Source organism: Jaculus jaculus, chromosome 8, assembly GCF_020740685.1.
Source record: "Jaculus jaculus isolate mJacJac1 chromosome 8, mJacJac1.mat.Y.cur, whole genome shotgun sequence".
Lineage (NCBI taxonomy): Eukaryota > Metazoa > Chordata > Mammalia > Rodentia > Dipodidae > Jaculus > Jaculus jaculus.
The window spans coordinates 54,014,567-54,144,975 of record NC_059109.1 but is presented as its reverse complement, the minus strand read 5'-3'; the positions used below and the strand labels follow the sequence as shown (position 1 = coordinate 54,144,975).

General features: G+C 49.9%; 5 protein-coding genes, 1 long non-coding RNA gene and 1 other non-coding gene across 11 annotated transcripts; 2 read left to right on the top strand and 5 right to left on the bottom strand.

Moving 5' to 3' along the window:
• Nucleotides 1–22,399: 22,399 nt before the first annotated feature.
• Duox2 (dual oxidase 2) lies at nucleotides 22,400–40,520 on the bottom strand. Of its 2 annotated transcripts, none has more exons than XM_004660868.2 (33): nucleotides 40,451–40,520; nucleotides 40,079–40,168; nucleotides 39,674–39,838; nucleotides 39,027–39,214; nucleotides 38,731–38,932; nucleotides 38,445–38,611; nucleotides 38,106–38,166; nucleotides 37,882–37,978; nucleotides 37,319–37,409; nucleotides 36,214–36,316; nucleotides 35,561–35,724; nucleotides 35,207–35,382; nucleotides 34,896–35,014; nucleotides 34,480–34,617; nucleotides 34,166–34,279; nucleotides 33,815–34,017; nucleotides 33,358–33,543; nucleotides 31,684–31,909; nucleotides 31,494–31,587; nucleotides 29,096–29,285; nucleotides 28,513–28,607; nucleotides 28,075–28,158; nucleotides 27,444–27,622; nucleotides 27,033–27,263; nucleotides 26,766–26,865; nucleotides 26,078–26,127; nucleotides 25,551–25,678; nucleotides 25,155–25,308; nucleotides 23,925–24,157; nucleotides 23,555–23,713; nucleotides 23,067–23,222; nucleotides 22,834–22,962; nucleotides 22,400–22,562 (listed from the first exon to the last, which is right to left on the bottom strand). In XM_004660868.2, exons 1-33 carry the CDS (start codon nucleotides 40,518–40,520, stop codon nucleotides 22,440–22,442), a joined length of 4,665 nt encoding a protein of 1,554 aa, XP_004660925.2. In that variant the 3' UTR covers nucleotides 22,400–22,439. The 2 variants fall into 2 exon arrangements, with proteins under 2 accessions (XP_004660925.2, XP_045012332.1); XM_045156397.1 differs by having other exon boundaries at nucleotides 28,513–28,582; nucleotides 29,098–29,285.
• A 1,002-nt stretch (nucleotides 40,521–41,522) lies between these two features.
• Duoxa2 (dual oxidase maturation factor 2) lies at nucleotides 41,523–44,870 on the top strand. The gene is made up of 6 exons (XM_045156398.1): nucleotides 41,523–41,669; nucleotides 42,618–42,675; nucleotides 43,026–43,160; nucleotides 43,410–43,623; nucleotides 43,902–44,122; nucleotides 44,677–44,870. Exons 1-6 carry the CDS (start codon nucleotides 41,523–41,525, stop codon nucleotides 44,868–44,870), a joined length of 969 nt encoding a protein of 322 aa, XP_045012333.1.
• Nucleotides 44,871–46,806: 1,936 nt separating this feature from the next.
• Nucleotides 46,807–56,647, bottom strand: Duoxa1 (dual oxidase maturation factor 1). The gene is made up of 7 exons (XM_004660866.2): nucleotides 56,524–56,647; nucleotides 50,080–50,255; nucleotides 49,695–49,752; nucleotides 48,915–49,049; nucleotides 48,398–48,611; nucleotides 47,932–48,149; nucleotides 46,807–47,062 (listed from the first exon to the last, which is right to left on the bottom strand). The coding sequence occupies exons 2-7, from the start codon at nucleotides 50,224–50,226 to the stop codon at nucleotides 46,809–46,811; spliced, it is 1,026 nt and encodes a 341-aa protein (XP_004660923.2). The 5' UTR covers nucleotides 50,227–50,255; nucleotides 56,524–56,647; the 3' UTR covers nucleotides 46,807–46,808.
• A 2,517-nt stretch (nucleotides 56,648–59,164) lies between these two features.
• Duox1 (dual oxidase 1) lies at nucleotides 59,165–91,610 on the top strand. The gene is made up of 33 exons (XM_045157440.1): nucleotides 59,165–59,222; nucleotides 61,627–61,710; nucleotides 61,903–62,067; nucleotides 62,816–63,003; nucleotides 63,098–63,299; nucleotides 63,419–63,585; nucleotides 63,865–63,925; nucleotides 64,051–64,147; nucleotides 65,895–65,985; nucleotides 67,334–67,436; nucleotides 67,698–67,870; nucleotides 70,341–70,516; nucleotides 70,705–70,823; nucleotides 71,338–71,475; nucleotides 72,134–72,247; nucleotides 72,955–73,154; nucleotides 73,768–73,953; nucleotides 76,770–76,995; nucleotides 77,172–77,265; nucleotides 77,817–77,992; nucleotides 79,076–79,145; nucleotides 79,428–79,553; nucleotides 80,085–80,263; nucleotides 80,487–80,717; nucleotides 81,219–81,318; nucleotides 81,523–81,572; nucleotides 82,950–83,077; nucleotides 87,615–87,768; nucleotides 88,138–88,370; nucleotides 88,568–88,726; nucleotides 89,829–89,984; nucleotides 90,089–90,217; nucleotides 90,926–91,610. Exons 1-33 carry the CDS (start codon nucleotides 59,165–59,167, stop codon nucleotides 91,046–91,048), a joined length of 4,656 nt encoding a protein of 1,551 aa, XP_045013375.1. The 3' UTR covers nucleotides 91,049–91,610.
• Nucleotides 91,611–92,841: 1,231 nt separating this feature from the next.
• On the bottom strand, nucleotides 92,842–113,725 carry Shf (Src homology 2 domain containing F). Of its 4 annotated transcripts, XM_045156625.1 has the most exons (7): nucleotides 113,225–113,725; nucleotides 103,619–103,760; nucleotides 101,513–101,719; nucleotides 99,971–100,111; nucleotides 97,927–98,098; nucleotides 97,664–97,783; nucleotides 92,842–93,493 (listed from the first exon to the last, which is right to left on the bottom strand). In XM_045156625.1, exons 1-7 carry the CDS (start codon nucleotides 113,723–113,725, stop codon nucleotides 93,307–93,309), a joined length of 1,470 nt encoding a protein of 489 aa, XP_045012560.1. In that variant the 3' UTR covers nucleotides 92,842–93,306. The 4 variants fall into 4 exon arrangements, with proteins under 4 accessions (XP_045012560.1, XP_045012561.1, XP_045012562.1 ...); XM_045156626.1 differs by lacking the exon at nucleotides 99,971–100,111; XM_045156627.1 differs by lacking the exons at nucleotides 97,664–97,783; nucleotides 97,927–98,098 and having other exon boundaries at nucleotides 93,329–93,493.
• A 15,623-nt stretch (nucleotides 113,726–129,348) lies between these two features.
• On the bottom strand, nucleotides 129,349–129,832 carry LOC123462919. The gene is made up of 2 exons (XR_006638561.1): nucleotides 129,713–129,832; nucleotides 129,349–129,580 (listed from the first exon to the last, which is right to left on the bottom strand). It is a non-coding gene; the product is annotated as an uncharacterized LOC123462919 (long non-coding RNA).
• Trnah-gug lies at nucleotides 129,658–129,729 on the bottom strand. Its single transcript has one exon. It is a non-coding gene; the product is annotated as a tRNA-His (tRNA).
• Nucleotides 129,833–130,409: the final 577 nt, after the last annotated feature.

Genomic DNA, 130,409 nt, shown 5'->3' with positions numbered 1-130,409 from the left:
GGGGCAGCAGCGCAGCCGCAGTGAGGGGAGCGTGCCCGTAGGACGTGCTTCCAGACACCAGTGGATTCCTCAGGCACCGCTGCTCTTGCTCCGACGCCGCCTGGCAGCCCCACCACTGCCTCCTCCCTTCTTGCCCTGGCTGAGTCAGACACGGTTCGGTTCTCCCTGGGGCCTCAGAGAGCTCAGCGGCACACATTTTCCAGAGAAGCTGCTTGGTGGATGTGTGTCCTCTGGTTTTCGTATCCTTTGGAGGCAGCGTGCGTCAAAGTTTTGTCATAAAGATTGCTGCTGGGTTCTGTCTAATCTTCGTTCAACCACTAGCTCACGAAGATTTGCCAAGTCACTTCCCCAGTCGGCTTCCATTTCTTCCCTGGATAATTGAAGGGTTGTTGTAGACAATCTTAAGTTCTCCTCAGGAACTGGTATTTCATGGTGTCTCGTCATCCAGGGAGTTTCACCCAGTAGAGACCCCGTGGGAGGAGGCGGAATTAACTGTGAGGAGCCTTCTCTAGTGTCAGTTCAAGTCCCGCCTGTGTGTGGAGGGGTGGCCTCAGGGTAGTACAAGGGGGCAAGGGAACACGATGCCTGGGCAACACCTGCATCTTGGGCATCTCCTTGTTCTGCTTTTTGATCCCAGGCTCCCTGGTGTGGTCCTAAAGGGGATGCCCAGCCCAGGGGTAGGCACGGGTAGGTCGGGCTCATCATTGGCCTGCTGTGGGCACTGGGCCTCTGGTGCTCCACATAAGACCGGAGGCAGGGCCGCAGCCTGGAAGTGGTGCTTCTCCATCTTTGCATTCATTGTGAGGTCGGGGCTGTGGGCAGAGCTTCACATGTGGATATGGTGGTGGCCTGGGTCCCGCACCACTGAGGCTCGGTGGGGGTTCAGCTCCCTGATCCCGGGCTTCAATATGTAGTGAGTTCTGCCTAACCCCACAGACTGGACCACAGCTGCTGGCCTGCTTGGGTTTCGAGGTGCGCAGGGCCTCTCCACAGCTTCTTTCTGGTGGCATCGCAAGAGGTGCTTCAAGTCAACCGTTTGCTATTCCCCATGCCAGGATACACTGTATTCCCCCTTCACAGGTTTGTACATTGTTTTAAAAAAAAAGGCAGAAAAGTAAAAGCATCATTCATTCTCCAAGGTAGTTAAGACATTGGACACATTACTTTATATCTAGTAAATTTTCATATAAAAGTAGTAGTCCATTATTGCCTTAACCACTTGGCCACCTCATTTCATTGTTTTATAGTATTAGTTGCACCTATATTTGGTGCATCTATGTTTAGAATTGTAATGCCATCTTGGTGAATTGTTCCTTAATCATTATGAAGTGACATTCTTTATCTCTTCTGATTAATTTTGATTTGAAGTCCATGGTCAAAAATAGCAACACCATGCTGGGCGTGGTGGCGCACACCTTTAATCCTAGCACTTGGATTGGGAGGCAGAGGTAGGAGGATCGCTGTGCGTTCGAGACCACCCTGAGACTCCATAGTGAATTCCAGGTCAGCCTGGGCTACAGTGAGACCCTACCTTGAAAAACTTAAAAAAAAAAAAAAAAAAGCAATGCTTGTTTCCAGGTTCAATTTCATTTGTTTGCTTGGAGCATTTCTTTCCATCCTTTCACCATAAGGCAGTGTCTGTTTGTGATGGTGAGGTGAGTTTCTTGAAGACAAAAATAAATAAATAAATAAAAGACAGGTCTTATTTTGTTTTTGTTTCTGATTTTTCCAGGTGGGGTCTCACTCTAGCCCAGGCCGACCTGGAATTCACTGTAATCTTAAGGTGGCCTCGAATTCATGTTGATCCTCTGCCTCTGCCTCCCAAGTGTGCCACCACGCCCAGCCTGTTTTGTTGTTGTTTTTACTTTTTTTATTTTATTTTTTCCAGTTAGGGCCTCATTCTATCCCAAGCAGACCTGGAACTCACTCAGTATCTCTACACTGGCCTCAAACTCACAGGGATCCTCCTGTCTCAGCCTCCCAAGTGATGGGATTAAAGGTATGTGTCACCATATCTTGCCTGGATCCCTTACTTTTGGTTCTTTTGAGGTTGGATCTCAGGCTAGCCTGGACCTCACACCAGTCCTCCTACTTCAGCCTCTGAAGTAGTGTTAGGATTAAAGGAGTGCATCACCACACCCAGCTTGGATCCTATTTTTTGCTCCAGCCTATTAATCTGTGTCTTCTGATTTGGGCATTGAGACTGTGACAAGGGCCTAAACTGGAAGACATAAGTGACTCCATATTGTGAACTTATTTATACAAGGAAGTTCAGCTTAGCTGGTACCCTAGGATATGTACTCACCTGCACTTGAACTTTATGGTTGGTTTGCTTTAACACAATGGGTCACCACAAGACAAGATGTTTTTCTCGCTGTTGCTAAACACAATCTTTAGCTTCTGTATTAACTGCTGCTTGCTTGCAGTTGCAGAAGAGGGAAAATGCAGGGAGAGGAGAGGCTGGAAAAGTTTCTGGTTTTTTCTCAACTCAACTGAAATTAATCTTGGTTTTGTGAGATTTTGTGAGATTAGGATAATTTATGAGCTACAAAACTAAGATGTGCAATTGTATGGATTTCTCCTGTAAATGGGGCCCTGAAATACAGCTTGCTACTGCATTCAGGCTCCCAAGTCCTGGATGTAGTTGCTGGCCGGTTAATAAAGATTTGGTGTCTATGTGGTCTTCCCTGGGGGTCCTCACCATAACAAGACCATTAATATTTAGAAGAATTATTGTCATGTTGCTAATTTGTGGAGTTTTGTATTTTGTTGATTTTCATTCACTTAATAATGCTCTTGAATATGGTTGGCCTTCTCTTTATTGCATCCAGTATCAACTGCAGGGCTGGCTTAGTGCTCATGTATTCCTTTGGTCTGCTTTGATCATAGTCTTCCCAGCACACCTGGGTCGAGTGAGTGCCTGGAACAGTGCTTGGTGCTTGAGTTTCCTCGTCCTTGCTCTGCTTTGTGGCACTCAGAGTTCAGTCTTGGAGGTGGTACTGCTTCATTAGTGGTGTAGGTGAGGTGGTTTCAATTCAGTTGTAGCTGTGCTTGGAATTACAGTTGGGTCTCATTTTAAGTGGGAGATACTCTGTGCCCTTGTAGTGAAGAAAAGAGGATAGCTGAAGGGAATCTCAGTGCTGTAACTCAGCCCAAGTCCCAACCCCGTGGGATTCCTGAGGGCATCAGAGTTCTGGAACTTGAACACTGGCCTCAGGCACATTGGCAGGTTGAAGTCATTTGCAACCACAGGTTGTAGGGATGAGGATTTCTAAAGGGAATTCAGGTGCTTGAATCAGATCCTAGTCACAATGTCAGGTCCAGTTACCATGATACTCAACAAAATTAATAATTCCTTTATACCAATTTTTCCTAATTATCCAAAAAATGGTTACTTTTTCAGACTTCATTTGCTGCTGAAGTTAGGATGTAAATAATCACCCTGCATGTGGTTGATATGTCTTCTGTAATCAATGACATTTCCCCTCCATTTTAGTGTAGGTGCCATTATTATTAACTTTTAAAAAATATCTTAGGGCTGGTGAGATGGCTTAGTGGTTAAGGCGCTTGCCTGTAAAGCCTAAGGACCTAGGTTTGACTCCCCAGAACCCACGTAAGCCAGATGCACGAGGTGGCACATGCGTCTGGAGTTGTCTGCAGTGGCTACAGGTCCTGGTGTACCCATTCATTCTCTTTCTCTCTCAAATAAATAAATAAATATTAAAAGTATTTTTTAATATTTTAATTATTTGTTTATTTGAGAGAGAGGGAGGGGGAGAGAGGGAATGGGTGTGCCAGGGCCTCCAGCAACTGCCAACAAACTCCAGACACATGTGCCAACTTTTGCATCTGGTTTATGTGGATCCTGGGGAATTGTACCTGGGTCCTTTGGCTTTGCAGGCAAGCCACCTTAGCCACTGAGCCATCTCTCCAGCCCTGTTATTAACCTTTATTGACATTTTATACATGTACATAATGAATTTTGATCATAATTCCTTCTCATTGCCTTCTTTTGTACCTCCTCCCTTGTCTCCCTTCTTTCCAGCTGGTGCCTCTTCTATTTTTATATCTTTTTCCCCATCCTCCATGATACATGATGGGCCCAACATTTTGCCAGTCTCATTCAGGTAGAGCTGTTGTCAGGTCACAAATGCCAAGAGCACTTCATGTCCAGAAGGCATTCCACAGCACTGCCCATCCTCTCACTGTTACATCCTTTTTGTTTTGTTTTGTTTTTCAAGGTAGGGTCTCACTCTGGCCCAGGCTGACCTGGAATTCACTATGCAGTCTCAGAGTGGCCTCGAACTCACAGCAATCCTCCTACTTCTGCCTCCCAAGTGCTGGGATCAAAGATGTGCGCCACCACACCAGGCCTTCACTCTTAACATTCTTTTGGCCCCGTCTTCTGCAATGTTCTCTGGGTCTTGGCAGCCGTAATCTCATGTAATGCTGAGCACTCATTGTTACTTATTCTCATAAGTATCATTATTATGTTGAAAAAGCAGTCTTTTGTCCTTTAGAAACTATTTTGCAAACCTCCCTGTTTTCATTTAATAAGTGGCTAAATTTCTTTGTGTGTCAACAGATAATCACCATTTAAAAGCACATCCTTAATGGAATTTCAAAGGGGAAAGTGTGGGGGTGGGGAGGGAGGGAATTACCATGGGATATTTTTTTATAATCATGGAAAATGCTAATAAAAATTTAAAATTTTTTTAAAAATAAAAAAATAAAAGCACATCATTATTTACATCACCGTATCCCATTGTATGCATGTTCTGTCATTTATAAAGCAAATCACAGTATTTTTGGTATTTGAATTTGTCCTTTGCCCTATTGTAAAGTGATAATCTTTGCATGCACATTTTTGTGTTCTTGATATATTTCCTAAAGTTATGCTATGGAATAAAAAACTGAGTTAAGGGCTGAAGAGATGTCTTAGTGGTTAAGCACTTGCCTGTGAAGCCTAAGGACCCTAGTTTGAGGCTTAATTCCCCAGGACCCACATTAGCCAGATGCACAAGGGGGCACATGCGTCTGGAGTTTGTTTTCAGTGACTGGAGGCCCTGGCACGCCCATTCTCTCTCTCTCCCTCTTTCTCTCTCTGTTGCTCTCAAATAAATAAGTAAAAATGAATAAAACATTTTTAAAAACTGGGTTAAAGGGTCTACATTTTAAAATATATAAATATATTTAAGCCTGGTGTGGTGCTCACACCTTTAATCCTAGCCCTTGGGAGGCAAAGGTAGGAGGATCACTGTGAGTTGAGGCCAGCCTGGAACTATAGGGTGAGTTCCAGGTCAGCCCCAGCTAAAGTGAGACCCTTCCTCAAAAAAAAAAAATAAAAAAGAATTAAAAACATTTTATGAGTGAGAAAGAGGCAGGCAGAGAGAGGGGGGGATGGGGTGGGGGATATGGGCACGCCAGGACTTCCTGCCACTGCAAATGAACTCCAGACACATGTGCCCCTTTGTGCATCTAGCTTTACATGGGTACTGGGGTATCCAACCCAGGCCATCAGGCTTTGCAAGCAAGAGCCTTTAACTGCTGAGCTACTTCTCCAGCCCCAAGGGTATATACATTCTTTAGTGTTGTATTGTTTTGTTTTTGGTGCTAGGGCTAGAACCTGAGGCCTCACATATGCAGGGCAAGCACTCTATAATTGAGTCACACCCCAGTTCCACATTTTGTTTATTTGTTTTGTGCTTTTTTTTGTTTTTATTTAATTATTTGAGAGCGACAGACAGAGAGAGAAAGAGATAGAGAATGGGTGTGCTAAGGCCTCTAGCCACTGCAGACGAACTCCAGGAGCATGCGCCCCTTTGTGCATCTGGGTTATGTGGGACCTGGAGAATCGAGCCTTGAACTGGGGTCCTTAGGCTTCACAGGCAAGCACTTAACCACTAAACCATCTCTCCAGCCCTTGTTTCGTGCTTTTGAAACGGAATGGCTTGGAAACCGGCTGGCCTGGAATTCATTAGGTTGCCCAGGCTAGTCTTGAACTTGAACTTGTGGTGCTCTAGCCTCAGTCTACCCAGCACCCATGCTGGGAATACATGTGAACATGTAGGAGCCCTCACACTGAGCTTTTTTAATCTTTGTTTTCCGGCAGGTCTCTCTATGGCCTGGATTTATCATCCCTGCACTTCATCAACCTCTTCAGTGCTGGGGTTATAGGCTTGCAGTACCACAAGTGGTCTGCATGTTCAAAGCTGACTAGCATAGGCAATAAAATGTTGATATGGGAAGCCAAGCCTGGTGGTGCGCACCTTTTACCCCAGCACTCTGGAGGCAGACATGGGAGGTATCACTGAGTTCAAGGCCAGCCTGGGACTACAGAGTGAGTTTCAGGTCAGCCTAAGCCAGAGTGAGATCCTGCCTAGAAAAAAAAAAACAAACAAAAAACAGATAAGATATCTGGGGTACTTGAGGGTATGTACAACATGAGAGGACCTGTGTCTTGAGGAACTCTCAGCCGCTGCTGAGGATGAACTCAATGTTGTCACTGGCCTGCCCATGGAACAAATCATCACCCATAAATCCTGCTGAACACTGACTGGGCAGGAGCATCCCTTGGCAAGTCATTCAATTCATTGCAAATTGGATTCAGTCCAACTTCAAAAGTCCCCATAGTCTTTACCAACTTTAAAATCGTTTCAAAGTCTCGCCTCATCTGAGATTAAAGACGGTCTCTTAACCGTTGAGTCCTTCTGGATCCTCTTCAATGCCATCCTCCTTGCTGCATGGGACCCGGAGCCTAGGCTGCGCTGCCTGAGGCAGCCCGCACCAGGCTCAGCCACAGAGCTGCATGCTGGGAGCTGCCCTCTGTGCCAGTGCCAGGTCTTGGGTTTTTGGGGTACAGCCAGATGTAGGAGTTCAGCATGTGGTACTGGGGAAGTTAAGATGGGGTTGGCCCAGGGGAGCTCTGGCTAGATCCTGCTGGCCCCTGTGTCGCACTGGACGTCTGGCTGCTTTCCAGACCTTCAGGCTCTGTCCCCAAAGCCACTGCTGAGTCATGTTCTTCACTTTGCTCTGAATGAGTAATTGGCCTCCCACTTGACTGATAACAGTTTTCTCATGAAGCTCCACAGAATCAACAAGTTGATACCCACAAGGCTAGAGGCCATCCCCATCCCACAAGGTCGTATGACATGGGAGACACTTCACTTTGGTGTTCACGGAAGCAGACAGAAGTGAAATGTTGACTCTTAGACGATGTAAGCACAGCATTAAATGTGCACATGTGGCGAGAGAGTAAACGAGCATTAAGACCATTCCGTTTGCAATTCTCCGAAGATAATTCTCCTTAAGCATCATACCAATTGCCAAATCTCTTGGAGCTTGAGAATTCGAGATTTGCATCTTGATACCTAACCCAATTTACTCCATGACATATAGATATATGCCTACTTAGGAGAAGCCCGGGCTGCCGCCCTCACATCTTCCAGGTGATTTTGTAAGGTTTGGTAAATAGTATCTAGTGACCCCTAGCCTTGAGTGCTTGGGAGGTGGTGTTCCCAGGGCAAGCTCATTGGTAATGGTCCACTGCTCAACGAAACTGGGCCACTCTTTACTACGAGTCCTATGCCAGCGCTTACAGGGGATATTTGTTGTCACATATGTTTGGCAATAGTTCCAGAGCTGGAAGGAACCACTAATACTGCCACTGATACTATCAATATGGAAACTGAGGCCTAGAGACATTATAGGTTCTCAGGGCTGGCTTGAAGCCAGACAGCCAGTGGCAACACTGAGCTCATCCTCAGCAGCGGCTGAGAGTTCCCCAAGACGCAGGTCCTCTCATGTTGTACATACCCTCAGGTACCCCAGATATATATATATTTTTTTCTAGACAGGATCTCACTGTGGCCTAGGCTGACCTGAAACTCACTCTGTAGTCCCAGGCTGGCCTTGAACTCAGTGATATCTCCCACGTCTACCTACACACACACATACACACACACACACACACACACACACACACACACACACTCCTCTGTGTGTGTGTGTGTGTGTGTGTGTGTGTGTGTGTGTGCTTCCTGACCACTTTCCTACAGATTATCTTTTCAAACCCCTGGAGGTTGCTTTTGCTGCCAAATCTATCATCCTAAACATCAACAGCAATGGCAGCATCTGCCTGGACATCCTGTGGTCACAGTGGTCTCCAGCACTGACTGCGTCCAAAGGTATAACAGACTAACAAGAGAATGGACACAGCAATATGCTATGTAAATGCCTCTGGGGAGTCCACGGGAGACGTTTTCCGACAGAAGCTCACCAGGCAGAGGTCTTCCTGTGAAGTTCTGAGCTGGTGATTGAGTCCTCACAGAGAATCCTCTGTTCTTCACACGTATTGTCGGCCACACACTTTCTCTGGCTGCAGCACATTGGTGCCACTCTCGGCCGTTGTGGCTTTGACAATGCATCATCTCTGGTGCCAAAACAGCAGCCATTGTTAGGATCTTCAGCCTTCCTGGTACACTAGAAGTGGTCTGTCTACCCCAACTCACCTGCTTACCTCTGAGGGACCAGGCCTTGCATACCTTGTTCCCCTGAAATGATGCCATACTCACTGCAGCAACACAAAGAGTCCCAGCATGGCCATTGCCATGTGCCCTTTGCCTTTAAAAAAATTGTTTTTTTCTTTATTAGAGAGAGAGAGAGAGAGAGAATTGGTGCACCAGGGTCTCAGCAACTGTAATCGAACTCCAGACAGTTGTGCCACCTAGTGGGCATGTGAGACCTTGCGCTTGCCTCACCTTTTGCCTCTGGCTTACATGGGATCTGGAGAGTTGAACATGGGTCCTTAGGCTTTGCAGGCAAGTGCCTTAACCGCTAAGGCATCTCTCCAGCCCATCCTTTGCCTTTTGAACTCAGTGCTGTCTTGGGTACCCATTGCATAGCAGACTTGTCTCATATCCTGTCTGCCACAGAACCATGTCCCGAGGAGTCTTGAGTGCAGTCCTGAGGCTTCTGGGAATTGGAACAGTATCATTGGAAAGCGTTTCTGATACCTCCTGCCTCCTTCCTCTGCACTGGTACATGCTGCCTTTTTTTTTTTTCTCACACCAAACGGCAGCAGATGGAGAATGTCAATAAGGTATATAACACCCCATGAGAGATGACTTTTAAAAGCAAGAGCAAATTATGAAACCTTCTGTTATGCTTTTCTATGTGAAGAGGACTTTCCCTCATATCCCCACCTCCTCCCATAGGGCACCTACATCAAGTTCAAGTATAAGCCCTTCACAGACTGGAACATAGTGGGGAGAGAGACTTAAATGTAAATAAAAATGAAATTTCTCATAACTCTTAATAATAAAAACCTGGGACCCGAGGCAGACTTTTGTTCTCACTGAGCTGTGTTCTTCCCAAAATGTGGCTCCAGAGGGAGTGATACTCCCAAGGGGAGGACGGTCATGGCTGGCTGGAAGGGGCTGCTGTGTACTGAGGGTGGACACAGGAAAAGCGTGCTCACTGGAAAGGTGGTGAAGGAAAAGGCCAGTGACCATTTGGGTGTCTTGGGTTCTCCGTGGTACAAAAGGTGGGTACACATTAGGTTGTTGTACTGTCTTCTGACCTGGAGCAACTCATTTGACTTCGTCAAACCTCAGGTTCCTCATCCTTTGAGTGGAAAAATGACACCTTGGGGTCAGATGAAGTCATTTTCCACTCTCAGTGTGGCAGACGTCACAATGATTGTGCTCACTTAGTGATCACGCCCATGTTCTCTTCACTAGACTTTACCTCCTCACCTACTAAGGGGCAGGGCCGACGCTCTCCAAGATTTCAGCTCTGAGCCCTCGCTCTGCAAAGGTGCTTGAAAAGATGTGAGAATTGCTCAGGATGACAGAAATGACCTGGCCAAGAGCCAGGATCTTTGACTTGTTCATAAAGATGTACCAGAGCAAGAGAGATGGCGCCAGACCTGGAGGCAAGGCGGGGGAGGGGCAAGCCAGGTAACCACACCCAGGAGCTTCCTGCTACCTTCCTGTTCTGCTTTGCTCCCTGGCACCACCCAGAGGAACCCCTAGACTCAGGGGCCCTGAGTGGCTGGCCCTCACTGGACAGAGACTTCTAGAAGTCATGGTCGAGCCTCATACTATATTATGAAGGCATCTCCACAGGCTGGTGCATATGAAGGAGCTCTGCCCAGAACTCAGGAGGCAGAGGTAGAAGCATCACTGTGAGTTCAAAGCCAGCCTGGAGGTGGTGAATTCCAGGTCAGCCTGGACTACAGTGAGACCCTACCTCAAAAAAAAAAAAAAAAAATCTGTAACCTGGTAAGAGACAGCCCTCATTCTCAACTCTGAGCATTCCCGTCCTGCCCATGAGCTTGAGCTGACCCCAGAGTGGCTAGACTTCCTGAGGGAGACAGTCTCAGTATCTGGGGTCTTACTATGCAGAAAGGAAACCAAGTCCCAAAGACCAAGAGGGCCAGATGCAGAGACCACTTACACACAGCAAGATAGGTCTAACCTGAGCTAGAGTCCCCTTTGCCAAAGACTCAACTGAGACAGCCTATGGTCAAAACAAGAGGGGATTTCACTGAGATATTGGGAAGGAATGGAGTCAACTTCTTTGATTTTAAGAGGAATGAGGGGATCCTCAGCAATATTGGACCAGAGGAAGGGTCCTGAATTTTTAAGCCATCCCACTAATTTCAGAAGAGCCATTTAATTTGTGTTTGCTCTGAAGTAACTGTGATGGGAGCTGCTAAATCCTATCTCTGGATTGTTGTCTATCAGTAGAATGCCAGGTACCATGGGAAAGGTATGAGAGGATTAGTCATCATAACAGTTACCTTCAGGGGTCTTCTGAGAAGGCTAGATGTCTTAACCCATTTAATCCTTACCAAAACACAATCACGTTAAGACCATTGCCCCATTTTACAGTTAAGAAAACAGGTATAGAGATATACACGGTGTTGAATAATTAGACTGAACATGGTGGCAGATACCTATAAGTTCCAGTACTTGGAAGGCAGAAGCAGGAGGATCATGAGTTTGAATCCAACCTGAGCTATACAGAGCATGTCTCAAGAAACCAGAAATTAAATAAATAAATAAGCTCCATGTTCCATTCTTTCACAGCTACACTTATGCATCTCTTGGAATTTGTGTAGTTACTACAATCTATGGGGATGAACATCAAACCGTGAGTGGTTAACCCTGGGAGAGGAGGGCTTGGGAGTATTGTGTTATTTGAACATCAAAGGAACAGGAGGGGTTTCATTTATTATGTAGAGATTCCGCCATCACTTGAAACTTTTAAAAACCATGGTTGTGCTGCAAAGATGACTCAGTGGTTAAAGGCATTTGCTTATAAAGTCTGATAACCTGGGCTCGCATTCCCAGTACCCACATAAAGTCAGATGCACAAAGTGGCACATGCATTTGGTGTTCATTTTCAGTGGCAGGAGGCCCTGGCGTACCTATTGTTTTCTCTCTTTTTTATTGGGGGGAGGGGGAGGGAATTGGAGTACCAAGGCCTCCAGCCAATGCAATTGAACTCCACACACATTTGCCACCTTGTGCAAATGTGTAACCTTCCACAGGTGTCACCTTGTATGTCTGGCTTATGCAGGGTCTAGGGAGTTGAACATAAGTCCTTAGGCTTTACAGGCAAGTGCCCTAACTGCTCTCCAGCCCATCTCTCTTTAAAATATTTCTTTGCAAGCAGAGGAAGACAGATGAGAGAGAGAGAGAGAGATGGAATGAGAGTGTGAATGAATATTGGTGTGCCAGGGCCTCCATCCAATGCAAACAAACTCCAGATGCATGTGCCACATTGTACATCTGGCTTTATGTAGGTACTGGGGAATCGAACTAGGTAGGGTCTTTGGGTTTTTCAGGCAAGTACCTTAGCCATTGAGCCATCTTTCCAGCCCTCTCTCTTTAAAGAAACAAAAACATAAACATGGTTGGGGCTGGAGAGATGGCTTAGTGATTAAGGCACTTGCCTGTAAAGCCTAAGGACCCAGCATGTTCTATTCTCCAGATCCCACATTAGCCAGGGAGGCAAATGCAAGGTTGCACAAGCCCACTAGGTGGCGCAATTTTGTGGAATTCCATTGCAGTGGTTGAGGCCCTGGCAGGCCAATTCTCTCTCTCTTAAAAACAAACAAACAAACAAAAATGGGCATGCATCATCACTTTAAATTTTTTTTTTTTAATTTATTTGAGAGCGACAGACACAGAGAGAAAGACAGATAGAGGGAGAGAGAGAGAGAGAATGGGCGCGCCAGGGCTTCCAGCCTCTGCAAACGAACTCCAGACGCGTGCGCCCCCTTGTGCATCTGGCTAACGTGGAACCTGGGGAACCGAGCCTCGAACCGGGGTCCTTAGGCTTCACAGGCAAGCGCTTAACCGCTAAGCCATCTCTCCAGCCCCATCATCACTTTTATAAATTAAGGTGGATAAGGATATTATAATTCAGGCTCAAATGCAAAAGAGTAAGAGTGACAACAGGTTTTCAAGGCAGAAAGGCCTTCTCTGACCCAGACGCCTTTGGCTACACCTATTCCTGAGAGCATAGAGAGAGGGAATCGTCCACTCGCATGACAACCCCGACAGGCCCTGGGCAGCCTGGGCAGGATGAGAGGCACAGCATGGAGCCCTAGGTCAGTAGTGAGGCTTTGAGGGCTGTGGGAGAATGAGTGGTGGACAAGCCCTGCGAGTCCAGGTTTCCAGCAGTCAGCTGTTTGGCACGCTGGTCTTTTTGTTGTTGTTTGTTTGTTTATTTGACAAGGACTCATGTGTCAGGCTGACCTTGAACTCGCTATGTAGCCAAGGATGACCATGACCTTCAGATTCTCCTACTTTGCCCCGGACCGCTGGGCTCGCAGGTATGCTCCAGCCCGCCCGGTTCATGCCGCGCTGAGGACCTGACCCAGGCCTCGGCCCGTGTTAGGCAAGCGCTCAACACGTCAGCAGCATCCCCAGCCTCTTGCTCCTTTAAACACATTATCTACTTATTTGCCAATCATTCCTCTGACATGTGAAAAGCAAGTCCTTGGCACCTCCTTTCGGTTAGTGCACTGCCAGTTTTGGTCTTGGCTATGTGTTGTGGAGGGTGTCATTAAGCTTCACGTTTGAACCAAATCAATGATCCTTTTGTTTTCAGAGGAATTCATTATTTTTTTATTTAAATATTTTATTTATTTATTAGAGAAAGAGAGAGAAGATGCAGACAGATACTGGGAGGGTGAGGGGAATGGGTATTCCAGGACCTCCAGCCAGCACAAACAAACTCCAGACACACGCGCCACCTTATGCATCTATGTATGTGAGTGCTGGGGAATCAGACCTGAGTCCTTAGGCTTCACAGGCAAGCGCTTAACCACTGAGCCATCTCTCTAGCCCTGTAACTTTTTTTTAAGGAGAAGAACTGTAATTGGAAAACATATTTAACAGTTGCTGACAGGAAAAGAAGAAAAAAGAGGCAAGTCAAAGGGTTATAGAAATATAGACACCATAATCAAGCCATAAATGAATTCTTCTGAGGGCTGGAGACATGGCTTAGGGGCTAAGGTTGGAGGCTCGATTCCCCAGGACCCACGTTAGCCAGATGCACAAGGGGGCGCACGCATCTGGAGTTTGTTTGCAGTGGCTGGAGGCCCTGGCACGCCCATTCTCTCTCTCTCTCTGTCTGTCTCTGTCTTTCAAATAAATAAATTTGAATAAAAATGTTACAGGGCTGGAGAGATGGCTTACTGGTTAAGCGATTGCCTGTGAAGCGTAGGGACTCCAGTTCAAGGCTCAATTCCCCAGGACCCACATAAGCCAGATGTACAAAGTGTACAGAGTGTATTTGCAGTGGCTGCAGGCTCTGCCGTGACCATTCTCTCTCTAGCAATCTGCCTCTCTCTCTCTCTCTCTCTCTCTCTTTCCCTCTTTTTCTCTCTGTTGTTCTCAAATAAATAAATAAAAATAAGCAAAACATTTTTTTTTAAAATTTACAGTGTATGGAGGATTTGGGAGGGGGAATAGTGGGGAGATTATGATCATGGTATATTGTCTATATTTGTGGATTGTCAATAAAAAGTGTTTTTTTTTTTTTAAAGAAGAATGTGTCAGAGGCTAGAGAGATGGCTCAATGTTTCCAAGCACTACAGCATGAGCATGGGGCTGAATTAGATTCTCAGAACCCACATAAGTAGCTGGACATGGCCACACACACCTGTAACCCCAGTCCTGTGGGGAGCAAAGACAGAAAAGTCGCTGGAGTTTAAAGAACTCAAAGCTCTGGAATCAGTGAAAGACCAACAGAACAAGAGGAGAAGCAATGGAGGGGTGCACCCAACATTCTCTTCTGTGCCTCATCTGCACCCCCCCACACACACAAGCATAAACCACAAACATACAGCACACCACTTCTACTACTAACACACACACACACACACACACACACACACACACGAGAGAGAGAGAAAGAGAGAGAGAATGAATCAACACCAACAACAAAACAACAAAGTGACAAAGGAACCAGGCGTAGTGATACATACCAGTAATGCTAGCACTTGGGAACCCTAAAATTTATGGCAAGTGTTAATAGCAATAATATAGACAACTTTATATTCAGTGGAAGATATAGATGGCTAACAACAATGCAATATGATCACTCAAATAAAAAGCATTAGGCAGGATGGGAAGATGGAAGGGAAGAAAATAAATTGGGAAAGTCCCACAAAAGGGTCAAAAGCCTACATATGGCTTCATTTTGCAAGAATACTTTGACTTTTGTTTTTTTGTTTCAATGCAAGGTCTCATTCCAAACCCAGGATGACCTGGAACTCACTCTGTCGCCCCAGGCTGCCTCAAACTCATGGCAAGCCTTCTACCTTAGCCTCTGGAGTGCTGAGACCAAAGGTGTATACCACCACACCCAGCAGGTTATCTTTTTAAATATTGGTATAAGGATGTATGGATTAAGTGTTTCTCCCACCAGCCTCACTTATCCTTTGGCATCATATCCTTGTTTGAACCTCCTTGCTCACTCCTCTAGTGGTTCTCATTCTTACGTCTGACATCATTTAACCCGGCCTCATAACAATAATTACCTTTTTGTATATTTTTTTTCACATGTGAGTGGTATATGTGGGTATGAGTGTACATGAATGTATGCACATGCATGTAGGGGTCATGGGTTGATGTGCAGTGTCTTCCTCAATCATTATCCACCTTGTGTATTGAGACAGATTCTCTTACTTAAAGCAAGAACTCACCAATTTTCTATTCTAGCTAGATGGCCAGTTTGCCTTGGTCATTCCCTGTCTCCAACACCCTACTAAAGGGATTTCTGAGATGAACTATGGGTACTGGGGAGCCAAGCTCAGGTCTGCATCATCTCTCCAGACCCCAAGAATCCTATATATATATATTTTTTTTGCTTCTGTGTGTGTATGTGTATAGTATAATATATGTTGTATGCATGTGTGTATGTATGTGTAATATAGTATGTGGCATATTCACATGTATGTGCCCTTGCAGTGCCTCATATTCCTGCCTGTGGCAGGGGTTCTACCTGGTCTGGTTGTAAGCCTGAGTTATCTTTTTCTTTCTTTTCTTTTCTTTCTTTCTTCCTTCCTTCCTCCCCCACCACTTTCTTTCTTTCTTTCTTTTACTTTCTCTCTCCTTCTTTCTCTTTCCTTAACTAATTCCAGAGCTTAAGGGGCTCCAAAGATTCTTGGGTCTCTGCTCCCCTGTGGGGTGTGCAAGGCCATGTCCAACTATTGACATGGCATCTGAAGATTTAACTTGGAAGTCTCAGGCCCTCATACTTGCACAAAAAGCACAGTTAATACTGAGCCATCTCTCAGGCCCTAGTAAACACAACTGTTTTTTTTTGTTTCAAGGTAGGGTCTCACTCTATCTAATTCAGGCTAACGTGGAATTCACTATGCAGTCTCAGGGTGGCCTTGAATTCATGGTGATCCTCCTACCTCTGCCTCCCAAGTGCTGGGATTAAAGGCGTGTGCCACCATGCCCAGCTTCACAACATATATTTAAAAAAATATATTTATGAGAGAGAGTATAAGTTAGCCAGGGCCTCTTGCCACTGCAAATGAACTCCATATGCATGCACCACTTTGTGCATCTGGCTTTACATGAATTAAACCCAGCCCATCAGGCTTTGCAAGCAAATGCTTTTAACCGCTGAGCATCTCCCCAGCCCTAAGAATCATATCTTAAATAAGCCTTCCATAATCACTTCTTTATGTTTCCCTCCCACAATTCCTAACAATAACTTCCTCATCATGGACTCCTATTGATGAATTCTTTCAAGGCTTCCACTTTTTTGAACTATTCTTCCAAAGGAGAAACTACTGGATTCTGACTGTGGCTGCTGAGTACCTTTCTTCCAAGTCATGAGATCTTCCTTCAAATTATTTTCTTTTCCCAAAGCTTTGGACAGGGTGACAGAGACATTTTATTCTAGTCTCTAAAAGGTCTCTTTTGATGCTTTCACTCTAACCACTCACCAAGCCCTACACCCACACTTCTATGATCCTTTTGAGTGCCTCTCTGAATTCAGAATTGGCGGGTACATGTGTAGAAAATGTCACAGGGGATCATATTGCACTCTGAGACTTACAAACATTATGTCATCCCACCCTCCCATTCAGCAGGAAATTGAGGCTCATACAGTAATGGAAACTGAAGAAAGATAATTGGCATGGCAAGCTTTGCACTCCAGGCTGGTGGCCTCACAGACCATGTCTCAACCACAGTGACGCTGCACTTTCTTTGATACTCTTGGTCACTCTGTTGCCTTGAATCTTGTTTTCTTTTTGGTTAGCTTCTAGACCTGTCAGGGTTTTTGTTTTTCTGTTTTTTTTTTTAATATTTTATTTATTTGCAAGGGGGAAGAGAAAGAGAGATAAAATGGGTGCACCAGAGCCTGTAATCACAGCAAAAGAACTCCAGGTGCATGCACCACTTTGTGCATCTGGCTTTATGTAGGTACTGGGGAATTGAACCCAAGGTTATTAGGCATTGCAGGCAAGTGCCTTAACTGATTAACTGCAGCCTGATTGTTTTTTAAACATTATTATTAATTTTGTGTACTGTGGCTTTATTTATACCTTCTGTATGAATTTTCTTGGTACTGCTGATTACTTGCTGTCCTTTATTATAGAATTTTAACACAGCCTGAAGGATAAAATATACCTACCTTACCTCAACTTTCATTTTCCAAGGGGCTCCTATTGCTAACAGTTTGCCTATTCTTGCATATGTGTATACCAGTATTATACACTATGGACTCACACACTGTGCAGAACATTCACATATACATATAGATGTGTAATTTTTTAAAAATAACATATTGTAGTTATGTATACTTCCATTTCAATACATATAGGTTATATTCATTCTATTTAATGTTAATATATTATAACGTGCCTTGAATTGGTATATATAACAATATCATTGCAGAGGCTTTGGTTTTTGGTATTTTTTGTTTATTTGTTTGTTTTTGGGTTTTCTTTTTCTTTCTTTCTTTCTTTCTTTCTTTCTTTCTTTTTTCTTTTTTTTTTTTTTTGGTTTTTCGAGGTAGGGTCTCACTCTGGCTCAGGCTGACCTGGAATTCACTATGTAGTCTCAGGGTGGCCTCGAACTCTCGGTGATCCTCCTACCTCTGCCTCCTGTGTGCTGGGATTAAAGGCGTGCGCCACCACGCCTGGCTCCATTGTTTTTGGTTTTTCGAAGAAGGGTCTCATTCTAGCCCAGGCTGACCTGGAATTCACTATATAGTTGCAGAACTTAAACTCATGGTGATCCTCCAACCTCTGCCTCCTGAGTGCTGGGATTGAAGGCATGCACCACCGCACCCGGCTTTTTAAACATTTTATTAACAGCTCCCATAATCATAGGCAATAAACCATCATAATTTTTACCCCATTTTTCCCCTCCCAAATCCACTCTCCATTTAATTTCTTCTTCTTCCCAATTATTCTCTCTTCTACTTTAAAAAAAAAATTATTTATTTATTTATTTGAGAGAGAAAAAGAGAGAGAGAGAGGTAAAATGGGTGCATCAGGGTCCTCCATTACTACTCTCTTTCAACCACAGCAACCAGTGAGCTTCCTGTCCCCCAGAGAACTCAGCCCTAACAGCCATGCCAAAATATTCCCTAAGGCCCATGTTTCCAACGTTGTTCTGAACCCTGGGCAGGTAAGAAAGTGGTGTGAAAACCCTTCATCCAGATTTACAGTATAGAGGTAGTAGACATGTCAGAGCTTGGCAGATTGAAAAGTGGTAGGAATCCAGTGATAGGCTCTCTGTATGCCTCAGGAGTAAACTCAAAATCCCCCTCTGCCATGCACCTGTTTGAACTCCTTCAGCTCCCATAGGTCTCCACTGGTCTTGAAGTAACTGGGTGGAGGTTTCTTCTCAGTTTTTGTCTTCTCTGAGGAAAGAATTTGCTCAAGACAGTTTAAAGAGAAGTTTATTTAGCAAAGCAAGGTGTGCACACCAGGGGGAGGGGAGAAAAGTTGGAATGGGCTGTCCAAATGAAGGGTAACAACAGGCCAGCAAGTCTGTTTGTGGATTGTAAAGGGACTTATGAATATTTATGAAGTACATATTCATGGAGCAAGATGACCCTTTCCCCCTCCCAAATTGTAGTGTATTGGATCTCCCTTGTAAGGTATGTCTTCCTGTGATTCTCTAGAAAAACCCATAAGGCAATGTCAAAACGACAATGCAAATGGTCTAAGTGGGGTCAGGGAAAAGGATGGTGTGTGTATGGAGCGGGGGTAATCAAAATTGAAGGTGTTTTAATAAGCCATAAAGAAACTTATTCTTTGCTAACTAAATATTACATATGTTAAAACAAAAAGAGAGAAAGTGTGGGCAGAAGTACATTTTAGGGGGTGAATAATGCTATGCTCAGAAGCCATAGATTGTTAGAAGAATATTTCAGTGCCAGCGATACCTTCCTGAAATACCTTCCAGTGAGTTGTTGGTCAGGGAGGTAACTGATGCCCCCAAAACATTACAGATTATGGCCAAGTCCCTTGGTTGTCCATCAGAACTAGATGGCAAGACTCTATTGCTGAAGACACCACATGATTGAGCTGCAGGTCACTGAGAATTCAAGCTGGAGCTGAGCTGGAAGCCTCCTCCCTGTTGACTAGCTGTCAGGATGCTGGAAAGAGCTATGCAGGCTTTCCACCCCAATCACCCTCATCTCCTCTATCTTCAGATTATCCCTTCCCGTCCCACTTGATTTCTCCCTCCCTCCCTCTCTCTCTTTCTCTGTCTCTCTTTTAGGCTCATACTCCTTCCTATGTTTGTAATATAGGACTTGGACAGGGCTTTCTCCCAGGTCCTGAAACACTGATAGTCCAAGTAGAAGATTACTTTTTTCATATTGTTCAGGTAAGAATTTCCTAATTTTCTTTGAGCCATCTTCTCCTGATGCTCTTTCTCTGATACATTAAAAAAATATATATGTGGGGCGGGGGCTGGAGAGATAGCTTAGCCATTAAGGTACTTACCTGCAAAGCCTTAAAGATCTAGGTTCAGTTTCCCAGTACACATGTAAGCTAGATGCACATGGCACAAACTTCTGGAGTTCATTTGCAGTAGATAGAGGCCCTGGTGCACCCATTTTCTCTCTCTCTCTCTCTCTTTTGCTATGAGTTCAAGGGCTCTCTCTCTCTCAAATAAATAAATAAAATTAACAAAAATTGTATGTGTAGTATAGATGTGTGTGATGTGTATGTATGGGTGTGTGCTTGCTGAAACATGTGTGTGGAGGTCAAAATTCAATCTCAGGGGTTTCTCCTCTCCAACCACCCTTTAGAGATAGGATCTCTCTTGCCAGCGCTGCTGCATGTAAGCTGCTGGATTCTCCCAGCTCTGTCTTCCACTGCTGTGGGCATGTTGGGATTATTGATGTATGTGTGATTTTTGGTGTAGCTTCATGTGAGTGTTGATCAAAATCAAACTTGGGTGAGCAGGTTTGTAAGCAAGCACCTTTAACCACTGAGCAATCTCTTGAGTCCTCTCTAGGGCTTTTTTCCAGCCTTCCTTGCTTACACACTTTCCAGACATATTTATGTGTTTGGTGATATCATTTTCTCAAGTGTTCATTGACTGATCTTGCCTGCCAGACTACTACCCAAGGAGAATCTGTCATTAGGCCTCAGACAGTGTGGGATCCTGGCAAATGGCCAGGCTGAAAACACTTCTGGTATCTCTGTAACTCCTTGACTTTCGTCCTAATCTGGTTTTCTGGGAATCTGTGCAGTTAGGCAGAGAAGTCAAGTTATGCAACTTCAGTGCAGGGCTGACATCTACAGCCTGGCTGGAGTTTGGGGTCAGGGCCGAGGACAGGTACACTTAATGCCACCCAAGACTACTCAAGGTCATTATGGCAAGTCTCTCTTTCCAGCTGAATATGCACTTTGCATTGCCTGGGAGCAAGGTAAGAGGTAGCTGGGAGCATGTCTTTAGTGACCACAGAATCTTCATGTGACCTTCACTTTCCCTAGCACGAAAGGGAGGGGAGGAATAGGTCAGAATGTTTGGTATAATCATGATGGCCACATTAATGCCATTCTATAGTCTAGCAAGGGTAAGTGCATTAGGACGGGACAGGTAAATATTTTAAAGGAACAAGTAGGAGATGGTTCATATCTGGGAATAGAGCTAAGGCTCAGGTTGTAGTTCAGGATTAGGGAGTGGTATACACTTGGTGAGGGGCAGGAGGGCCAACAGGCACAAGGCTGTTCATGAACAGTAGACTATTTTACAGTGTTCAAAATGAACCTAGTGAACTCAAAAATTAAAATAATAATCTTCACAATATAATTATACAACATAGCCTCATGCGTTTTTCATGTGTATAATTATCTGGGACATATCGTTATCTGACGTCTTAATACTCTCATAGGCATTCACATCAGTATAGAAATGGGTTCAGAGAAAGTAAGTGATTTTCCTTTGAACCCCTAACAGATAAAGTTAACACTAGAATTCTAGGTTCCTTGGGTCCTGATCTGATGTGCCCAGCTGTGTTAGAGAGATGTCTTCAGTACAGAAGTTTGGGAACCAGAAACATTTGGTCCCTGGAGAAATCCAAAGAGGAGAAGATCCTGATTCAGGAATGTAGAGTTGGCCAGACACTCCCCTTGACTACAAATTCCACTAGCTAGAGCATTCCCTAACCCAGAATTTCCACTCCTAGCTACAGAAACAGAGTAATGAATGCATCATATTTATCAAAATGTAAGTACAAGAATTTTCATAGCAGCTTTATTCACAATCGACAAAATCCAGAAACAGTCCAAATACCCACCAGCAGAAGAAGGGATAAACTGTGGTACACCTCTACAACGGAATGCTACTCAGCAATAAGAAGGAACACATTTCTGACATAACCATGAATGATTCACAAAGGCAACATAGTGAGAGAAAGAGGATGGGGTTAAGAACATTCAAGACCAAAGGGCAGTGACAGAAATCACATAACAGCTGCTTCTAGATGAAAGGAGACTGAGTGACAGGGGATATAATGGAAGTAAGTGTCTGGGTGATGGAAATGTTGAAATGTTTTATAATTTGACCTAGGTGGTGGCTACTTTAAGGTTGGTATACTATATGCAAAAAGTGTACATCAATTTTACAGCTCATCTTTTTAGGAAAAAGTCAAGTGAAGAAGGAAAAGATATTAACAAGAGTAGAGGTGACATCTCAGAATGGATCCTATTTAAAGTGACCAGGTGACCTTATACACCTAGGACAAGAGATTTTCAGTGTGAAAGCTGGGAGAGTTTCTGGGCAAAGCTGATCTCGTACTTTCTCTGGAAGTCAGGAACTGAGAGAGTTTTGAATGTCTAGCTGAACTCCCTTAGCCCTAGAGCCCACTGACTGGCCCCAAGCTCAAGGAGGGGCTTGCAAAGAGATCAGGGCAGTAGACACCACTGGCTGACATCGACAAAGAACTCAGGGCTGGGAAGGTATTTTGTTCTCTGGTGTCTTCAAGGCTTCTGGCCTCTAGGAACAGGGAAGCATGGGGCTGGGGCTCCTCTTCTTTGGAACTGTAGGAGACACAGATCCTGAGCTGAGGCATGTGCTCTGGACAGGCTGTCAGCATCATGGTTTCTGAGCTTGGCTCTAAGAAGATTTTCACTTCTTCCTTAAGTGCTTCAGCCAAGAAAATTCTGAAGAAACACACCAGTTTTGTATCTATCTGTTCACCTCCTCAGTTGTTAGAAGCAGAGCTTGTCTTTTTCCACTTTGACTTCCCATAGCCGGCTGTTGCTTGGACTGGGGTCAGACCTGTATCTTCCCAGAACATAGGAGAGATGCGACAAACAGAGCCTCGTTCAGCTCTCTGAGGCCCAAAGTGGATTCTGACAGAGAAATGGACAGTAGGGTTGGGCAGCTGAGGTCCACAGAGGGAAGGAAGGAGACTGGAGGGCAGGCTCAGAAGTTCTCATAATGGTGCATGAAGTGGGCTCGGTCTTGCCTGTTGACAAGCTGACAGGCTTTCTCTACATTCTTGGTCATCCCTGGAGGGCCACAGCTGAACACTCCAATCTTGTGCACCTGTCAGTGATTGGAGAGACAAGAGGACTAGAGCTTTGGCATGCCTACTGCCCAGAGGAGCTTGCTTCTCCAGCCTGGTCAGGATGACTAGAGTTTACCCTGAGAAGGAGGCTTGAGTTGGGGTCGGGGGGAAGCTGGTAGAAAGTCCTCCCACCACCCTTAACCTCATTTTGGGACCAAGGTAGGAGTTCTCTGCCTAGGATTGATCAGCAGGGAACTTGAGGGTCGAGGCAGAAGACTAGATAAACAGGATAGCAGATGGTAGACTGACCTGGGGGTGGACCTCCTGAAGGGAGTTGAAGAACAGTTCGAAGGGGGGCCGGCCAAAGTGAGTGATGGACCGCAGGCCCGTGAACAGACTCCGGTTCAACACCTTCTGGAAGTGCCGCTCACAGATGTACTGGAGAAGGAGTGGGAGAGAAAGGACATAGCCAGGCACTGTGACCGCCAACTCCTAGCCCTGATGGTGGCCCACCTACCCTGGCTTGGCCAGCATTGACCTACCAACATGGTGGTCCTGAGGTCAAACTTCTCAGCCAGCTGGGTGATATAGATGTGCACAGATACCAAGTCGTGGTGGTCATTCTCCTCCACCTCCCGGATGATGTCAGCCAGCCACTCGAACTGCCGCTGGGTTCTGGTCACCCAGATGAAGTAGATCTGGGGACACATGCTGGACTCAGGACCAGATCAGCTCTGGCTCCCTACATCTCAGGAGGCTTCAGCTGAGAGGCTAGGAAGCCAGAGACACTTCATAGAAACAGATGCTCTGATGAAACCCATCAGCCTGATCCTATGCCTCACAATGGTTAGAGGCAGCAGAGGCCCTTCTGGCCACGTTCCTACTTGCCCTCAAGGTTTGGCATCTTGACAACTGGATGGAATGATTTCTGAAGACCCAGTGCTCGAAAGCCAGGAGCTTTAATGCTATAATGTCGGAACACCACCAGGCTACCTGTTTCCCATTTGAAGAGCAGGGGAGGAATGGTCACCTTTTTACAGAGCAGTTGGCTGCCCAAAGATGATTTGAAGACCAGATCTTTGAGGATGGAGGCAAAGGGGGTGACCCCAATGCCGCCTCCCACCAGCACTGACACCTCAAACTTATGCCATTCCTGGTGCCCTTCTCCAAAAGGTCCATCTAGGTACAGCTGCCAAGAGAAGGGGAGATGAGTTGAGCCTTGCTCCAGCTCTGAGGCCAGAAATGGGGAATAACAGAGTGTCACAGGCCCTTCTGAAGCACCTCAGCCATCTCCCAGCCTGGCCTTGGGATAGCTGGAGCACCTCATCTTCTAGTACATGGGGGTAGGGACCCTCTGCAGTCCTAGAGGTCCAAAGGTGAGTAGCTCCAGGGACAGGTACCTTTGGGTATCTTGCACAGGTGTCACCTGTCAGGGGTGAGTAGATTTCCCTGAGGCGAGTAGTCCAGGGTCCCACAGCCCGGATATGCAGGCTGAGGGTGTCTTCGTAGGGTGCAGAGGTCAACGTGAAGGGATGGTATTCATTGGTCCCTAGAGCCAGGCAAGCAATCCGCACCCACTGCCCTGACTTGTACTCAAAGTCCTGGGGCCGCTGGAACTGCAGGTGGGTCACTCCTGGGGTTAATGGCAACAGAAGACCATAGATCAGAAGCTGTGCCTAAAGCCTGACAGATGCCTCTCCACATTCCCGAAGCCCAGAGAGTTGCACATGGTCACATGATCTAGGCAGATGGGATCCTGGTACTGTAAATAGGAGAGTCCCTTTCTCTGTTTCCTGGGTAACATAAGAGTTGAGCTTCTCTGATCTCCTTTTTCAGGCCTCTCCCCTCTCTCTTTCCTCTTCCCATGAAGGGCAAGGCCTCATACTACTGCCTGAATCCCAGCCCACACGGTGAAGAGACTGAGCTACCCAGAGACCATCTCAATGTTTATCAAACCTTTTCCACTTGAGGGTGACTTGTGATGATTCATATCTGTGCACCTTCAAAGCAACATATTTTGTTACCAGTTCTTAATTGGAAACTGCATATTGCCTGATCATATATGAGCCTCTGACCTTTTCATCTTTTTTGAAAAAGGTTAGAAAATTTCAGATACTATGAAAAATATGCTAATGCCACTCTGAGTATGTCCTTAAGTAATATAGTTTGAAATAAAGCTTAGATTAATTTCCTTGCAATGTGAGTCCTGAAGGTGAGAGGGTCTCAGGACACCTGGAGCATGTCCCCATGCAAAACCCCTGTCGCCAACTTAGACCACAAAGCTTTCTGGTCATTGGGTCCATTTGCCTGTCTTTGTAGGGATGCTCAGGGAGAACAACATATGATTCCCTCCTCTGTGCTCCTCTGCACCTAGTCCACACATGTGGGGGCCTTCCTCATCCTCACACCCATCTGCATCTCTTTCAGTCACCTCTGCCCATAGTTTCTTCTACTGTCTGCAGGCCTGTTGGGGGCTAAGCATGACCCTTCCTGGAGCAAGGCTTCAGGAAAGCTCCAGAAGTCCCCAGGAGGATGTCAGAGGCCGTGGTGGGGCTGAGGAGGCCTGGTGAGTGGGTCATGTCCAAGAACCAATCTCTGGTGCTTCCCACCTGGGTCCAGCCAGGCAGTACCTGAAGGCAGAAGCTCAGCCATCACCACACTGATCTCCACCTTCTTCCGGCTCAGGCTCACCAGCTTGTCTCCTCCATAGATAATTGCCGGAACCAAGAAGTAGATGTGGAAAGTGGGCAGCTGAATCAGAGCATAGCTGCCATGGATGATGAGCTGGAAATGTGGCCAGTTAGTACAGCCTGGCCCAGTCCGGCCCAGCCTCGAGTCTCCCTGCCCTGCATTTCCTGCCCAGGCACCAGGCCTGGTCTTGGTAGGTGGCGCTGGCATAGGCTCCAGTCTGGGCTCCTCAGATCTCAGGGTTTCAGTCTGAGACCTTGAGTCTGATTCTCAATCCTCCTTCCTTTCCCTGCCTTCTCTACCCTCCATGGCCCAATCCTGCCAGAAAAGGCACTCACCAGGGCATAAAGCACGACATAGAGGTGGTGGGTCAGCCAGAAGCCCCGGAAGCTGTGGCGACGGAAGTGGTGGGAGGCGAAGACGTACATGATGGCCAGGACTAGGAGCAGGAGTACTCCTGTCATGCCTGGGGCGGAGGACAGGGTCAATCATAGCCGCAGGGCCCCAGTCTGGGCTGAAAACAAGGCATTCCCCATCCTACTCCACTTCTATGCTTATTGCTTTGGGGCCCCAGAATGGTGTACCTGGAAGGTAAAGCTAGAGCTTGTCCAGCAAAAAGAGACCCAGATGGCCACTGCAGACCAGGCTGTAACTTCAGATGGCCACTGCAGACCAGTGTGTGACTCCAAATGTACACTACAGACCAGGGTGTGACCTCAGATGGCCACTGCAGACCAGTATGTGACCCCAAATGGCCACTGCATACCAGGGTGTGACCCCATGTAGTCACTGCAGACCAGGGTGTATTCAGGGAGTGGAGACAAGAGCAGAACTCCTCAAATCCCAAATCAGCCTCATTTCCTACCTGGAATCGTCTCAAAGAACCACCAGTAGAACTTCTGAGGAAGTTTAGACCTGAAGGGCAAAGGCACAGTGATTCTCTGGCTGGGGCAGGAGGGGCTCCACCACAGTTAAACACAGTCTGACTCTCCCTGTCCCTGAGTGCTGAGTTTACTAAGTTTCCATCAAAATGGCTACGGGATTCTTCCGAGGAGCACAGTGACCAGCCTCTCACAGCTATGCCTCAGAACCCTCAGCACAGGGCCTCTGATATCTCAGTCTTCTTGTTGCAGTTGACTGCTGCTTCTTGGAGTTCTTGGTTCATTAGTTTGTAAGTTCCATGAAGGCAGGGACTTGTTCACTGCTCTGTCCCTATGCTTATAGCAATACCAAACACATTAGCAAATAGTGTCTGTTGAATATGCTTCTAGATATCCCAGCTCTCTGACACTTGGATGGAATACCCAAGTGGATGGCAAGCTGAGATGGGAAGCTGTGTATTAGCTACATATGTGAAAAATATATTATTTCTTCCCCTAAACACCTTTCCAACTCCTTAGGGCAAGGAGGTCACCTTTCAGCTTCCTCCAGGGAGGACGGCTTTGCACCTTCCTTCAGTGAGGAGCTTCATGTCTCTGGTGATCTACGTCTTTTTCTATTATGCTCTAAGAGCCTATCCAGGAGACCCACAGGGCACCTTCCCCTGAACTGACCCATCGTTCACAAAGACGTTGGGGAACACGCAGGCCATCAGGCTGAGGGGACTGACTGAGAAGATGTAGAAATTGACCACATGGCCAGCACTGTGCAAAACTGAAAGAAACACCATGTCAGAGAGTCCAACCAGTGATAACTCTACTCCCAGTCTCAAGGGAGCAAGAAGGCACAAGGAGGAGAGATGCATTTTTAGGAGCTTCAGCCCTGATTGTGTCCCCCATATGTCGACCCAGGGGATTATAGTAGTGAAGGGAGCAACATACCGGCCAGGACAACTGCAGCCATGGCAATCCAGCGGTGGAAGTCCACGGCGGCATCGAAGGGGATGTAGCGGTTGAGGAAGGTCTCCCGCAGGAAGGTGATGAGGTTGCGGCACATGGTGAGCAGGATGTAGGAGAACATGAAAGAGATGCTGGCCGCTGTGCCCCGTGACAGGATGATGCCCACATAGGTGGTCTCTTCAATGTCCGTGGGTGGTGAGGCAAAGGCGTAGTCTGCGACCAGAGTTGAAGCAGATCAGCATGGCATGAGAGGCAGGATTCTGAGCCTGAGTCAGAATGCCTGCGCTCTTCCATTCAGGCACTGAGGACCAGGAGGGACAGCAGGAGCGCTCCTCAATCCTCCCTGAGGTCAGGCCTGCCTCCTTCCCACTGCCCGCAGCCTGGAGCTCTTACAGTAGGCACGATCTGCAAACAGGCCCACACAGATGGCCGAGAAGATGGTGACACACACAATGTGGCGCCGGTAGTTCTCCACAAAGCGTTTGAACTGCTGCAGCTTCTGGGCCAGGAGGCCCCGCTGCATCTTCTCCTGCAGCGCCTCTGTGTACAACCTGGGAGGGGGCCCCCCTGCCCTGTAGCAATGGGAGGTAGGGCACTGGTGAGGAAGTACCTCCTTGGCATCCCCTCAGTGCCACCCATGAAAAGAGATCCGGTGACCTTGCAGTAGTCAGGATGGGCCATAACCAGCAAAAGAAGACAGGGGTCCCCTAATCCTTTACCTTCATCCTTATTTGCTCCAGCTACCCCATTTCATCTCCCTACAACTCCATCTCCTCTTCCTTCTTCTGTCTGTTCTTTCCTTCCCTCTTCCTGCTCCCAAGCCTGTTGTTGTACCCATGGTAGCAGGACCAGGAGACCCCTTATTACCACAGTGGTCAGGCTGAGTGAGCATGTAGTCATTTGACCCCCAGTGGATCAAGAACAAAGGGAATGGGATGCAGAACCATGTCACAGGGTCCAGACACCATGAGACTTCTGTCTAAGCCTCCTTGGGCTCAGAGATCTGGGGGGGGGAAAAACTCACTTTCTGCCAAACCTTTTCTTTAGGTCAGGTCCCACTAGCTCTTGGGCTTGCAAGTCAGGGAGTACCAGTTTCTGGGGGCAGGAGCTGAGAAAATGAAAATGAAGTCTGTTTGCCCCTGGTATTCGCAGCTAGGAGAAGAACTGTCAGGTCAATGTTTGGGGTGGAGGCAAGGCGAGGGTCCTGGGAGTAGGCAGGGGCAAGGCAGAGTGTGTAACTGTGGTCTGTAGGTCTGTTCTACAGGCTGATTCTGGCCCCAGGAGGCAGGAAAAGCACAGGGGTGTGGGAGGCAGCTGGAATTTGGTCTGAGACTGGCCATGTGCTAACAGAGGGTCAATATCTGCCCTGGGAGCTGCTCATCACACAGTCTTCAATCTTTCTTTTGGCTCTGTGGAGTTGACCTAGCCAGGGGAGACTGCCTAGTGCCTTATTCCTACACACCGGTCCCCAGGAGTCCGTGTGATGAATGAGACTCGACAGCTGCTGTGTTGTTTAAAGATGTCCCCAAAACCTGGAAAGGAGAACAAGAGGCTGGACTTGCCTTCCCGGGAGGAAAGTGTGTGGGATGGACACTTTCATCTCCCTCCCTGGGAAAGCTGCCAGGGCACTTGATGGTGACTTGTCATGTATAGATCTCTTGTTCCAGCTCTTGGTTGACACTGAGCACCCACTATATCAGAGCTATCAGCATGGCAACTTTGTGCAATCAGAAAGGGGCCACGCTCTGGACAATGCAAATCTGCATGTACTTTGTGCAATCCAAACAGGCTTATCTCCTCTGGCCAGACGCACCCCAGGCCAGTGTGCATGGCTTCAGGAAGTATGTATGTTTAACTTCCATCCTGTCCCTTGACCTCAGTGAACAACCTTGTTCAGTGTACAACTTGCTTCTGAGTACACGTGCTTGGCTCAGTCTTAGACACTAAAGACTCGGAAAGACTACAGTGTGGGTCTTGTCCACGAGGAACTCTATTTTGAAGAGATACCCCCTCCATGACTCAGGCCACTTCTCCCACACTCACACACCTCTCCCTCCACCTTTGACGCAGAGCTGTGTGAAGCGGAGCTCGCTGTCATGGTCCCGCAGCATGAAGTGGAAGTCCTCCCACGTCAGCTCCTCCTTGTCCTGGAAGCCCGACTCCCGGAACATGGACTCCACCACCTCAGCCAGCTGGACCTTGGACAGGCAGTTGTTGGAGATCTCAATGAAGGACCTGGGGAAGGACCAGAAACAGAGCAGCCATCACCCGGCAAGGTCAGGCTTAGGCAGGTACAGGGTGGGGAGCTCCAGGTTACCTAATATGGTTACCAGTGACCTGAGAAACAGCACCAAGAAGGTGCTTATTCATCCTGAGGGTGACAATAAGCTGGGTGGGGTGGTGGCCACAGACTCAAAAGACAGAATTGAAAGTCACCTTGACCAGTCAGGAAAAGCAGCCCTCAAACAGAGGCATCTACTATTGGGCATGAATATCATTTGGCATAGAGATGGGTTCTGTGTGTGCCATGGCTTTCCCTTGGGATGAGGTCTCTTCCTTAATCTTCTGAGGAAGCCCCCAATACTACCTCTGAGCTCCCACTGTCAGTTCAGTGAGGAGAGCACACAGAATGAAGGGAGGGTAATAGCTGCAATGGCATTTGCTTCCTTGTTCCAACACCCTGGGACACAAGGAAGGTCTCCCCACCCAATTCGAAGGCACCCACAGTGACAGCTGCAGTAGCAACTCTTCTTAGCTTTGGGACAAAAACAAGTGCACATGAGTCCAACAGAAAAGGCCTGCCTGGGCCCACGAGGCAAAGCAAGCACTATCATCACCTAGAAAGCGTCACCACACTGAGTTACAGATAAGAAGTTGGGAGCTCAGCCATTGGTGGTGGGGGCCTTCTCCTGGATCCCCTAGGACCCTGGACAGGACTGGACCTGCAGTGACACACCAGTAAGGTACAGATTGCGGTCAGCTTTGCTCTTTTAATTCAGTACCCAAAGTTGTTTTTTTTTTTTTTCTCTTTTCTTTTCTTTTCTGCTTCTGGTACTGGGAACTGAACCCAGGGCCTTGAACTTGTGAGGGAAGTGCTTTACCACTGAGCTAGATCCTCCAGCTTTGTTCATTTAGAGGTCTATGTTCAGCTGGGTATCTAGATTATTAGAGGAATATGACCATAAAGGGGAGTGTTAAAAATGACGGCAAGATATAAAGGGATAGACAGTTAAAAGAATCTGGGCTACTATACTCAGTGTATTTACTTGTTTGTGCACTTATTTCACTGTATTTTATCAGTGGATAGAACATCTCTATGCCCATCTCAGTGTGAAAGAAGCATATTGAAGAAGGATGAATGAAGAGAGTTGTTGTTCTTTTTTTTTTTTTTTTTTTTTTTGAGGTCGGGTCTTACTCTATCTAGTTCAGGCTGACCTGCAGTTCACTATGTAGTGTCAAGGTGGATGCCAACTCACAGCAATCCTCCTACCTCTGCTTCCCAAGTGCTGGGATTAAAGGCGTGTGCCACCACACTTGGCTAGAGATATTCTTTCATGGTGCTGTAAGGTACTTGTTACTAAGGTACTCTTTGTCTTTGGGAGTAAGAAGTTGATAATGCTCAAAGCTAGGGCTTATTAGCATACCCAAACCAGAAATGGCTTTAGAAGCAGAAGGAGAGGAGGGCTGGGATATAGAAGGAGTCCATGTTTCTTCCACTGACTGTCATGGTGATTGATATTGGAAGAGTAACCAAGGCTTTATGTTATTGTGGAAAGCACAGAATTAGGAATATAGTAAAAGCATTAACAAAAATTCAGACACCAAAACAAATTATGTAAGACATTTGTGATGGCACAGGCCTTTAATCCCTGCACTAAGGAAGCAGAGAAAGGAGGATCGCCTGAGTTTGTGGCCAGCCTGAGACTACATAGTGAATTATAGCTCAGCCTGGGCTAGAGTGAGACCCTACCTAAAAACAACAAAAGGAATTATGTGGAGTTCTGTTGTTGATCACAGTTTTTTCATTTTTTAAAATCAGGAAACTAGCCGGGCATGGTAGTGCACACCTTTAGTCCCAGCACTTGGGAGGCAGAGGTAGGAGGATCACCATGAGTTGGAAGCCAGCCTGAGACAACATAGTGAACTCCAGGTTAGCCTGGGCTAGAGCAAGACCCTACCTTGAAAAACCAAAACAAAACAACAACAAAAATATTTTTTTTGAAAAAACAAAACAAAAAACCAGGACACTTTTCTGTTGTTTATAGCACAGATGTAGATCCTGTTTAAAGCAGGTGACCTTTTGAACTTGGGTGTTCTGAGATTCTAGGATGCAATGTCCAACACAGATGGCCACCTAGCCAACTCAACTACCCTCCTCTGCCCTCCCTGCTTTGCTGGTTAAAACACCAAGATATCTTGGGACTGGAAGGGCCCACCCTGTACCGCATCATGGTGAAGAACTCGTCCTTGGAGAGGAGCCCATTTGCATCCAGGTCATACATGGTGAACATCAGGCGGGACTTATCTTCTGGGGAGCCTGGGGGAGAAAAGGAGATGTGGGCCACCTCCTTCCTGACAGATCCGTAGTTTCTCAGATACCCTGCCACCTCCACCTCTACCTCCACCTCCATACCTTTCATGAAGACCACCAAGATGTCCAGGAACTCCCGGAAGGACAGGTAGCCATTGCCATCCTTGTCAGCCAGAGAGAACATGGATTCCACAAACATGTCCTGAGGCTTGAGGCCCAGGGACTCTGCAAACTCAGCCCTGCTCAGCTCACAGGTCAGAGCCTCCTGCACCTTCTGGGATGAGTCCAGGGATAGAGCCCCTGCATCGGCCTGGTTGATGTCCAGCACCTGCACTCGGGCAGTCACGGGGGAGGGAGAGAAGAAGGTGAAGCCTAAGATGGACACAGTCCAAGGACGGCTCCCACCTCCCCAAAGTGCAGTTCAAAAATCCCTGCTCCTTGGCTGTGTTGACTTGAGTAACTGTTCTCCTATAGTGGGGTCTAACTGAATCTGTATCAGCCTTTCATTTCTCCATGAACCCAAGCACTGTAGAGCAGGCATGGTGCTGGCAGCCGGAGGAGACAGAACGTAAGGAGAGGGGTAGAGTCAGGGAATGCAAAATGAAAAGCCTGTACTGGAGGCAGGTAAACACCTTAACCACTAGACCATCTCTCCAGACCGAAAAATATTTTCTTTAAAAAAAGGGGGTACAGGCTGAAGATATGGCTTAGCGGTTAAGCGCTTGCCTGTGAAGCCTAAGGACCCCAGTTTGAGGCTCGATTCCCCAGAACCCATGTTAGCCAGATGCACAAGGGGGCACATGTGTCTGGAGTTCATTAGCAGTGGCTGGAAGCCCTGACGCACCCATTCTGTCTCTCTCTCTCTCTCTCTCTGTGTCTCTTTCTCTCTCTGTCACATTCAAATAAATAAATAAAAATGAACAAAAAAAATTTTTAAAAAGAATATCCTTTAAAAAAAGGGGGAGAGGAAGGGCTGGGGAGATGTCTCAGTGGTTAAAGGCACTTCTTGCAAGGCGTGATGGCCCAGGTTCAATTCTCTAGTACCCATTTAAAACTCATTCACAATGGTAAGAGGCCCTAGCATGCCCAATCTCAATCTCTCACTTGCAAATAAGTAAAAATATTTTTAAAGGAAAAATAAAAAGCCATTAAAACACAGATTTTTGGGTCTCGCTCCCAGAGTTTTTCATTCTGTCTATTTTGGGAAAAGCCTGAGGATCCGTATTTCTTTTTCTGTTTTTTTTTTTTTTTTAATTCAATCATACATATATTCTGATTTTTTTTTTTTTTTTTTTGAGGCCGGGTCTCACTCTAGTCCAGGCTGACCTGGGACTGACTCTGTAGTTCTGACTAATCTCACCCTCCTGGCAATCTTCAAGCCTCTTAAGTGCTGGGATTCAGCACTAGCTACCACACCCAGCCAGAATCTGCATTTCTCATAAGTTTCCAGGGGTCAAGTTGATACTGCTGGTCCAGGGGCAAACATTTGAGACATCTGAGAATCCACCATGTAGACTGTCGCATTGGATCCTCTCAACAATGGGATTATGATTTTAATCACTGTTTATTAGAAAAGAAAGTGGAGACAATAAAGCTGAGCTGATGTTATTTGCCTAAAGTTGTGTAGCTAGAAAATGGCATGGCCAGGACCTCACCAATGCAGTCTGTCTCTAGCCTACAGAGCTGAACTTAGTTCATCCACGTGGGATCCTATCCTGCTTAGATTGGTCATTCCTTGTGCCAGGCCCACCTCCAGAAGGCACAAAATCATGGCACCTGAGCAAAAAGGTGTCTGAAGAAGATCTCCAGGATGTGTGCCCGCTGCTGCTTGGTCACAGCCTTCTTGAACAGCTCCCTCTCGCCCATGCCAGCCTGGTGGAGGTCCAAAGCCCAGCGCACACAGAGGTCCTGCAGTTGCTGCACAAAAGCTCCCCGCTCCTCTTCAGCGTTAAACAGTAGCACCTGGGTGGTAGGAAGGTCCAAAGTCCAGTGCCCCTTCAAAGAACCTCACGTTGAGGGGAGAAGAGAAAATCCCCACGTCCTCCCAGCTAGGCGCTAGGGCCAGTTGAGTGGTGGAGGGGGCTTAGAATGAGTCTGGGGGCTGCTAGGAATTCCCATCTGTATTATCAGCCTTCACAGGATCTGTAGCTGATGGCCAGATGGCCTGAGATGACTTGCCAGTGAAAGGAAAGAAGTGAGAACAGCCTCCACGGGAAGGCAGAACGAGCTGTACCAGGTCGTACTCCTTGGGGATCTTGAGCAGCAGGGTGCGGCACCCACGGTTGCTGGACAGGATGAGGTGGACACGCTGAGGTGGTCGCAGCTGGATGGTGCGGAGCACAGTGAGGCACTTGTCCAGGACCTGAAGACATCTGTCTGGGAGCAGCTGGATGGTGACGGGGTAGCACCTCTCACCAGGGCCTGGCCACTCCATCGCTGGGGAAAGAACAATTGTGCAGAGTGGGCCATTCACCCCTCTGAGGAGACATTCCTAAAACTGTCTTTCTTCACACTCCTGTAACTTGAGGTCCCGTCCCCCCCCCCCGCCGCCCCCGTCTCCCTCTCTCTCCTCAGCTCATCTCACCTGTTAGTCCATCTCTGACTGCTTCCTTCTTGATACTCTCTTTGCCTTTCTGTAGTAGCTTCTTGCGCTCTCGGTTCCGGAAATGGGCAACCACCCCCGCAATGACCAGACTCACTGAAGGGAACCAAAAGGGACCAGTGGGAAGAACCCTTCTCTGACAGCTTCCGTGAGGCTTCTGCTGCTGAGGGCCCCCCTGAACCTGGCCTCAAACTACCAAAGAGCTAGCTCTGCCCGTCAGCCAGTGATGAGGGGCTGGACCAGTGTGTGGAAGGGAGGAGGTCGGAAGAAAGGTGAATTGGGAGTGAGGATCTTACCTAACGGAAAGCAGCAGAGAGCCACGATGACCAGGCCATAGCCTGCACCACTGCCCTCAAAGTAATCAAGTACGGTAAGGGGTGCGCAGTGGGGCAAACCTTCCGTTGTGATCTGCTGGGGCTGCGGGCAGGGTGCACCTGAGGAACACAGGGCACAGAAGACACAGAGTTCAAATGTTCTGCTCCTTGAACAAGCCTCATTCTTTGCCCTGGTTGGGGCCACCCTTCCCAGGTCCACCCCCCTGCATACCCCCCTCTCGGCATCCACCCTGGCTTGACTGCAAGGTACAGTCATATATCAGCATAGCACACATTGTGGGAACTGATTGCTCAGCCTAAAACACATGGTGCCTGACCCCTGGACAGCAGAGTGATTCTGCCAGGCACCTTCACTTGTGTTCTCCCAGGCCACTCACCTTGCTGCCAGAAAAAGACATTGGGCTGCAGGGCACTAGGGTCCACATTGGTTACAGCTACCAACACGTCCCTCAGGGTGGTGTTTCTGATTTCTGCAATCTCCTCCTCGGAGAATAGCCTAGGTTGGGGAAAGGTAAGAGTTGTTGGGGTGGCCCAGCTCCAAGGGCCCAGATGAAAAAAGAGATGCAGAGGGGATGTGGAGGGTGTGGTGGGCTGTTGAAAGCAAGGCCTCTAGGTGGTTTAGGGCCAAGCAGAGGTTCTGGGGTACCAGCAAGGGTAGAATCTGAAGAGGGGCCCAGGCAGGCCTTACCCATTGTGGGGGTTCTCAAACCAGTAGCGATCACCATCCCGCAGTCGCACAAACTGATTGAGGACAATGGTGCTGAACAGGCGTCCAGGGTCCCCGTGGCTTTCTAGGAGCCCACCCAAGAGTAGTTCAAGCTGGGACAGGTCCTGGTTGTACAGGGAGGCTGTGGCCTCCAGCACCTGGGGCACCAAGGGAGGTAACAAGTGTGTGAACTCACCAACAATGTCACCAATAACACAGGAACACTATTTGCCTCACAGCATTCTTCAGGTAATTCAATGAGTGAACATATAGAAAGGATTTGGAACAAAACTGTCATAGGAAAGTTTGAGCTATGTTATTATTATTATTCCTGACCTGGGGGTCTATTTTGGGGTTGAGGTCACTCCAGTTCTTTGGCGGCTCTAGTCCCAAGGCCAGCAGAGCCTGGCTATAGCTGGGCAGACCCATATCTCGGCCACGCTGGATACTGCTGGCCACGTAGTCTGTGCGGGAAAACTTGTCAGGACCAGGCCAGTAATCTGAGGAGAGAGCAGACTTTGAGCCCAGTCTTCCCAACTCTTCTTTGCCTTGTAGCCTTGCTGTCTGGTGGTCTTCTCCACCCAACCCCTACATGAGACCAGTGCCCACACTGACTCTGGGTTGGTGAAGGGCCTGTGTCACCATATATGATCGGGAAAAAGTTTTCTGGCAAGATGGCTCCTGACACCAATCAGATGATTCCTTTCCCTGTGCCTCTCCAGCTTTAAACAAGGCTGGATGAAAACCGTTAAGACCTAAGTACCAGTGATTTTTGTATCACACCCAGAAATGGTTAATTCAAAATAAAAGCAACATAAGACTGTGAATTAAAGGAGGGGAGCTCAAAGCTCATCCTCTTCTGACAGCTAGACGAGTTTTATGTGAATATCTGTGTTTCTGCATTGTGACTCTGGCTCAGCTGCTGACTAACCCAGGAGAATCTCCAAGCTCCTGGCTGAGATCCCTATCCCTTCTGGCTCTGAACTCACCTCTCAGGTCTTCCACCACTATCCTGTCCTCTAGCTCTGCTATCTGGGAGGCCATTCCCAGCAGCAGCTGATCCACCTCCTGGGCACTCTTCAGATTCGGGTTCTGAAAGTAAACAGTCCAATTGAAGATTAGCTGTAGGGCCCCAAGCTCAGTCCCTCTAACGCTGGACCACTGGGGCACCTTAGGACAAGAAGTCCTCAGCCAGTCCTAGCAAGATTTCTATTCCTGGGCTGGAGAGATGGCTTAGCGGTTAAGGCATTTGCCTGCAAACCCAAAGTATCCTGGTTTTATTCCCCAGGACCCACATAAACCAGATGCACAAGGGGGCTCATGTGTCTGCAGTTTGTTTGCAGTGGCTGGAGGCCCTGGCATGTCCGTCCGTTCCCTCCTTCCTTCCTTCCTTCCCTCCTTCCTTCCTTCCTTCCTTCCTTCCTTCCTTCCTTCCTTCCTTCCTTCCTTCCTCTCTCTCTGCCTCTCTCTCAAATAAATAACTAATAATAAAGATTCCTATTCCTATTCTCTCTCCTCTTCCTCTTCCTTTCTCCTTTTTGCCTCTGGCTTCCCTCCCTCTTTCCCCTACTCTTTGTCTTTCTTTTATTTTTAATTTTTATTTATTTATTTATTTGAGAGTGACAGACACAGAGAGAAAGACAGATAGAGGGACAGAGAGAATGGGTGCGCCAGGGCTTCCAGCCTCTGCAAACGAACTCCAGACACGTGCGTCCCCCCTGTGCATCTGGCTAACGTGGGACCTGGGGAACCGAGCCTCGAACCGGGGTCCTTAGGCTTCACAGGCAAGCGCTTAGCCGCTAAGCCATCTCTCCAGCCCTGTCTTTCTTTTAAGGGGAGGTCTTGCTATATTGCCTGGGATCAAACAATCCTCCTGCCTCCACTTCCCACTTTCCAAGTAGCTGGGACTATAGGCACAAGGCAATGTCTCCAGGTATTCCCAGACACTCCTTGAGCAGGAGTCCCCAGAGAGTTGTCTTTTATTCTCTGCCAACCTGGAACACCAACATCCAAGACCCAGAGCTGTGACTTTTCCAAGCCGTCTGTAGTGAGTAATCATGGCCCACCACACCCTGACCCTGGCCCCAGGCTGACCTCCCGATTCCAGTAGCTGTTGCAGACCCTGAGAGCTGGAGAGCTGCCAAAACCCTTGCTCAGGACTTCCCGGAAATGACAGCTGGAGTTTCTGAAATGGGGAGTCAAAAGTGCAGTGAGGAGTATTGGATACACTGGCGTTCTGTCCTGGTCACTAGAGAAGGGTTGTACAAAAAGAACGCAGTGAGGAAACTAGCCCAGAAGCCCAGACCTGGCTGAGTGAGTTGTGACTCTGAAGAGACGGCCCATGGACTTTCCTGAGCACAGCAGGGACTTGGCAGTTATTTTTGAGGGTGAAGTGGGCTTCATGAGCACCACACAAGGAGAAGAGGGAAGGACGTGCCTTGGGTACTGGATACATCCCACATTCAGAAACCCAAATTCGGCCATTAGGAGAAATAGGAAGGTCTCCCTATTGAGCGCAAACCTCCTATCCCAGGGTCCTGTTCAGCCTCTAAATTCTCCTTCCCTTCTCCAAGGAAACTGAAGGAATGCACAAAGCCATACATTTAGCACCCCCTCCCAAGGTTCTGAGCACTTCCCACGAACAACCCGTCTCCCACCTCATGTAGACGCCAGGGGGCACCATGGTGGAGAAGAACTGCTCCGAGGCCACCACGAACTCTGGGGAGATGCTAGGGTCCAGAAACGGACGGTATCCTGAGGTCAGAGGGGAAGAGGACACTGGCATGTAACCCCCCCCTCACACACACACACACACTAGCCCTGCCCTAAAGACTAACGAACACGTCCCCCAAGCGCTCCCCCGTGCGCCCCAGCCTCTCACCTGCATACTCTGGGGGTGACTTCTGCAGGAAGCTGGGCAGCCATTCATACAGAGCGATGTTCTGGGGGTCAGAGGGCGGGAGGACCACCTTGAGCCTGGCTGCTTGCGGAGGGGCCTGAGCTCAAGGAGGGCTTAGGGATGTGGACGCGAGGCCCCGGCGAAGGAGAGCACTGGGGGCCCCCGTCCCCCCAAGGACGGACCCCGAGTTCGCCAGGGGCGACCTAGTGGAGCAAGGCCGCCCGCTGCCTGCCTGCCTCCCCACGAGCGGGGCCGGGGCCGTCCTAGACGCCCCTGGGCGGGAGCGCCCTCGTGCACGGGGCGCTGGCGGGGGGCTCCGACCTGGTAGGTGGCGACGACCCTCTTGCGGGCGTGCTGGAACAGCTCCTCGTCGCCCCAGCGCGGGTGCTCCCGGGCCAGCCTGCGCGCGCACAGGTTGTGGAAGCGGAACCAGAGCAGGCCCAGCGCCTGCAGGAAGGGCTCCCGGTTCCCGCGCGGGGCCCCGAAGGCTGCGCGGGCGGGAGCCGGGCGGCGGGTGAGCGGGCGGCCCGGCAGAGTTGCAGGGGCACCGCAGACTCCATCTCCCAGAGCCGCCCGGTCAACCCGAGGGCCCCTCCTTTGCACTCACCGTACAGCCCCCCGGGCCCGGCCTGCCCGGTGGCGGGGTCCGGCGCGCTCCACATGAGCCGGGGGTCCTGCGAGTCCCGCGGGAAGGCGGGGTCGCGCCCGGCCGCCAGCCGGCCCCCCGAGAAGCTCCGCAGCGCGTCGCTCCAGGAGTGCGAGGAGCCGTAGATGGCGCTGCCGTCCAGCCAGCCGGTCACCTGGTTGGTCTGCGAGGACGCGGACGAGGACGGCAGCGGGTCACCGAGCCCCGGCGGGCGCCGCTCCGGACCCGCTCCCGCCCCGCCGCCAGCCCGGCCTCACCAGGTCCCGGGGGTTGCTGGGGCTCTGTCCGGTCTTGGGGTCCCAGCGGCTCCTCTGGAAGGGGAGCACCACGTCGCCGCGCTGCTCGGGGTCGAACACGGGGTCTCCGCGCGGAATGTGGATATTGAGGAACTCGGCGGGGCAGCCTGGTGTCTCCACGCTCACCAGGTCCGAGAGCACGTGGTAGCCTGGGGCACGGGGAGGAAGCCGTCTGCAATCCGTCCTGCCCACCCGCCCCGGGACCGGGGAAGCCTTGAAGATTATCGGGAGACAAATCCCAGAAATGCAAGCTCCGGTCCGCATGTCTGAGGCTTGTCCCCACAGAACCTTCATTTTCTGTACAGAACATTCCTGCACGCACCTCTCGGGGAGAACTAAAAAATGAGACGATTGATTACGCGAGGGCTCGCCTACGTCACTCCTCGCCTCTGCGTGGCAGTCATTAGTCATTAGAAAGCGGGGGCAAGGGACTAGCTCCCGCGAGTTGAAGTGGGGGCTCTGCTTTAGAACAAGGGGTGAAAGGAAGATCGAATACTCTTACCTCTGTGCCCAAGTCCTTCCAAGATGAAGGCAGAGTTGCAGGGGAACCCCAGACTCCCTCTCCCAGAGCCACCAGGTCAACCCTAGGGTTCATCCTTTGCACTCACCGAAGAAGACCCCCAGCACCGTGCGGTTGTGGAGCGACGCCAGCCCGGCCCTGCCGCGGGCGACCGCGTCACTGAGACTGCGCGCGTTGGGCAGCAGGGGCTCCTCCAGGGCCTGGTACACGCCGTCGGCGTAGTGGGCAGGAACCAGCCGCTGCAGCCGCGAGCCTGGAGGAGGCAGGGAGCCCCGAGCCTTGCCTTTCACGCGACCCTCCACCGTACACCTTGACTGACAGGACCCCTTTCCCCACGGTCTCCTGCCGTTCCTCCCCCCCCCCCCCCGGGATGGGTAAGAATGCGGTTTGCAGTTCTGCCGCTCCGGGCGGTGGCCTCCAGCCACTCCGGGAGCTTCCCCACACTAGACCTAATGCATCTCCGCCCTCTGCCGGGCCAGGCTCTCCAGCGTACCCGCAGCACCGCGCTGGTGATGTCTCAGATTGTTGAACCAGCCGTCATAGCGCTGCACTTCCCAGGGCAGTGAGCCTGCTTGCTGGCCGCCTGTGGATACAGAGAACATCCCCTCAGAACTAACCTCCTAGAGACTACCCCCTCCCCCAGATCCCTCGGGCTTGGCATCCTTGCCCGGCTGGCCAAGAGCCCCCTACCCCAACTTAACAGTACTTCTGAGGTGTCAAGACTGTCCTGGGAAGTTTCCTGTTCCACTGGCCCGTGCTGAGCTAGAGCAGACCTTCCAGCTTCTGGGAACAGCTTGCCACACTTCCTTCCCACACTAAGGGATACCGACTGGCCCCTTTTCTGCTGCGAGCACCTGATACTTACTCGCGGGACCCAGGGATCCTGTCAGCAAAGCTGCTAGGAGCACCAGTGCCTTGGAGCTTGCTGGGAGCATGCTTTTCCTACAGCCTGGGGTGGAGGTAGTCTGTTAGGGCCACATTCCTACAGCTGGCATCACGAGGTCCCGCATCTCCTGACACCCTTTCCAGAAAAACTTGCAGCTCTGGGTGCACTAAGGCTGTTCTCTACCCTTCACTACCTGAGAGCTTATCTCAGCCACAGGAGCCCACAGGACGCGAATCCTTTAGAATGTCAGTCTGTCAAGACTGGTCCAGACTCCCAGAGTTTTGACCCCAAACCAGGACCCCCCCCCCCAGGTTCCAATATCCCATAGTGCTTCTCCAGGAGGTAGTAGGAAAGGGAAAAGGGCTAACGAACTGAAAGTCAGGAACCCGTAGTCCACCCATCCGCAATACATAGTGCATAAAACCGAGAGGGCTAGGAGGACCAGGCCCTAAACTCGGGTCCAACCTTTGGCTTAGGGGTCCTGTCCGGCTCAGGAGTTTTTCCTCTTGGAATCTTTGCTTCCTCCCTGCACCCCCCCCCCACCCGCTCCACTTCACTCCCCTAGCTCCGCGGACCCAGCTTTCCCGGCTGCACTTCCACTCCTCTCTGGGTCCTTGTCTTCGTCTTGGGGCTGAGGCTGTTCAGGTGTCAGCTGGGGACAGACCTGAAGCAGGTGTCTATAGGTGGACCAGTCTTACACTCCTGCTATGGAGGCGGGGCTACCATTATTTGCATATTTCCCACCCCTCCTTTGCGTGATCTCCTGGGCTGGGGCTACTGCCTGGCCCCGACACCTCTGCTGCACGCTGCTCACAATCCTATAAAAGGGATCCGCATCCCTTTCGAAATGTGACTTCCAAACGTAGCGTAGTGAAAACCCACAGAGCCAGAAAAGTAACTGGCCACAGCCCGTGAGAAATAATTCCACTCTTTGGTTAGCCTCAGACAGCTTCAGTCCAGCCCACCCACCTCTTTAGCCAAGAGCAGCAGAGACTCAGATTTGACCAGCCTACTCAGTTCAGGTAACCGCAGAGTGTGAACCTCTTGCAGGATGACTCTTTGGAACGGGGTGCTGCCCTTTTACCCCCAACCCAGGCATGCGGCTGGCTTCAGCGTCCCACTGCTCATAGTGATTCTGGTTTTCTTGGCTTTGGCTGCCAGCTTCCTGCTCATCTTGCCTGGGATCCGTGGCCACCAGGTAAGGTGGTCCTAAGAGGTGGTGTAGAGGGGTGGGGTGTAGTGGACAGCATGTCTTTTAGAGACTCAGGGCAGATAAGACTACAGAAGAATGTCCATGAACATCTGAGGGTCAGAAGGAGCAAATTCAATAGTTTGGTGCAGGGAAAAGCCTCTGTCCAAAACACTCTGGAAGTCACCCAGCTGGATCCCTCTGGAGGCGGCTATAGGAAGTGGGACCTATTCCAGTAATCCTGGGGTCCACTGGAGAGTTCCCATGTTGCCAGCACCACCCATGGCCCTCAGTGCAGCAGCTCTCCCATCCTGTCCTTTGTGACCTTCTCCAGAGGACAGGCACCAACAGCGCAGACTGCCCTGTTTCCCTTTGTGCTGGGTTGAGGTGCAAGTGTGTCCTAAAAACCAGAAGGTTCCCTGGAGGATTCGAAGCTGTGGGCTGGGGGCATTTCCTTAAAGGTTCCCCTTCCCCCCAAGACCTAAGTTGTGCATTTTGCCAAGTCCTCCTGTCTTTCCATGTGGTCCTCTTTGGTGATGTCCAAATGTCCGCGCTAGAAATATCTGCAGTTCCACCTCCTCTACTGGGCTACCAGGCCCTGGGGCCTCCCTCTTCTGAAAGAAGTGACCCTTGTCTAGCTGGCTCTTCTGTAGTCACTGACCATTACCAAGCAGTGACTGGGCTAGGAGGCAGGGCAGGGGCCAGGCGCCAGACAGCTGGGGGGTATAAAGGTGGCCAGGCGGGGTGGACCTGGACATAGGGCTGGGTAGTGGAAGTGCACGACCAGAAAAGGTCAGAAATGTCAGTGGCCCAGAGACATGTGCAGGAAAACCATGCGTGGTCAGTCTTAAAAGGTCAGTAATGTAACTAAGATTGAGGTGCTGTGGGGTCAAGGGAGGTCTTGGGGACTGGCTGGGCAGAATCCAAGCCTCCCTTGAGTATCATCTGTTCCTGCAGCGCTGGTTCTGGTTGGTGAGAGTTCTTCTCAGTCTGTTCATAGGAGCAGAAATTGTGGGTGAGTGTTTGCTGCAGCTCACGGGGCGGGGGCCACTGGGAAGGAAAGAGACAGGCACTAGGGAAGTGGAGCTCGTTTCTTGCTTCCTCTTTCCATTTTGCACCTCTTTCTAGTGCCCACTCTTGTTTTGTGTATGTGGGGGGAGAGGGGGCAAGGTCCAACTTACCATTTTGTGAGATGCTGAACTCAAACTTTCTATCACTTGGCCTTGGCCACTGTGCTCAGCTAATGCTTGCTATTCTGCCCATACCGGGCACTTACACTGAGCCCTTAGTCTCTCATCTTGCTGCCGTGCCCCACCTCCCACCCCCCTTTCCACCCCTATCCCCACTCTGTGCATCTTCCCACAGCTGTACACTTCAGCGGAGAGTGGTTCGTGGGCACCGTGTGGACCAACACATCCTACAAAGCCTTCAGTGCAGAGCGGGTTCAAGTCCATATCGGTCTGCACGTGGGGCTAGTGGGCATCAATATTACACTCAGAGGTAAAGAGGCTGGGCAGACGGTGAAGTGGGACTGGGCGATGCCAAGTTTGGAGGGAGGGGGTGTGCCATGGGTAGCTGGAGGACCTTTCGGCATCCCTCGGGTCTTCATTGGCTTGCGTTTTCCTCGACCACCACCCAAAGCCGTCCCTCCTCGTGCCCCGCGCCCCACCCTTCCTTCCCTGTCTGGAGCTTCAGTCTGGGGGCCGCTGTCCTTGCGCGCTGAGCCCGCGAGCCCGCTGCTGCCCGCAGGAACGCCGGTGCAGCAGCTGAACGAGAGCATCGACTATAACGAGCGCTTCACTTGGCGCCTGGACGAAGACTACGCCAAGGAGTACGTGGGTGCGCTGGAGAAGGGGCTCCCCGACCCGGTGCTGTACCTGGCGGAGAAGTTCACGCCGCGCAGCCCTTGCGGCCTGTATCACCAGTACCACCTGGCGGGCCACTACGCCGCCGCGACGCTGTGGTGAGCGGGCGCGCGCGCGATGGGGGCATGGACCGGGGCACCCCACCCCCGGGAGGGAGGCTCCCAGGTGGGCTTGCGCCACGGGCTGGATGCTGGGGGGGGAGGGTTGGGGAGTCCAAAGGTCTGAGATCCGCCCAAGCCCTGGGGCTCCAGAGACCCAGCTGTCCCAGAGAGGCCCTGGCGGTCTGAACATCCCCGGCGGGGCGAGGCGGGAGGGAGAGGGAGGCGGGGGAACCCTCGCTGCCCCGAGCACCCCGCCCACCTCCCGCCGCCCGCAGGGTGGCCTTCTGCTTCTGGGTGGTGGCCAACGCGCTGCTCTGCACGCCTGCCGCCCTCCACGGAGGCCTGGCGCTGCTGACCACCGGCGCCTTCGCGCTCTTCGCCGTCTTCGCCTTCGCCTCGGTGTCCGGCGCGCCGCGCTGCCAGTTCCGCCTGGGCCCCGGCTCCGCGCCGCTCACGCCTCGCTATGGCTCCGCCTTTTGGGTCACGCTGGCCACCGGTGAGGACCGAGGTGGGGTGACGCTCAGAGGCGCTGGGATGTGCACGGGGTGGGCGTCTTCCGGTCCACACGCACTATCTGATCTGCGCATCTCGAGAGTTGGCAGCTAGCCGACCAGGCACTGCTATGCCCGGCTTGCAGAGGAAAGGAGGGGGCGTGGTCTCCTGTCACAGCGTGGGAACCCTCTCTGGAGGACGTTCTGCGGCGGGTGTAGAACATTCCAGGGCGGGGTTGGATAAAGATGGCTTAGCGCTTAAGGAGCTTGCCTACAGAGCCAAAGGGCCCAGATTCGATTCCCCGGGACCCACGTGAGGCAGATGCACAAGGGGGCGCACGCGTCTGGAGTTCGTTTGTAGTGGCTGGAGGCCCTGGGGCGCCCATTCTCTCCATCCCCTCCCTCCTCTTCTCTCTGTCTCAAATAAATACAAATAGAGAGAGAGAGAGAGAGAGACGGGGGGGGGGGGGGAGGAAGAAGAAGGAGGAGGAAAGGAAGAAAGAGAAAGAAAATTCCCGGCGGCCTCGCCCGACCGGCGCATTCTCCCCGCCCTGCGCAGGCGTCCTCAGCCTGGTCCTGGGAGGGGCGGTGGTGGTGCTGCACTACGCTCGGCCCAGCGCCCTGCGCTACTTTCTGGATCAAAGCATCCAGGGCGGCGGCGGCCAGGAGAAAGGAAACCCACCTCTCATCCTCAACAACCCGCGGCACCAGCGGTTCGGGACCCCAGACTTACAGATCACCACCAACTTGTGAAGGAAACTCAACTCTGGACTGTCCCGCCCGGGGACTTTGCAGACCTGGATGGAGCAGTGCGGTCCATGCACTCGGGGACAACTCCCGGGACCCGGACACTGCGCTCTCCGCCCAGGACCGTGGCCAGCCTCGGGGAAGCTGTAAATAAACTTTTTTCTTTTCTTTGTGTGTCTGAGGCTTCTCTACCTATCAATTTCCGAGAGGGGGGGGAGGGGGAGAGGGGGAAGGGGAGGGGGAAAGGAAGGGGAGGGAGGGAGGGGGGAAGGGAGGGAGGGAGCTTAGTACTTAGCTCTCTGCTGAGAAACCCGGTCTAGACGAAACAGAAATTCGGAAAGCTCTGGGAGAAGAGCGCCCTCTGGTGTCTGAGGACAGCCCATGGCCCCAGCGTCTTCCAAAGCCGGCCCTAGTAGGTCTGCGACCAGTTAGGTCATTCTCTGCCCAGATATTCTCTCTCCCTCCCTCCCTCCCTCCCTCTCTCCCTCTCCCTCCTAGCTCAGATATATACTGGAAAGGAATAGGATTTTGGCGTTGGTTCACTAACTCTTCTCACTCATACAATTAATCCTGGGATTTTTTTTAAAGGGCCCTTGGAAGTCTTACACAATCTTACATAGTATATTTGGGAGCTGAGGCTCAAAGAGAATGTACCACTGTTAGACCTGGAGTGAGATGCTTGGTCTTCTGCCAGTATGGACTTAGAAGTCACACAAGCTAGGGAAGCAAAGGAAGAAGAAAATGGGCCCAGAAAGAAATGCAAGCAAGAGGTAGTGAGAGACAAAGGGACCATACAGTCACACTGTAACCCACCTGCTTCCTCACACGTTTGCTATGAAGAGGCGTTTGCCATTCAGAGGTGGTACCTAAGCATCCAAGAAGGTGGTCGCTATGCAGAAGTAACGGTCAGCCCTGCTTGGTCTTACTGACAGGAGCTAAGTAGCTCTTGGTGTCAGCAGTTTAGTCAGGGTCCCAGGGCCCTCAGGGAGAGACCTGTCTGCCCCGTAAGTCCAACACTGACTCACCAGGACATCAGTTGACCACCTGCCAGTGCCCCCTTTCCTGATCCTACAACTTCCTCAGAGCAGGCCCCCATTGAGCCTATGCAATTTCACCATACCTCTTCATCAGTCAGAGACCCCCATCAAATGTGCTTATGTAGATTTCTCTGTTACCTGTCCAATGCCTAATTTCCATATCACTCACCACTCCTTCATGACTTATAAAAGCCACTGCTGTCCCCTCCCCTCTCTTTACAGGAGCTTTGTCCTATTTGTCTTCAATAAATCTTTTTTGCATACCCCTCTTCCATGCCCTCCTTCCGTCCTGGTTCACCATCCTAGTAACTGGAGACAGAGAACTTGGCTTGAGAAGTCTTAGTGACCATTGACGGGCACTCTGATACCCAAGCTCCATCCACTTAGAGCCAAGAAAGGCTCTGTTGCTCTCAAAGCCAGCAGCATTATTACCATGCCAACAAGAGTAGCCCAGAAAAGACTTTATGACTCTTCATGTTTTAATTTTTAATTTATTTTCAAAATATTTTATTTTACTTATTTATTTATGTGTGTATGAGAGAGAGAAAAAGAATGAATGGGCACATCAGAGACTCTTGATGCTGCAAACCAACTCCAGAAACCTGTACCACTTTGTGCATCTGGCTTTATGTGGGTACTGAAGAACTGAACTCAGGCCAGCAGGCTTTGCAAGTGAGCACCTTTCACCACTGGGCAATCTCCGTAGCCCTTACATTTTTTTGTTCAACATCAATAGGTAGAGCCTCCTTTTTCTGCTCCACCTACAACATCCTCAGAGCGGGGCTCTGATTGGACTTGGGGGTCTGATTCAATCTAAACCCACCTTGTGGGCAACTCTGGGAGTTTATGAGGCTCCAGTGAGGTCTGGAACCAGCCTGAAAATCCAAGTGGTTGTCAGGAGAGAATGTTACAGAGCACAGTCGGGCTCTAGGAGGTACTCTTCTTTCAAACATGCCTCAGAGGAAGCCTCTGACAAGGGAATGTCCTGGGGCTCTGGACTCTCAGCCATGGGCCTGTAGCGGGGGCTGAGGAGGCCCCCTTCCTCAGGACTCCAGTCCAAGACAGGGTCCTCTGCATTTGAGTTGAAGAAAGCCTTCAGCCTCTGGGGCTGCATCTTGTGGGCCACTGCCATGACCAGGCCCAGCAGCACACACAGCAGTCCTGAGGGGGGAAAACAGGGGTCTTGGCTTTAGTGTTGGTAATACCTATCCCAGGGGCATCTTCTAGGAGCATCAGGATAACTCCAAGGGAGGCCTGGGTCCTTGCCTCAGGGCAATTGGGGCTCACAGAGGTGACAAAATGGTCGAGGATAATATGGCTGACATTATCTGACTTTGCAAATTGAGAGGAGAGAGGGAGACAGAGAGAGAGATTGAATATGACCAGGGACAAAGGAGGAGTCATGAGGCGGTAGACAGAATAATGTAGGAGGAGAGAATAAAACTGTAGGACATGATCATTCAGAGCTGCATGAATCAGAGTAATACAGGGTTCTAACAACAGGACATGAGAAGGGTGTTTAGGGGAAGTGGGAGGGGACATGGGTGTGGAAGGCGTGAGAAGAAGCTGAGTAAAGAGTTAAGAGATGTGACAGAGAAGCTACAAGGAAGTGAGCATTGAGAAGAGAGCAGGAGGTGAGGAATATAAGAAGGGTGGGGTTCTCGAAAGGTCGAAGGTATCCTGACCTCTAGGAGCAGACTCTTTTTTTTTTTAAATTATTTATTTATTTATTTATTTGAGAGCGACAGACACAGAGAGAAAGACAGATAGAGGGAGAGAGAGAGAATGGGCGCGCCAGGGCTTCCAGCCTCTGCAAACGAACTCCAGACGCGTGCGCCCCCTTGTGCATCTGGCTAACGTGGGACCTGGGGAACCGAGCCTCGAACCGGGGTCCTTAGGCTTCACAGGCAAGTGATTAACCGCTACGCCATCTCTCCAGCCCTAGGAGCAGACTCTTAATCCTACTAACATGATGGTCCCTGGCCCCGCCTCACACTCAGCCTGCCAGTGCCTTAGGGGGAGGGTCTCACCTGTGATCAGTGTGGTCCAGAAGGCAGGCCCATGGTAAGTCCTCAGCACAGCAGTGCCCAGGTGCAGGGGACAGGACGGGGTGTGTGATGTGGCCATGGAGAAGAAGAACAGTGCCAACAGCTGGAAGATGCCAGTGGCCAATAGCATGTGGCCACCATAAACCAGCACTGGCATGGACAGCATCACATTGGCCAGCAGCCAGCAGAGAAAGGCCACCCTGGAGAGCGAAGACCCAGTGAGGAGTGGCCCAGGTCCTTCTACCTACTGGGAAGGCTGGAGGGGCCTGAGGATGTCCCCAATATACGCATGGAGCATTCATGCCCATGGGGCTCCCAACCAAGCACCACAGTGATTGATGCCAGTCCCTCCCATTTGGCACATCCACATCAGTGGAGGAGAGATGGGTCTAACACCTGTTTCCAAGTCTAGGCCAGCAGATCCTGTCTCATCTCCTACCAGGCTCACCACAGCATGGCGGAGGCATAGTGTCCTGCCAGGCGGTATTGGTTGTACAGGCCACATGGACTTCGTGGGGTGAACTTCTCAGCTAGGTAGAGCACAGGGTCTGGAAGTCCCTTCTCCAGTGCCTCCACGTACTCATCTGCATAGCTCTCACCCAGGCGCCATGTGAACTCCTCGTTGTAATGGATGGTCTCATTCAGCTGTTGCACTGGGGTCCCTGGTGAATGGGGTAGCTGTGCTTAGCAGGAACTCAAGGACCAAAGTGGAGCATTCAGCATCCACACTAGACAGCAGGCCAGGGGCTAACCTCAACTAAGAGAAGACAGCTCTGAACTGCCCTTCCCACTATCCTCTCAATGCCCACACACCCTTCTAGCCTCAGTGCCAGGCACTCTCTACCTGTGTACCATACCAAAATAGATCCTAAAGATATAGAGCGGAAAAAAGAAAGAAAGAAAAAAGAACAAAAAGAGATACAGAGCAGAGCACTCCCTCCCTCCGAAGGAAGGCCCTTCCTCACCTGTGAGTGTGACGTTGACTCCCCCGAGCCCGACCTGCAGCCCCACATCCACGCTGACCCGCCTGGGGCTGAAGGCTTTGTATGTCGTGTTGGTGTTGACCTGGCCCACAGACCACTCGGAGCTGAAGTTCACGGCTGGGATTTGGGAGTTGAATGTATTGGAACTCAAGGAGGTCTGGGCATTATTGGATTAGTCAGAAGGAAAGCTACAAGGGCTCCATGTCTGTACTTGCCATAATTGTACATAATTCACTAGCCCAGGACTGGCTCATACTAAGTGTGCCAACCACTGGTGTGGGATGAATAAGTGTGCCACAATCTAAAATTTTCCTTTGCTCACTTTCTGCTTACCCCTCTCCAACCCCAATTAGGGACAGTCACCCAGGCATTTGGGGGAGGAAGCATTAATACAAACCATGATGTTTAGGAAAACACAGATAGCTTCAACCCAGACTTTCTGTTTACCCTATTTGCCAAATCACTGTGCCAAGCAAGCAGCCCTCCCCATTTTCTCCACGCCTGTCTCCAGAGGCCTTCTGTCTTCATTACCACCCAAATGAGAATGTCAGTATGGTTGAAGAGATGCACACAGCAGGAATTCCCTGGCTCACACTTCTCTGGGCAAGGGTAAGAGTGAGGGGATAAGGCCATGCTGAGGGAGGTGTGTGGGCAGGGCCTGGAAGCCACCCTGAGGCAGCAGCCATCGTGGGGAAACAATGGGAGGAGAGACAAGCCACTAGGGAACTTCATGGGACAAGGGCAGCGGTGCTTGGCACTCACCCAGGATCACAGCCCCGATGAATAAGCTGGTCACCACCCGCAGCAGCCAGAACAGCCTCTGAGTCACAGGGTGGGTGGGTTTAGTAAGCAGCTCCCTCCTTCCCAGGTCACCCTTCCCACTTCCCACAGCTGGGGAGGGCCAGGCCAGCCTCTACAGCTGAGGCTGCTTGGTCAACTGAGTTTAAAGTGCCTTGCACATATTACATGCTCAATAATCATCTGATGGTCCAATGAGTGGGGAGCTCAGTGCTAGGCGTGCTGAAGAGGCCGTCTCAGCATTGGAGTCCCTTCCCCGAGTCTGCTTGTAGACACGGCCGTGACCCTCCTGCTCTGAGACTGACGCCTCTGTGGGGCTGGGTTCTCCGGGACTGGCTTTGTTTCTTACCATCTTGCCCCGAATGCCGGGAAGGATGATGATAAAAGTGACCAGTGCAGTCAGGAAGATGGTGGTTATGACAGCCAAGGTGGTGTCCACTGGGAAGACTGGCTTGGGACCAGGGTAGAAGGGGAATGTGTGTCCAAAAACAGCCATTTTGGCAGAGACGAGCAGGGGTGGTGATACTGCAATAAAGGCATTTATTAAGTTCCCTCTGTGAATCAGGCTGGAGATGAAGCCAAAAATAAACGAGGGCAAGCCTGTCATATCTGGATCAAACCTTTTAGTGCCTTACCAGTCTCCACTATCACTACGATTTCACTGCCCCTCAGCCATCCAGCTTCCCATCTTTTGGCTATGACAGTATGATGGTCTAGGCTATACTGCCCCAGGCTCCCTTCCTAACCCCTCCATCCTCTAAATTACCCTACCCTCACTACTCTTGAGGCTTTTTTTTTTTTTGTGTGTGTTTCTTCTGGAAATGTCTTAAGAAAAAGAATTCTCTTTTATTTCCCTCTAGGCTTTAGCATAAGCAGATCTCAGAACATAAAGAGCCACAGCCACATTCACTAGCAAATGAGGCCATAAGGGTCCAAGGCAGCGCAGATCACGAAAGATGGGCTTTTTTTCCTGAAGCTCCCACAGGAGCAAAGGCCAAAGAGCCCTGCTAAGTTCATGGCCCAGCTGTATCATGAGGTTCCCAGACCTAACACTGCCCAGATTTCTCAGGCACCCTGGCTGCTGTGTAGTGGAATGAGCTCCTACCCCAGGCCCAATGTGGGGCCAGGTGTTCTTCGATCCCAGCATCATCAACACTGGCCCTTCTTTTCTAGTCAAATTCTCAGGCTATGACTATGCTCAAACAGTGGTCTTCCATCTTCTCTGCCCGTCCCCTGATCTCTCAAAGCTTGTTTAACTCTAGTTTGCCCCTTCATAAACAAGGATACTAGGAAAATCGTACCTACTGTGTGTCATCAACTCTCAGACAGAATGAGCTGCAAGAAACACAATTTTTTTTTTTTTTTTTAGGCAAGCCCAACAGACTTCCTTTCTTATGAGAGAAACAAAGAGAGAGAGAGAGAGAGAACTGGCATGCATGGCCTCCAGCCATTTCACTCAAACTCCAGACGTGTGCACCCCCTTATGTGTATGTATGACCTTGCATGCTTGCATCACTGCATCTGGCTTAGGTGGGACCTGGAGAGTTGAACATGAATCCCTAGGTTCTGCAGGCAATGCCTTAACCACTAAGCCATCTGTCCAACCCAAAACACTATTGTTTCATATGGCATAAAAAATAAATTATTATTAAATTAAATTATAATAGCCACTATTGATATGACTTACCCCAATTCCAGAGATGTCCAATGAGGAGAAAAAAGAAGCATCCTAGAATTATTTTAGCTCTGTCCATTCTACTAATGTGATCTGTACTGGCATATCAGCTCACCCAGGAGGACCAGTAGTTTTGTCTGGAGGTATAGTGTCATGTAAGTGATATGGTGAAAGAGTAGGTTTTGGAGTCAAGCAGCTCCGAAGGCTTTGAATTCTGCCTCTATCTATCTCAACTTCTACAGATATGTACTTGGTTTTATTAGAAAATGAAATGGAGATAATGTTTACTTCACAGGGTCACTGTGATGAAATGCAAAGCAGTAAGACTGCTACTGGAAAAGGCCACCAAGGTGGGAAGAAGGAAACTTGAAATTATATTCTATTTATTTATTTTTTTCCAAATGTTCCTGCATAGATTCTGGGCTAGACTCAGTTTTGGGTCTAGTTGCAGGTCTTCAATGACCAATGTCATAACACGGGACAAGTAATGATTCCTTGGCCTGTGGTCTCCTTATCTCCAACTGAATATGAGATTCCTTCTAGTTCTAATGCTGAGACTCTCACAATCCACCCCAGCTCCCCAACCTGGCCCTCTTCTATGCTGGTTATCCTCTGATGCTGTCTCAGGTGGTATCATGGCATCAGCTAGGGGGACAGAGTTTTACATGAAGTTTACTTTCTTCTAAAGCGTTCAGCTCTTTCAACCTAGATAGTACCTGTCTGTCTTTTCTCCTGCCCTGTGAACTCATCCTCTTGGGTCATCTCGCTCCTGCTCCACTGCCTGCTTCTCCACCCTCCCCGGGCCCCTTCATAGCTTTTCTTTCTCTGCTGGCTCTCCCCAAGGCTCGGGCTTTCCCCATTTTAACACCAAGGGAACTCTCTCCTGATCTTCTCCAGTCTCTACACTGTTACACTCTTCCTTCCACAGCCAGACTCTATGAAAGCGGAGTTTATGCTGTTATCTCCATATCCTTATCCACTCCTTAGCTCTGCAACCCAACTTTTCCTCCTCCCCATCTTTTTGCATTACATCACTGGTGGGAAATCTTTTCCCCATCCTTGTCTTTTTTTTTTTTTTTTTAAGTAAGGTCTCACTCTAGCCCAGGCTGACCTGGAATTCACTATGTTGTCTCAGGGTGGTCTCAAACTTGTGGTGATCCTCTTACCTCAGACTCCTGAGTGCCACCACCACACATGCCTCCCATCTTTGTCTTTTGCATGACATCACTAAGTGGGAAATTTAAAGGGAAACTCTTACTTTACATACTTAAAAAAAAAAACTTTCTGTGATATTTGATACTGTAGAACACACCTTCCTTTTTCAAACTTTTGCTCTTTAGATTTCCATAATACCATGTTTTTCTGGGTCTCCTGCTCTTGGCCACTGTAGGCTCCTCTACTATTTTCTTCCTCCCTATAAAATGTTTATGTTGTCCAGGATTCTGCCTTGGCTCTCCTCTTTTAAAAGAAGAGATGGGGCTGGAGAGATGGCTTAGCGGTTAAGCGCTTGCCTGTGAAGCCTAAGGACCCCGGTTCGAGGCTCGGTTCCCCAGGACCCACGTTAGCCAGATGCACAAGGGGGCGCACGTGTCTGGAGTTCGTTTGCAGAGGCTGGAAGCCCTGGCGCGCCCATTCTCTCTCTCTCCCTGTATCTGTCTTTCTTTCTGTGTCTGTCGCTCTCAAATAAATAAATAAAAAATTAAAAAATCAAAAAAAATAATAAAAGGAGAGATGGCTTAGTGGTTAAGACACTTGCCTGAAAAGCCTAAGAACTCATGTTGGAACCTCCAGGTCTCAGTAGTCATATGCACAGTGACACAAAGCAGACAACGTTACACATGCAACACAAGGGGGCGCAATGACTGGCATTCAACTGCAGTGGCTGGAGGCCCTGGCATGCCAATTATCTCTCTCTGCCTGTCCATCCCTTTCCCTGCCTAATGTATAGTTATCAGGAACAACTCACCTGTCCCTGAAACTAGTATGTTCTTTCAAGCCTTCTTGCCTTTGCACATGCCATTTCCTTTGCTTGGAAGGCTCTATTCCTTGGCAAACACCTTTTCTCTCTTCAAGTCTCCGCTTGTTTTACCTCCTCTGTGAAGTTTTCTCTGATGCCATTGGGCCAATGCAGGTGTTCACTTCTTTAGCATTCTAATTGCATTTTGAACATATCTCCATGATCACAATAATTACATAGTACTCTAGCTGTTTGAACATATGTCTCGCCAATTAGACTCTAATCTCCTTGAGGGCAGGGACTTAATCTTCCCATCTCTGCATCCCCTCCATGTAGCATATACTAACCAAGCTCTGGATGGAATAAATGAATAGGAATGAGTTCTTTCCACAGGCAGCTCCTTCTGACTTTTCACACAAGAGGGAGCTATTCTTCCTCACTGTCCACATACACTCTCAGTCAACACTAAGGATCACCAACACACAAGCCTAAGGACTGGACAACAAGGGATTAATCCTCTCTGTGTTTAGTGATCCTGAAAAATTTGGCAAGAAACCACTTCCGCAGCTGGAGTCTTCCACTAGCAAAGACCCAAGCTTGAATGTTCAAATCTAATTGAATGACACACATCTGAACTCTAGCTGAAAATATACAACTAAGAACTTGATAAGTTGTTTTGTAAAATATTTGACAGTGACCTTCACTTATTTATTTGCCTGCATATAGGTACACACGCCATGGTGACCATGTAGAAGTCAAAGGACAACTTTTAGGTGCCCCTGCTCCACCTTCTTTAAGACAGGCTCTCTTACTGTTGCAAAAGAACTGACAGACTAAACGACCTGCAAGCTTTGGTTTCTGCTGGCTCTGCCTCCCATTGTCATGGGAGCAGTGGAATCTCAGATGCATAAACCATCCAGCTCCATATGGGTGCTGTGGAATTGAGTCCAGGCAGGCAGGATTTGCAAGCACCTTTAGCCACTGAGCCATCTCCCAAGGCCCAGTGTCATTTATTTATTTTTGGTTTTTTGAGGTAGGGGCTCACTCTAGTTCAGACTGACCTGGAATTCACTATGTAGTCTCAGAGTGGCCTTGAACTCATGGCAATCTTTCTACCTCTGCCTCCCAAGTGCTGTTATTAAAGGTGTGCACCACCACACCTGGCCCAGTGGCATTTATTTTAAAGCAGACTTTTTTTTTGGTCTAAGAATTTTCTATTTATCATACTCAGACTAACACCATTATATTTTTAAGAAAAGCTATAAGAAGTGTTATAAAATATAGAACATCTTAGTAAGATATGAAGATAAAGTGAGGTTGTTCATAGAAAAACTCATAAGTTGAAATTTCAACAAGTATTTGCAATATAAGCAAGTAATAAATAATGTAATGCATTTTGTTCAGGATCATATATTAATGTTATTCCTATATTTATTTTAATAAGTGGTTATAAAATTTTTTATAAGTATGACTCATCTCTACTAACATGATGCTTCAAAGAACCACTAACAAAAGGTTTTCTATACTCTAAGTACAGAATGACATTGTTAACTCACCAAAATTTCTTAAAGATGACTAAAGCAAAATGAGTTTGTGAATACAAGTTAGCTCACTTAATCTCTTCTAGTTTAATTTCATGACTTAGGTCTTCCTGATTCTACATTGCCTAACATAAATTTTTGTGACCCTGATCCTAATTTGGTTTTAATTATTAAGCTAACATGACTTCATGAGTAGATAAATTGAACTTAAGAAGTCCTTAGAAACCCTACTTTTCCTTCACAGTTTATTTCTCTTGAGACCACTTTTCTCCTTGAAAAGTGGAGTCTGACAGTAGAATTAGCTCTAATATGGCAAAATCTCGTATCAGTATTAACTTGATCCACTTACTCCTCATCTTACCACCATGACTGGTACACATAGGTTGTTTATGCTGATGAAAATAAGCAGACACAAGGGCTGTAGAGATGGCTCAGCAGTTGAGGCACTTGCCTGCAAAGCCCAAGGACCTGGATACAATTCCCTGGCACCCATGTAAAAAGCCAGCTGCACAACATGGCGCCTGAGCCTGGAATTTGTTGGAGGTTCTGGCACACCTATGGGTGTGCAATCATGCTCGCTAGCTCGCGCGCGCGCGCTCCCTCTCTCTCTCCTTCCCTTCTTCTCTCTCACAAATAAATGAAATATTTTTGTAAAAAGAAAATAAGCAGATACAAGACAGCCAAACATATACCTACTCACTTACAGAAACAGAGCGACACAGGAAGACAGCATGTTCAGTAACAGAGAAGCCTACAGGACTTCCTGAGAAGTCCCTGTGATAAACGTGTGCTTTCTCACTGAGATGAGCCAATTCCTTTCCTTTTGAATTTCTATTTTCTCACTTGGCCAAGAGGGATGTACCCTTTAATTACTAAAGGCTTCCCCCATGCTCAGTTGTGTTTCCAATACAGTTTTCTAGTCCTTACCTATCACAGGATGAACTGTGCATATGAGGGGTATGTAGAAATAAAGTTAACAGTTTTGAGGACTCAGCCTACTACAAATTTGGGTCTTTATGGCTCAAATTCACATGCTTTGTTAGCGATCTGTAGCCTCTTTTACAGCTTGACAGAGCTTTCTTCCTGAAGCTTTCCCTCTGCCCACCTCCCCCATCTATAAGAACCCATAGATAAGGGTGTTAGACCCGCATGACTAATGTTGCCAAGCACTGATATTGGATGTTGGAATGGTTGGAGTAGAGCCCATTAAAAGTGTATGGCCCTGGCTGGCCAACGGAAGTCCCTTTGTCAGAAATCCCTGTTCTAATCTTTCCCTTTTTTTGACCTCGAGGTGACCTGCAATTCACTATGTAGTCTCAGGGTGGCCCCGAACTCACGGCGATCCTCCCAACCTCTGCCTCCCAAGTGCTGGGATTAAAGGCTTGCGCCACCACGCCGGGCTTGATCTATTCTCTTAAGGAAGGTGTGTGTGGGCGTCGTTCCACTAAGGGAGGAGTTTAGGTGAGAATGCACCTAAGCTAAACTGCACCTGCATTGGGTCTGGGTAGACACCGGGAGTGCACCTCTAGGGGCCGGTGCGGGGTGCTGCACTGAAGGCCCTCAGAACCCGTCGGAACCGCGCCAACCCCAGCAGCCGCATTCCCACCCCGATCCACTCACTGTTGAGTGGCGTGGTTTGTCTTCTGGCAAGTGGGGAGCGCGTGGCCGTCTGGAAACGCACCCGCAATGCTCCTGGGGGCGGGGGCGGCGGACGCCAGCGCAGACTCGGTCACCACGATCGCGCGCTTTCTTCAGCCGGGGTCCCGTCCGGCCCTTTTCTAACCTAATTGAGGACCAGGTTGTGATTGGACAGACCAGGTCTGGGAGCGTCCCTGTCTCCCCCACCCCCCCACACTTCAGGTCATCCCCAGCCTTCTCTGGGCGCCCCCACGTGGCTTGGCGCCGCTGCCACTCACCACCAACCTCAGACCCGGGACCCCCACACGGTCTCAGTCCCCGGCGAACCCCCCTTCTTGACTCCCCGCCCGCGCCCAGCACCCCCAGGCCCTCCTCTCCAGGGCACACCCAGCGAGGCGGCTCCGCGGTCCCGCCAACCGGAGGGATTCCGACGTCGTCTTGGGGAGCAGTCTTTGGGGACGCCAGGCTTGGTTGGTGGACGGATCTTGAAGGACTGTCTTGCGTTTAGAACCCTGATCCGACCGTATGGAGAGGATCTGGGGACAGCCTCCCACACGGCCACACCCACCGAGCCCTTGGCACAGCCAAGACGTCCCCCAGCCGCGCCTGAGCCATCCCACGCGGACTCACCTGGCGCTCCCGGGCTCCCTCGGCGCGCGGCGACTGGTCCCGGGAGCCAGCCTCCCGCCCGCCCGCCCGTCCCGCCCCAGCGCCGGCCCTCTTCACCCCCGGCCCCGCCCGCCCGCCCCGCGCCGGAGACGCCGCCAGACCCGAGCCTGCAGCGCAGGCAGGCCCGGGAGACGCCGGAGCCGGTCCACGATCCTCGGCTGTGGCGACCACGAGGCCAAGGTCAGGTCCACGAGGGCTTCTCCTGGCCCACGGCTGTGCGCGCTCCAGGGAGAGGGGAGTTCCGAGGCCAGGACGACGGTAAGGAGGGGGATCGAGCTCATTTTCTGTGATGGGAGAGGTATTCTAGCCCCTTGTGCCTTCAATCTTATCCTAAGGCTAGAGAGCCCTGTTAGGGCCTGCCTTTTGCCGCACCAAAGTTTTGGGGGAGAACAGGATCTTGGGGACCTGGGAATGTTGTGTGACCTAGTTTGCTTGGGCCTAGAGGATTTCCTGGCACCAGCATGTCTTGCCAGAGAGGGAATGTTGGTTTTGAGGGTCCAGGCTTTCACACCCCTGCCTCTTGGGACCAGGTTAGAATCTCATCTTCCTCCCACCCCAAGTAAGGCCACCAGGTTCACCATTCTAGACCTTCAGGCTGAAAAAGTGGCTACTTAGGGCCAGAAACCAGGCAGGCCGGTACTCTTGCTTTCTCCCAGATTCTGCCACTGCCTGGGGCTTCGCTGCCTGGTTCTGGGATTGTGCCTTAATTTCCAGGTTGTTGGGGAGTTACCACACCCATGTGCCTGTGTAAATCGTCAAGGGCTGCCAACTCACAAGGAGAAGCTAATAAGCATGTCCACGCTTCAAGTTGTCCTCGCAGCCTGGCTTGAAAGCCCCGCTGCATGTCCTTAGAGGTGCAGTGGCACATTCATGTTTGAGACCAGATCCTGAAGACATGATAGGAAGGGCAGGGTAGTTTTAATTAAGGAAGGACCACTATGGCCACTTCAGCATATTCAGCCTTCCAGCTTCAACTATCCAGAGCCTGGCCCTCCACACAGGATCAAAGGCCAGCTTCTGGAAGACTGTCTAGGAAGGATGGAATGGTGGTGGCAGGACTTAAGATTTCTTTTTTTTTTTTTTAATTTTATTTATTTATTTATTTGAGAGTGACAGACACAGAGAGAAAGACAGGTAGAGGGAGAGAGAGAGAATGGGCGCGCCAGGGCTTCCAGCCTCTGCAAACGAACTCCAGATGCGTGCGCCCCCTAGTGCATCTGGCTAACGTGGGACCTGGGGAACCGAGCCTCGAACCGGGGTCCTTAGGCTTCACAGGCAAGCGCTTAACCGCTAAGCCATCTCTCCAGCCCAAGATTTCTTTTTTTTCTTCACCTGTTTAGAAGATGGGGAGTGTGGTCTCTCCTCTGACTAGATTCCCTATTCAGAAACCCTGAGCATGTACTTTCCTCACCCCACCCCCAATCTCCAGGTTGCCTTTAGGATCTCTCCAGTGGCCTCATGCCACTTAGGAGTCCTTGCTTTATGACAAAGGCATATTTACTCCCATGCGTGGAAGAGGGAAACAAAGATCCCATCAGATAACTGGCTTGCCACAGCACCAATACCTTACTTAGCCTAGTGTCCCAGCTCCCATACTGGGCTCTGACCAACATATCCTGTGGGCACCTGGGCCAAAGCAAGGGTTTCCAACTTTTCCAAAGCTAAGGTCCATGAAGGCAGGGTTGCTTTGTTATCACTAATTCTCCAGGGTGCCAGTCCATTCTCTCTTTATACAGTGAAGAGATAATGGTTTGTTGAATGCACTCTTGGGAGAGAATGAGTCTCTTGCTTTTTGCTACTCATTCTGATGGGCCCCTCCTACCTTGATTCTCAGGGACCTGAGAGACCTTAACCTTATTCTCTTGAACACTGTGGCTTATTCTTTTGTCCCCTATTTTTCTAGGGTCTCCATTTGGGGATATTCTAACACCCGAATACCCGCTGTCATTTCACCATGGGCTTCCACCTGGCTCTGGCCTGGATCTTCCTGGCTGGTCCGCGGAGCCCTGTAGGTGAGTACAGATTCGAGGAGCAGCAGAGGAGTGAGCATCCTCTTGTATCCTCAGAGACATGTCAGATCATCCTAATCCCTAGCAGACCCAGTGCCCCACGCATGGTGGGTGCTCACTTTTTAGCTATCGAATAAATGGACTAATAATGGATTGAAAATGATCTCTCCTGTTATGGGGACTCTTTCTCTGGCCTCTGTCTCTTCTCCTTTTTCTTTTTTTCTTTTTTTAATTTTTGGTTTTTATTTATTTGAGAGCAACAGACAGAGAGAGAAAGGGGCAGAGAGACATAGAGAGAGAGAATGGGCGCACCAGGGCCTCCAACCACTGCAAACGAACTCCAGACGCCTGCGCCCCCTTGTGCATCTGGCTAACGTGGGTCCTGGGGAACCAAGCCTCGAACCGGGGTGCTTAGGCTTCACAGGCAAGCACTTAACCGCTAAGCCATCTCCCCAGCCTTCTCCTTTTTCATAAAGCAAGTGCTCCTGGCTTGAAATGGGAAAGATTGATTAGCCACCCAATATAATAAAGCATCTTGGCATCAAATTGGACCCAAAGCTGAAGAGGAGTCACCACTTTTTTAGAATCATATGATTTTGGGTTAAGGGTATAGTAAAGTATTTGTCTAGCATGTATGAGACTCTGGGTTGATCCCTAGTACTGGAGGAAAATACAAAAAAAAAATTAAAAGACCAAAACTCCAAGCAAGATGATCCATAAGAGTTTCAGCTTTGGAAGTCTCTTATTGGAACCTGAGGGTACTCTTGAAGTCTGGGTCTCTGGTGCTACAAGGTAGGTTCAAAAGAGTAAGTCTTGCCCAGTGTGCTGGCACATACCTTTAGTCCCAGTACATGGGAGGAAGATGTAGGAGAATCATGAATTTGAGGCCAGCCTGGGACTGTAGCGCAATTTCCACATCAACCTGGGCTAAAACTTGAAAAAACACAAAAACACACAAAGGGTAAGTCTTTAGCAGACCACAGTGGCACATTGCCTGTTATTCCATGATTTGAGAGGCGGAGTTCAGAGCGATCTTTGAGTATATAATTGCTTGAAGCTCAGCTTGGACTATTTGAGACCCTGTTTCAAAAAAAAAAAAAAAATCAAGTATCTGATCTCTAAGATAGGAGATGGAAAGACAGGAGACAGAAAACCGGTGCAATGACCTGTCCTGGCTGATAGAGACAAGATAAGGACATGGTGCCTACAGTTCTCCCTTGCCACAGCTACTCATCTCTGAGTAGTTCCTCCCAGCTTCTGCCTTTCTTTGGCCATGAAGTTTCCATTTCTTCTTAGCTCTTGCCTCTTATTCAAAGATGTACTCTCTCAAAAGGCTTCTTCCTTGATCTGCCACCAGTTCACCTTACTTTAAAGATCACATGCATGTGGCTGTCCTAGTGCCTAGCCCAGCCCCAAATCCAAGGTCGCTTAACACATTCCTTGCTCAAATATCAGGACTTTAGTTTTTCTTCTTTCTTGACCGCCTCCCCCCCCCCCATGTGTGTGCACACACGTACACAGACAGAAAGAGATCTTGGAAATCCTGCCCTTGTTTCAACGAAATCAGAGAAATGGATTTCCTTCTTGGTCATAGAGGCTTCTCTGTTTTCTGAGGTGAGCAGAAAGGAAGTCTTGTAGTTTGGGGAAAAACATCCGGCTGGCCATCTGACCTGCTGACCAGGAAGATCCCTACTGCACCCCTGATTCTGGACCCCTCTCCCTCTGTCCACTTCCTTAGCTCTTTCCCCAACAGCGGAATGTTTCCTTCTCAACTGTGGTGTCTTCCAATAGCATCAAGAACAAGAATTGTAAGGAGGGAAGAAGATGTCCCAAAGGGGGAAGGGGCAAGGTGATGTACATGACCAATTCTTGGTCACACCCAAGAACCTGAAAAAAAGACCAGAGTGGCAGTACCACACCCCTGCCCTGGGCTCTGCTCAACCAGACAGTGCCAAGCCCCTCTTCACACTGCCTCTGCCCTGAGATGGGTACATAATGACTTGTTCTTCCCAGGTATGAGGTGTGGCTGGCTCTTGATCTGTGTGGTATACAGGGATTAGGAAAGGTTTTTGTCCTGCTGTGTCTCCTAGGGTAGTCCAAGCTCCTGCATACCCTTCCAAAGGACACTGCTCTCTTCCAGCCTCCTCGTCCGGCAAGGCCGTTTGCGCCCAGGCACTGTATGGTGCTCACTACTTTAATGGCAGTGACTTCCCCGCTGGATGGCCTAAAAAGTGGACTTGAGATTGGGAAATACTTTGGCCTTATTTCTCCCTCTGGGCTGTATCTGCCACAGCTGTGCTGGGGTCCATCTTCTGCTGTTCCAAGTGCCTGCCAGGCTCACAGGACCTGTTTCCTGTTGGCCTGCACTGACTTGCCTAGCTTCCCCCTTCCCTCCTTTGTCACACAGGAGCTCAGGACTCCATTTCTTGGGAGGTGCAGCGATTTGATGGGTGGTACAACAACCTCATGGAACACAGATGGGGCAGCAAAGGTAGGTGAAGGCCAGGTGAGTCCAAGGGCTAGGATGGTACCCATCAGTGAGGATTGAGGGCTAGTGAGGATCACAAAATGCCATCCACCCATTTCTAAGGTTTAGGATCCAAGGTATGGGGGAAGTGTGAGGGAGAAGAGGTCAAGAATGCTCCCTGAGGAGTCATTGATACCCTTACTTCTCCTATACCAGGCTCCCGTCTACAGCGCCTGGTCCCAGCCAGCTATGCCGATGGTGTGTACCAGCCCTTGGGAGAACCTCACCTGCCTAGTCCCCGAGTCCTTAGCAACATGGCCATGAGAGGGCCCGCAGGGCAGTCTTCTCTTCGAAACCGCACAGTACTGGGTGTCTTCTTTGGTGAGGACCTCAGCCTCCTAGAGGGCAGCCAGTGGGAACGGATGGACATCTCTGTGTCTCAGGAGGGGTCGGGGGAGACGAAGAGAGAAGTGATGGAGGGTCAGATTTGGGAGGGAGCAAAGATTGGGGCAAGAGATGGAGCAGGTCGAGGAGTAGGATGGGGTGGAAGCAGAGGAGGGGGGAGTGCCCATGCTCAGGGGAAGTCCAATTGGCAGAAGCACAGATGTGCCCCACCGTGGAAGAGGAAGAGTGGAGAAGGGACAAGGGCACCCCTTCATTTTGGCGCGGGTTTGGGATAAAAGCTGAGATGGTCTCCTTGCTGTTGCACTTGCTCCTAAAACAGACTGATTGTAGCAGAGGTCAAATGGGGGTGCTGGCTCCTGATGGCCATGGAGGGGGGCCATGCTGGCTCCTGTGTGACTTCCTGCTTGGCTGCAGGCCTCCAGGGAGGCTCCCAGCTGCGTGTTGGAGCTGGTGCTCACAACCCCTTTTGGCGATGTACCCTCAGTGAGCTTCTGCCAGTTGCCAGGGAGAATACCAAACTGACAATGACAACATCTTAGAGCAGGTGTGAGCACAGACAGGCCAGGAGAGACGCTATTGAAATGTCAAGGTTTGGACTTGCCCATAATGGGGTGACTCTTCCGAAGCTTCGAGGGAAGGACGACAGCACGCTGGGGGGGGGGGGGGCGGGCAGGGAAGAGACTAGTCCTCAGCTGGCCCAGAACCCCTCCTGCACTGTGGACAGGCTACCACGTGCTCTCGGACCTGGTGAGCGTGGAGACACCAGGCTGCCCCGCCGAGTTCCTCAATATCCACATTCCGCGCGGAGACCCCGTGTTCGACCCCGAGCAGCGCGGCGACGTGGTGCTCCCCTTCCAGAGGAGCCGCTGGGACCCCAAGACCGGACAGAGCCCCAGCAACCCCCGGGACCTGGTGAGGCCGGGCTGGCGGCGGGGCGGGAGCGGGTCCGGAGCGGCGCCCGCCGGGGCTCGGTGACCCGCTGCCGTCCTCGTCCGCGTCCTCGCAGACCAACCAGGTGACCGGCTGGCTGGACGGCAGCGCCATCTACGGCTCCTCGCACTCCTGGAGCGACGCGCTGCGGAGCTTCTCGGGGGGCCGGCTGGCGGCCGGGCGCGACCCCGCCTTCCCGCGGGACTCGCAGGACCCCCGGCTCATGTGGAGCGCGCCGGACCCCGCCACCGGGCAGGCCGGGCCCGGGGGGCTGTACGGTGAGTGCAAAGGAGGGGCCCTCGGGTTGACCGGGCGGCTCTGGGAGATGGAGTCTGCGGTGCCCCTGCAACTCTGCCGGGCCGCCCGCTCACCCGCCGCCCGGCTCCCGCCCGCGCAGCCTTCGGGGCCCCGCGCGGGAACCGGGAGCCCTTCCTGCAGGCGCTGGGCCTGCTCTGGTTCCGCTTCCACAACCTGTGCGCGCGCAGGCTGGCCCGGGAGCACCCGCGCTGGGGCGACGAGGAGCTGTTCCAGCACGCCCGCAAGAGGGTCGTCGCCACCTACCAGGTCGGACCCCCACCCCCAGCGCCCGGTGCACGAGGGCGCTCCCGCCCAGGGGCGTCTAGGACGGCCCCGGCCCCGCTCGTGGGGAGGCAGGCAGGCAGCGGGCGGCCTTGCTCCACTAGCTCGCCCCTGGCGAACTCGGGGTCCGTCCTTGGGGGGACGGGGGCCCCCAGTGCTCTCCTTCGCCCGGGCCTCGCGTCCACATCCCTAAGCCCTCCTTGAGCTCAGGCCCCTCCGCAAGCAGCCAGGCTCAAGGTGGTCCTCCCGCCCTCTGACCCCCAGAACATCGCTCTGTATGAATGGCTGCCCAGCTTCCTGCAGAAGTCACCCCCAGATTATGCAGGTGAGAGGCTGGGGCGCACGGGGGAGCGCTTGGGGGACGTGGTCGTTCGTCTTTAGGGCAGGGCTAGTGTGTGTGTGTGTGGGGGGGGGGTTACATGCCAGTGTCCTCTTCCCCTCTGACCTCAGGATACCGTCCGTTTCTGGACCCTAGCATCTCCCCAGAGTTCGTGGTGGCCTCGGAGCAGTTCTTCTCCACCATGGTGCCACCTGGCGTCTACATGAGGTGAGAGACGGGGCTCAAGTATTTTATGTCGTAGGAGATTGTCCACTGAGACAAATCTGCCCTCAGCAGCCCCAGGACAGGATTATATCGGCTTAAAGGTCCTGGTTCCTTCAGAAAACGGTGAAAATAGAGGGGAAGGAAAATATTAAAAATGTTTTACTTATTTATTTGAGAAATGGAGCGATAGTGAGAGAGAATATTATGGGTGTGTCAGGGCCTCTTACCACTACAAACCAATTCCAGGTGCATGTTTTGTGCTTCTGGCTTTACATGGGTACTGGGGAATCGAATGCTAATGGACAGGCTTTGTAAGCCCGAACCTTTAATTGCTGAGCCATCTCTCTAATCCAAAAATAATTTTTAAAATAGATGATTGTACTAGGTATGGTGATACTCTCCTGCAACCCACAATTATGTGTGTGGTGAGCTGGTTTACTGGCCTCAGAGGCAGTGATTTGTAACCCTGGCTAAGCCTGGAACTCTCAAAGATTCTCCTGTCTCTGCCTCCTGAATGGCTGGGTTACAGATAGACATGAACCACTTGCATAGCTAAAAGAAAAATATTTAAGACCTTTAATTTTTTTAGTTGTTCTAGCTGGGCATGGTAGTATACACCTTTAATCCCAGCACTCAGGAGGCTGAGGGAGGAGCAACATGAGTTTGAGGCCAGCCTGGATTATAGAGAGAGTTCCAGATCAGCTTAGACTAGAGCAAAACCCTGCTGTAAAAACCATATATACGTATGTGTGTGTATTTTTAAATATTATATATATCATAGATGTACATATATGCCTATGTAACATATGTTTATATGCATATATGTATATATATTGCAGTGGCTCATGTCTGTAGTCCAGTCCTACCACTTGAAAGACTGAGATAATCACTTTATCTCAAGAAGCCAGCCTAGGGAAAAATAGAAAGACCTCATCTAAAAAATAAAATAAATAAAAAGTACTGAAGAGTTTTAGGGTAGGCCTGTAATCTCAGCGCAAAGGAGGTAAGGACAAGGATCAGGAGTTCAAGACCAGCCAGGGCTACATGAAACCTTGTTTCAAGGAAAAAAGTGTGTGTGTGTGTGTGTGTGTGTGTGTGTGTGTAAAAGTATATATATATATATATAATATATGTCTATAGGATATATATAGTAAGTCCTCCATATTGGCAGATTCCTATCTACTTAACCAACGTCAGACTAAAAATAATTGCAAAAAAAGTTGCTTTGGTAGTGAAAATATAAACTTTTTAGAGCCATTATTAAATAATAAAGTCTAATGACTATTTGCATAGTATTTACTTTGTATCAATTATTTTAAGACTCTAGAGATGATTTAAACTATATGGGCTGATGTGCATAGATTATAGGTAAATCTGATGCCATTTTACAATAAGTACTTGAGTGTCAGTAGACTTGATATGTATAAATATCTTAGAATCAATCTCCAGAGGATACAAAAGGACCACTATGTGTACACACACACACACACATACATACACACGAGCACGCTTGCATACATGGAAAGGGGATGCAGACAGAATATTCTATGTCATTTTTAGATATTTAGCCAAATATAGGGTAGGGACCTCACAAAAGTCATATCGTTCAGGACCTACCAAGGTTAGACACCTCCTAAGGGAGCCCGTGGCCTGGCGCTTCTCACTACAGTCTTGGAGATTAGAGCTGATGCCTGACATCAGAACTCTGTGTGTGATCTCAGTTGCTATTCCCTGGCTTCTTGCATTTTAGGAATGCCAGCTGCCACTTCCAGCAGATCGTCAATCGGAACTCAAGTTTTTCCAAAGCTCTCCGGGTTTGCAACAGTTACTGGAGCCGAGAGGTCAGGGTTAGGGACACATTTGGGTATTAGTGTGTGTGTGGGGGGGGGTGTATATTGTGTCTGAAAGTGTGTAAGGAAGGCGGACAGCCAGGCTGAGATAGGCAGCTGGAATGGGCTAGGGTAAAGGGGACAGCCTGGGGACCTGGGAGTTTAGGGTGAGGTACTGACTACTCACATGTAGTTCCACTGTCAGTGCTCTCCCAGGTTTCTCCTCCCCATTGACAACAGTGGGTCTCTGGAAACCTTGGGAGCACCCCAGCCATACCAAACCCTTCTAGTGCCACTGAGCTATACCCTTAGCTTGAGTCTCTTTTTCAGTTAAGAGGACACTGAGTTCAGAGAAGTTCTATGACTTTTCCAAAGTCACACAACCAGAGCAAGAATGAAAATCTAGATGTTTTAGTGTCTTTGCCAACCTTATTGCCAAGTCTCCTTAGGAAAGGTTTTAAGGTCTCTTGTGCCCCAACAGCATGGGCTTTGGGGGAAAGAGGAATTAACCTGCAACTGAGGATTGTTCCACTGAGATGAAACCGAAGAGGACTGAGTTAACCCAAGGACGTGGAAGATATGGCAGAGGGACCCTGGGTGCCAACTCTGCCACGTTAACTTTTTTCCCTCAATTTTTATTAACATTTTCCATGGTTATAAAAAATATCCCATGGTAATACCCTCCCTACCCCCCCCTTTCCCCTTTGAAATTCCATTCTCTATCATATCCCCTCCCCTTCTCAATCAGTCTCTCTTTTATTTTGATGTCATGATCTTTTCCTCCTCTTATGATGGTCTTGTGTAGGTAGTGTCAAGCACTATGAGGTCATGGATATCCAGGCCATTTTATGTCTGGAGGGAGCACATTGTAAGGTGTCCTACCCTTCCTCTGGCTCTTACATTCTTTTTGCCACCTCTTCCGCATTAGACCCTGAGCCTTGGAAGGTGTGATTGAGATGTTACTCAGTACTCCAGTCTCTTCTTTCCAGCACTATGATACCTTCTGAGTTGTCCCAAGGTTACTGCCATCTGAAAAGAGAAGATTCTCTACCCAAAGTGAGAGTAGTGTTTAATATAAGGGTATAAATATTAAGAGAAGTGCTTACTGGGCAATTTGATAAGCATAGTATATACATTTATCCAGACATCAGCAGATGTTACATCCCTAGGGCTCATGAATACCCCTGTTTTAAGTTTTCAGTATCAGGGATGTATTCCCTCCCATGGAGCAGGCCTCCAGTCCAATTGGAGGGCAGTTGGTTTCCACCATGACAGATGTGCCACTATTGCAGCTGTTGGCTCATTTGGCCTGGCTTCTGCCACATTAACTTTGTTCCTCTCCTCCTCTCCACTCTCAAAGCATCCAAGTCTACAAAGTGCCAAAGATGTGGATTCACTGCTGCTGGGCATGGCCTCCCAGATTGCAGAGAGAGAGGACCATATGGTGGTTGAGGATGTGCAAGGTAAACCTGAGGCTTTCTTGGCCTCAGGACTGCCGGTAGCTGTGAACTTCTGGTTGGGGGAGGAGGCTCAAAGGGACCTGCCGAGCCAGACAGGGAGCACTCTCACGGCAAAGAGCTGCACTCATCCCCTGCTGAGAGACCTGCTAACCATGGCTCCCTCTGCATGGTCCCAGTGTCCTTGGGATTGGTTGGAGTATTGTGAGCTAGAGGCTGCATTGGCGACTCTCAACTCCCTTCAACTCTGTGGTCTTTCATTCTCAGATTTCTGGCCTGGACCACTGAAGTTTTCCCGTACAGACTATGTGGCCAGCTGCCTGCAGCGGGGCCGGGATCTGGGCCTGCCTTCTTACACCAAGGCCAGGGCAGCACTGGGCCTGCCTCCCATTACCCAGTGGGAGGACATCAACCCGGTACTCTCCCGGAGCAATCACACTGTGAGCAAGGCTCAGGACTCAGAGGGTGGGGTGGGAGGGCCTGGGCAAAGCTTTCTCAAACAAGGGAAATGGTACCAGAGACTAGCACCTGGTGAGGTTACTTTACTTTTCCCTCCCTTCCCTCCTTCCTTCCTTCCTTTATTTATGAGAGAGAAAAAGAAAGAGAGAGAGAGGGAGTGAGAGAATGGGTGCACCAGGGCCTCTAGCCACTACAAATGAACTCCAGATGCATGTGCCACCTTGTGCTTCTGGCTTATGTGGGTCTTGGGGAATCAAACCTGGGCACTTTGGCTTTGCAGGCATGTGCCTTAAGCACTAAACCATCTCTCTATCCCGAGGTTACTTTTCTAAATCTCACACCCCACAGTTGAGATTACCAGTCCAACAGGACTTGGACTTGACTTTTGATTCTGAAGGCCCAGATTCAGAAAACCTTTCTGGGCATCTGTCACACACCAGGCACTTATGTTATTTCTTTTACTCTTCACAATGTCCCCTAAGTGGGTATAGTGGGGTTCTTGATTTAGGGACAAGTTGTACTTTTATCCATTAATATTCCGGTCACCTTTTCACCCTAAGCAATCATCTGGGCAAATGGCATTGCTTGCTAGTCAACAGGATTTGGTTTCCTTGCCATTTTGGCATGAACATCTTGGCATAGTAGTGTGAGCATAGTTTATTGCATTTTTTCAGTTAATATCTTGTAGTGTTTTGGGAAGTAGAGATTGAAAGACTTAGAAGTGATATGCTGGGCAATGGCACATTGGCTATAACCTTAACACTTGGGAGGCAGAAGCGGGAGATCAGGAGTTCAAGGCCAGCCTCAGCTACATAGCAAGCCTGGGTTACATGAGACCCTATTTCAAGAACCCACTCCCCCATGGCTCAATCACCATGTAAGTCTGTAACAGCAAGTCATTGGTTTCACCTGAGCTTCACTGGAACGGAGCTGGTCAGACCATGAACAAAAGTAAAGAATGGGTAGAAAATACTGGTGCTGGGTGTGGTGGCACATATCTGTAATCCTAGCCCTCAGGAGGTTGTGACAGGAAGATCACAAGTTCAAGGCTATCCTGGGCTACATAGTAAGGCCATGTTTCCAAACACACAGGCAGGCACACAGCAAGGGTAATTAGGATTTCAAAAAAATTTTTTTTAAACTTTTCAAGGTAGGCCTCACTGTGCCCCAGGCAGACCTGGAATTCACTCTGTAGTACCAGGGTGGCCTTGAGCCCACAGCAATCCTTCTACCTCTGCCTCCCAAGTGTTGGCATTAATGGCATGCACCACCATGCTTGGCTCAATTTATTTATTTGCAAGGAGAGAGAGAGGATACAAAGAGAATGGGTATGCAAGGGCCTCCAGCCCCTGCAAATGAACTCCAGGTGCACGCACCACTTTGTGCATCTGGCTTTACGTGGGTGTCGAGGAATTGAGCCCACATCACTAGGCTTTAAGTAGGCCTTAATTGCTGAACAATCTCTCCAGCCCCTCAATTTCTTTGCGGGGGAGGACCAGTTTTTGAGGTCAGGCCTCTCTTGAGCTTAGACTGACCTGGAATTCACTGTGTAGTCTCAGGCTGGTCTCAAACTCACAGCAATCCTCCTACCTCTGCCTCTCAAATCCTCGGATTCAAGGTGTGAGCTAACATGCCTGGCTTTCAATTAAAGAAAAAAAAAACTACTTATTTATTTTCAAGCACACATTTGTATGTGTATGTTGGGGGGGGGTATGCCAGGACATCTTGTCAATCTTGTGTGGGTAGCTTGGGAATTGAACCCAAGCCGATAGGCTTTGCAAGCAAGTTCCTTTAACTGCTAAGCCAGCTTCCAAGCCTCTTAAAATTTTTTTAAATTATTTTGTTTATTATTATTTATTAATTTGAGAGCAACAGAGAGGAGAGAGAGAGAGAGAGAGCATGGGCATGCCAGGGCTTCCAGCCACTGTAAACAAACTCCAGATGCATGTGCCCCCTTGTGCAACTGGCTAACGTGGGTCCTGGGGAATTGAGCCTCGAACAGGGGTCCTTAGGCTTCATAGGCAAGTGCTTTTAGATAGAGTCTCAAGCTGTAACCCAGCGTGACTTTGAACTGATGGCTAGCAATTTAATTTTTTAACTTTATTTTTTAGTTCTGAGGCTTTTATAACACATCATGTCATGCAACTTTTTCATGTTCTGAGCTTGCCCTTCAGCTGCCATACTTTGTCAGACCAGATTATGTTGGGGACTGTCTATTGGTTAATCAGACTTCATAAAACAGGCAGTTGAGTCTGTGGGAAGGTTCCTATAATGTGTTAATTTATGTAAACTCAGGACACTCAGGACAGTGCCTGGGGCATAATAAGCACTCTCCAGGAATGAGTTAATTATTACTGTCACTTATTATTACTGTCCCTGGAGCTGATCCCAGGAGCCACCTCATCACCCAAGGCTGGGTGCTGGGGCCACTCATTCATCTTCCATTTTCAGGTGCTTGAGGTTACAGCTTCCCTGTATAACCAGGACCTGTCCCTGCTAGAGCTGCTCCCAGGAGGGCTCCTAGAGAGCCATGGGGACCCTGGACCCCTATTCAGCACCATTGTTCTTGACCAGTTCGTGCGGTTGCGGGATGGAGACCGCTACTGGTTTGAGAACACCAGAAATGGGTAAGGCCTTTATGGGAACTATCTCAGACTTCAACCTGGCCTGTGCTAAAGACCATCTGCTTGATTCTAGAAAGTCTCCACAGGACTTGATTCCAGACCATCTGGTTCTCTTTCCCCATGTGTCCCCTGGCTCTGAGGGTCTGCATCTGTTCTCAACCATGACAGTCCCCACCTTTCCTATTTTCCAGACTGTTCTCTAAGGAAGAGATTGCAGAGATCAGAAATACTTCCCTAAGGGATGTTCTAGTGGCCGTCACCAATGTGGACCCCAGTGCCCTTCAGCCCAATGTCTTTTTCTGGCTTACAGGTAAGTGACCAAGGAGTGACTGGAGAGGTGAGGGCCCAGAGCCTTGTCTCTCCTCAGCTGTGGGTATGGTGTGGACAGACAGCTGCTGCAAGTGTGGAAGTGAGCTCTGGTGCCCTTGGAAATTTTGGTTTGGGGTACCAGGGCTGCCACATTAGCTTCCTCTCTGTACAAGTCGAGGAGGTGCCTGGTGTTGATGAGTCCCACATTCAGCTGGGATAGGGTAGGAGCCAGTTGTGGCATTAGGAGGGCTAAGTAAAGTGAAAATGCCCCACTCCACAGCCATGACGAGGGAAACGTGTGTGTGTGTGTGTGTGTGTGTGTGTGTGTGTGTGTGTGTGTGTGACAAGCATGCAGGAGAGAGGGAGGCTGGGCTTCATTTTTGGCCTAAGCAGGCAAATGCCATAGTCTTCCTACAACGGCAGAGTGCTCCTGCTCCCGCCACCACCCTCCTCAGTGTCTTGTGTCAGAGCCCGTGGCCCATCACTCAGGGCTCTAACTTCTTCTGCCTCCCCAGGAGACCCCTGTCCACAACCAAGTCAGCTCACCACCGAGGGCCTGCCAGCCTGTGTACCCTTCTTCATTCGGGACTATTTTGAGGGCAGTGGATTTGGTTTTGGGCTCACCATTGGGACACTGTGCTGCTTCCCCCTAGGTACGGTGTTGGGTAGGCAGGGTGGGACTGTTGAAAGGTGTAAGCCCTGGGGTGGGTTGGAGTGGTTTCATGTATAACATCCCACACGACAGAATACTGTCGCTCAATGAGGAAAACATGAGGGAAAGGGACAGGAGAGATGTCTGGCTGCAGATAAGTGAGCTCCAAGGAGGTTTGTCTCCATGGTCTCCTGGGATCGTGCCAGAGCCCAGCTAGGTCAGAAGCCTGGGAGAGGACCCAATCTGTGCTGTTTGCTGGAGTCTGGGCCTAGACAAGTCCTCACTTGAGAAGCAGGGCTAGGACAAGGGCCTGGGATGTAGCCTTTGGTAAGGCTGTGTGCCAGTGAACCAACAGCCTGGTCGGATGAATCTAGCCTATAGCTTGAGGACTCTGTACGTAGTCCCTGGCTGGGAAGGGGCCTGAGTAGTAGAAGCAGGGGTGGCTGGACTGATAATCTTAGATATCACCCAGAGCTCCCCATGGGCATGCAAAGCAGCTTCTCCCATGGAGCTTCCCAGCTTGAAACAGTTGGACAGCAGGAGGCTTAGGGGGTATGGAGAACAGGGGCTCTTGCTAAGGAAAAGAGGTGGGAAGGGAGCCACTTCTATCTCCTTCCACCTTCCCTTCCCCTGAGTGTCCTTTGTTCTCCTCCCCTCAGTCAGCCTTCTCAGTGCCTGGATTGTTGCACGTCTTCGGAGGAGGAATTTTAAGAGGCTCCAGGGCCAGAATCGCCAGAGCATCATGTCTGAAAAGCTTGTCGGGGGCATGGAAGGTAGGCATGGGGCTAGCGAGGGTGGTGATGGAAAGGACGTGGCTCAGGACTGTGGCCCCACCTTCAGCACAGAGGCTTAAGCAAAAGGATTGTTTTGTAGGGCTGCAGACAAGCCCCAAGGCAGGCGGGAAAAGCCACAGCAGTAATGGGACCTTCAGTTTTCCAACCTCCATAGCTCCTTCCAGTGATGGAAAATAAAGAGAATGGAGTGATAGACTTGTGGAGGAGTCATAAGACCCTGCCTAGATCTCACAGGGTTACTGTGACTCACAAATCCCTGAAGACTGCTGCTGTGTTGCATCTCACATTGGAATCACAGGCAGCAGAAGTGATACATGAACGTTTGGCCTCAGACTGGGATTGCAGTCTTGGTCCCACCACTCAGGGCTAGCTGTTGGACCTTAGGCATATTTTAAAAGTCTCTCTAAACTGTAAAATCTCTCTTATCTGTAAAATCAGAAGAATAGATAGCACCTGCACCACAGGTTTGTGATGAGATGGAATAGTTTGTGCAAAGCACTATGTTGAGCATGCAGTGAGTACTCAGGGGATGGTGATTATGATTCTCCTCATGGACCAGAGGACCAGCAGGGCTGTGGGGGAGGGGAAGCCCCTCGGGTTCTAGGAATGGTACAGGTAGCTGTGGCGGCCTTGCTTCCATCCCTGTGGTGCGCCCCAGCTGATCCAGCCCATCTCCTCCTCCCCAGCTTTGGAATGGCAAGGCCGCAAGGAGCCTTGCCGGCCTGTGCTGGTGCACCTACAGCCGGGGCAGATCCGGGTGGTGGATGGCAGGCTCACTGTGCTCCGCACCATCCAGCTGCGGCCCCCGCAGCAGATCAACCTCATCCTGTCCAGCAACCGTGGGTGCAGAACCCTGCTGCTCAAGATCCCCAAGGAGTATGACCTGGTATGGCCAAGCTGGCCCTTGGCTGCTTGTCCTCAGATACAGTCAAGGAGGCAGTTGGGTGGTAGGGAAGGAACCGCAGGCCAGAAGGCAGGGTTTCTATCTGCTAGCTCCTGAAGAAGAGATAAACTTGAATGTATTTGTCCTGTTCTGAGCCTGCTGGATACATGCTCTCCTGCTCTCACTAGCCACTGTCGGCCTCCTCCTCTGCTAGAGATGCTCTCACAGGTCCAAGCTAGAAGCTCCTGGAAGAAACTTCCTATCTTGTCACTTCAGGCTCTTGTGAATGTTTAGGGACTTGCATGGGTGCTAAATAAGAGGTTGATCACAGACTCTGACTACCCAGCTCACAGTCCTCTCCACCCTCTGGCCTTCCTGCCTTCCCTGCCCTTCTCTAGTATGGAGCCCAGGGAAGAATGGCTCTGTGCAAGTGCCTTGGAATGCTAAACTCTGTAAGCAAGCTACTTCACGCTCGTTTTCTATTCTCTAAAGGGAGAGATAGCATCTCTTTGCAGAGCCGTGCCTTTGTCCTGTCTAGTCTCCTTTGCTCCGTGTAAAGCGCCTACCTGGACAGGACCTGACAAACGTTTGTCTTTGGTCCTGCTTATGCCCGCAGGTACTCTTGTTTAACCTGGAGGAGGAACGGCAGGCACTGGTGGAAAATCTTCGGGGGGCTCTGAAGGAAAGTGGGCTGAGCTTCCAGGAGTGGGAGCTGCGGGAGCAGGAGCTAATGAGGGCAGCTGTGACTCGAGAGCAGCGGAGCCACCTCCTTGAGACCTTTTTCAGGCATCTTTTCTCCCAGGTGCGTACTCGATTTACGTGCACCCGTGGTGGCTACCTTCACTTCCATAAGGCCGTGGGGTGACTCCCATGGAAGTCAGAAGTTCTGAATCCTCAGCTGACAAATCTGTTACAATTTTGCTGAAATCACCGGACTTTATGTTACTGGAGTCCTGGTGTTTCCCAATAAATTAGTGTGGCCACTTGGCTCACAGATCAAATGGGAAAGTAATGGTGGACAGGCAAGAAAAGGATCTAATGGACATAGCCATATTGGGAAGACACAGACCAAGCATCTCAATCTCATCTTCAAGGTCCTGACATGAACTCCCAGGGAAGAGAGGGAAAGAACACGGGTGGGGGACAAGAGGCATGCATAGTTACTCACTCTTGCAAATACTGTGGTCTCTTTGATTAACACCTCAGCTCAAGCTCTGCAAGGTGGCTCTGAAGAGCTTGTTACCACTGTCAGCACTGACAGACACAATCTGGTTACCATTAGGTGATTTCTTTTGCTTAGGAGAGCAGCCTCAGTTCTCGTCTTCTCCTCATGGGGTAATTGCTCCTATTTAGGGGGTTCTAATCATAGGATGGCCTGCCTGCAGGATTTGATATTCCTGAAATCCAAGGTGACTGCAAGTGTAAGGCAATAGCTGGAGATTGGCAAATTGCTTTTCAGAGGTCTGGAGGGATGCAAAAATCTGTCAATAAAATGCTTTAGTTACTTGGTATCTTTAGCCTTGAAGGGGGATGAGATAGGTTAGATAAATTTAGACTCTGGTATTACCAGTTTGTAGACAGATGTTCTGTAGGTGATTAACGTGTCTATGTACAGGTAGGCAGGAATCTGATCCAAAGTAAAGGAGACAGAGGTAACAAGATTTGCCCTGCTTTGAGGCAATTGAAGGCACAATGGAAGAAAAGCCAGTGTTCTTGAGAAAAAAAAAAAAACAGTCTCTCAGCCCTTGTTCCATTTACTATAAGGAGGTGTCCCCACTCCATCTGAAGCCTGCAAGACAATGTGCAGGAATGAGTCAGGGCAAGCTGAGCTCTGGGGAGAGCCACAGTTCACCTGCCAGGGGCCTCCCTGGGACATTAATACCCACCTTATGGGCTTCTGGAAATTACTGGAAGGATGTGAAGAAATCAGATAGGAAGAAAAATTCCAAGACTGACATCTAAATCTAGTACAAAAAGAGAGGCAGACTGGGGCAGAGCAACATGGGCCATATAAGATAACTCGGGCTGGGCATGGTGGTGCACACTTGTATCATAGCAATGCAGAGGTAGAAGCAGGAGGTTCAGGAGTTCAAAACCAGACTGGGCAACACAGAAAGACCCTGTCTCAATAAAACAAAACAAAACCTAAAACACAGGAGCTGTTTGGGAAAGTGGCTCTGTGATGGAGTGCTCCTCTGGCATGTGCAGAGCCCAGGGGAGGGAGGCAAATATAAGTACAGCATGGCTTTCCCACCTATGAAGCTGATTATTCCACTGGGAAGGTGAAATATGACTGCAGAAGACTAGTCAAAGATGAGGGCTACACAGAGATCCTGGAGATATACTGACTAAGACTTCAGAAAAGACCTTTCAGGCTATTGAAAAACCATGATGGAGGTGTGATTTTGCAAGGACTCAAAGTTGGAAAAGTTTTGTGCAGAAGAAAGCAGTGAGCCGAGGTACCCTATGGAAAGACAAAAAACATTAATGCTTGCGCGGGATCAAGAGTGGTTGGCTGGGGAGGGAATTCATGTGGGAAATTAATTTGATGGGCATGTATGTACTCTAAAACCAGAGTTAACCCTTCAACAGGTTGAATATTGAGTATGAATAAGAACTTGGGCCCCTCATCTTGGGGGCTCCTTGCCAGGCACCTCCACTCAGCTCAGGATCCATCAGGATGAAGGGAAGCTCTTGTTCTGGGAAGGCTGCTGCATCCTGAAGGTGGCTGCCAATCCCTGGATAGCTGCCCTGTGCTTTCTACTTGCAAACCATTTCCTTCAAGACCTCCCTTGTTGTTTCTCACAATAATGCTGTGAGATAAGTAGGGCAGGTGTGGAAATGAATTCCAGACAGCTAAAGAGACTTGCCCAAGGTCATGCAGCTTGCGGGCGCAGAGTTGGGGCATGAGCCCAAGTCTCTGGCCTCCAGTCCCAGGCTCTTCCCACTAAAGCACCTTGTTTGAAGCTGCAAGGTTTGTTTTAAGAAAACACAACCAGGCTTTGACTAAGCAGCTGTGGGTAAGCAGGAAAAACAAGTACTGTAGTCTACTGCTCCTCTCACTGTCTGTTTCTGCTGGGGCGGCCCCATGATAGGATGGAGATGGCCCCCTAAGGGGAATTCCCCTCACCCAAACCCAGCTCAGGCCTTTTTAGAAGTCATAGCAATATACAGGTAAAGTATCCAGACTGTCTCAGGAATGCCAAAGGGAGAACTTGAACTTGGCTTAGAAAGGCATATCAGCAAATAAGGTTGCTCCTCTCTTAGCCTGCCTCTGTTTTCTATCTTGCTTTGCTTTTCCCTATGTCTCTGAGCACACAGAGGAAAAGGTGGTCCTCGTATTATGCTTGGGTAAAAACACATCTTGGGACCTCTTGGTTCAAATTCTAGATCCCCAGCTTAGGTCGTGTGACTCCTTTATCAAATCTTCCAGGGCAGAGGGCCAGGACTATGGTGCAAATATGGCCCCAGGAACTACCTACCCCACAGGCCTGGGCTGCTCATGGGGGTGTTTATGGCAAACAGGAGTTTCAGAAGGTGGCCCCTCAAGCTTCTAACAGCCTTCAAGTCAAGGAATCCTTTCTCCTTTCTCCCTCCCCCATGACTGCCTGAGTGCAGGTGCTGGACATCAACCAGGCCGACGCAGGGTCTCTGTCCCTGGACTCATCCCAGAAGGTGCAGGAGGCTCTGACCTGTGAGCTGAGCAGGGCTGAGTTTGCAGAGTCCCTGGGCCTCAAGCCTCAGGACATGTTTGTGGAATCCATGTTCTCTCTGGCTGACAAGGATGGCAATGGCTACCTGTCCTTCCGGGAGTTCCTGGACATCCTGGTGGTCTTCATGAAAGGTGAAGGAGGAGAACATGATTGTCCAGACAGAGGGTGGGGACTGTGGCTGGAGTGTGGCTGATCTGTTGGAGATGAAGATCACTGGGGCCAAGTGGGAGACACCCGAAAGAGCCCAGGCTGGAGTTCTGGTTCTGGAAAATGGGCGGAGCTTTCCTAACAGTCTTCCTTCTCACAGGCTCCCCTGAGGAGAAGTCTCGTCTCATGTTCCGCATGTATGACTTCGATGGGAACGGACTCATTTCCAAGGATGAGTTCATCAGGATGCTTAGGTTGGTCCTCTGAGACAGCCAGAATAAGTAAACTGGGGCAAGGACAGCCAGCAGGAGGGCCCATCAAAGCAAGAAAGGAAGTACAAAAGCAGGACAGGGAAGACGACTCAGGGAGTAAAGTCCTTGCCACTCAAGCATAAGGAAGTGAGTTCAGATCTCCAGCAGCCAGGTGAAGCGCTGAGTGTGGTGGCGCAGGCCTGTCGTCCGAGCGCCAGGGAGGCTGAGGTGGGAAGACCCCTGGGGTTGGTTGGCTAGCTTGTCTGCCTGAATTGGTGGCCTCCAGGTTCAGTAACAGACTTTATCTCAAAATAAGGTGGAGAGTGACAGAGGAAGAACCTGATATTAAACCTCTGCTCTCTACCTGCACACACACATAAAGGCACACATGCATATGCACTGACATGCATATGAATGTGTATACACACATGCACAAACACCACGCACATATTCATGCAAAAAAAAAAAAAAAAAGACTCAGCTAGCTGTGGCCCTGTCATGTGGGTGGGATGTCTGCATGTTTGTGTCAGATGGCTTCCCTCTTAAAACCCCAGGTCCTTCATTGAGATCTCCAACAACTGCCTGTCCAAGGTCCAGCTGGCTGAGGTGGTGGAGTCCATGTTCCGGGAGTCGGGCTTCCAGGACAAGGAGGAGCTGACGTGGGAGGACTTCCACTTCATGCTGCGGGACCACGACAGCGAGCTCCGCTTCACACAGCTCTGCGTCAAAGGTTGGGGCACCTGCCAGGCAGGGCTGATACCTCTATTATGCACAATTCTCTCATATTTCTTAGAGGCTATAGCAATGTTTTAATTTCTTTTAGAATCAGAGGAAAACTATATATAATAAATAATATGTAATATATTCAGTCTGTGTAATCCCATAGTTTACAAGTAAAGTTTCTAATTTATTTATATTAAATATATATATATATATATATATATATATATTTTTTTTTTTTTTTTAGATAGTCTTGCTATGTGTAGCCATAGGAGGCCTGGATCTTTCTATATTGATCAGGCTAGCCTCACACTTCTTGCCTTGGCCTTCTAAATGCTGGGATTACAAATGTGTGCCATTACATGTGATGTGGAAGGGGAGATATTGGCTATAACTCTGCTTCCCCTGACCCTTTGTTGAAGCCCACCACCTGGCTAGACCCCTAAGCTTAGTGCCCAGAGCAGGAGGGAAACAGTGTTTCTTTCACTACGTTCCTCTAAACTGGGTGTCTGGTTCTGGATATACCGTATCTTGGGTCTGTAGCCATGCGCCCCCCCCGCCCAATGTCTCCTGGCTAAGTGTTAAGTAATGTTTCCTCAGTATATCAAGACCTGATTCCGTGTCCTTCTCTACTTCGGGTCCTACCTGTGTCTGACTCAAGTGAGCAGAGGCCAGAGTCTGAGTGAGGAAGGGGCAGGTAGCAGGCAGGGGGTCACAGTATCTTCCTAGGTGATAATTCTTACTGAGGCATGTTGAGACCAAGCCCAGTACCCACCCCAGGATTATGAGAATTGTAGGGGTATAGCTCTGGACAGGGCTTCATTCAGCCCTGAGGGTGAGAGGAGCTGGTGAAGCAGCCCAGCACTCCAGACCTGGCAGCTAGGGCAATGGGAACCTGGGCTGAGAGGAGAGGGTAAGGAGGTTCCTAGAAGTGAACTGGGCCACACAGTCCCAGGAGCATCTAGCCCTAGTAGAACTAAGCTTGAGGACTCAGGAAAAAGCAGAAAGTTAGCATTGTTTATTGTTTTTTTTTAATTAAAAAATATTTTGTGCCCCCCAAAAATATTTTGTGAAGCCTGGCGTTGCATTGCAGGGGTGGAGGTGCCGGAAGTGATCAAGAACATCTGCCGGAGGGCCTCCTACATCAGCCAAGAGAAGATCTGGTGAGCCTCCACCTGGCCATGAGGAAGGAAGATGTTGGGGAGTTGCCATTTCTCTCCACCCACTTTCCTTCTGGGCTGCATTGACCTTGTGGAGAACACAGGCCTCCATAGGCATATGTGACCTCAGCTCTGACCCCTTAGGATCTGAGGCATTTTCTGGCTTTCTGAGTATCTGTGAGAATCCTGCTGTTCCCTTGTGGAGAGCTCTGATCTTTTCTGGACAAAGTGGGTTTTGAGGCAGAGCAAGGGCAGCAGGTCTTACCTCTTGCCATCCCTTCCCAGTCCCTCTCCCAGAACGAGTGCCCACTGTGCCCGCAACAACCTTAAGACCAAGTGCTCACCACAGAAACTGCAGTGCCCCATGGACACGGACCCTCCCCAGGAGATTCGACGGAGGTTTGGCATGAAGTATGCTTGCTTATCCCTGAAACCCGGCCATACACCCCTTCACCATCCATCCATCCATCCATCCATTCCTTGGTGCCAGGCACTGTGTTCACCATGGGGTTCCAGAACGCCTCAGTGCCAAGGGAGTCTGGTGTAGTGGTCAGCACATTAAATGCCACACTGTTTAATGTTACAAGGGTGGGAAGAGCAGGGGACCTCAGAGCTCAAGCATGTTCCCTCACCTCTGCTCAAGGAGTCAGAGGAGCCAGGAGCCACTAAAGGCTGGCTGCAGGTTGGGTGGGTGTGCTGTCTGTGCATGGACGCTGGGGTAGGTGGAGCAGTGCATCTGGTGGGAGGAAATGAGCATTTGGAGCTGGCCCTTCGCTGACAGCGCCCCTTTGGAGCGGGAAGGAGCATTTGGGTCTGAACCTGCTTCTGCACCAGACGCTCACAGTTCTTTCCTCAGAGGCCCCTGGCTGCCCCGAGGCCCCCATTGGGAAAGCAGGGTGGAGGTGGGGTCTGAGCCCAGGCCTGAAGCTGCCTGTCTCCCAGGGTCACTTCGTTCCAGCCCTTGCTCTTCACTGAGGCGCATCGGGAGAAGTTTCAGCGCAGCCGACGCCACCAGACGGTGCAGCACTTCAAGCGCTTCATTGAGAACTACCGGCGCCACATCGGCTGCGTGGCCGTGTTCTACGGCATCTCCGGGGCGCTCTTCCTGGAGAGGGCCTACTGTGAGTGACCTCGGCGACTGGCCACGCCTCGGGGCACCTGCCGGGGGTGGGGTCTCGGGGACTGCGGACAGCCCTGGGGGCGGGGGCCTACTGCGACTGCAAACCAGGTCAGTGGGGCCTGCGGGAGACTGCAGGGGCGGGCCTGTGGGAGTGGCCTGCGCTCCACGACCGTGCTAACCCACGGTGTCCTCTGTGCTGCCCCTTGCTGTCCAACCCGCTGCAGACTACGCCTTTGCAGCACACCACATGGGCATCACCGACACCACCCGCGTGGGCATCATCCTGTCGCGGGGCACGGCGGCCAGCATCTCTTTCATGTTCTCCTACATCCTGCTCACCATGTGCCGCAACCTCATCACCTTCTTGCGGGAGACCTTCCTCAACCGCTACATCCCCTTCGATGCCGCCGTGGACTTCCACCGTCTCATCGCCTCCACAGCCATCGTCCTCACAGGCAGGGGCTGCTGCTCAGTTCAGGGACCCCTCTCCCTGTTCCTCTACCTGCCCCCTGCCGCTGGATCCCCCTCCTGGGACTTCATGTTAACCTTGCATGGTCTTCTCCATAAAGGTGGAGAGTAGGCTGGCTGGGCCATGGTGGGAAGTAAGTCCAAGAGCTCCCCCTGCCCTGATCATTTGGAGGTCACTTTCGCCATCAGCTTCCCCCTAACAAGCTCCCAACACCCTAGCACGAGTAAGCACCCTAGTGCTGTCCTAGTTCTTGTGTTTTAACACAACTCTTTGAAAGAAGTCACAGGGATGGGTTCCTAGTTACCATTAGCCTCAGACTCATGTGGTTGCGTTCATAGAAGAGGGGAGATACAGAAGGGTTAATGGAGCTCAGCAGGCCAGGCCCCAGAGGTCCTTGTCTGGGACCTCATGGATATCTGTGAGGCAGGGTTCTCCACCTGCCTGTGTTGAGCGCCCTCACTGGCTGCTCCCATGTGGTCTCTCTTAGTCTTACACAGTGCAGGACACGTGGTGAATGTGTACCTGTTCTCCATCAGCCCGCTCAGCGTGCTCTCGTGCCTCTTCCCCGGCCTCTTCCATGATGATGGGTGAGTAGGAGTCGGGGATCCCTTGCAGGTAGAGAAACGCATCCTCTTGGTTCAGAAGAGAGTGTCACTTTGCAGGCCCTGGGACTGACAAGGACCGGCCAGCCTGAGCCGCCAGCCCCAAGTTAGCAGTATCAGGGTTGGGGTGACTCCGCTAGGGATTCCTGGCACTCCAGAAAAAGTCTCAGGGTTCTTCCTCCCACACAGGTCTGAGTTCCCTCAGAAGTATTACTGGTGGTTCTTCCAGACTGTACCAGGTGAGAGCCCTACCCCTCTATGAATGCCCAGGCCTAACTGAAAACTCCAGGCTCTGGGTTCTGTCAGTCACTGAGCAGCCAGACTCAGATCTCACGGCAACCCAGGCTTTGCCCTCTGACTCTGAGGACGCTCTAGGACAATAGGAGACTTAGGTGACTCTGCATTCCAATTCTTCCCTACGTGGGACTAGTTCCTGTCCTAGGGAGGGCTTACTGGTCCCTGTTCTGGACTAGTTCTCACAGGAATGGGAGAAGCCATCTACCACAAAGGTAGCTTTGAGGAAAGCTGTGCCCCAGCTGCACGGGGAAGGGAGCAGGCTCTTTGTCAAGGCATACGGAAGTCTCCCACTCACTCTGTAGGGTGTCTTGAGACAGACTGTGTGTAGAGGCACACTAGCTTTCTATAATTACACATTTGAGAGCTACTGGCTGAGAATCTATTCAAACTCATCTTGAACCTTTTTATATTTCCAGTCTGTTCCCTTCTTGGGGTAGCACGTTTTGCATACTCCTTTCTGTGAAACACAGCATGGATTTCTAATTTTTTTCTAATTGTAAAATGCTCTGCTTTGAACTTCAGAGGGTGCTTGCTGACTGCGTCCACTGGGATTTGGTGGATCAGGCTGTGTTTACGCTCTCTTCTCCGTTCAGGACTTTACAGACTTTGGTTCAATCCCTTCTTAACCTTTGCTTTTCCGAACAGCAGTGCTCTAATCTTCCTAATTACTGTCTTTCTCCTCCTGAATCACCAAGGGACTATTCACGTGCCTCTATTCCATCTTGGCTCCAGCATCACCCTCATGTGTACCTGTGACTTGGCCTGGGATCCTCCATGAAATTCCTCCCAATCCCCCAGGCTGAACGAGGGGCTTTGGCAATGAACAGGGACAGCATCATCCCATTCATGAACTAATGGGGCCAACTCATGTTATGTCCTATGACAATTGACTCCACGAGGGCAGAGTCTGTAATTTCCTGTGTCTGATCCAGAGTAGGCTCTTTTGTATTCATTCATTCATTCATTCAGGAACGTTTATACAAGGCCCTGTATACATAGTATGGCCCATTTATGCCCAGTATGCCAGGCCCTGCAGTGGGCACTGGGATTTAGTGGTGAGACAGCCTAATTTGTTTGACTCCTATTATATGAGGGTCAGGGAAGAGACAGACATTAAAATAACAACAACAACAAAATGTGATGACTTGGGTGGGGAAAGGGTAAGGTTTGGGAGGATGCATGGGTCTGTTGACATGAAAGGGGTGTGGTCAGGTATGGGGAAGAGGAACAGATGAGGGGGTCTAGGGATTTTGTACCCCCACCATGACCCTCCGCACATCACCACTCCATTGTCCTCCACGCTCCTGTTCACTTTTCAGGCCTCACGGGGGTCATGCTGCTCCTTATCCTGGCCATCATGTACGTCTTCGCCTCCCACCACTTCCGTCGCTGTAGTTTCCGGGGCTTCTGGCTGACGCACCACCTCTACATCCTCCTCTACATCCTGGTGAGGGCTTCTGGCTATGAGCCAGGCCAGTGGGGAATGGGCAGGACATTTCCAGGAAGGCAAGCAAAGATGGAACATTAGTTTTCCATCCCCTTACGTATTTCTCCACATCTCTCTTCAGAGATGGGGGTTATAACATGGGGCTTCACAGTAGGCTGGCCCAGGTATGTAGCTCTTGGAAGATCCCTTCCTGGTGTGGAGTTTTCAGTAGCAACCCTTCCAGGCTCATCCACATTCCTCACAGACTCCCCCACATCAGTTCTGGGCAGTCGTTCCTGTCTTTTGGGCGGCTGTTTGGCTTCTGGTATGGCCTACACCTGAGGGGGAATTACCCCTTTAAAAAATTTTAGATGCATTCTGCGGTTTTTGTTCTGATGCCATTTGGGGATGTATTAGCTGTATCACCCAGCTAAATGCCACCTGGAAAGTTAAAGAGCTTGCTCAAAGTGCCTTCAGTTGAAATTGCTGATAAGGCCGGGCATGGTGGCGCACGCCTTTAATCCCAGCACTCGGGAGGCAGAGGTAGGAGGATCGCCGAGAGTTCGAGGCCACCCTGAGACTACATAGTGAATTCCAGGTCAGCCTGAGCCAGAGTGAGACCCTACCTCGAAAACCCAAAAAAAAAAAAAAAAAAAAAAAGAAATTGATGATAAGATGGATTTTAAGACTCTACTTATCTTGATTCCTTCTTGCACATTCCCTCCCTTGTCTTGTCTCCCTTGTCCTCTGTTGGACTTGTCATCAGCTAATTCACCTGAGCTCCTGAGCTGACTCAAACCTGGCTCCTTACACTATCACTCTGCTTGCCTGCCTTCCAAAGGGCACCCAGAGGCTCTTCTGAGGAGCTAAACCAAATCCCAAGGCCTCCACTTTTCCCACTCGTTGGTGGCTAGACTGCCAGCGTTCAAGGAGCCCAAAGGCCCTATAACTAGCCTCTTCATCTCAGGCACTGTACACAGGGTCTCTTTCTCCTGAGGCAGAGCGCACCACTGCCTCAGTGAGGCTGGCTCCTATTACCCCACCTGCACTCTCCCAGGTGTGGCTCTGTCCTCACTGATAGCTGGGCAGACATCTTGCCTATAGCTTAGTACTTCATAAATCTGAAGTAACTTGTATCCTATAACTTCTGATGTTTGTCTCCAAAGAAATCTCTCTCTCTCCATTGGGAGCTGTGACTAACTTCCTCTCTCTTCACCTTCCCAAATAGCAGGTGGGACCCTAGCCCCTTGGGCTCTTGCTTCTGCTAGAGGTAATATTCTTGCTCCTGGTGACCAAAACAGCTTCTTTGAATTAATGGGGAGACCCAGAAGAGTGGTCCAAGGCTGCTTTCTGATTTATTCCCAAGTTGTGGGCATACTGGGTTCATAGGAAAGTCAAGGGCTCAGAAAGGCACAAGCTCTTCTACTGGGTAGTCCTGGCCTGGCAGCTTGTTATCATCTCACCAGGGGCAGGGGGGCAGGGCCTAAGCACTTTCTTTCCACTTATCATAGCAGGTTGAGGAAAGAATTTGACTTTGGGCAGAAAGGAAAGTAACAAGGATCCTAATGTAGAGGCCCCAAGGAAAGATATTTAGGCTCCTCATCTGGAGCCAAGACTTTAGGAACTGAAATGCCCACCACCCCAGGCTCCTCAGCCAACTAGGAGTTTGCAGCAACTCTGTGGTTTAAAACAAAAGCCAACAACAAAATGGACTGTATAAACAGAGGAGTATGAGGTCACCCTGCCTTTGCGCTCAATCTGGTTGGAAGCTTTGGAGCCTTCGGGGTGGGTGTGAACTCCACAATGAAAGGTACTTTGAGAAAGCAGTCAGTTCAGAAAATAGCTCAAGGAGGTTTATGTTAGTTTGGTGGTGAACGGTTCAAAAACTATAGGAACCCTCAGCTGAGGAAAGCGATTTCCGAGAGACCCAAGTTTAGCTGAATCCATGAGGGTCTCTTTGGTACTAGCTCCGTGGGAGGCCTAGTCTCCACTGGGAGCTAACATCTTTGCCCTTAGGATCTTGAGATTTGCTATAGAGATAAGTGCCACACTCATAACTCATACCAGGAGTGATTATGAACAGTGTCCCAACGGTAAGTTGTAGGAAATCATGGATGAAAGTTCAACTTACAATGGACTAGTTTGGAGACTTTGGAAGAAGATGGGCCTCAGGCCCAGGCTTCAGGAGGGAAGCTAAACAGAGACAAGGCTGAGTGGAAACTGAAGAGCAGTCCAGGCAGCAGGATCTAGGCAGAAGGGCATGAGCACAGGTGTGGGAGTAAGCATGGTGATAGGATTAAGGGGACAGAGCAGACGGGCCTGGCTGTAGGTGGCCACAGGGATCAGGTCGTGGCAGGACACGCGGAGTCTGCAGCTGAGACAGTGGTTATGGCTCTGAGAAGCTGCGCAATATGGTAGAACGCAGAAAAGGGCAGAAGGTGAGGGAGCCAGGCTTGGGCAATACCCATGACTGGGTGCGGCAGAAGGAATGGAGCCAGGACAGGAGCTGGGTGAGTGACTGGGGAGGCAAAGAAGGAAAACCCGCAGAACACTGCTACAGCAAGTGATAGCAGCAAGGCGGGCGGCGGGGGGGTAACTAGTGTCACAGGCTACTGAGACAGGACAGGACATGATCTACAAAGAGACCTTGTGGTCGGGCCTAGTGGCACATGCTTGTAATTCCACTATTCAGAACACTGAAGCAGAAGGATTATAAATTCAAGGCCTGCCTGGGTTACAAAATGAGTTCAAGTTCAGCCAGGGCAAATTATTGAGACTGTCTGTAATTAAAGAGTAAGAAAAGGCCAGGGACATAGCTCAGTGGTAGGTTCAATCCCCAGTAGTGCCAAGAGCAAGAACAAAGGAAGTAGAGTAGGGGAGGGTAGGAGGGAAGTACAGAGGGATGGAGAAAGGGAGGGAGGGAGGGGCCAGGAGGTGGGCTATTTGTGCAGCTAGTGTACACGAAGTGTGCAGGTCCTAAGGAGAAGCAGACTCCTGAGCAAATGAACAGGAAGAAGAGGAAGGGTAACATGGGGCCACATTAGACATACTGTTGGGAAAGGACCAGAGCTGGACACATCTGCCAGCTATTTCATGGAAAACGGGGACTAGGGATATATTCTTAGCCTTAAGAGGTAGAACAGGGCTGGAGAGATGGCTTAGTGGTTAAGTGCTTGCATGTGAAGCCTAAGGACCCCGGTTCGAGGCTCCATTTCCTCAGGACCCACATTAGCCAAATGCACAAAGGGGCGCATGCATCTGGAGTTCGTTTGCAGTGGCTGGAGGCCCTGGTGCGCCCATTGCCCATTCTCTCTCTCTCTTTCTCTCTCTGTGTCTGTCACTCTCAAATAAATAAATAAATAATTTTTTAAGGTAGAACAAACCTGGGAAACTCCTTTCCCCAACAAGTACTGAGTGCCTACCATGTGCTCAGCAAGTGCTGCAGGAGCTGAGACTTGGCTGGAAAAAGTCTCTGGACCTTTTCCGTCTGGTTGGGAAAGTAGCAGTATGTAGATGAGTGAGCAAAAAGTGATTGCGAATGGTGACAGATGATGACAGGGAGTTAACAGAGAGATGTGATGGCACCAAGGCGAGGACTGAGGAGCTATTTCTGCTGAGACCTGGAAAGAGGCGGAAGGTAGAATCAGACGAAGGACAGGTGAGGCAAGGAGAATGGCAGGTACAAAGTTCCTGAAGCAGAAAAGACTTGTAGTTGAGAAACAAGAGAGAGGAGCAACCGGTTGGCAGGCAGAGGACAGTACAGCAAAAGCTTGTAGTTCAATGAGAAGTCAACTAAAGCTTTTTATGTTGAGCATATTATTATTATAATTTTATTTTGGTTTTTCAAGGTAGGGTCTCACTCTAGCCCAGGCTGACCTGGAACTCACTATGTAGCCTCGAACTCGCAGCAAGCATCCTACCTCTGCTGCCTTAGTGCTGGGATTAAAAGAAGTTTGAGTCACCATGCCTGCTGAGGACATTATTTTTTAAAAAAAAAAAGCACTTCAAAGGGCTGGAGAGATGACTCAGCAGTTAAAGTGCTTGTCTGCAAAACCTAAGGACTTAGGTTTGATTCTCTAGTACCCACATAAAGTCAGATGCACAAAGTGGCACATGCATCTGTTGTTCATTTGCATTCAGGAGGCTGAGGCAGGAGGATTATCATAAATTTGAGGCCACTCTGGACCACAGAACAAGTTCAAAGCCTGCCTGGACTATGATACGAAGATCCCCACCCCTTTCTCTCTCTCTCTCTCTCTCTCTCTCTCTCTCTCTCTCTCTCTCTCTCTCTCACACACACACACACACACACACACACACTTCACACTGGCTGCCTTGTAGAATCTAAGTAACTGCAAGAGTCTAGGAAGCCATTTATTTGGATTGGTTTGGAGCAGTGCTAGGATGAGGGAAAGAACTCCATTCTTTGGAGGATGGAGTTGGGAGTGTTTTTAACCTGGAGGAAGTTGAGTTGGTCTATGGTGAGGTGGAGATTGGGTGCACCTGTAGGCAAAGAGGTGGGATATAAGGCCTAAGCTGTACTCTTTGATCCATTCAGCTCATCATCCACGGCAGCTTTGCTCTGATCCAGCTGCCCCGATTCCAGATGTTCTTCTTGGCCCCAGCACTTATCTATGTGGGGGACAAGCTGGTGAGCTTAAGCCGGAAGAAGGTGGAGATCAGCGTGGTGAAGGCTGAGCTTCTGCCTTCAGGTATCTGCCTGGAGTCAGTGAGGGACCAACTTGGCTCCTTAGGCAGCTGACAGGGCAGGGGCAGTGCCCGGACCATCTAGTCTACTGGCCTGGTCCGGTGGAGATGACAGAGGGCTGAAGGCAGCTGGGAGGAGGAGTCTGGCAAGAAATGTTCTTTGCCAGTGGTTCTGAGCCTTTGACACAACAGAGTGGAGGAGTCCAGGCGGGGCTTCTCCTTGTCCTACTGACCCCTGGGGTAAGCTTCTGGAGGGGGGATGCATCCTTTGTCACAGTCCAGAAGCAGAGCTGAGGTTGTGGTTGGGAAGAGGGCACTTTCTGGAGGCCACACTGTTACAAAGGTCAGCAGCCTCATGTGCTATCCCTCCCCAGGAGTGACCCACCTGCAGTTCCAGCGGCCCCAGGGCTTTGAGTATAAGTCAGGGCAGTGGGTGCGGATTGCCTGCTTGGCTCTGGGGACCACCGAATACCACCCTTTCACACTGACGTCTGCACCTCACGAGGACACACTCAGCCTGCACATCCGGGTGGCAGGACCCTGGACCACTCGCCTCAGGGAGATCTACTCGCCCCCAACCGGTGGCACCTGTGCAAGATATCCAAAGGTATCCAGACTCAGGCCAGATGTGGCACACGCTCCTCCATCTCCTTCGCAGCACCAGGTTCCCCTCCCCTAATCATGCTACCACAAACCCGAGCCCCTACTCTGCGCTCCCCTGACCTTCCCAACCTGCTTTCCCTGCCTACCATGTCTGGCTTCAGAACAGCCAAGCCAAACTCAAACCCACTGCCCTCCCTACAGCTGTACCTCGATGGGCCATTTGGAGAAGGCCACCAGGAATGGCATAAGTTTGAGGTGTCCGTGCTGGTAGGAGGGGGTATTGGGGTCACTCCCTTTGCCTCCATCCTTAAAGACCTGGTTTTCAAGTCATCAGTCAGCTGCCAAGTGTTCTGCAAGAAGGTGAGTGCCTAGTCTCTCCACCAGTCCCCAGTTCCCCCAGCACTGTGGCCTTCTGTGCCTCCTGCCTGCTTTTGCTCCCCCCCCCCCCCGTGAAAGCTGGGCAAGGAAAAGCTGGCCTGAAGTCTAGAGGTGGGTGGTGAGTTAGGGAGCTGCCGAAAGACAGAGTTGGTTTGACAATGTTTACAGGCTCCTGTCTGGCCTCCAAGGGCTCCTTCCCTCAGCTGTGGGGTGCTTCCTAGAGGATTTGCTTGTGGGAATCCCTCCAGGCAGGGTTGGAGGGAGGTGAGGCAAACAAAAACACATCCTCTCCTATAAAGGAGGCCAATCCTTGGAGCACTGCTGGCAAAGAGTGGGAAGGGCACCCTTGGGGTGGGGCACAATTGAAACTGACTAAGGTCTCAGGAGCAGGGGGAGGGAAGGTGGCAAAGCAGGACTCGTGGGTTGGGTTGGCCCTAGGAGCACAGTCCAAGCCTTCAGGCCCCTCTACATGGGGCCCCTTTGCTGTTGCCTGGACCCAATGGCAGGTCCCTGCTTGTATGTCTGGGCCTGGCAGGTGAGTCAGGGGTGCTGGAATGCAGCAGGCAGAGGCCCAGTCCACATACTGTCAGCACTCAGACGGTGACAGCACCCTTCCTGTCCTCTGTCCAGCGCCAGCTCTACGTCTGCTCCTTACCCCACATCACCTCACTTTTCCTTCTTGAAAACTTCCCCAGGGAAGCTTCCTTTCAGGGCATTCCAGGCAGCTTGGGGTTTCGGAGGCTGCTGTATGAGGTCTGCCTCTGGGCAGCTTCTTGGGGGTGGGCAGCCTCCAGCCAGAGCAGGGCCCTTGGGAGGGAGCTGTGGGATGGGCTCAGCCTGAGAAAGCTACTTCGCACCCAATATGACCTTCAGCTCAATCCTTTGGCCTGGTCCAACCTCTCACTTCAACCTCTTCATACGCAAGGACAACCCATCTTTGGCCTCAGCCTGGCTGTGTCCCATACACCTGGTCTGCAGGCGGTCTAGGCACAGGCATAAGCTGCCTGAGGTCGGAAGGAAGAGTTGCACGTGGAGTGTAGGGAGCCAGAGCTGATCTGGTCCTGAGTCCAGCATGTGTCCCCAGATCTACTTCATCTGGGTGACCAGAACCCAGCGGCAGTTCGAGTGGCTGGCTGACATCATCCGGGAGGTGGAGGAGAATGACCACCACGACCTGGTATCTGTGCACATCTATATCACCCAGCTGGCTGAGAAGTTTGACCTCAGGACCACCATGTTGGTAGGTCAACGCTGGCCAAGCCAGGGTAGGTGGGCCACCATCAGGGCTAAGAGTGGGCTGTCACAGTGCCTGGCTACGTCCTTTCTCTCCCACTCCTTCTCCAGTACATCTGTGAGCGGCACTTCCAGAAGGTGTTGAACCGGAGTCTGTTCACGGGCCTGCGGTCTGTCACTCACTTTGGCCGGCCCCCCTTTGAGCCCTTCTTCAACTCCCTGCAGGAGGTCCACCCCCAGGTCAGTCCCTTCCCCATATGCACATTCTCCTCAGCTTTATCATCTGGGGCCTGGGCAACACTTCCAGGGGAAGGAAGTGCTGCTGAGAAGCTCTGAAAGGCTGGTGGGTTATGGAAAGGAGACCAATAGGTAGGCAACACGGATTTTCCCACTCTGAAGTGTAATTCACTGACCCAAAATAAGAGCTCAATAACTGAAGTACTCCCACCGTAAACTCAATCCTACCCTATAACTGAGCCATCCTCCCCTGGACACGGAGCTAATTTTCACCATGAATATTGGGCCTGGTTACTGCTCTCTTAAAAACAAAACAAAGCAAGCCCACTGATTAAGCCAGCCCCTATTAGAAACACTAATCTAGTACTTACATAGACTCAAAAACAGTGAACCAGTTGGACATGGTGGCACATGCCTTTAATCCCAGGTAGGAGCAGCACTATAAATTTGAGGCTACCTTGAGACTACATCCGTGAATTCCAGATCAGCCTGGGCTAGAGTGAAACCCAGGGCGGGGGAGTGAACCAGCCCTCGCCATTCATGGTACAAAGCAAACCTTTATCAGAAACACAGTCAGGGTTCTTGGTGGTCTTTAACATGAACAAGGAGCTAGCCCACATCTTGAAACATGAGCCTAGCCCTCTCTTTGAATGTTGATCTAGTTCTGTCAACGAACAGCACATTAGTCTTTACCTCTTCTTCCCACAACAGGTCCGAAAGATTGGGGTATTTAGCTGTGGTCCACCTGGCATGACCAAGAATGTTGAGAAGGCCTGTCAGCTCATCAACAGACAGGACCGGACTCATTTCTCCCACCATTATGAGAACTTCTAGGCCCTCTGCCCAGTGGCTCTGCCTCAGCATTGGCCCCCACCCACTCACAACATGGTATGGCTGGCCATGCTCAGTTATCACATGTGGGCTAGGGAAACTCCAGGGCCAATATGTCTGTCTGGAGAAGTGGGGCACTGTTTAGAACTAAAGGTTAAGACACAGTAATGTTATTGGTTTGGGGCAAAGTGAACCTATTTGTAGGCTAAGGAAAAACAGTAATTCATTAGACACTCTGACAAGTAGTAGTGTTTTTACAGGACTCGGAGCCTAAGGATGAAGCAGTTGGGTATAGATGCTGGCATCTTAGGACCCTCCCCACACCCAGACTGACCCCTTTTTTTGAGTTCCTCAGTTTCAGAAGGGCTGGCCGATGTCTTTTAAGTGGGTAGGGACTGGACCCATTTAAAGAAACCCTCTCTGAGCACTTCAGTCTAACTGCACACCCCATCTCTCCCAAAATTCTGAACAGTGTACTCAGACCCTGGACTAACTGCTGTCCAGGGCAGTGCCCCTCGGCCCTCTTTTCTGGAATTCAGTAGTCTCTTTTACAAATAAATCACTTCCCCACCGTTAAACGTTTCCTTCTTTTTTTTTTTTTTTTTTTTCCTGCCTCGGGACAGGGACAAACTCAGGCACAAGAAACCACTCACCCAGCAAGCGAGCTGGTCTAGTCTACACATCTCTGGGCTTGCCAGTATCGCTGGAGGGTCCTTCCAAAGCCCAGGGCTGCTGGACAAAGGGCCCCTCAGAGTGGCTAGTATGAGGCTGTGATCAGAAAAGGCAGAGGTGGGGTGTCTGGGGAACGTGGGCTGGGCGGAGGGGAGGGAGGAGGGACAGCCAGAATCGTAGAAAGCCACAGTTGGCGGGGTTTGCTTCAGGGCCTCAGCTGCTCCTAGCTAACAGGACGAGGCCAATGGCCCCCACACGGGCCTCCCAGGCAGCAGGACGACAGTGAGGAGACACATGAGCGCATCCCTGACCTCTTCTGTCCAGTTTCTCATGGCTGGACGCTCTCCAGTCACGTAAAATGTCAACCCTCTGTGAAGGAATTTCTAAAACTGCCCGATTTCAAATGATTCCATTGCCCCCCCCCCCCGCTGAATTCCTGCATGCGCGTGATGGTGTGTCCCCACTTTTGAGAAAAGCATCACTGGGTCAGAATCCCCCACACAGCACACTTAGGCTTTGCGCGGTTGGGTTTGGTCGAGGGTCCTGACTGTGCTGGCAGGGCCGCTGTCCCTGGAGGGCGTCTGACACCGAGGAGGAGGATCTGCTCGGCTTGTCTGGAGCCGTCCGCGCTCAGCTCTGCCCGGCGGCCGTCGCGGGGTCTGCACCCACAGGCGTCAGCGGGCTGGGGCGGGCGGCGGGCGGGCGGCCAGGGCGCCGACACACGTGGGCCTGCGGCGCGCGCGAGCGGCGAGGCGCCGCCACCAGGGGGCGCGCGCGGCCGGCCGCCCCGAGCCCGGGAAGCGCGGCGGGGAACCGCAGGCGGCGCGGGCCCGCGAGCCGGGCGCCGTCGTCCCGCCCGCCTTTGTCTCCTCGCCCCCTCCTCCCCGACGAACGGCTGTGGGCAGGAAGCCGGGCGCGTTCTTGAGCAGCGGCGCTGGGCGCGGCCCCGGCGGAAGACGCTTCGCCGCGTCGTCAGAGGAAGGCGCTCGACGCTCGCGAAGCGCTGGCCCCCAGGGCGGCCGGGGTCCGCTCCCGAGCGCATTCGCACACGGAACCCGAGCTCGCTTTCCCGGCCCCTCCCGGGTCCGCCCCGGCGGCGGCGCCGCAAGCACCACGCGGCCGAGCCTGGCGGGATCTGGGTTTTATTCTCGGGCCGGAGCCCGGCGGGGCGGCCCAGGACCTCCCGCTTCTCCCCAGCCCCCATGCGGTCTCCACCCTCGGGGCCAGCCTATCCCAAAGGCCCGCACTAGACTCTGGCCTGGCCCCTCCGGGTTGGGGGCTGTATCTGCTGCACCCCGCAATGCAATGCCCCCGTAGGGAGCGGCTGGTGGGGCAGGCCAGTACCTCTGCCCTTGGGTAGGAGCTGCCAATATTAAACGCTCACGAGGCTGGAGGGCCCCTCCCTCCAGACTTTCCTCTATCCCCAACTCCAAGGCCCAGAATCCCTTTCCCTTTACAATAAATTAAGGAATCTTTATCCCAGAGTACGGGAAGAAAGGTTGTGGCGTCAGGTCCTGGGGAAGACTCATAGCCCTCAGCCAGGTGACATAGCTGAGTCTAGATCTATCATAGTGTCCCTGGCTTCACATCTACAGAGTCCGGATGGCCACGGGGTACAGCAGGGACATATGTTCAGCTCCCTTAATGGGCAGTTTGCGGCTGGCATAGTGGTGCACGATTTCAGGGACACTGCTGAAGGGTGGGCTATTCTGGCCCAGCACGTACTTGTGTTCCTTGGTCCGGGACAGCTTCATGTGCATGAAGCCCTGACTGCTCCTGGGAAAAGAAGAGACCCTGGTGAGTGGGGAGCTCATCCCACTCCCCCACCCAACAATCCAGTAACCCTCCCTATCCTCATTCACCAAAGCTAGCTGGGAGTGGGAAACTAACGGGGATGAAGTGGTCAGCCCAGCAATCAGGGTGATTGGTATGAGCTTTGGGGTGAGGACACTGCGCCAAGAGTGTGTGCACTCTGAGTGTACAGGGTGCGTGTGTGTGCTGCTGAAAAGGGGAGTGACTAGTAATTTCATATTTTGGGATCCAAGTACTTCAGCCTATGTGGCCAAGTCCAGTTTATCCTCATTTTTATATTATTTACTTGAGAGAGAAAGAGAGAGAGAATATGAATATAGGCACATCAGGACCTCCAGCCACTGCAAACGAACTCCAGATGCATGTGCCCCCTTGTGCATCTGGTTTACATGGGTCCTGGAGAGCAGAACAGGGATCCTTTGGCTTTGCAGGCAAACGCCTTAACCACTAAAGACATCTCTCCAGTCCTGCCTCCATTCTTTTTTTTTAATTTTTTTTGTCCATTTTTTATTAATTTATTTGAGAGTGATAGAGAGAAAGAGACAGAGAGAGAGATTGAGAATTGGCACGCCAGGGCTTCCAGCCACTGCAAACGAACTCCAGACGCGTGCGCCCCCTTGTGCATCTGGCTAACGTGGGTCCTGGGGAACCAAGCCTTGAACTGGGGTCCTCAGGCTTCACAGGCAAGCGCTTAACCGCTAAGCCATCTCTCCAGCCCTCCATTCTTAATTACAGGGCAGCTCCTCTAAGGGGTTCCTGGTAATGCATACAAATGTGACGATCTGATCAAGCTACTCTAGAAGTTCCCTAGGTCTGAAAATCCTCACATGCCTTCTGGGGACATCCCTTCACTCTCTTCCTACTTAGGCCTTGCATCAAGTCCTCAGTTCATCCATCCAGCCTTTCGGCCTGGAATGATATTACCTAGCAGCTTTACATATGTTCTCTTTCCAGAGGACACCCTCCACTACCTCCCCCCACCCCGTTGTTCTAAACCCAGAAAATGAAAATTAGTCCTAGCCCTATCCTCCAGACCCACTGTGTGCAGCTCTGACCACTCCCCAGTGTTCTCCTCCCCCACCTCAACCTGAGAGAAAAGATAAGGTGTAAGGCACCCAACAAGAACAATTGTCCAGACTACCACAGGCTTGGTCTGCCAGGCCCTTGGTCTAAACTTACACGCAAGCATGGGCTAAGGAATGTTTGGTGGAGCTTTAAGCTTGACTTTGCTGATGGCCTAAGCCCACTTGGCAGCAAGAGCAGGGCTTAGACACCTAAGGTGTTGGAAACAGGACCTTTGTTAGGTAGCAGGCTTGAAAGCCATTGGAGGATGGATCCCCACTCAAGACCAACTGTACCCTCTATAAGATTTAAAATCCCACATAGAAGAGAGAAGAGGAGGGTGGAGTATCAAATTTTGTTGGGATCCATTAAGGGAAAGTTACTCCTGGTTACAAGAACAGAATCTGAGTTCTACCTCTAGTCCTAGGTAGAAATATGGCATTCTAAGCTACCGAAAACACAAAATTACACAGACATCCTATTTTCCCTCCCTTAATTTAATCAAAGTAAGCCTGTCAATCACCTGACCAGGAAAGCTGATTCATCTGAAGACAGGTTTATGGAGATGGGATGAGTAATTATCCCCTTAATGAGATAATGTACTAAAGACTCTCAGAACTCTCCTTTGATGCAATTGTTTGCAGACCTACACTGTGTGATCACTTTTCTGAGTTCTAACTCAAAGAGTGTAACCATTCCTTTCTGGATACTGGCCAAAATCCTAAACATGCATGCCTCACACTCTGTGCTTTCAATAAAATCTCCTCCTCGTCTGTGTCTAATTCTATGTGGTCACGAGATAAGAACTCTACAGTAAGGGAACATACATCACCTGTGAGGCGGCCACCTCCATCACAAGTCCTCCACTCCAGAAGTGGGGCCGGCAAATCTCATTACTACCCTCTTCTCTGCCTGGGTACAAAGAAAGGCTCTGCCTAAATCTATTTCACTAGGCCCATCACTGAGAAACTGGGGGTGAACTTAGTGGGGCCACGAGGCCAGGGCTGGCAGGGCTTTTTGAGGAAGCTGTTTAATTACCAGTGAAAGCCCTTCCATTAGGGAGAGAACAGAAACCATAATTGTATTTCAGAGAAACCATTTATATGCAAACAAAGTCCTGGCGGACTGATGCTGGCAGGGCCAGATCCGCTAGGGCAGGAGCAGACATCCTGGCCTGCCTCCCGTTTTAGTCCCTGGACTAAGGCAGCCCCTTCCCCTCAGCTGCTCAGCTCTACTCTGGAGCCAGACCTCGGCGGTTCCCCTTGTCTATCTCTGTATTTGTGGGTGTTCCTCTCCCCCGCCTTCACCCAGGAATTCTGCCTCAGCTTTGCAAGTAACTGAGACCCCAGGCACCAGTCACCACACTCCAACTTGGGAACTTAATTACTAGCTAGTAATTTTGTGCAAGTCACAAACCTCCTTGAATCTATTTTATCTAAGATTTATCTTGCAATGGCAGTTGATTTGGACATGGTTATATATACACTGCTTTGTATGCTCCATGAATTTAAACTACAATTTTCTTTGAGTGTGTGTAATGTGTATGGGTGTGTCCTTGCCTATGGTGGCAAAGTGGGATGTCAGGTGTCCCCCTCCATTACTCTTTTGCCCATTATTGCTTGAAGTGGGGTCTCATTGATCTTAGAACCCGCCACTTTCTCATGAGTCCTGGTGATTCTCTAGTCTCTGCTTCCCATAGGACTGGGATTACAGAAGTGTGTGGCCATGCTCAGCTGCTTATGTGGGTCCAGGTTATTGAAGCCAAGTGGTCTCTCAGGCCTCCTCAGGCCCACATGCTTGCATACTAGTGATCTTAGCTGCTGAGACATGTCTCCAACCCTAAACTATGTTTTTTAAAGCAATGCACTATTTAAATAGTTGTATAAATCAAATTTTTGACAAATGAATTTTTCTGAAATCTTCTATTGATTTTATAATTCACAGACTCCTAGAATGTGAGAAGAATATTTACCAACTCATTCTGCAAGGAGTGCCTGAGGCCTAGACTAAATGATTTTCCTAGTTTTATCAAACCCTAGAACTCAGGTTATCTAACTCTACTTTGGTGTTTTGTTTCTCTGACTTTTTTTTGGTTTTCTTGTATTTTTTTTTTTTTCAAGGTAGGATCTCACTCTAGCCCAGGCTGGCCTGGAACACACTTTGTAGTCCCAGGCTAGCCTCAAATTCAGAGCAATCTTCCTAACTGCCTACTGAGTGCTGAAATTAAAGGAGTGTGCCACAACACCTGTTTTTTTTTTTTTTTGTGAAGTTAATCATCATTTCCCAAATTATGCAATTTAGTAGACCCACATTTCTATCTATTGGATTTGTTTGATGTACATGGTGTCTGTTTGATGTGGATGGTACACCAGTATCTAATGTCCTCAAGAAATGTGGTAGGAAGTAGTGCAGATGCCCCAGTGGTAATGAACAATAAATGAACACCTCACCCCCCCTGGCCTCTTCATATAGGCTGTAGGCTCTGCTGAGTATAACTCCTTGATACCAGGAGAAGGGGTGGCCGTCCCACCGGAGGAACATGGGAGGTGGGGCTGTGCATAGCTGCTCTTGGAAAGGAAGACCTCGGCCACTCTTCCAGGATCCTTTAAAGCTTCTCCCCCATCTCCCCAGCCACCCCCCCCCAACATACAGTTACCCATTCAGAGGAGGAACATGCCCTCCTCCCAGGACCCAGCCCCACCTCACCCTGTAGACTCCCTCATCCACTTATCTGGGTAACATCTTTAATTTCCATTAATAATGATGACGATAATTGATTAAGCACGTACCATGGTGCTGGGTGAAAAGCACTTAGTCAGGTGCTGTATTTCATTTAATCCTTCCCTTATATGAAAACCGAGCCTAGACAGGTTAAGTGCCCAAGCCACACAGCTAGTGACAAAACCTTTCTGCAGCTAAAGTGCTTCCTCCTTGAGAGCAGAGGCTGAGGAGCCTCGGGCATTTTGGGTTCCCCAGGGAAAGGGGTGCTTCCTGGCTTGGCTAGACATCAGAGGAATATTGGAATTTCCTCCTGTCTTGCTGTCCCCTCTGCCTGAAGCCATCCCCACTCACTTGAGGGAGAGGGAGAAGTCATTCTTGCTAGTCTCACTGTTGCGCACCAGGTAGCTGGCCTCTTTGCAGAGCCGGAGCAGGTTCTCGGCGTCTGTTCTGCTGATGGCCCCGTGGTACCAGCTGAGGATAAGAGAGAGCAAAGGGGCATCTCTGCTGGGTCCCTTGCCGTCCAGGCCCACCCAATTCTGGGTGTCCCTTGCAGGGAAGCCAGTGCCAGGAGGGGAGGACAGGGGAGGGAGTCCCGGCTGGACACAGACACTCACACCTGGTTTTCTAGAGGCAGTGCTGGATCTGTCCACTCCCCCAGGGGGCTGCTGGGCTCCGTGCTTAGGGGCTTGGCTGACTTGGGGTTCCCTGCAGAGAGTCGGGGAGGTAGCCGCCCCTTCTCCTCCCGGCCGGGTGACAGGCAGCTCTTCTCTGGTCCTTCAAACTGAGCTGTAGGGAACACATCGGTCATGGACTCTAGGAACCCTAGGGACAGACCCCTTCCTGATTAGCCAGTGCCCTACCCTCCAAGCCCCCAAAGGGGTCAGAGACATGCTCTGGGAGGGAATGCTCACAGGCATGACTGGTTCTAGGCACAGCATTTTGGGCTTTGGTGCCACATGGAGCTTTGCAGTCCACACTGTGGCAGAGGAGGACAGCAACATGAGAAACCACTTAAGCTTCCTCCCTCAGGGGCAGCTGGCTGCCTTTCCTCTCCCATCCCCCTCAGGGTGGCTTCAGTGCTAATAATATTGTTTCTTTCTCCCACTCAGAGTTCATTACCGTTCTCCAAATCACCCTGCCAAGCCATTCGGTAGAAATGACTTATCGATCTGAGAACAATTATCTGATTCCCCTTGGTGCCATCCTAACAGGCTAATCCAGCCCAAAGCTGCCAGACAGAGCCGCCCTCTCCACCCCAAGGTCGCTGCCCACTGATTCCCCTCTCCCACCCACAGAAGTCCACATGGTGGTGGATCTACCCTATCAATCCTCCTCCCAAGACCAGGGCAGCTTCACAGTGGAGCCTGAAGGACACCCTCACCCTCAGTCTCTCTCTCTCTCTCTCTCTCTCATGCACACACACACACAACACCTTGTTTCCGTCCACCATTTACAAAATAACCACAACTCTCATGCACAAAGTATGAATAAGCGCTCATACCTGTGCATATACAGGCACCCCTCCCCCCTTGAGTGCTCATTCTGGCCAAACAAGAAGGCGTATAGGAAACCCAGTGCCTTCTTTTTCTCTCTGCATGTAGCCCTTCCAAGCCCTCGTCTCCTTCAGTCACCGGATGAAAGCACCAGATCTTCCCCTTGCTCAGTAACCGCTCCCTCACACACACAGACCTCAGGTAGTACTTGTCAGGACAGCTCTGCCCAAAGAAGAGAATCTGAATGTTAATAAGTGTGGTGGTGGTTGTTGTTGTTGGTGGTGGTGGTGGTGTGTGTGTGTGGTTTTTCCAGGTAGGGTCTCACTCTAGCCTAGGTTGACCTGGAATTCACTACGTAGTCTTAGGCTGGCCTGGAACCCACTGCCGCCATCTTCCTACCTCAGCCTTCTGGGTGCTGGGATTAAAGGTGTATGCCACCATGCCTGGCAGAGAGAGAGTGAAGGGCGGACGTGCCAGGGCCTCTAGCCACTGCAAATGGACTCCAGGTGCATGTGCCACTTTACACATCTGGCTCTATGTGAGTACTGGGGAATCAAACTAGGGTCATTCGGCTTTGCAGGCAAGCGCCTGTACCACTGAGCCATCTTTCCACCTCCCTCATTTTTGAGACAAGGTTCCACTCTAGCTCCAGGCTGGCCTAGAGTTCACCGTATAGCAACCCAGCCTGGCCTTGAACTCTTTCCTCAGCCTCTGGAGTGCTGGGATTATAGGCATGAGCCATGACATGCCTGGTGAGACTGCATCCTTGTGGTGTGGTGTGGCGTATATTAGAAAAGGGCATGCCGGGCGTGGTGGTGCACGCCTTCAATCCCAGCACTCGGGAGGCAGGGGTAGGAGGATTGCCATGAGTTCAAGGCCACCCTGAGACTACAGAGTTAATTCCAGGTCAGCCTGGACCAGAGTGAGACCCTACCTCAAAAAACAAAAAACAAAAAAAAAGAAAGGGGCCTTCTTTAGGAAATACCTTCGGCCCAACTTTGGGGAGGAGAGAACATGCATTTTGTTCCTTCACACTCCCTCCCTCCATAAGAGGGATTCTTTCTGGGTTTTCCAAGCCCTGCCCCACCTCTCTGCTAGTCAACCCAACAGGACCTATGGGATGACAGGACACGTTACCCTGGCCACAAGCCCCCCCAGGACCCACCGCTGCTGTCCTCCAGGCTGGGCTCAGGGAGGGGTGAAGCTGGACCGGAGATGTCCCTGTCCCCATCAGGCAGGGAGGGGCTGCTGTCCAGCTGTCCCACAGGCGGAGGCCAAGGCAGGTCTTTGATGACCTTTATGTCAACTGGAGCCAGTAGCAAAGGAAGAAGAAAGACAGACAATGACAGAGACAGACACAGACAGGCAAAGGTTGAGACACTAAAACCCAGAGCTAGGACACAGAGCAGCCTAGAAAGGAGAAGGGTTAGAAGCAGAGCCAAGGGCAGTTTCTGGGAAAGGAACAGGACCCCCAGAGGGCAAAGTAGAACCAACACTGACCATACCAAGTTGGCCTCATCAAAGAAAGGGTGGGAGGCTTGGGTGGCAAGCACCAGAGCACAGTCTTGCTCTACCATGCCCTACCTCTCACTCCTCACTAGCCTCTAGGAACCATCCAGACCAGGCTAAGTGACAAAGTGGAGTTGGCGGCTACCCACACCTCCCCCACGCCCATTCCCCATGGTCTTCTGACTCCGCTGCTCTCCCTTTCTCTGCTGCCTTCTAGCCTGGGAACTCAGAAGTATAAGAATGGGACACAGTCTCAGGATATCTGGAATACTCGGTCTTGGGGGTGGATTTATTTTTTTTAACGCAATCCTCCCAATCCAGAGAAGAGTGACACCACCAGAAGCTGCAGGCCTGCTAACGAGGTCTCCTAATGATGAACATAGATTTTCCCATTAAGCAATCCAAACAGTATTGATTCTCCAAGGAGACTTCTAGAGATAAACAGCCCATCCTTGATGGTGTACCCTTTACAGGAAACAAGTCAGAAACCTGTGGTTTCCCAGTCTGGCTGCCAGGGTGGGGAGGACAGAGGGAGGGAGAGCTGCAGGATTAGCCCCCGGTCCAGGGAGGAGTGAGGGGGATATGGGAGCAAGAATGAAATAATGGCATATGAAACCCTCTTCCAGCTACAGGCCCTTGCTCCACCCATTTCAGACTGCCAACATATACTTTTCCATAGTGGACTTGGGCCTGGGACACAGTGGTGTGGTTGGGACAGAAGAAACCCGATCTTCATTCGGCGACCAGAGTATTCCACACAAGCTCCCTCTGCAGTTCAGGAATGCCCTGAGGCCAGACAACCCTGGTCTGGCAGGGCCGACCATTCACAGGGGGATCCAGCTTATACCCATGGTTATTTTCACTGTTAGAAGTGTTAAGTACCCTCTTTTGTTAGGTAAAGTTAAGATATGCCACAAGTCTCATAATTTGGTATCAGAATTTATTTATTTTTAAATATAATCAGCCCACAAAAGGTGGATGTAGCCCAAACCTGCTGGCCTTGGAAAGACAGGATACTTGCATAGGCCTCCACCCTTTCCCATGTCGGCTCCTTGGCCCTGCACACAGTACTGTGTCCATGCTGCCCAAGGCCCCAACTGTGTAGTGCAGAACCAAACTACCCACCCCTGGAGTCCCACTTCGAGCCCACGAAGCTGCTCAGGGGCCCCAGCAGATCTGACCTCTCCCCAAGGCTTACCTGCAAAGGCTTTGGAAATCCGTTCTTTCTTCCACTCCCATGGCTGGTCATACTCCTCTGGGGGCCTTTCATCATCCTCAGGCAGGCGAGACTCCCGGGGCCAGTGTACCCCCTCACCTTCTGGACTGGCCCCCTCCTCCTCTGGCTCGTAGGGTGTATCATAGAGAGGAAGGGGCTGAGCTGCCATCTCCTTGGAACCGCGGATCTCTGCCGGGACAAGGAGAGAGTCTTAAGCGTAACTCTGGTGTCCTGGCCCCGGCCAAGGGCAGTATACTCCTCTGCTAGGCGTCTGTCAGAGAAGCTCTGGCTGTGGGGAACTCAGCAGCCACATATCCTAAGTCCTCACCTTCAAAACATTTTCAGGGCTCCAAAAGCAGAGTCCACAGGAGGAGGTGACAGAATGCCAGAATAAGACACAGAAAAAGGATGCCCACGCCAGCCAGCATGAGCTGGGAAGTTGGTCTGTTAAGGAAACTGAGGCACAGTCCCTTCTAGTTCATCTCCTCCTTGTTGTCCTAGCTCCATTTCTTCTAGTCAGTTATATTCCAACTGATCTCTGTTGCTGACCACCCCCTTCTTGAAGCTATTCCCTCTGGCAAGTCAATTTCGTGGACTATTTTCTTTAATCCCTCCCACTGGTCTCTTCTCCTGGTCCGCGTTTCCGTATCTTTGTATCTAGTCATGTTCCCATGGCTATGAAGATGTTTCATTTTGACATCACCTTGTTTCAAACTCACTACCTTCTCCAGAGCTAGAGAATGTCTTTGTAGGATCACGGGCTCCAAAGCAAATCTTATTTAATAATAATAAAAAAAAAAAAAAGTAATGGAGAAAAATGTGCACTTCAACTTCCACATGTAATTTCCGGGAGTTCATGGTCCGCACCCCTCAGACTTAAAATGGGGTAGCCACCTTCTCACTTTCTCCATTTCACACTGTTTTCCTTGGACTTGACCCTATTTCGTTCTCTAAAGACCATCTGTTCACTGTCATTATCTCATGACTTTGAATCTCGTCTCTCCAAATCCAGATTCCTGCTAGGACGCACCTCCATCTCACAAGCTCATGTTTCCGAGGCTCCATGGAATACCTTTCCTGAGATGACACTCCTCATGGCTCTCTGCCCCTCACCCACCTCGCTCAAGCAGGAAGAATGGCTCATCTGATTGCCCAGTGAATGCTCATTGTCTTTTCTCAGCTTTGTATTTTTGAAGAGAGAGAGTAATCCTTATTTTCCTCTCCCATGCACTCAATGTCTTGTCCCAGAATAGAGGCCCAAAGCTACTCTGCTGCCTAAGCCTGTGTGGGGATGTTTAATTCTGTGGCAAAATATTACAAACCCATTGTGTTGACATAGCTAAGTGATGTCTTCCAATCGACTTTATCAATTAAAAATAAGTTGTCACTTTACTCTTTATTTCTTTATTATTTCTAAGCTCGAAGAAAGAAAGAGTTCTTGATTACTGGCCCCTTAAAAGCTCAACAATTGGGTTGGGCATGGTAATACACAGCTATAATCTTAACACTCAGGAGGCAGAAACAAGTTCAAGACTAGCCTCATCTACATTGCTAGTACCAGGCCAGCCAGGGCTATGCACTGCGATTCTGTTTCCAAAAAAAATGAATAGGTTTTACTTTGACTTATCATCAAATTCGTTATATTACCAAAAGCTCGTGACTCTCTTTTGGGGATGTTTGACCCTCCACCCATACCACTATCCCGTCCTTCCTATGTCCACTGCTATCTAAACTTTGGTCCCATGGTCTCCTCCACGGCTTCAGGTCTCACAGTTACACCTTCCTCTTCTGTATTTTTCTTTTGGGTGGGAGGTGGTTTTCAAGGCAGGGTCTCATTCTAGCCCAGGCTGACCAGGCACTCACTCTATAGCCCCAGGCCAGACTCGAATTTACCATGATCCTCCTACTTATGCCTCCTGAATGCTGGGATTAAAGGTGTACATCACCATAAACAGCTGCTCTATCTTGAAGGCAGTAGCCATCCTCCTTAGGACCTGGCAAAGACTTTCTCCATGGTTCCTAGGAACCATCAGTTCTTAGACTCAGGGTCCTGGTCTCAGGAAACATCTCCCCTGACCCATTACTTACCAGCCATCATCTTCTGGGCCTCATAGGGCTCCATGTAGCCATCATTTTCTGGGACTTTCTCTGGGCCACTAAAAGTTCCTGCTGAGCCTTCGTCTGTTTCCTGAACATCAAATGGGTCTGCATAGTCTTCTAGGATGGCCAGCTGTGAGGAAAGGACAGAATGGGCTTCAGCTCTGCTCTCCAAGGCCATCCATGAAAGCAAAAGTCCTGGGTAGGCTGCCTTAAAAATGGAACCCCAGGCACTCTTCCCTTGTAGCTTGCCCCCTAGGTTGCTAAAGTGAAACATCTTTAGCCATGTCCTAGGCTAAATGGCCAGGATGTTACAGCCAGCCTCAGGATCCAAGCAGAACGTGAGTCTGTATCTGGTGGTTTAACAGAGGGGATGAATTCAGAGAACAAAGGCAGAGTTTAAAGAGCAGTCAGGGGGTTGGAGAGATGGCTCAGCAGTTAAGGCACTTGCCTACAAAGCCTAAGGACTCAGGTTTGATTCCCCAGTGCCCACATAAGCCAGATGCACAAGGTGGCACATGAGACGAGTTTGTTTGCACTGGCTGAAGGCCCTGGTGTGCCCATTCTATCTGCTGCCTGCCTGCCTGCATTCCTTCTTTCCTTCCTTTTTCTTTCTCTGTCTCAAGTAAATAAAGAACAACCACAGCAATGAGGCAACTCAGATTACATAGTCCATGCCCACCATTACACTTCCAGGTGCTTAGTAAACACAGTCTCAAATCTTCAAGAAGAAAGTAGAGAGTCACTGTCATCATTCTACTTGATGCTTACAGGGTCCCTACATTTGGCTATCATTATAGGCCTAGGGCAGTTAGGGGACAACATAACCAAGACCATTTTACTTAAATGGAGTAGCCAAGATTGGGAAAGAGAGGCCTTGGGACAGCCCTAAGGCACTACTGAAATCCCCGGCTTTCAGAAGACAAGGACAGGAAATGCCTTCCTTAAACCCTCCGCTTCACCCAAATGGCTCTTGGCCACCCCTGGATTCCTGCTCCAGTGAAGGCAGGGTAACCACAAGCTGCACACCCTTCAAAGGCACCCAGGGTGCTCAGGGTGGGGCGGGACTGAGGACAATAGAGCCTTTCTCCAGTTTGGACAGGGGCTTTTCCTAGGGGCGGAGAAGGTGGAGCCGCAGCCCAGCCCACTCAGGGCTGCCAGCACCCTGGAGCCCAGCAGTGCTGGGTCACAGTCAGTGATACAAGGTGGCTCCAAGACCTGAAGCAAGGGGATAGGCCGCTCCTGCTTTTTCACCAAACTGCAGTTTAGCTTTAGCTCTGAGCTGGATCACAGCTGAGCTGGGAACCATGAGGTGGCCACCTTGTCCTTGGGGACCTGTAACAACGGAAAAGCAACCAAATCCACCTCAGAGACCCCTTGGCATGCTTCCTCGATTACTGCAGCCCCTCTAAAGGTGTCAGAGGTACTTCCAATGGCTCCTTCCACCTGAGCCTCAGGTCTTCAGCTCGCACCTTGTTACACTCAGGCCCTCAGCTACTTTACCTGTCTTTCCTCTCTCTCAACCACGTTAGCACAACCAGTCACTGGCTAGCCCGGAGCTCTCATTTTTGTCTCAGTAAGCGACTTGCATACAGTAGGCACTAGAAAAATCCATTCTACCACCACCTGTCTCCCCTGTAGGAAGCAGAGAAAAGAAATCCACTCACTACACCACATGCCCCCAGGTGCTTCCTCTCAGGCCAGTGGCACCCACAACCTCACTCATCGCTGGTGATTCTGCCAGGAAGCACTCAGTCTCAACTGATGTGGCAGCTACTCAAGTGTCTGAGTCACCTGACATATTATCCTCAAGCCTTCTACCTGCTCTCCCGTGCTTTGAGAAGTCTAAAGTTACGGGATTCACTATTCTACTTTCCTTTGTTTCTGGATATACACTTTGGATCATAGCTCCTTGAAGGCTCTGTATCCATGTTCTTTTTTTTCTTACTTCAATGACTTCCTCTTGGTCTGGATCACTTTCCTGTTCCTTCTCACCTGACCAATCCTTACACTCCCCCTCACGCCTTCAAATAGCCCTTCCAGGGGCTGAAGTGATTGCTCAGTAGTTAATGGCTTTTGTTTGCAATGCTGCCAGCCCAAGTTCGATTCCCCAGCCCCCACAGAAAGCCAGATGCAAAAAGTGGCATATGTCTGGAATTCAAATGCAGTAGTAGGAGACCCTGGTGTGCATGTATTTTGCAAATAAATAAGAGTTGTTCTTAAAAAGCCCTTCTAGCTGAGCATGGTGGCACATGCCTTTAATCCCAGAGGTGCAAGGATCCCTGTGAGTTCAAGGCCAGCCTGAGAGTACACAGCGAGCTTCAAGTCAGCCTGGGCTGGAGTGAGACACTATCCAGGGTGGGCAGGGGAGTCCTTATATACTCCCTCAGTCCTGTGAAGTGCCCCTGTGCTGGGCTTTGATCACTTATGTGGTCAATGTTTGTTTTACTGGATTGTTTTTTCAGACTGTGAGCTTTCTGAAGGCAGGCCCGTGTTTACTGCTAAATACCCAGAGCATGAGGATTCTCTAATTATGTTAAAGCTGTTCACATAGAACAGGAGGAATGGACAAGGGAAATATTTCTCTCAGTTTATTCAGAAGAGGGGGTAGGAAAACATACCTATGGTAGGATGGGGCTTTAAAAAACACTCTTTGCAAGTGAGGCTGTACTTCGAGAGGCCGCTCGGTGAGGTGACAGCTCAATCAGGCCCTCTGCAGCCCTCTGGCAACCCCGCTCCAGGGTCCCCCCACCCCTCTCAGGAGCACAGTTCTCCCTGCAGCTCTGGGCTTGGAGCCATGACCCCTCCCAGGCTGGTGTGCCTCTTCAGCGGCAGCTGGCACTGCCCGTGGGCTTTCAGGTGGCAACTCTGCGGGCAGCTCAATGGCTCTTCTGTTCCACTACTGCATCCACACCCTACTCTAGGAAGCTCTGCTCTTGACCTCCCCGCCCCACACACACCTTGGGCTGGAGCACCCAGCGAGCTGCCCACAAGGTCCAGAACAGGAGTGGCAGCAAAGATGGCAGCTGGGAAGGGCAGGTCTCGTGCTCATCCAGGGCACAAAAGGTTATAGTTGGAGCCCTGGCCTTCTTGCTCAGTGTTTCCAGGTCTGGAAAGAGGACACACTGCCTACAGGGAGACCGTCCCTGTATGATTTTGATGCCTTCGGCCTACCACAGTGCGCTGTCTTGTGGCCCCGTGACTATCTCTGATGAGCGCACTGCTCTCTCCTGCATCTGTCACAGGGCCTACCACACCACAGATGCTCAATGCATATTTACTGGCCTGCAAGACAACCTCCTGAGGCTCTAACCTTAGGGGCAATACCAATTTCCAGATCCCTGGTCATGGTGACCTCTGACTGATCAGTAATCAGGCTCTTGGGAGAATCTGTATGAATAGGGACCAGAGCGTCTGGCTGAGGGGCAGAAAAGGGTTCAAAAGGCACCAGGTTGCAGCTGAAATGCTGAGATCTTCCCAAATGAAGAAGGTAAAGCAGCTGATACCAGAGGTCCTGTGTTGTCCCCTCTCCTACCTATCTAGCAGGCTGTCTCCAGCACTCTGCTATGCATCTGTTCAGTTGGGCAGTGCCCCTCCCAGAGCAGCTGCCACACTTTGACTCTCCTTCCTGACCACGGCTCTCCTGAGCCATCTAGCAGGCCACCGTGCGGTTCAGTCTTCCACTCTGCATGGGCCAGGCAACATGTTCCTCACCCTACTCACGGGCTCCTGGGGTGCTGTAAAGGGGAACCACCGCATGTCTCTTCTACTTCTTCTGTTTACATTTATGGCTTTGTTGTTTTGGTTGTTTACCTGAGGCAGGTTCTTACTCTAGCCCTGACCTGGAACTCATTCTGTAGCCCAGGCTGGCTTCCAACTCAGTGATCCTCCTACCTCAGCCTGGAATTAAAAGCATGCGTCACCATGCCCAGTTCAGTTTACATTTAATGTCTGGGAACCTGTGTCTTTTTCTGCTATAGAATAAGGATGGTAACTGCAGAGAAGGGTAGGGTGAGTCTGAATAATTCTCAGTGCAAAGGCTGTCAGGGGTGAGTGTTCAATAAATGTTAGCTCTGATGATAATCTTTCTCTTCTTCCCCCGAGGTAGTCTTGCTCTTGCCCAGGCTGACCAGGAACTCACAGCAATCCTCCTACCTCTGCCTCCTGAGTGCAGGGATTAAAGGTGTGTGCCACCACGCTCAGCTGATGATAATCTTTTATGTTCAGGTGTTAAGACCTCAGAATTTGGGTTGCTTCTACAAGGCACATAGCTTGTCAGCAGCACAGTCAAGACTGGGACCTAGGCCTCCCAACTCTCAGTGCCTTGTCACAGGATTTTCCAAAACTCACTTTTCTCGACTTGCAGATTCAAATTTTCCTTTAGGGACTGTGGATATCAGTTGGTGGTAGAGTTCTGACCTAGTGTCTCAAGAACCCAGGTTCTATCTTTAGCACTGGAGGGAAAAAAATTACTTTAGTTTTAGCAGTTTGATTTTGTTGAATTTAGTGTTTTCCTAACAGAGTTGTTCCATGGAAGCCCCCCCCCTTTTTTTTTACTGAAAACCCATTAATCAATCAGCATGGGTATTTATTTTCCCGAGGTCAAATTTTTGTGCCTGCTTTTCCTATTTACTGGATTGATTGGAATGCCCTCTCATATTTTTTTCTGCCTGGGGAACTCCAACATGAAATAAATTGTCTATTTTTCCTTTTATGATTACAAGACCAATAACACTCTTACAAGGCATTCAAACATCACAGACACAGCGAACAAATGTGCCAACCCTTTTAAGACTCTGGAGCGCATGGCCCACGGTGGGCCCAAGCACTCTAGAAATGCTGAATTCAGCACAGAATGACACCTGCTCCTTCTCCAAGAGTCTCTTGGTTCCTCATTAGTGTATGCTGCATGCAAGCCTCCAGAATCAGAACCCAAGTCAGGCCGCCGGCTGTGAACCTTAGATCTACCATTTGCTAGCTAAGAAACCATGTAAACGTGGCTTAACTTTCCTGTGCCTCAGTTCCCCCATGTAACTCCAAGGATAGAATCTTCCTTATCGGGTTGCTGTAAAGGTAACTGGTCCAAATATACATCAGCTGCTTCAAAATGGTGCCAGTCACAAGAAAGATCCTCAGTAAATGGCAGCCACTATATTACTAAGGACCAAAGGATGAAATATTTTGGTCGTCCAGGAGCTCATACCGACAAGCTCCCTGGAGCAAAGCACCACAAGGTGTTGTGGGGTACACACAAGCCCACGGCTCACAGGGCTTTGCACTAGCGTACTATGCTGCTTCTGGGATGAGGGCAACTGGATTGGGCAGCAGTTTCCCCTCTAAGCACTGGGCCACAGCCTGAGCATGCTTAGCCCAGCCGGCTTACCTTTCCTATCCATGATCACCAGCTCTCAAAAGGCAGAGTGACAGGGCTACTGGCCAAGCCAAGAAGCAGAGATGTCTTCCAAGCAGATTCAGTAGTGCAGTGTGAGTGGGCAGTACTGGGCAGAGCTGACAGGCCAGCCCTACAATCCTTCTTGTAGTCATGGGCCCAGCCATCTCCGAAGCACCAATGATATTACAAATAGCCAGCCTGGGCCACCAAGGCCTAAGAGATCTAACCAGGCCAGAAAAATCCCTTCCCTGGATTGCTCCCTCACTCTTCTTCCCTTCCCCACAGTTTCCTCTTCAACACCAGGGCAGGAATGTCTTGTTGGACCAAGGACCCTCCAACCTCTTGCCCTACTTACTCTTCCTGGTCGCTCACTCCTTTCCAAATGGGCCTGAAAGATCCAAGCTATGTGGATATCATCTACAAAGTACATCTAGACTGAAACAGTATCAATATTAGGGCTGGGGAGATGGCTCAGCTGGTAAAGGTGTTTGCTTGCAAAGTCTGATGACCTTGGTTCACTCCGCAGCCACCCATATAAAGCTAGACAGGCTTTTGTTTGCAGTCACAAGACACTCCCCAGTACTTACATAAAGCTAGCCACACAAAGTAGTGCATGCATCTAGAGTTCATTCACAGTGGCAAGAAGCCTTGGTGCTCTCATTCACATTGCCATCATTCTCTCTTTTTCTCTTATTTTCTATCAAATAAATAAATAAAAACATTAAAAAAAAATTTCTGGGGCTGGAGAGATGGCTTAGCGGTTAAGGGCTTGCCTATGAAGCCTAAGGACCCCGGTTCGAGGCTCGGTTCCCCAGGTCCCACGTTAGCCAGATGCACAAGGGGGCGCACGCGTCTGGAGTTCGTTTGCAGAGGCTGGAAGCCCTGGCGCGCCCATTCTCTCTCCCTCCCTCTATCTGTCTTTCTCTCTGTGTCTGTCGCTCTCAAATAAAAAAATAAAAAAAAAAAATTTCTGCCCGACATGGTGGCACACCCCTTTAATCCCAGCACTCAGGAGGCTGAGGTAGAAGGATTGCTATGAGTTCAAGGCCAGCATGAGACTATATAGTGAATTCCAGGTCAGCCTGAGCTAGAGTGAGGCCCCCAACTCAAAAAAAGAAAAGAAAAAAGACTTTTCATGAATGGAAAATAGTTCTCAATCATGTATTTTTGGGGCTATAAACCTCTGTAAGAACCTGAGAACTATGAGCCTTCCCACAGAAAAATAGGAAGTGTCTGCACACAGTGTCTGGAAGCTTCAGAACCCTAGACTTCCACCACAAGTTAAGGGGAAAAGGCCTTGTCTCAACTGGTCCTGAGTGTTCCTACAGTCTATGTCAGGTTGCCCCCTTCCCCCACCTTGGCACCGTGGACACAGAGGGCATACTGTGCAGATGTGACAGGCAACTCAGGCTTCATTAAATCAGATCCATTCCCAGATCCATCCCCTTCCCTAATTAGATCAGGTTTTTCCTGTTGAAGCTTAGGAAAAAAAGGAGCAAATAAAAGGAAGGCCCAGCTCTCTGGACCCTCTGCCAGCACAGGCTGGAGGTGGGAAGAGGGCCCAGCACCAGAGGGAGCTCTTCTTGGGGCCATCTGGTGAGGCCCTGCCTGCCCCTTTCAGGACTCCACTCCTGCTGCTCCCGCACCTGCCCTGCCAGGCCTGGACAGATGGCTAGCCTTGCGTCCCTGCCAGTTACAACAGTGAGTTTCAAGGTATGGCTGGCAGCCAGCATGTTGCACATGGAGAAGGTTAATGGTCCTGAGCCTCCTGGGCCTCAGATCCTGTTCAAGCCCCCATTCTTCCCTGCCCCCAGACCCAGTGGGCCCCCAATCTCTTGGGTCTGGCATAGAAGCACCTCCACCCATTTCATCCTAAGACCAGCCACTCCCAAAGGTGGTGACCCCTCCCCTTGGCCCTAGCACTTGCCATTGGGCTCTAGGACAAGGTTCGGGGAAGCAAGCCAACCCAAGGCATTTCCCAGTCCCCCATTTCACCCCAAGAGACCCCAAAGCAACAAACCCAGGGACCCTGCAGAGCTGAGAAGAGGGAAGCAGCTGCTCAGCAGGGGCCGCTTACATCCAGAGGCAGCTTGTGCACGAGCTCTGCACACAGGTCATTCAGTAGGCACAAGTGGTGCCTGGGCACTGGGGTTTAGATTTAAGGGCTCAGACACAGAGTCTGGTTTGATTTTTCCTAGGGGAAGACTATAGGACCTCTCCCATTCAGCTTCTAAATGAGTGGGGAGTGGCTCTGTGAATGACAGGACGCTATAGGTCAGGGCCCCTGAGACAGTGTTTCTGCCCTTGGGATAGCTCAGATGGCACCCTGGATCCTTTTCATCACGCACTCTAAAGAAAGCACAGATTGTGTGGTTCCTAGGAGAGCCTGCTGGATTTCATTCCAGTCTCTGTGGCTAACAAAGGAGTCAGACAGCACTTGGTCCCCCAGGCCTGAGTAGCACACAGGTCACAGAGCTGACCCAAACTGAAGCACGTATGCCCTCGGCAAGAAAAGGCTGAAGGTCTGCCTGTATGGCCGCAGTCCCTTCCTTGGGGGCATCTCTGGGAAAATGTAGAAGGGTGGCTGACCCTTAGGCCACCCTGGGAGTGGACAGCCACCATTTAGGACATATATATGTCCACTCTGTGCCAAGCATTGTGTCAGACACTTAGGAGAGGCAGACGTGAGGAGGAAATGGTTCTCGTCCTGCAGGAACCCCCAGCCTGGTGGGCAGCCTGTTAGGTCATTCTAAGCCACAGAAGGGAGAAGAGCCAAGGACAGCTTAGGCCATGTGCCAATAGCCGGTGGTCAGAGAGGAGGAGAGTCACTGATGAGTGGGGAGTGCCAGGCCTCACTTCTCCCCGGTCTCACTGCCACACCACCACCACATCGCACAACAGCAGGACAATTAGGAGGGCATCAGCACGACCCTTGTACCTTCCTCTGCGGCCTCAAGATGCTGGGCCACAACAGGCAGCAGCTATGCTCTGTGGCAGGAACTGTGGGAACAATGATTCACATATTTGGAGCCTCTGCTCTGACCCTGCCTGACACATCTCTCTTATTCAGGAAACCCAGCAGAATGGCGCTCTCTGGGCGGAAAGCCTCAGTTCTGGAACCTGAGGATTCCAACATCAACTTTCCTCTCAGATCAAATGAAAATGTTCTCTGCTCAAGAAAGGGGACTAAAGCCCGGAGCTGAGCTCTGGTGGGACTGGGAGTGGGGCCACAGGGCCACAGACATCCTAGGATTCAGGGCCAGGGGTCTGGGGATGGCTTCCAGCTGTCATTCTCCCAGGGAGAGAGGAGACTGGAACTGGGGGTGAGGGGAAGATTAAGAGGAAAGGTAGGTGCTCTGGGGAAAAACTGCAGGGCTTTCCTCCTCATCCCAGTATCTGCAGACCCATGAATGGCTCTAGCCTCTCTCTGAAGGAACCTGGGCAGAGGGAGGCCAAGAGGAGAGGAATGGACTCAGATGCTTGGCCCCATCTGGGCAACAGGTACTGAACACCAAGTTATTCTCACACTTGAAGGACCAAGGGAAGGAGTGGACCTGTGTCCCAGTGGTCAAGAGAAATGCCCATCATGGCCTCGGGAGAACAACGGCCCACCCGTTCCTGTCCCGCCAGTGAAGCGAAGGCCATGTCTTGCGGTGTCCAACACTGAGAATCCCAGCTTTTCACCGCTTTACCAGGCCTTCCGACCTACAAGGATGCTAGGGGGCTCCAGGAAGGGGTGGGAGCAAGGGGCGGAGGGGGGAGGAAGGGAAAGCTTTGTGCAGGTTCGCCCTGGGGTAAGGGTCAGAGATCAAAGGGCACAGAAGCTCCCAGGAGGGCACAAAGACCATAAACCAGTAAGAGGGAGTGGGAGCGAATGGATGCTTCTCAATTCTCGTTAGGGAGAAAAAAAAAAAAAAAAGAAAGACTCCGGGGTCAGGATGAGGGTGGGCTGCGAAACGGAGAGGAGAATCCGGAACCAGACCAAGTCCAAGGGGCCATAACAGGAGACAAGGGCAGAGTTTGGGGCTCCCACGAGTCCGAGGAGAATCTGAACAAAGGTGGGTCGGGGACTAAAGGTGGTGTCCGCCAGAAACCGTGACAGCTAAAGCCGGGCCTCGGCCAGGCCACCTTTGTCCCCCTCCAAATCTCCAGACCCCCGACCACCAAGCGCTCGCGTCCTCCGCCCACACCCGGCGCGGACTCACCCTGTCGCTGCCGGCTGCGGGTCCGGAGATCCGCTCATCCGCAGGGGGCGCAGGGGGCCCGGGGGTCTCGACCCGAATGAGGCGGTGTGGGGGCGAGCCGTGGCGCGGGGGCGGCGTGGGGCCGGGGGCGGCGGGGGTGGCCGGGGCGGCGGAGCCCGATGACCCCCCGGAGTAAGGGTCTTCGAAGTCGCGATCGCGCTGCAGCCTGTAGGCGGCCAGGATGTCCGGAGGCGGCGCGGGGGGCGCGGCGGGGCAGGGCGCCGGGGGCCGGTAGTCGGGCTCCGGGGGGGCGGGCTTGGCGCCCCCTCCTCCTCCGCCGCCGCCCCCGCGGAAGCCCAGGTGCTCCCGCAGCCACCTCGCTACGCCGCCGCTGCCGCCCCCTCCGGGCCCGGGCCCCGCGCCTCCAGCCCCGCGGCGGGCGCCCCCCGGGCCGCCCCCGGCGCCCCCCTGCGCCCGCGGCCCGGGCCCGGAGCCCGCCGGAGGAGCTCCGCTCAGCAGCATGAGGCCCGCGCACTGAGCCGGGGCAGCGCGGCCGGCGGGCGGGGGGCGGGCGCGGGGCTGCGCCGGGCGCCGGGGGCGGGGCCGGGGTAACAAGGGGGGGCGGGGCTCCGCGCGCTCCCGGGCCCGCTCCCTCCGCCCTCCGGGAGGGGAGGGGAGGGGAGGGGAGGGGCGCCGTCTCCCAGCCCGTGCCACGAGCCGCAAGTGAGTGGGAGACCGCGGGACCGGGAAATGTCCACGTGTCCTTGGCCCCCACCGGTTCTCCCGCGCCTGCCTGGCTAGTGCCGGAGGCCAAAGCGGAGCCTCCAGGCACTTGCAGCCTCTCTTTCTTACCCCAAGGCCTGGAGACCCAGAATATTCTAGAAAAATCTAGGGAGGGTGAGAAAGCGGCTATTAATAAGATGTGTCTGTTACTGCCTTTCGCTTTGAAAGCTACCTACTCCTCCTGTCCCAAGACTCGAACTGCGCAAACCCAAACCTTTTCAAGCCAGGCAAAACCGTCTCATAGAGTCGACTGCCTTAGAGACCCACTGTCTCCCCTTCGGGTTCCACGCGCTCCACCTGCCAGCCACTGGCACAAACCACCCCCACCCCACGCCTCCAGCAGGTGAGCAGCACCGTGCACTGAAAGAAATTCCTTCAAGCCACATCCCGCGTTTGTCAGTCACATTAGTGACGGAATGGAAACAGACAAGTCAATCAATCAAGTCTAGAAACACTTGCACAGTTGTCTATCACCAGCCCCTCATCCTCCCGAGGCTCTGTGCTGCTCCATGCTCAAGTGTTGGGCATTTTTGTCTTAGAAATGAAGCCAATTGCTTACAGAAGTACTGCAGCCCTGAAGCCAACATTTGCTCTTTGCTCTGCTGGGAAGGGCTTCGTCTCACCACTTTTGCTCTCCGCACTGCCTCCCCACTCCTTTTATTTTATTATTTATTTGAGACAGGACTGGGGGGACGCGGAGAGACGCCAGGGCCTCCTTGTCCATCTGGTTTTATTTACATGGGTACTGGGAAATCAAACCTAGGTTGTTAGGCTTTGCAAGTAAGCCTTTAACCACCGAGCTATCTCTCCATATGTATTAGATACTTTTTTAGAATTTTTAAATATTTTATTTATTTGAGAGCAAGAGAGAAAGAGAATGGGCATGCCAGGTTCTCTAGCCACTGCAAAGGAAGTCGAGATGCATGTGCCACGTAGTGCATCTATCTGGCTGGGGAATCGAACCTGGATCCTTTGGCTTTGTAGGCAAGTGCCTTGACCACTAAGTCACCTCTCCAGCCATGTGTGGATGTATGTGTATGTGTATGTGTATGTGTATGTGTATGTGTATGTGTATGTGTATGTGTGTGTATATGTATATCCATCCACTACTTTTTGTTGTATTTACTACAGGGTCTCACCTTATAGCCTTGACTGGCTAGGAACTCCCTATGGAGCTCAGACTGGCCCCAAACCAGTGATCCTCTGTCACACCCTAGAAATGCTTAGATTATAGGTGTGCACCACCATGCCTGGCTTTCATAGCTGTCTTTTGCCACAGCAGAATCACATGGGGCCCCAATGAAGTGGGAGTTCAAAGCTGGTGGAGAAATATGTGATAGGAAGGCAGCAAATCTCCTAGGATTTCCGAGATTCCCAGTTTCAAAATGTTTATTAGGGGCTGGAAAGATGGCTTAGCAATTAAGTCACTTGCCTGCAAAGCCTAAGGACCCAGGTTCGATTCCCCAGTACCCACATAAGCCAGATGTACAAGGTGGTGTATGCATCTGGAGTTCATTTTCAGTAGCTAGAGACCCTGACACACCCATTCTCTCTCTCTCTCTTCCAAATAAAGAAATAAGTAAATAAATAATTTTAAAACGTCCATTAAATTCCTATCACGTGCAAATGCTAGTGTTTTATGCATTGGATTCGGATAGTACTTCTCCAACTGTAATGTGGATACAAAGCTCCTGTGGGAGGTGGGGACAGTGGCCTGTTAAATTGCAGGTTATAATCTCTGCAGACCCGGTTGGGGTGCAGTCCCAGACCTCCTAGTTCTGATAGATGATACAAGTACTATTGACCCCCAACTGCACATTGACTAGTATGGCTGTAGAAGGCACTGGACACTGTGGCCCAGGCTGACCTGGAATTCACTGTGGAGTCTCAGGGTGGCCTCGAACTCACGGCGATCCTCCTACCTCTGCCTCCCGAGTGCTGGGATCAAAGGCATGCGCCACCACGCCCGGCTTAAAAATGTGTATCTTAAAATACTAACTAATTCTCCAAGGTGGACAAAAGCTATGATACACACCCCCAAAGAAGGATCTAGTTAATCTGTATGTGAGGGCTTTCACTATCACTAAATGTGAATGGGAAGAAAAGTCATCAGCCAGGAATCCATACTGTGGGCTCTAGCCAGCTGCAGCCAAGACAATGCCCCTGATCCTATTGTGGGAAGGGTAATGATAGCCCTTGTGTGAAGATTAAGTGATCTAATGCATGAGTTAGCTTTTTTGTTTGTTTTTGAGACAGTCTTGCTAGGTATCTCTGCCTGGTTGTGAAAACATGGCAATCTTTCTTTCTGTCTCTGCTCCCTGAGTACTGGGATTACAGGTGTGCAGCACCAGGACTGTCTGAACGGGCTTTCAAAAAAATGTTTTATTGTATATATGTAAATACAATGATTGTTAAGGGGAGGTAAGATGATGGAGAATGGAATTTCAAAGGAGAAAGTGTGTGTGGGGGGGGAGGGAATTAACACGGGATTTTTTTTTTTATAATTTTTATTTATTTATTTATTTGAGAGCGACAGACACAGAGAGAAAGACAGATAGAGGGAGAGAGAGAGAGAGAGAGTGGGCGCGCCAGGGCTTCCAGCCTCTGCAAACGAACTCCAGACGCGTGCGCCCCCTTGTGCATCTGGCTAACGTGGGACCTGGGGAACCGAGCCTCGAACCGGGGTCCTTAGGCTTCACAGGCAAGCGCTTAACCGCTAAGCCATCTCTCCAGCCCAACACGGGATTTTTTTATAATCATGGAAAATGCTAATAAAAATTTAAAAAAATGTTTTTAAATTTTTTTTATTTATTAGAGAGAGAGAGAGAGAGAGAGGCAGGGAGAGAGAGAATGGGCACACCAGGGCCTCCAGCCACTGCAAATGAACTCCAGACGCATGCGCCCCCTTGTGCATTTGGCTTACGTGGATCCTGGGGAATCGAAACAAGGTCCTTTGGCTTTGCAGGCAAATGCCTTAACCCAGCTCTCCAACCCCCCAAATTTGTAAAAAATATGTTATTTTTATTTATTTATTTGAGAGATGGAGAGAGAGAAAGAAGGAGATAGAAAGAGACAGGCAAATAGAGAACAAATGAGCTTGCCAGGGTCTTCAGCCGCTGCAAACAAACTCCAGACACATGCATCACCTTGTGCATCTGACTTACATGGGTCCTGGGGAATCAAACCTAGGTCCTTTGGCTTTGCAGGCAAACACATTAACCACAAAGCCATCTCTCCAGCCCTCAAAATTTTTAAGTGAGGTAGGCATGATAATATGCACTTGTAATCCCAGCATTTGGGAGGTAGAGGCACCAGGAGCATGAGTTCTAAGTCATCCTCAGCTACATAGGGAGTTTGATACCAGCTTGAGTTACATGACACTTCATCTTGAAAACAAACAAAAACTATAAAATGAGATGGACATGGTGACAGATGTTTGTAATTCCAGCACTTGGAAAGTTGAGACAGGAGGATTCCCAAGAGTTCAGGTTAGCCTGGGCTACACAGTGAGACTCTGTTTCACAAAACAAACATAGAAAATAAAACAACAAACAAAAAGTTAAGAATGGTGGTATATGTCTGTAATCCTAGAACTCAGGAGGATCAGGAGTTTAAGGCCAGCCTTGGCTACATAATGAGTTCCAGTATATGAGACCGTCTCAAAAAAAAACGGTATGAAGTTAGGTTCTAGAAATGAGATGAATCAAGTCTACAGACTTCATGCAAGAGGTAGATCCCTAGCCAGGAAGTCAGTGTGAGTTGAATAATGGCAGAGATGGCAACAAGGGAAGGAGGGAGGATGTCATAAGTGTAAAGGATAGATGATTGTAAAATGACAATACCTAGTGTGCACCATATACTTATTATTTTTGCTTTATCTCCCCACCCTAAGAGTGTGAGGCCCTAGAAGCAGGGGGCCAGGGATAGGAGCCAGGGACACAACAGTTGAGTCCACCACAGCAAAGTTCCTCTGAGATTCAAATTCTTGCAGTTAAACATATTTCACTATGGAATTGGGATTCTATTGAGAAGCAGTGTTCCAAGCTCCCACTCTCTTCCTATCGCCTCTCTTCTCTTCTCTCCCTTTCTTCCCTCCCTCCCTCTCTCCCTCTCTCTCTCTTTTGATCGGTTAGTTAAGCTGCAGTCCACCAGATCTCTCTCCATTTTACCTCACTGATTGTTCACTGTGGGGTGATCTACTCAGTCCTTTGGCTACTCACTTCCAACAACCACTTACACAATGTGTAACCTTTGCTGATGAGTTTGCTTACATTTGTGTTACACTGGGGATTACAAAATGGCAACTCTAATTCTATCATTAAGGACAGTGCAGGAATGTAGCCAGCATGTTTCTGTAAATGAGAACTTTCTCTTTCTTCCCTTTTCCTCTCTCTCAGGCCCACAGGCTAAAGCAATTGTGTGTGTGTGTGTGTGTGTGTGTGTGTGTGTGTGTGTGTTGCAGGAAACTAAGGTCACCCAGAGATGGTACCAGAGATACAGTAGAGAATCAGAAAATTGATTCACGTTGACATGGGCTCAGGGGCATAACTCCAAAGCCTGAGTCCTGAGCTGTGACAGCTGAGGGGTTTTATAGACAGTATGGCAGGCAGTCTGACATCATCTTGAATTCATTATGCTATTGGTGGGTTATAAATTTCTAATGTTACATGATTTGGGGACACAAACACAAAATTCCTTAGTGAGTGTTAAGAAAATACAAATGCAGAACAGAAAACTGCTTGTTCAGGGCTGTTTGTGTCTATGGCTGCAGTAACCAGAAAACACACAAGCAGGGTGCAGCTGCATAGATAGAGAGGAGACAGGTTCATGCTGTCTCCCTGGTAAAGCTTGTACAATAGAAACTGTGTTTTAGAGTATCATCTGGGTCTGGTTTCTTTGTTAAATTTCACATATGTATGTATGTATGTATGTATGTATGTATGTATGTATGTATGGGCCCAGGCTGGAAATACAGTAGTGTGCTATGGCTTCAGGCTTTAAAAATTTTTTTGTTTGTTTGTTTATTTGAGAGTGACAGACAGAGAGAAAGAGGGGAAGAGAATGGGCACGCCAGGGCCACCAGCCACTGCAAACGAACTCTAGATGTGTGCACCCCCTTGTGCATCTGGCTAACGTGGGTTCTGGGGAATTGAGCCTCAAACTGGGGTCCACAGGCTTCACAGGCAAGTGCTTAACCTCTAAGCCACCTCTCCAGCCCAACTTCAGGCTTTTTATCTGGGGTCTGAGGATCGAAGTCGGGAACTCCAGCTGGAATGGCAAGCAAACACTGTATCCACCGGACCATCTCTTCAGCCCATCTTTATAATTTTTAAATGGCTACTCAGTATATCACCAAATGAAGCTGAGCATGGTGGTGCATGCTTTTAATCCCAGCACTGGGGAGGCAGAGATGGGAGGATTATCTTCCTAGAGTTCGAGGTCACCCTGATACTACATAGGGAATTCCAGGTCAGCCTGGACTAGAGTGAGACCTTATGTCGAAAAAACAAACAAACAAACATACAAACAAACCCCAAACAAGCAATATGTCATCAAATGAATGTAGTTTGATTTAGTACATTAAATTATGTTAAGCACTTAGGCTAGTTCCAGTCTCCTTTCTAATCTACTCTGTAACAAGAGTCTTTATGCAGATGTCTTCCTACCTGAGGAGTCTTTATTTTGGTGCCTGTATGAGTCAGGGTTCTTTAGAGGCGCAGAAGTGACAGAATGATACATTGTAAAGGGGATTTGTTAGACTGGCTCACAGGTTCCAACTTGGGCAGCCAGTGGCTGCTGGCAGGCTGGAGAGTCTGAGAACCCTGCAATCCTCAGTCTATGAGTCACAAATTCACCTCTTGTTGACTTGACACCAAACTACAGCACCATGTGCCATGCTTAATTTCCAAATGAAGATAATAACAAGGTCAGAATTACATGTACAACTGGAAACACAGTATTTTCTCTCCCCCACTCCAATACATTGGAAAAGTCCCTTGAGGAATGCTTAGTATCTAGTATCCCATACTTTTAAGTATAGTAACATAGGTTTAATAATACTTAAGGCTGGGCATGGTGGCATGTGCCTTTAGTCCCAGCACTTGGGAGGCAGAGGTAGGAGGATCGCCATGAGTTCAAGGCCACCCTGAGACTATATAGTGAATTCCAGGTCAGCCTGGGCTAGAGTGAGACCCTATGTCAAAAACAAAAACAAAAAAATAATAACATGTAAGTACTGACATTATCTCAATTGGTATTATGTTACAAAATAAACAGAAGAAAAAAAACACACAAGAACTTTAATAACTAGGGCAGAAACACTCATGGCAACTGCAATGCTCATTTCTGTAACTGGCCACATGGCCTTAGCTGGTGTTTGTAACTATCTTCTTCTACTAGCATTCTGTATTTCCTCCACCCCTCAGCAAGCCCCTCAGCAGAGCCACACCTTCACTCCTGTAGTGTTTGGGCCATTTATCACCCTGCATTGATTGAATGCTTTTAGTTTCCCATTGCCCTGGATCACAAGGAACCCTAAAGGATCTCCTGCACTCTCAGCATACTCTTCCTTACCATTGTGGAGGTGCAGTCCAATTTCCCCCCAGCAGTCTGGATCAACCACCCCTGTTAACACTGTAACTTCCTGGCCCGTTGACTGAAGGACACTAGGAGCCCAAAGTGACCAGGGGGAAGTCTTAGTTTCCAGTTCAATGGAATATTCATTGTGCTTCTTCTTTTTTTTTTTTTTTTAAATTTTTATTTGAGAGCGACAGACACAGAGAGAAAGACAGATAGAGGGAGAGAGAGAGAATGGGCGCGCCAGGGCTTCCAGCCTCTGCAAACGAACTCCAGACGCGTGCGCCCCCTTGTGCATCTGGCTAACGTGGGACCTGGGGAACCGAGCCTCGAGCCGGGTTCCTTAGGCTTCACAGGCAAGTGCTTAACCGCTAAGCCATCTCTCCAGCCCTCATTGTGCTTCTTATCAGACTGATTAACCCCCTCTGAAACCAAGACTTCCAGACCAGTCGAGCATACAGTTGTAGGAACAGGAAGCGAAAATTTGGCTAGTGAGTCACTAAAGGTGATTATGGACGGTACCATTTCCACCTCTTCATTCCTGCACTGTGAAGCCTGGCTTTAGGAGAAAGAACACTATATATTGAGCACTGCTTCAGAGCACATACAACCTCATGGAGAACCCTGGCCCATCCCTGTGTCTTTAAAAGGCCATTCCACAGTTCTATAAAACCAACTGCTTCATGATGGTGGGAAACGTGGCAAGATCAGCAAATTCCGTAGGCATGTGTCCCCCTGCTGCACCTCCTTGGCTGCGAAGTGAGTTCCTCCATCAGAAGCAATGCTGTGTGGAATGCATTGACATGATAAGGCATTCTGTTAATCCACACATGATAGTTTGGGCAGAATCCTTGTATGCAGGAAAGGCAAGTCCATACACAACCTAGGCATCTATTCCAGTAAGGGCAAAATGGTGCTCTTTTCATGGTGGAAGTGGTCTAATGCAGTCCACCTGCCACCAGGTTGGTGGCTGATTACCCTACAGTACCATGCAGGGTCCCATGTTGGTCTCTGCTGCTGGTATACCTGGCACTCAGCCACAGCAATACAAGGTCAGCTTTCATGAGTGGAAGTCCTTATTGATGAGCCCACATATGTCTTCCATTCCTCTGGTCAGGGGTCCACTGGGCAATGGCAGAGTCTGCTTGGGAAAGTGGTGACTACCATTCACAAAATGGGTCATTTTATCTATTTGATTATTAAAGGATTCTGCTCTGCTTACCTTTCAATGAGCATTTATATAGGACACAAGTTTCTTTACATCTTTTGCCCATTTACAAAGATCTATTCATATACCTCCTCCCTAAATGAATTTCTCACCAATTTTCCAATCGTGTTCCTTCCAAGTCCTTGACCATCCAACTACAACCCATGAATCATGGTATATTTGCACATTTGGCCATTTTACCTTCTAGGCAAAATGCACAGCCATGTGCACTGCCTGAAATTTTGCCCATTGTGAAGACTTTCCTTTGCCACTGTCCTTTGTGGTTTTCCCAGGAAGGCGCTATAATGCTGTAGCTGTCCACTCTGGGAGGTGCCTGCCCAGCACACTGAACCACCACGTCTGCCTCATTCGGTTCTCCATGGTGGCATTAACCTCTGCAATCCCTCCAGGAATATGATCTTGTTTTTGGCTCACTATGTTCCCTTGTAAAGATAGCTCTAGTGACTTCTATGGCCTTTCCAACCATAATAGATCAGGGAACCAGTGTGTATGGGAGAGACATTGATACTGAAACTTTTCAGTGGCTGGGGAGATTGCACAGTGGTTAGGTGCTTGCTTGCAAAGCCTGTTGATCAACGCCTCAGCACCCATGCAAAGCCAGATGCACAATACAGTGCATTTGACTGGAGTTTGTTTGCAATGGTAGGAAGCTCTGTCATACCCATTCTGTCTCAAATAAATAAAATAAAATATTTTTTAAAACTTTTGTAATTGTAGTGGGGTCCTTCCTCAAGGGAATATGACTTCCCCTTCAGTTGATGGATACTGGGTCTATATACTAGTTAATGTCTGGATTTGTTAAGGGCCATGATCCTCTGTTGCTATAATTCAAAGTACCCTTTATTCATTTTCTCCAGAACTTTTCTGCTCATGTAGATTAAACAGGAATTTATGTAGTAGTCTTCCTATCTACTTCACCTCCGGAAGCATCACCATTAATTAGCTAGAGCCAAAGGTGTACACAGTCAGGCCATTATAAACATTGCTTTGCCTATGTTGTCCATTAGGGTGAGTGCAGTCACCTTTGGCAATTCAAGTTGTTATATGGGGTCAGTCAGACTCACTGCATAGAAGCCATCTAACTCAGCAACTATAAACTTCCATTGTAAAGGCTGGTATGCAGGGAAGAGCAATGACTGAGCTCTTCAAGTATGTTGCTGCTCCTCTCACAAATCTATTTCTTTGTATCTTAGTGAAAGGCACATCTTCTGGACCCTCCCAGGGTAGAAGATAGGGTTTTCCACAACATACCCACTGTAGCATTCTAATTTTCCTGAGCCTTTGAATCCCTTTATCAACATTAGGCCAAGCTCCAGCTTATCGTGGGAATGCCATGTGTAGTTCCCATGCTCCCACAGTGAGGTGAGAGGGAGAGGAGGAAGAAACTCTGGAGGCTCAGGCCAGCTATCCCCGTATACGCAGCACTGAACAAGAGATCCCGCCTCAAACAAGGTCAAAGGTAAGGAGCAATACCTGTAATTGTCCTGTAATTGACCTGCACATGTGCACCGTGTGCCCCTCACACACATGAACATACACAGACACATCATGCACACAAAGATTAAAAATATAAAACTAAAACAAATAATAGTTCTTTTTTGCCTGTTTACTTCTCTTGAACTTCCAGGTCCCTGTTCTGCTAATTCCTCCTTGTCTCAGTCCTGTGGGGCTGAGATTAGGGGGACCCCTACTTACTCGCACATGGGTTCCCTACCCCCTCCTGTCTTCCACATGGCAGGAGCTCTCTGTATTTTCTCCCCTTCATCTAATAAGGTCTCACTAAACCTTAAAATAAATAAGTAAAATGACCCTCTTTTGGGTTTCTCGCCTTTCTCACGTCACAGTCTCATTTCCCCCCTTAACCATAAAACTCGTACACAACCCAAGGCTTCATCGCGAGTCTTCCCTTTTCTCACTGGGCACCGAGTGAAGTGTCTTCATTCCTGTTTCCTGACTTTGGGTTCTGAGGCCTGCTCTGGGCTCTTGATCCTTCCGAGTTTGCTTTTTTGTATTTGTTCCTTATCTCTTGTCTCCAGCTTTGGGGTGAGGCGATCAAAATCCAGCAGGGTAAATACCAAACTCTGACACTTCCGGCCTCTGGGACCCATGATGGAATCATCTGGGCTCCCAAGGCTTGGGTAGAGACTCCTCCACCTTGGGTAGCCCCACTCCTTCAGCCCTGATGCCTGTGGCACACACAGCCTCTCTCTTGGGCTCACTCTGCTCCAAACCCATAGCTTTCCTTGCTGGATGTCCCATGGCCCAGGAAGCCCCACCATCCTGGGGTTTCTATTGCAATGTAGGGGTCATCGTCACTGTTTTACACAATGGCCTTTCAGGTGACTTTGCAGGGAATCTCCCCCTGCCTTATAATGCCTGATCTTAGTGGCTCTCTGAAACCATGGACCAAGACACCATAACACATCAAACACTATCAAATGGCAGGAATCAGTTCACATATTTCAATAATAAGCCTGATTATTAATGGTCTCAATTCCCCCAGTCAAAAGATAGAGACAAGCCGGGCATGGTGGCACACACCTTTAATCTCAGCACTCGGGAGGCAGAGGTAGGAGGACTGCATGAGTTCAAGGCCACCCTGAGACTACATAGTGAATTCCAGTCTAGCCTGAGCTAGCGTGAGACCGTACCTCAGAAAACAAAACAAAACAAAAACAAAACAACAACAACAAAAAGATACAGAATACTAGATTGGATTAGAAAACAAAACTGAGCTAGAGTGAAACCCTATCTCAAACCCCCCCCCCCACCAAAAACAACCCTAAGGATCTGTAAATAAGCCATATGGAAACCTATTACTTGTAAGCCAATTAAAATATAAATTTTAAAAGTATATAATGGAGAGTGGAGTTGTGAAGAGGAATGTGAGGGAGTAGGGAATTATCATGTGTATAATTATGGAAGTTGTCAATAAAAATTTTTTTAAAAAAAGTATGTTTACCTCTCAGTAAGGAGAGGGAGTGACGAGAAGGGACCTCCATGCTCTCTTTTCTTTCTTTCTTCCCTTTCCTTTTTTTTTTTTTCAAGGTAGGGTCTCACTCTAGCCAAGGCTGACCTGGCCCTGGCCCTCGTTTTGTAGTCTCAGACTGGCCTTGAGCTCAAGTGCTGGGATTAAAGGCATGCATACCATGCCCGGCTCCATGTTTCTTTACATATTTATTTATTTCAGAGGGAGAGGAAAAGGCAGAGGGAGAGAGAGAGAGAGGGAGGGAGGGAGAGGACGGGCACGCCAGGACCTCCATCCACTGCAAACGAACTGCAGACACATGCACCACCTTAAGCATCTGGCTTATGTGGGTACTGCGGAATTGAATCCTTAGGCTTTGCAGGCAAGTGCCTTAACTGTTAAGCCATCTCTCCAGTCCTCCATGTTTTATTTCTGGGTCTTAACTATGTGATTATGCCTCATGATAATCCATCAAGCTATTATAATTTGTGCAATTTTCTGTATGTTACACTTGAATATAAATCATCTGAAAATGAGAAAGTATTTGGGTGCTGGACAGATGGATCAGTGGTTGAGGCACTTCCCTGCAAAGCCTAAGGACCCTGGTCTGATTCCCCAGTACCCTCGTAAAGCCAGATGCACAAAGTGGTGCATGCATCTGGAGTTCATTTGCAGCAGCTGGAGTCCCTGGCATGCCCATTCTGTGTGTCTCTCTTCTTATCTCTGTCTCTGCTTGCAAATAAATAAATAAAAATATTTTAAACATAGTATAAAAAACTATTTGAACAGAAAGTTCTTTTATATAGATGAATAAAGCTATCCCTAGAAGCCATAGGTTATTAATTATAAACTCCAGTACCAAGGATGAGATAGCTCTCAATGAATTGTTGGTTAAGGAGGCTACAGAGGATCCTAAAATAAAATAGGCTACTGCACTGTTCTTGTTGGAATACTATGTTTCATTTGCAGGACATACAGAAACTAAGCTGGAACTTAGCTAGAAGCTTCCTTCCTGCCAGCTTGCTCTCTTGATACCAGAAAGTGCTATGTAAGCTTTTGGAGGAGAAAAGCCATCAACAGTCCTACCTAGCTGGGGACTCTGTATACTCCATAACTGACCTGTCAAGCAAGGTATGCTAAATGGTGCCATAGAGGGATGGATATTATAGGAGAGAAAAAGGAAAGATAGAGAATTGTGCCAGGGCCTCAGCCACTGTGATCAAACTCCAGATGCTTTTGCCACCTACTGGGCATGTGCAACCTTGCCCTTGACTCACCTTTGTGCATCTGGCTTATGTGGGATCTGGAGAATGGAACATGGGTTCTTAGGCTTTTCAAGTAAATGCCTTAAACACTAAGCCATTTCTCCAGCCCCCAACTGCTTGCTGATTGGATTTTAGGCTCATTCCACAGGAAAGAATTTATGTCTGATTCCATAAACCTGGCCAAAAGCCTATTGATGGCTAGGGACATAGGCTTTTTTTGTGTGTGTTTTTGAAATAGGGTCTCTCTCTCTAGGCCCAGGCTGACCTGAAATTTGCTAAGTAGTCTCAGACTGGCCTTGAACTCATAGTGATCCTCCTACTTGTGCCTCCCAAGTGCTGGGATTAAAGGCATGCATCACCACACCTAGCATTGGACATAGACTTTATGGGGAACCGACTACTGTGGCTATGCTAAATAGACAGCTTGTCAAACTGTCTTCTCCATTTCATATTTGTTCCCATAGATCAATACTGCGTGAAGCCTCAACCACAGAAGTGTCTTACGGCAATGAGCAGTAGTTAATACAGAGATGCATACCTGGCAAAACTGCTGAGAATAAGTGACTATTGTGTGCTCAGCCTTAAACAACATCTAAACCACCCCATCAAAGACTTCTGGAAGTTCCGTAGAAGAGAGTACGGGAAGAATGTCAGAGTAGGAGGATGCAGAGGAGGAGGTATGAGAAACACTGTCTTTTGGATATAACATGGCAATTACAATCATGCACTCACAGCAGCTGTGGTTTCCAGCACATGATTGAGCCTGTCAATACTTCATCATCTATGGGGAAGGGTCCATGAGACCCCACACCTCCCAGAGTAGCTAATGAATGGCAGCTAATGTTTGCTGAGAGAGCAGGAGTCAGGTTCATCAGCAATGCAGCCTCTGGTGAGTTGCCCATTCCACAATAAATAGCCTTCCAGCCATGCTCATGCAAACAACCATGATTTAACTCGAAGGGTTAAGAAGGCATGAAAGGAAGATGGGAATTAATGTGAAAGAAGGGTATGTATTAGTGGGAGGGGTAGAAAGACAAGAAGGGGTAATTGGGGGCTGGACAGATTGCTCAGTGGTTAAGGTGCTTGCCCGAAAAGCCTAACAAGCCAGGTTCTATTCCCCAGCACCCATGTAAAGCCAGATGCACAAAGTGGTGCATGCATCTAGAGTTCATCTGCAGTGGCTGGAGGCCCTGATGTTACCATTCTGTCTGTCTCTCTTCTCTCTCTGCTTGCAAATAAATAAAATATTTTTACTTATTTGAGAGAGAGAGAATGAATGGGCACACCGGGGCTTCCAGCCACTGCAAATGAACCCCAGCCACATGTACCACCTTGTACATCTGGCTTACATGGGTCATGGGGCATCAAACCTTGGTCCTTTGGCTTTGCAGGCAACTGCCTTAACCACTGAGCCATCTCTCCAGCCCAATAAACACATTTTTTTTTAAAGGAAAGGGTGGGAAAAGATGGTACCAACACTTGATGTGTCCATACAAAATATGTTCTTAATAATAGTTTAAAAAATAATTGAAGGGAGTTGGAGAGATGGCTCAGTGATTAAAGGCAGTTGCTTGTAAGGCCTGCAGACCAGGGTTTAATTTCCCAGTACCCACATAAAGCCAGATGCACATAGCGGCACATACATCTGTAGTTTGTTTCCATTGGCAGGAAGCCCTGGCATGTCCATATTCATTCTCTCCTTCCCTTTCTCTCTCTTCTTTTTTTTGTTTTTTTTTTGTTATTTATTTATTTATTTATTTATTTATTTATTTATTTATTTGAGAGCGACAGGCAGAGAGAGAAAGAGGCAGATAGATAGAGAATGTGCATGCCAGGGCCTTCAGCAAATGAACTCCAGATGCATGCGCCCCCTTGTGCATCTGGCTAACGTGGGTCCTGGGGAATCGAGCCTCGAACCGGGGTCCTTAGGCTTCACAGGCAAACGCTTAACCGCTGAACCATCTTTCCAGCACGCGTACTCTCTCCCTCTACCTCCCTCCCTCCCTCCCTCCCTCTCTCTCTCTCTCTCTCTCTTCTTTATCTGATAAATAAATATATTTAAAATAAAAATGAATAATAAAAAAGAAAGGGCAGTTGTGGGGAATAAGATCAAAATATACATACATGTATGAAAATGCTGAAAATGAAAAGTAGAAAATTAAAAGCAAAACAAACAAATATTAAAAAAAAAACAAAACCCATGAAGCTGAGCGTGATGCCACATGCCTTTAATTCTAGTACTTGGGAGGCAGAGGTAGGAGAGTTCAGCCTGAGACTTCATAGTAAATTCCAGGTCAGCTTGGGCTAGAGTGATACCCTACTTCGAAAAAAAACCAAAATCAAACCAAAACCATGATCCCCCAATCTTGCATGTTTCATGCCTACAAACTCAGCACCACATCAATAATATTGCCAATTTGGGATGGCAGTTCGTTTCCTTGAACCCAGCTTAATATTCAATCAAAAAGCAAACCTGGCTTGGCCATCTGTAATGCCAACACTTGGGAGAGATTGAGGCAGAAGGATCAGGAGTTCAAGGCTAGCCTGAACTATATAAAAGGACCACCCAACCATCAACTAACCAACCCAATGAACAAACACAATTTAGGGAGAGGCTGTGTGTCAATCATGGTCAAAACTCAGAGCTCCAGTGTGACGGTGCACATCTGCAATCCCAGCACAGGGAAGGCTGAAGCAGGAGGACTCCCATCAGTAAGACCTGGACTACAAGTCTCAAAACTGGGGGAGAAGGACAACAAAAAAGACCCAGTCAATCCTGCCTTTACAGTGCCTTTGAACTTTCTAACTTCCGTGGTTTGCCTTGTAAGCTCAACAATAACAGAAGTGGGGTGATGGAAATCTAATGTTTTCAGAGGTACCCACAAGGCAATTTCCTCTTCTACACTTCAAATTCAGGTTGTTCCCCTGTTTTTCCAACATGAAGTTAAATAATGTTGTTTCCCAAAGGGAAGCCCCGCTCCAATTTATAGGTCTTCATGGATTTCTAGCCCCAAACTGTCTTCCATATTCTGCAGTTAGGAATCAGGGCTGTGCGTGCGTTTGGGAGAGAGCAGGGAAGGCAGGATGGAGATTACATGCGTGTCTTCCCCACCTAGACCTCATTACTACCTCGAGTTCATCGCTCGCCTCTGTATGTGTGTGTGTAAGTGTAAGGGTGCGGGTAGGGATCTGTGTTTTAATGCCGGAGGAGTATATTCACATAGAATACGTACATAAGTATTTGTCTAACCCAGGACTATTATGCCAAGATATACTGGAAACTGGCAAAAATTAATGAATGGCATAAAGAACGAGAACCTTTTCATTAGACTTGTATATATTTATTCTGTTAGTAAAAACGAACATTAAAAAAGGGAACAATACTGCAAAGTCACAGGGTCATAGTTTTTTGCCAAGGTTGAATAAGACTTAGACACCGATTTTCCAGAAGGAAGGGATTATAAACTTTGATTTTAAGCCATTTTCAGAGCATTAGAGAATTACTCGAGGGAGCCATTTTCCGAGTGGCTTAGTTTTCAAGAATGAAACAGCAGCTCCTTTAAAAAAAACAAAAACGTGAAAAGGAAACATGAAAGTAAAATGCAGGTCCCTTGCCGTGCCATTGTTCCCACAATGCCGTGACTCGGATTCGAACCGAGGTTGCTGCGGCCACAACGCAGAGTACTAACCACTATACGATCACGGCGAGCTACCGGAGACCTGGAGGAGAAGCGATGTACAGGCTGCCTTCAAGCCGCACAGGCCTTCCCCCTGCCGCGTCAGCCGAGGGCGTTGCGGGGCGGGGCTCCAGCCGCCGAGACCGCGCAGGCGCACCGCCCCCCGCCCGCGGCCTGCCTCCGGGCCGCCGGGTCTCCCGCCGGGACTCCTGTCGGTCACCGGGGCTGGGGTCGCAGCTGGTCGTCCTCGGGGAGCCCCTCCCCAGGCGCTGCGGAGCTCCGGAGCCTGCAGGGGCGTTCCTCCCGGGGTCTCCCGGAGTGACCCACGCGACCTCGGCGAGGACGTGGGCCCCGAAAGCCGGGGCGCCTTCGCCGAGCCAGCCCGCCCCCGCCCCGCTCCCGCTCCCGCGTGCTCCGGCTCCTCCCTCCGCCGTGCCCCGCCGTCCCGGCGCCCACCTCTGGGGCCCCCCGGCGGCCGCAGGGACCCGGTCCGCTTTTCCTCGTCTTTACTGCACGGGTTCCCGCGCGCCTCCAGCGGGCCTGAGTACACGCGAGGCCATGCTGTTTTGAGAAGGAGCCAGCAAGTCGTTCCTCCAGTAGCCCCTCCTCGGTGGTCCCCGAGGGGTCTCCCCGCGCGCGGGCCAGATCCCTTGGGCGCCCGGCCGGCCCGGCGCGCGGGCGCGGGGCGCGGGGGGCTCGGGGCGCGGGG

Excerpts from the sequence above, each read along its gene's own strand:
- Duoxa1 (XM_004660866.2), bottom strand. The coding sequence starts at position 50,226 with ATGGCTGTTTTTGGACACACATTCCCCTTCTACCCTGGTCCCAAGCCA. Across the intron at positions 49,050-49,694 it reads CATCGGGGCTGTGATCCTGG|CCGTGAACTTCAGCTCCGAG; the intron begins GTGAGTGCCAAG and ends CCCAAATCCCAG. Across the intron at positions 48,150-48,397 it reads TATGCCTCCGCCATGCTGTG|GGTGGCCTTTCTCTGCTGGC; the intron begins GTGAGCCTGGTA and ends TTCGCTCTCCAG.
- Shf (XM_045156625.1), bottom strand. The coding sequence starts at position 113,725 with ATGCTGCTGAGCGGAGCTCCTCCGGCGGGCTCCGGGCCCGGGCCGCGG. Across the intron at positions 103,761-113,224 it reads CCGCAGCCGGCAGCGACAGG|CTGGCCATCCTAGAAGACTA; the intron begins GTGAGTCCGCGC and ends CTTTCCTCACAG. Across the intron at positions 101,720-103,618 it reads GGCCCAGAAGATGATGGCTG|AGATCCGCGGTTCCAAGGAG; the intron begins GTAAGTAATGGG and ends TTGTCCCGGCAG.
- Duoxa2 (XM_045156398.1), top strand. The coding sequence starts at position 41,523 with ATGACTCTTTGGAACGGGGTGCTGCCCTTTTACCCCCAACCCAGGCAT. Across the intron at positions 41,670-42,617 it reads CTGGGATCCGTGGCCACCAG|CGCTGGTTCTGGTTGGTGAG; the intron begins GTAAGGTGGTCC and ends CTGTTCCTGCAG. Across the intron at positions 44,123-44,676 it reads TTGGGTCACGCTGGCCACCG|GCGTCCTCAGCCTGGTCCTG; the intron begins GTGAGGACCGAG and ends CGCCCTGCGCAG.
- Duox2 (XM_004660868.2), bottom strand. The coding sequence starts at position 40,520 with ATGCTCCCAGCAAGCTCCAAGGCACTGGTGCTCCTAGCAGCTTTGCTG. Across the intron at positions 40,169-40,450 it reads AGGATCCCTGGGTCCCGCGA|GCGGCCAGCAAGCAGGCTCA; the intron begins GTAAGTATCAGG and ends CTGTATCCACAG. Across the intron at positions 38,612-38,730 it reads CGGGCCCGGGGGGCTGTACG|CCTTCGGGGCCCCGCGCGGG; the intron begins GTGAGTGCAAAG and ends CCGCCCGCGCAG.
- Duox1 (XM_045157440.1), top strand. The coding sequence starts at position 59,165 with ATGGGCTTCCACCTGGCTCTGGCCTGGATCTTCCTGGCTGGTCCGCGG. Across the intron at positions 71,476-72,133 it reads ACTGTGCTGCTTCCCCCTAG|TCAGCCTTCTCAGTGCCTGG; the intron begins GTACGGTGTTGG and ends TCCTCCCCTCAG. Across the intron at positions 87,769-88,137 it reads GGCTGAGCTTCTGCCTTCAG|GAGTGACCCACCTGCAGTTC; the intron begins GTATCTGCCTGG and ends ATCCCTCCCCAG.